Source organism: Triplophysa rosa, linkage group LG24 (genome assembly GCF_024868665.1).
Source record: "Triplophysa rosa linkage group LG24, Trosa_1v2, whole genome shotgun sequence".
In the NCBI taxonomy this organism is placed as follows: Eukaryota; Metazoa; Chordata; class Actinopteri; order Cypriniformes; family Nemacheilidae; genus Triplophysa; species Triplophysa rosa.
The window spans coordinates 1,706,187-1,828,082 of NC_079913.1; the positions used below are offsets into that span (position 1 = coordinate 1,706,187).

At 39.9% G+C, this 121,896-nt stretch overlaps 4 protein-coding genes and 1 long non-coding RNA gene across 11 annotated transcripts in view; 3 read left to right on the forward strand and 2 right to left on the reverse strand.

Annotated features, from left to right (window-relative positions):
• Positions 1-28,514, reverse strand: part of foxp2 (forkhead box P2) — a 92,387-nt gene extending 63,873 nt beyond the window's left edge. The window contains exons 1-3 of one of the 2 annotated variants that reach the window (XM_057324482.1): positions 28,232-28,514; positions 20,501-20,567; positions 20,028-20,092 (exon numbers count right to left, since the gene is read on the reverse strand). The gene's annotated coding sequence lies outside the window, so the exon portion shown is untranslated. The remainder of the gene's footprint in view (positions 1-20,027; positions 20,093-20,500; positions 20,568-28,231) is intronic. The other variant, XM_057324483.1, reaches the window with a different exon arrangement.
• A 3,063-nt stretch (positions 28,515-31,577) lies between these two features.
• ppp1r3aa (protein phosphatase 1, regulatory subunit 3Aa) lies at positions 31,578-37,358 on the forward strand. Of its 3 annotated transcripts, XR_008961963.1 has the most exons (7): positions 31,578-32,696; positions 33,569-33,621; positions 33,860-33,960; positions 34,685-35,485; positions 36,436-36,501; positions 36,607-36,889; positions 36,993-37,358. XR_008961963.1 is itself a non-coding variant. In XM_057324413.1 (6 exons), exons 1-6 carry the CDS (start codon positions 31,978-31,980, stop codon positions 36,670-36,672), a joined length of 1,806 nt encoding a protein of 601 aa, XP_057180396.1. In that variant the 5' UTR covers positions 31,578-31,977; the 3' UTR covers positions 36,673-36,962. The 3 variants fall into 3 exon arrangements, 2 of the variants coding, with proteins under 2 accessions (XP_057180396.1, XP_057180395.1); XM_057324413.1 differs by lacking the exon at positions 36,993-37,358 and having other exon boundaries at positions 36,607-36,962; XM_057324412.1 differs by lacking the exons at positions 36,436-36,501; positions 36,607-36,889; positions 36,993-37,358 and having other exon boundaries at positions 31,584-32,696; positions 34,685-36,428.
• A 23,097-nt stretch (positions 37,359-60,455) lies between these two features.
• On the forward strand, positions 60,456-98,680 carry gpr85 (G protein-coupled receptor 85). Of its 3 annotated transcripts, XR_008961911.1 has the most exons (4): positions 60,456-60,586; positions 61,686-63,547; positions 86,603-96,756; positions 98,470-98,680. XR_008961911.1 is itself a non-coding variant. In XM_057323748.1 (2 exons), exon 2 carries the CDS (start codon positions 61,843-61,845, stop codon positions 62,974-62,976), a length of 1,134 nt encoding a protein of 377 aa, XP_057179731.1. In that variant the 5' UTR covers positions 60,456-60,586; positions 61,686-61,842; the 3' UTR covers positions 62,977-64,540. The 3 variants fall into 3 exon arrangements, 1 of the variants encoding a protein (XP_057179731.1); XR_008961910.1 differs by having other exon boundaries at positions 86,603-98,474; XM_057323748.1 differs by lacking the exons at positions 86,603-96,756; positions 98,470-98,680 and having other exon boundaries at positions 61,686-64,540.
• On the reverse strand, positions 81,845-118,893 carry LOC130547641 (uncharacterized). Of its 2 annotated transcripts, XR_008961913.1 has the most exons (4): positions 118,788-118,893; positions 118,535-118,598; positions 84,075-84,138; positions 81,845-83,674 (listed from the first exon to the last, which is right to left on the reverse strand). It is a non-coding gene; the product is annotated as an uncharacterized LOC130547641 (long non-coding RNA). The 2 variants fall into 2 exon arrangements; XR_008961912.1 differs by having other exon boundaries at positions 81,845-84,138.
• Positions 101,324-109,062, forward strand: tmem168a (transmembrane protein 168a). The gene is made up of 5 exons (XM_057323747.1): positions 101,324-101,474; positions 102,252-103,390; positions 104,114-104,256; positions 106,649-106,914; positions 107,879-109,062. Exons 2-5 carry the CDS (start codon positions 102,278-102,280, stop codon positions 108,424-108,426), a joined length of 2,070 nt encoding a protein of 689 aa, XP_057179730.1. The 5' UTR covers positions 101,324-101,474; positions 102,252-102,277; the 3' UTR covers positions 108,427-109,062.
• Positions 118,894-121,896: the final 3,003 nt, after the last annotated feature.

The window sequence follows — 121,896 nt, forward strand, 5'->3', positions numbered from 1 at the left end:
GTCTTAATTCTCTTTTTTCTCATTTCACAGGGCTTTGCATTGCCAAGGTCAATGAGGACAGACAATTCCACCAGCGGCTCTAAAGCACATGCAGAAAAAAGTGTCAGGCTGTGTGTGTGTGTTAGGGGGGTTAAGCAAAGGGAACACCGGTGTGTCTCTTAGCGATGGCACAATTTCCATGGCAACCCCTCTAACTATTAATTTTCAATTAAAGCGCACACAAAATGCCCTGCCCCGAGCCAGCAGAAGGTGTCAAGAGCCGTCTGTAAGCTCCATGCTTTTTAGCAAGATGCTTACATGCTGGTTCAAAGTAACACAATCACACTTGTTCTACATCCTGCAAACACACTACTGAGTACTTACAAAACGAAAGACACAATTCATAGACTCATTATCAGCCAAAAGTAATAGCGCCCCCTTCTGTCAACTCCAAAACCTATCCAAAATATAAAAATCACTGAGAATTTTGAGGGATTTTGGTGTAAAACTGTAAATAAAACATCTAATTTGTTATCATTAAATTGTACTGTGCATAAATTGAGGCTCAAAAGTCCAATTGTGAAAATGCTTGTATTTTGCATTTTTTGAAAAAAATTAATGGTCAGTATTTATTACAATGAATCAAAAAAATGTATTATTTAGTATTTGGTATATTACCGGCTTTCTTTTATGACAGGCATGCAGACTTGCACTTAAAACCTCACGAGTCATGTTATCCCATTAGAGAATGTCCAAAAGAGTATCTTGTGAGCTTTTGCAGAGAAATGTTAACATGGGCAACATCACACACGCTTACAAAATGACCAAGAAATATTTTAGACTTTCAATTCATTTCACATGTCAAATATAAATATTTATATTTCAATTAGATTTTGAATTACAGATTAAGTATTGACCATTAAAATGGACATGGGTAACTGCTAATAGACAACAGCAGTAGGGTTGGGAATCGAAAATCAATTCCAATTTGGAATCAGAATCGAAAGGCTAGGAATCGGATCGGAATCGAAAGGAATAGGAATCGGATACTTGAGATTAAAATTTGAATTCCTCTTATCAATTCCTGTGTGCATATTTTCAGAAAAGTACATGCGTTGCATGATCTGCTGATATCTCAATAAAAGCCCTTATGAAAATTATCGATATTTTTTACTATAGTAAGCATAGTTTAGCTATAGAATTTGCATTAAAGCACAGGAATCACAAATTAACCATAGTTGCATTATAGTAACTGCAGTTTAACCATGATGTAGTTCAACTATGATAATACAAATTGTAATAAATCAGAAAAGGTGTGTTTCTATGTGTAAATATACACAAAACGGTGCTCATAAATATATAAATATATTTAGCAAACAAGTCAATAAGCAGGCTAAATGACCATACAGGTTGATATCTAAATGTTTTACTTCAACTGTGAAATCGAAACTGGGAATCGATAAGAATTGAAATCGATAAGCAGAATCGGAATTGGAATCGGAATCGATAAAATTGAAACGATTCCCAACCCTAAACAGCAGATTAAGGCACACCAATGTTACCGAGGCCTTCACAAAAAGCCATACCCCGCATACATACTCCTGTTTGCAAAAGCAAGACTTCCAAAACAAAGAGACTCTCGGACAAATCCAATTCAAAAGTATCCAAGTTATCAAGCGTTATTTTGGAATCTGCATCAGTCATTAAAGAACCAATGTTGACCACTAATTAAAAGATTTATTTTTACTTAAATTATAAATCATTAAGTTGATGGTCCAAAACATTTCAAAAGCAGATAACATCATATTCCAAAAATGGTCAATGGTCTGTCATTAAAGAAGTTCTCTATTTTAAGGTAAAAAACAAAGAAGATGACAGATTAATGGCAAACTCTCAAGAACGGCTTCTCTCCATCTTAATGACGTTCTTCATCACAGATCAATATGACCCGAAATGGACCATTAGAGCACAACGATTATATAACAGGCAACTAAACATTATAATATACTGTACTTAAGCGCCCAGGTATCCATGGCAACCTCCCTTTTCCTTGCATGGCGGAGCCTTAATGAAGTCCTATTAAATAGCCTATAATGATAGTGTCCAAATGTATTTGCATATATACTTCAGTAGAGGCAGGGGGGGGGGGGCGATGCTCAACAATCACAACGGCACAAGATGCGAGGAATACTCGGGAAAAAAACAACCCCAAACCTCATAGAGTTCAGAGAGCTACGTTCATTCAAATGGGAATGAAACGGCGAGTCGGGTCAGAGAATCCCCTCACATGTGACTTCCATTCACGACCCTGGCCAGAAGCCCGACAGGACGTCCCAAAGAGAGCGTTTGCTCGACTCAATATCAACAGGCACAGCGAGCGGCCCTCAGGAAAGGGCCCTGCCTTCAGTTCCTATTGAAAATAAACCAGCGCGCGCTCGCGAAGGCCGAAACATCAACACGCGCCACCAGGAGCCGCGCACGACGCTCGCTCTCTCCCTCTTTTTCTCGTTTTCTCTGTTTAATGATACCTGCTCCACTCTAGCATCTGTAGGGAGGATTGAAGTATATATTTCGCCGGCGAAATAAAAGCGATCGAAATGACAGAAGTCAGACAGTTCAAGCTGACCGGCCACTTCAAACAGAAAGCCCCGCAGAACGAGACAGACTCTCCAGGTTAAATTGGCTCTTCTGTGTCTACCCTTAAAATGTGGCTCCTTCAAAAGCGCATTTGAATTAGATGAGTTGATGAAATCAAAGACTTCACTGTGTGGGTAAATTTATACAAGCAAGTGCGGCTCACAGCAGTTTACCTGTTATGCGGCAGATGAAAGGCGTCTGAATGGCAGCCGGCTTTCTTTGTCGCTCGAGAGATATTATAATACTGTACAGGCTGTAATTTGTATTAGCGGCACATTGTTGGGGAAACGCGGGTAATGGGTATTTGATGCGCACGGAGCTGCCAAACTTGTAATGAGATTAAAGGCTACGCGACGGGGACTCATCAATGACCACTCGACACGTTTGTCAACATGCCGAAACTCAAAATACAGCGATACGTTACGCTTGTCTTTCAATTCTTGATTCAGAAGATAAAAAAGAACACTGATTGGTATGGACGCTAAAGAACTTGTTTTTCAACATTTTTTAAGAATATGCGAGTTGCACTTGCCTGTAGAAAGGTTGCCGCCGGTTGCCAGGGGGCTGCTAAGGTGTTCGGAGAGTTGTCTAGGCGTTTCTTGGTGGTTGCTAGGGTTGGTTACATACAAGTCAAAAATGATGAAGTAAAATTGGCATACCAAGCAGAAACTGGGCAACACACCGAGCTTTAGTTTGATTCAAGTCCTCTGCCTACTGAAAGATTTGCACTTGCAAACTTTTAAACTATTTTTATTCTTCAAATCCTTATAAATTAGAAAAAGACAAAAAACGAAAACGATCGAGGGCAAGGAAAGCGAGTAAAAACAAAGTGATAGAGAGCAGAAGGAAAGTTAGACTCTCACATTACACCAAAACCCAAGCTTCATCCAATTCAGCACTTCTGATTCTATTCAATCAGACACCAATTACTCCGAAAAAAGACAAAATTAATTCAGGAAAACGGCATCCCACCAAAGAATAATAAACTCATTATGAGGAAATTTCAAACTTAACCGTTCTCCACGCCGCAGCTAATTTAAACCTAATTTTTTACTAGCCACTAATTCATTGGGGGGGCTGGGTATAGGAATTACATCTGGAGGTAATTCACTGTGTGGAGGCGAGCCAAATAAAAAATACGAGAGGGACAAAGAGGGGGGTGGCGTTGGTTTTGGGGGGGGGCGTTCTGGTCTCTGAAAACTGCAGAATGTTTTCACAGCGCTGTCATCATGCGAGGATCAGCGCGGCCGTAGGTGCCGGGGGGATTCGTCAGAACGGACCCTGACGCTCTGATGATCGAGAGAGCTGCCTGCTCTGTTTGCTCTAAAGCGTCTCACCTCGGCACTTATATTTAAAACATCTCACGCTGGATCGCATGTCTGAACATCTGTGTCAACACATGACAACATCTAAAGGGGGAGGGCTTGTTAGCCGCTTCAGACAGCTTGAGAACACCCGAACATGTCAATACTGAAACAACGATTCCCAACCCCGATCGTGACCCGTAAACCGAATGTTAAAACCCGCGAACAAGCAGATGGGACCCTTGAATAGTTCGAGGCCTTACAAAATAAGTGAAAGACTGAGAGCTGGCAGGCCAGGCGGACGCACGCGTCTGCGGCGCGCTCCAGGTGGGAGAAAATGAAAAGTTTGGTAATAATCTACTTTGAAAAGTGAGTAAAAAAGACATTTACATTCGATACAGACTATGACAGCCGCCCGCCCCCCAACACCTCAATCCCGACAAACCCCCATGTCCTCTTGAACAGAAAATGTGTTTTCCAAATGAAAATAAACTGAGGCCGGCCAGTTTGAGGCAGTTAAAGTCAGGAATATGAGATCAAATAAAGACTCCCGTGGCGACTGAAAAGAAGAAATGAAATCGCTTCTGAGGAGAGATGTACCGGGTAATAAAATCACTCCTTTATATCTTCCTAAACGCCACATGTTCCCGTGGAGTGGTTAAGCTTTGGCGCGGCCGGTCAAAGACAGTATGCAAGTGGCAATTTTTACTTCCCCAAGATTTCCCTACCGATATTCTTCTTAAGTCTCGCGCTCTGCAATTTGGCTTAAATGGCGAACTCCTTTAACGTCAAGTTGGAGGAAAACTTTTGGGCGAAATTGCTTTAACAACATACTGGTGGTTAAAGGCGAGAAAGAACTCTGTATTCCATTAGGCCGATATTACCGCGGGTCCCATCGACGACCCGCTTCCATTCTGAACGGAATGGAGGGTTGAATACAAACGCCTGATTGGACGGTGTAGGCGGTACGGCGCGCAAACAAAAAACATCAACCTCTCTAAATCGCTTCAATTTATCCACCATCCATAAAGGCACTGACGGCGGAATTACGGCGCATTACCAAAAACATGTAATTGACTTGCCTTTGAAAAGGTAGCCACAATAACTTTCAGGCCACGTTTTAGCCACATCAGACTGCTATATTGAAGGGCATTAGGAAAACGGGGGAATACATTATAATTTATAATACAGTGCTTATTAGAGTCCCAATAAAAAGGGTTTAGAGAGTGAAATGATTCACTTATCAGTTTGCTTGCATGGTACTTAAAAGCAGCTCTCTTCTCTCGTTTTAGCCGCAAAAAAGTCGACCGTAATGACATTGAAAACAGGAGTGGACGGACAAATTTTCCTCCAAATGCAAATGGTTTCTATTAATTCCTGGAACGGCGGGGGAAAAAATGTAATCGTTTATGCAAAAGGAAGAAAACACGGTTGAAAATGCAAGCATTTCCTATGAGATGAGCACTGATGCCATTTAAAACGCAGACGAAACGTTGAAACAAACGTATTAAACTGTGGCTTCTATTCAAAGCACAAATTGGTCGGTGCCGTAAAAAGCTTAGACAAATTGGACCAGGAGCCAAAGCGTAGCAATGGGGGCTTTTCAACATAAAAACTAAGTGTTTTCAAATAAATCAAATGATCAAAATAAAACTGCAATGAGAGAATTAAAGCGGTACAGTTATTCAGATGGAATGTGACATGTGGGTTTCTAAATAAAAAAGCTTCAAAAAACATTTCTTAGCCCAACATTATTAGTCATCTTTACAGAATGTACACTCCATAAAGTCTCCTGATAAGTTTTGATCTTCAGTTTGCGTGTTAATTTAGGTAATTGTTCGCGTTTAAATGCAATTAAAATGTTTACACGTGCTGACGTGTTTTAATTCATTCTTGTGCTGATAGTGTGATTATAGCGAGCATTAATTGATGGATTAAGTGATTAATTTGTGTGCTTAGTAAATCTGAAACAACAGCAAACACAAAAACACATGCTCTCTCTCAACATTTGAATCATCAAACTCAATACGACCAACCTATTTTAATTTACACATGCAAACTTCCAAGATCTCTGTCATCGTTGCACTTAACGGTTTAACACGTACAAGACCCTCCGCCGTTCATTCTGCAAAATGGAAAACAGACAAGGGAGGATGTTCTGACGGTTGCTCAACAGCTGGAGCCGTCGGGTCATCCGAACGCACCTTCCCGAACAAACAGCAGACTCGACTTCAAATGCATATCTGAGCTGTTAGGTAATCCTTCCATTGTCCAAGTTCGATGGACAGCCCCGATCTCCCCCGCCGCCAAGACTACAACCCCACACCAACAACACATCCCTCAACGGCAGCGCAGACTCGTGCATGATATCAGAACTGTAACAATGTGCATTTTTCCACTCTTATCACGAAAAGAAGCCGTCAAACAGCAGGAGACAGGCTCTAAACAAGGGTCTTTTGTTTGGCCCAGACAAATCCGGGCTTCCCCTCAGGACATTTAATACAGTGCAGAAGTAGAGAACAGTGACTACAGTAGTGTAGTGTGCACACTACCAGGAAAAGAATGGGTGTGTGCAACGGTTGTGTCGAACACCGCACAGTCAATTAAAGACTGATTCAAAAGATTTCCTCCTAAAAAAATACATTGTGGACTGATATGCGTGCCTGGTTACTGTATTTTTTCTAAAAAAAATCATGTGCATATAATGCATTACGCCACCACACGTGCCAGGGCTCAACGTCCAGACTCGCCTGACAAGTTGCCATAAAAAAAATCAAAGACAAATGTTTCATTAGCAGGTAACTTTTGCGAGCGGCCACTCAGAAAACGCACGAATTATCAATGCAAGGCTCCCGCGACGGGGAGTTGAACTTTTAACACCTTTCAAAGCCGCAGAACTGACTGCTCTCTGGCTCTCTGCAGCTGCCGCGCTGCACTAATGCAAGACCGTGTCATGTGAAAACTATTCCTCTACCCAAACCACAGAGCCGGTCATTAATGAAACCCAGGCCGCGCTGTGAGGTCATGAAAAGTCTACGTTTCAACGGCAGCATTTACAGGAACAAAATAATAATTCCCGAAGAATAGAGCAACGAAAATCAGATTCCAGTCCCAAGGACAGGGGAAAATAAATAAATGGCAGAGAACGGTGGGCTCTCACATTTTCCCCCCGCGCTTTGCAAACAACCGTCAACTGCTTCTCAGAAACCGAGCGGTTTTAAAATGAGAGCAGACTAAACAAAGCGATCTCGGCCAAGACAAACGCTCTGCAACTCTACACACAGTCACATTTCAGGATGTCTCGTCTTAATTGCCAACTATCAAATCTCACAATGGAATCTGTCCATTTGGCAGAAACCCCGGCAGTGGACCTGATAGAGCGTTGTTTAAAAAGTATCAGCTTCACGCTGCAATGAAAAGAAAATCGCTTCCATGGAATTCGAACTCTTTTCAGTTTTATTTTTTTGCCACATCGCAAAATTCACGCGCAGTTCAAAATCATTTGCATTAACTGTGCAAAGTTTGTACATTTTCCAACGCACCTGCCTGCAATTCATGTGTACCATATGTACAGTATACAATATCATAATATATACAGTATTTATTTCGTGTTAGTCCCAAAAAAGTCATATGTGGATTGATGACAGAATTTGTCGTTTAAAGCAAACGCACAAAGCGCAACTGAATGTGAAAGCGTGTCACTGGGTTTAGTTCGCATTTTTTTCAAGTCGCATTCAAAATGCACTTGGATTGAAACTCTTAGAAGTTGAATGGGCATGATGCCTCTGTTAACCAGGCCGGGTGAGCCCGTAACCGGAGGGACAAGCTCTACGAGGGCTGGATAAGCGGTTTGTCACTCCGAGCATCTTGTGGCATTCTGCTTTTCTAAGTCGGACTTTCAAACTCCCAGATCCCAAAACTTCAAACAACCAAAACACCAGCACATTCATAAAACAGAACAGAACCGCTGGGAATTTAAGACGGGGAGAGAGAGAGCGCGCGCGCACACACCCGTGCGCTCATTCACACACGTACACGCTCGCACACAAAGGTAGCAGGCTCGACAGCAGATGGTAAAATTAACATTTCAACAGTTCTCTTCTTTCATGTAGGTCTCGGCAGAACCGGGATTTTTTCTGGAAAAATGTAAAGGCTAGGGTTTGGAAAGATGCGAGGCTAGAGAAAGCATCTGGAAAAGGCAAAGGAGAATATTGGCTTATTGCTCCTGATGGTCCTGTGCTATGAAAATTTAAATAGGTCTGTTTTGCAGGTTTGGCTCTCCGGAGTGCCCTCCGCTCTGTTATGGAAACATCATCTCGGTCATTTATACGTGCTAGAACACCTTGTGATGAAGGAAAATAAACTTTTTTTGGGGGGGGGTCTTTCACCTTCTTTTAATCCCATCCTTTCATGAAAAATATTGTGTTTCGCAAATGAGCGCGCTCTCCGAACAGCCACGCGCTTCGTGACAGCGATATTTTCGGAGAACGCCTAATGCATTTCAAATAAATAATCTGAGCGGGTGGAAAAAAACAAAAGTGTCAGACTGGTTTGAATGGAACGCTCGAGTAGAGGCCATTAATTTGGACACAGTTATGGCTAAATTACATGTGTTTCACCTCTGTGACATTTTAAATGCAATTAAAAGCTGCTTATGAAAGAGCGCGGACTCCTCGTGATGAGGGAAATCGCTGCGGTGATTAACATGCAAACGAGCTCACGCTGGCAGAGTAGATTGAGCTTTGAAAACCCCATTTACTTTTGTGTGATTATCTATTTACCAGTACACAGCCTTCAATCTCGCGCCATTCCCCCTGCGCACATCACTCAATTACACTCCCACCTTTATTTACGGAGGCGCGACTGTCTCCAAATCGCTAAAAGCCAAGTTAGATACGAGATCTACGCATCGGCCTCCTCGGCGCGCACGCGCAGCTGGAGCATGTCAAATATCGGCCCTAGCATTTGCCTACGACGATTCTGTAAACGCTTCATTAACAAAACGTCTCCGACCGCAGTTTTACAAGTCGGCCCCTGATAAATTGTAAGTTGGAGGAGATGTTCCAGATGAGGACGAAGGGGTCTTGTGACGGTCTCGCCAGAGGAGCTCTGGATTTAGATTGCAATGAAGTGCGCTGGAAACACTCAGAGCGCTATTATGTTTCGGCGTGTTGATGCAATTATCATGTGAACGCCTGGCAGCATCAGAGGAATCTAATTTAATTAATTTAAACGGATGAACAAGCACGAAATTCCAGTTGTAAAAATGCACGTCGAGATGAACGCCAGAAATCGAAATGTAATGCAGATAAAAACTGACAAATCAGCATTTTTTCTAATCAGCATTATGAAATCCATATCACTGTTGCTTTAAGGGTCATATTTCACAAAAACATTGTATTTGTCAACATTAGTAAATGCAATAACATAACTAACAATGAACAATATCGTTTTTCAGCAATTATTTATCTTTATCAATGTTTGTTCATGGTGCATTAACTGATGTTGTACAGATTCAACATTTGATTTTAAAAATGTATTAATAAATCTTGAAATTAACATGAATTAAGATTAATAAATGCTTTAGAAGCATTGTTCATTGTTAGTTCATATTAGCGAATGCATTAACTAATGTTAACAAATACAACTATTGTAGTGTTACCCATATTTTATGTCCAGCGACTTGGCCATTCTTGCATTTAGGCCATTTACTATTTTTTAATCATCTTTACTAGTTAAATGAATAAATATAAAAAAATGTAACCTGTAGTCTCTTGATAAACTCATTTAAACCCATAAAGCAACAAATATTATTGTGATTAAGATGTTTAAATCATCATTGCTTTTGAAAGACATGGGCTAAGACACCAAAATAAAGCAAACAGACGTGAAACCAGATAACGCAATCCCCTTTAAACAAACACACCGGATTCATCGAAAGGAGTGAAACTAAGATATCCTATAGCTCTCTTTAGGCCTTCAGGCTTTAAACATACCACCCACTCCAACTGGCTGGATGATGCACATGAGTCCAGTCGGCATGATCTCACTCTCACCGGTCCGTGGTTTTGAGAAGCCCTCGGCTTTCCTGAAGCTCCTGCCCTCTCATCCAGCATAAAACAATCCCTGTTGATCAGCCAAGAGAGTTCAAGAGAGCAAAAAATGGAAACAGTGCCATCCAGTGATGTTTCTGGGCATTCCTGTTGGGAGTGAACTACCCTGACCCCAGGCTTGATCTCCAGGAGACCACAGACTGATATTTACCCCCTAGTTACCTCTAACCTGTCATGTGCTCTTGGTTACTAAAGACGGAGACGTGGGCAAAATACATCAGAGTGAGACCCCAAGTATGGTAAAATTCAAGCAGGTTGGAAGTAATGGAGTGAATAGTTTAAGCAGAAGAAAACTCACCCATCCTAATTGATTATATGGCTCTGAGGAAGAAAATGAGCAGGTGGTTTTAGTCTTTTGATAAAATGGATATGTAGGGAAAACCTACAAATTGAGGCACAAGATTTTGTGTCGTGTACCATTGGATGCGAGTTTCTATTCTATCCTATTCTATTCTATTCTAAACTACTTAATTCAAAGAAAAAACATCAGGGCATAGATTTTCATCTCTGAAAAAGTTTAGCGACTTTAATTTGGTCAGATAGCAGGCATTTATCTTTATTATAACCTTGTGCCTTATGATCTTGCTTCACTATGGAACTGAACTTAACTATAGAATAGACTATTTTTTACTTTACTTTCCACATAATTTCATGTTTTTTTCTGGTCTCACTGCAAAATGTTTGTAAAAAAGTGTCTTCACAATATTTCAGTCACAACCTCCAGCTCTCAACCCCTCCCTTTCAAACCTCTGACTCCATATTTTTAACAACACAGCCAATTGATGTCATCAATGATCCTGCTTCAATCACAAATATGTCAAATAACAACATAAAATGAGTTGTGAACACCATTTTATGTTCACTTCGAATAATATGAGATACAGAAATGACATTAAGTAGCTGATTTGTTTCCAAAAACCTTAACTTCATTTGCCATTTTTTTTATATGTGTATTGCACATGCAGTACAAACCAATTTGCATTTAATAAAACGTATATGGACCCTAATTATATACATAAATGAGAGATTGGTCTGCTAGAAAAACAGCAGAGGAATATTATGTCCAAGTCTTAAATCTATTGATCAGTGAAACGCAGCACTCGAGGGAGGAGATTCACCTAATATTATACAGCTAATCATCAGATGAATAACCATTATACCATTTGGTAATTAAACGTCTTGTGACGCATTTAACTCACTGTACGTCAAACAGAGGCCACCGGAGGTCGAAGTGATTGTCTTTCATTTATAGTTGCCGCGTGAATCGAGGGAGAAAAAAGAAGGAACACGTTATGTGACAACGCTGAAAACATGTTGATGGTTGTTAGCAGCAATGCCGCTAATCCTCTCTGCTGTCAAGTCAATGAAAGGAAACAATCCGAAGGATGAAAGGCAGACAAACATCTCATCCTCATGGAGAAGTGGATAAATCATATATTTAGAAAGCTCATTATTCGGCGTATGGTTTCCTAGACTGGGAGCAAAATGTTTCCCTACCTTTGAGAACAAATAAATATACAAAGTGTATATATGTTGAGCAACCATAAGGGGGGGAAATTCGCATACGTTTCTTGTCTTTGTACTGTGGTGCGCGAGACACGCTCTAAAAGGCAATTTGCTGTCACCAATGCCATTCTTACCTCTACTTAAAGGTAATAATTACCCCGCGCTAGTGCTGTCTGTTTGTGTTAAGCGCGAAGGGCAATCCAGCGAACATACACATGCATGCAGGGTTTAAAATTAACACGAGTCGACAAACACCAAAAGAAAGTAAAAATTGGCTTTTATTAGCCAGTTGTCCCACAGCTTTAATGGGCCCTGCGATTCTGCATCGTTTTAACTAAAGTGAATGAACAACAGGCACCCTCGCCATACAAGTGATGTGAGCGATTCAAAAATAAAACACACAAATATGCCTATATACTGTATATACATATATATAATGTTTTTTGTTAAATAGTAGTATACTATATATACACACACACACACACATATATGCATATATGCACACATACATACACATATTACACATATATGGTATATTTGTCAACTACCCATATGCTGTTTATTAATTTTTTTGCACACACGTCTGGTTTATTATCTCCGTGGGGACAGTCCATAGGCGTAATGATTTTTATACTGTATAAACTGTTTATTTTATCCCCTAACACAACCCCTAAACCTAAAGATCATAGAAAACTTTTTGCATTTTTAAGATGTTTAAAAAATATTGTTCCATATGATTTATAAGCTTTTTTGCCCATGGGGACCTCAATTTTGGTCCCCACGGTGACACGAGTCCCCATGAGTTGGTGTCCAGGTTTAGGTCCCCACCGGCATATAAAAACAAGGTCACAGACACACACACACATTAATGCAATAAAACACTACTATTTAACAAAAAACAACTTTCAATTCACATACACACAAAAAGTTAATCCCCGACCCGACATGGACCCTATTTTGTACACATTAGTGCTAGTGCTGTACGTACCCGGAACACAGACTTGGAGACACACAAAAACTGCAATGTCCTTGTATTATTCATAATACCCAACGCTTCGCCTGTGACCAGTCAAAGGAAACATCAAGGTACTTGAGGTTTTATTGAACGACGTCTTGTAAACGTGGCATGAGGCAACACTGTGTATTAAAATCCTCTAAAAGGAATTGAGCTGCACTGCAAAGGGCTGAATATCCCAACAATAGCTTGCAGGAGGGCAGAATCACCGAATCCAAACGCCTGCCATGATGAGCTTCTGAGAGATTACAGTAGCACCCCCCCTCGCCATTTACATAATGTAAAAACTCTCTTTCTTTCTTTCTTTCTTTCTTTCTTCCCATCCAACTATTCACTAAATAAATGAGGAAACTATCAAAGCAATGGGACGTTTGATAAAAGACAGACAGAGTGAATTCAGAACGGCCCGCGCTCGCCACAATACAGGCGGCGAGTGGCAGCATTGAGGCAGCCGAGTGAAGAACAGCCGGCTGAATATTTCTGACAGAGGACAATGCTAACGCATTAGGGTGATATCTACACCTGCCCTAAGTCCAAGGGAATCACATTCTACCCTTGTTCTTTATCTCAAGCGCTGAGAGGTGGTCTTATAGAAATTTGGACAATGTAAATGTACAGTGAACGTGGATGGCTTTTCACAAGGTTACAACAAGACAAGGACCTGCTTCGTTTCCTCTCCTGTGTTTAAAAATGCTGCTAGTGCGGAGGAAGACACAACCTGGCCCAGTCAATCAGATTCAACCTTACCATTCAACCAATCATAAACGTACATTTTAAACTTTCGAAATATTTGTGCATAGTCGTATGTTTGCGAAACGTACTTTATGAGAAAATAGTTTTGTTTTACGCACGTGAATTGCTTTTTGTAAATGTATATTTATACTTTGCGCACGTAAATAAGGTTTTATTCATGTGAAACTGTTTACGCATGTGTGTATCTTGTTTTACGCGTGAATAATTAATGAGACTAAAATCGCTCCATATATCAGAGCTGCCGAGATGTTAAGACAACTGGAACAAGATTTGCACCCGAATTAACTTCCATAATGTGACATGTGAATCAGTGAGAATATGAAGTGCAGGCCTTTTTAATCAAGAAGAATTTGTTTGGACTATAAAAAGTAGGGCATAATTGTATTGGTTAATTATTTTTTCCAACCATGCAGGACTGACTACATCAATAGAAAAGCAAAGTCGTTTCAGGGGTGGAGAACTTATTTAAACTTGATCAAATCTTATACAAACATTTCGTGAGAGCAACAGAATTTACTTAACATAATGCGACATATTGCAGAGTGAGAAAGACTATTCAACATGGAGAAAATAAATCCATATTTGATTATTTGGATTGTAAAAAATGGGCATTCCATACGTGAACCGAGCTTGCTGGTTGTTTAAAACTCGAGCAAACTTTGTGACATCAGAGAAAAACTTGTGGGTTACGGTGCATAATACATGGCATATTTATTTTTAAAAAAGTAAATTGTTTTATTTAAAATGTTTTAAGAGTGCAAATATACTGTACGTGTGCATCTCACCCAAAAAATTTGAACGGTGCCACCGGACTGGAAGGTCCATGAAAACAACCAAATGAACAGAAGAGAAATAACTGAGCTTTGTGGTACACTTCTAAAAGTCGATCCTCAGAAATGGATTTAAATCGAGTCGTTCGCTTCCTCCCATGCCTCTCAAAAAACATTGAACCTGTGAAATTCCTGAGCCATAACAAACAGCTCCTGTCTCTCATACCTCCAGAAGACATCTCATCTGAGCTGTTCTCCAGGAATCTACGATCCAATCAGAGCCGCGCGTGTCCGTGTGTGCGTTTTCTAGACCGCTCTCGTCCGTTTCAGAGAATTCTCATAAGACCACCTATTTTATTTACTTTATCTTCAATAAAATGGTTCAGTGAGCATTAGCAACTTTGAGACACGGGTTTCAATCAGTCCTGTGGCAACACTGTCAGTCTGCATCTAACCCTGCACGTGTATGTGTGAGCGCGAGTGGTGCAGACAGGGTTGACAGAGCGAGGGTAGTCTAAGAACAGATGGGAGACTGAGAGAAAAGCTATGAATGAGAGCGAGAGAGAATTAAGTGGCAAAAATTGGTCTAATAAAAGGAAAGATGCGGCCAAAGATGACAACGAATGGAGAGGCAGAAAAATATGAAACAAACGAGTGTTAGTGAATGAAGAACAAATTCAGCAAGACAAGACTAACATTAAACTTAAGAAAAGACACTTCAGAGCATTTGTGGCCATAATTATGTAAACATCATTTTGACTCGTCCAGTGCTTCAAAGAAGGGCTGTCAATCGATTAATCACGATTAATCGCATCCAGAATAAAAGTTTGTGTTTACATAATATACGTCTCTGTACTGTGCATATTTATTTTCTATTTATTAACACATACACATATATATTTAAGAATATAAAATATATCATTTATATATCATTACAATTATTCGTAATTATAAATAAATACATCTAAATATTTTACATGTATGTACTGTATATGTTTTTGTGTTTATAAATACAAAATTATTATGCACAGTACACAGACATATATTATGTAAACACAAACTTTTATTCTGGATGCGATTAATCGCGATTAATCGGTTGACAGCCCTTCTTTGAAGTACTGGACAAGTCAAAATTATGTTCTGGCAACTGACAGATGGCCACAAATGCTCTGAAGTGTCTGACTTCAAATGCAGAACATTTCTTTTTCTTAAGTTTAATGTTAGTCTTGTCTTGCTGAATTTGTTCTTCATTCACTAACACTCGTTTGTTTCATATTTTTCTGCCTCTCCATTCGTTGTCATCTTTGGCCGCAACTTTCCTTTTATTAGACCAATTTTTGCCACTTAATTCTCTCTCGCTCTCATTCGTAGCTTTTCTCTCAGTCTCCCATCTGTTATTCGACTACCCTCGCTCTATTATTATGTTAACACAAACGTTTATTCTGGATGCGATTAATCGCGAATAATCGTTTGACAGCACTAAGAATTATTAATACAAAATTACTGTTGCAGTAAGGCTCTTACAATAGAAGTAAAAATATAATTCAAGGGTTAAAAATATAAAAAAGGAAAATATTATTTTTCTTATGAAGCACTTGCATGGAAATGTGCTGTCAAGTGTCTAAATCATCAATTCTGTGTTTTGATCTGTATATCATGCAAATGGTTTTACCGGGTGTGCATGTATATATTTTTCAATGCTTTGGTCGTCATGTTTTTGGTCTAAGTTGCCTCAGAAAGATGCAAAGGGAATCTGATCTCCATGAGTTTTGTCTAACAAAACTTTCAAGAATACAAAAAGCAGACAAGAGACTGAGAGAGAGAAAGAGGCAGGACAAGAGAGGAGAAGAAAAGCTTTAAAAGCCTTCACAGGTGAGCTGGGCTGAGGGACACCCTGTCTGTTTGGTCACTCTGAGAATAAGGTCATGTTTATGCAGAATCTCATATGGGCTCCCACTGGCTTCAACAGTCAACATCACTCTACAAGCCTCAGAATCAGGTGGTGTGACCACAGAATTGGCCTAGAGGCGGAGCTTTCATGAAAGCGGGTAACAAAAGTGAAGCCTACACCATGGAGAGAAATCAGAGACCCCTTTCCAAATACTCTTTGGATTTGGCACACACCAAGACACTCGCTCACAACTCTTCACGAGGAAAACAACATGCGTGTCAACATTTAAGCCACATGACCCGAATCGGGCCAGCTCTCGTCCTGACAACAAACAGTTTCACATCTATCAAAGCAGGTAACCGTGACACGGTTTGATTGTACGGGCTTGCGGTTTATGTTATGGAAGCCAAATCTGAGGCTCTGGTACCTCCGCGAGATCACTTTTCAAACTGCGATCAAATTATTCTGAAGAACAAAGGCGTTGCCTTGTATCTTTTGTAGTGAAGCTTTCTCTGTGAATGAGGCCTGACAAAGCGTTCAAATGGGGAAAGAATTTCAAAACAAGCGATATCAAAAGCTGAGAGAGCTCTGTCGACGTATAACATTTCTTCACTCCAACAAAAAAAATATTAGCTGTTTACATAAAATCTCAAACACTTGCATTAAAATCCTGGAATTCCTGCAAGAAAAATGATATTACATAAAACACGCATACAAAAAATAAGAGACTAAACTAATTTAATCTAATTTACATTTAAATGAATCCTTTTTGTGGCCAATTCTTCACATAATCTAGGAGTTTTACAACTCCACAGGAGGCCAAAATCCTTCAGACTCATTTGGTTCAAAGCTTCTAAATAAATTGGCTCCAGGAAACCAATAGCAGCTAATCGACGGCTGTTCCTAAAACACGTTTCGGTAATCCAAGTTTATTCTGTCGCCGTTTAAAACCCAATTGGAGTTGAACGCAAATCTAATCTAGAAATCAGAGTCATGCAATGCATTCGCACTGTAAAATTCCCCAACATTGAGACACAACAAATCTCTCCCCGTTCTCTCCTAATCTATCCACGCCCGTTCCACACCGTGGTCCGTTTCAGGACAGCCCAGCTCGCCACGGGGTCCAGCCCCACTGGGACAACATACTTGGGCGGACGAGACGACGTGAGACCAATGCATTGGACATGATCACCTGCAAGCAAAGCGTCTAATTCCTCCCACCTGGAGCGACGGGGTCAGACGTGTGTCAGGCCACTCTGATGTCATGCCTGAAAGAGTCTCTTGTTTCACAATCATTCCAGTCTTTTGGAAAACATCCAGCTCAGGATTCTGCAATAAACTACAGAGACGAACGCTATGCAGTCCTGCTTCACAACATAAACTTACAGGCACGCCGGTATTGAAAGACTGGCGACACGCAGAAGTCTTAGCGAAGGACACTGACTCCAGTGATTAGCATAGCACTCCGGCTGGATCAATAAGCTCATTGACTCGGTCTGTCTCCTGTATCAGGAATGATGGTGGCGAGTTACCTTTGTAACTCTATTCTCAGTGCAACTGCACGTTTCTCTCGCTCTAGTTTTTATATCAGCTTCTATCCGTTTTGTTTTGATGGCGTGAGTAAATAAAGCTCTCTGACGTTATCCGAACACTACTAGGAAAAATGAAAGCGTGTGTTTTAGTATTATCTGAATCTAAAAGCTAGGCATGAGAGTGAAGTAAAAGGTTTGGAGGAGGGTAAAAGCATTACTTTAAAAACCTCTCATTATCAAGTTTATAGAAAGATGTGCGAATGGCCTAGACGAGGAGCCACTCAAAAAAAACCTCTTCCTTCGTTCTAACGCGGAGACAAAACAATGAAGCGACGACTTCGAGAGCAATGCCAGAACCGTGAAGTGAACCTTTGATGGCTTTGACGTTTCCTCATAAAAAACTTTTAAGTTTAAAATATTCACCATGGTTGGGAAATTGGGGGATTGACCAGCCATCTGATCCCAGGAGCGGCATAGGTTCTAGGGTTAATGGGGGATAAAGATTAAGAGGAATCGTGCTTTTCGTCTTTCGTCCCCAACTACCTTCTTTCCAATCCCAAATCAGCCACACAATGAGACCTGCCGTTGGAGACGGAGCCCGGTTCCTTTGATATCCCCCCGTCCTCTGCGCTCTGAGTGTCCGGAGCAAAGCTCCGTGGAGGTTGCTCTCCACTCCAGGGAGTGGAAGGGCTCTCGCTAAGCCATTTTAGATGGAAATGACAGGCGCTCTACTAGAACAAGAAATCAATGGATGGACGAGCAGGGCCCGTCCATCCGAAGAGCAACTCCATCCCTTGACTTTAAACTCGGGTGAGATATGCTTAATTGCTGTAGATTTTATAACGTGTGCGTGCGGGCAAAGTGAAGTTGGGGGGCAATTATGCAGGGGGGGGTTTACGCTCTGATCAGAAGACTTCTGTTCCAGAACAGATATGCTTTAAGAGTTCATCTTTGAAGATTTAAGTGGATACTCTTCAAATTAAAAACTAATATTCAAATCTCTTTAAGGTGGAGAGAGGCGCTGGGCTTTCGACTAGTCTTGAGAGGCAGTGACTTCTGGGGTTTTCAGCTTCTGGCTGAAGTCCAGCCACCCACACTCTCGGCAAATGCAAACTTTAATCAGCCCTCCACCTCAAAGGCAAGAGTAATGGGTTGGAATGCCTTCACTGATAGATGCTTCTTCACCGAAAAAGTCGCGGACTCACTGGAGTTTATGCACACAGCTGCTATGGCTTAAAATATGAGAAACTTTATTAAGGTTTAAAAAAAAAATTTAAGCATGAACTTGGTCTGAATTTTGATATGCTTGCCCAAAGCTGAGCTTCAGAATTAATGAGCGCTTTTCCACCATCGCGCCGAACCGTTCTATGCACAGTCTGAAACGGTTACAGTTATGTTTCCACGTGAGCCTGGTTCGACACGGCACGAGTACAAACTGTTCTCGGCTCGGCATTTTCGGCACGGTTGTCTAACCATTCTGAATCGTGCTAATAAATGCGCGCAGAGGCGTTATAGCGTTATAGTCTCTTGTGTTAGCAAGGCAGCGCGTGACGCGTTTGTGTTTACATTCTAAAATTTTTTGTTATCAGCCCTGCGGTGGGAAATGAAACCATTTACCGGCTGGCATGGATCGGCACGGAGTGGAACGATTAAGCAACGAGAACGCGACAAGGGGCTTGTTTACAATGGGTTTGTCGTGTCATGTTCAATGTGGCTAAAATTTAAAAATATAAGTGGTTTTAATGCAGTCTATTGTCTTTTTGTCATTTTTGAATAACTGGATGTTTCAGCTCTATTAGCTGAAAAAACAAAACAAAAAAAAGACTTTGAAACCATTTTATTACTCTGTATTGTTATAATTTTGATGTGGGCTGTGCTATTCTCTTAAACATAAAATAAGTTTTAAAGCTTTAAAGTTTTCGTTATCATCCTTGGTGTGAACGGGCTTTAAGATTTCTTCTACGAAAAACTGAGCGGTACGGTATAATTTGGACTCTCAGCAAATCTCTTGACCGTCAACCAAACTTTAGCATTTGCATAGAGTGCCTTGACTAGCCACGTTTTCCTGCAGTCTGCGGTTTCTCTCATTCACCCTTCGCAACTGCATCCATCCATCTGGCAATGTCATATATCGCTAATGACGATATCCACAGCCTCCATCACATAATCAGCGGTTACAGACCGCGGGATTCCTTATGCACGTTTTAGACTTACTTGGTGACAGAGTATCATCAGAGCTGAATTCGACCGGAGCGTCCGTGGCGTTGAAACAACACTCAAAGAGTTTACTTGCTTTGCTATATGCAACAATACAATTAACGTAAAACTTCAAAACCTCTCTCGCTGAGTTCTGTGATGTGCCGCAGATCTTTAAGAGCTCCCTGGACACTCGCTTATTAGCATTACTCTCAGGATGCAGTTGATGGAATATGTAATGAAAGTGATTTTTCGTGAGAACATATCAATTATGGTTGAGACAGACATATCAAACATGCAAATTAGCACTTTGCGGATTGCTTTTACTCACCGATTTCTCCTTGGTTTCAGAGTATCCCTGCTGCGCTTTGAGCAATGGCCATACCAGGTCTCATCCTATTCAACACACAACACAGAGCAGGACACACGTGTAAACATATGTAGATTTTGTTCTTTTAGCCATGCGATTGTTTGCTTTTTGCACTGCATGTAGTTGCTAAACAGCCGTTCTCTAGACAGCGATATTTGGAGCGATTCTAAGTGATGGATGAGGTTTACCGCTTGTGTCATGTGAAAGCTTTTCATCTCCCCGCTGAAGTAATTACGACAAAGTCTGTCACACGTCGACAATAAAACGGGTCAATCAAATAACTGGATGTGAGCTTGTTTCACGTCAACTAGTCGCGGTATGCGTGTGTATATGTGCGATGGTTCTCTTTTCTGCTTCTTTTTCAAAGGGTGCATCTGCCAAAAAGATGAAAGTGTTGACAGAAGTACAAGTGAAGCTGTGTTTTGCGATCTTACCCTGAGGGGAAACTTGCAGTTGATGTCCGTGTTTGTTTGGGAGAGACGGGTCCAAGTATGAGGGAATCTGTCAGAGAGAAACGTAATATGCCATATTCAGAGAGTCGTTTCAAACATGTATTAGTTTTTATTAGTGCTCAGTTTTTAACTCTATGACAAGAACGTGAAATTATTGAACTGAACAAAAAGCGCTTTGGTTCCTCCGTACATGTCTTCAGATTGACACACGTACTGAATAACGCTCACATGCTTAAAAAACAAAGAAAGAAATGAGGGAAACTGTTCGAAAGCCCTCGAAAAAGCTTGCCATGCCTGCCAGGTTAAAACTATCCGAGCATAAATCAAACTTTCCATCGAGGTTCCTGCCATTTCTTGCTGACACTAGCAGATAAGTTGGACTAAATGAGCGTGTGCACACTTCACCTTGCTTCCCCCAAAAAAACTGCAAGTCATAACATATTTCCTTTTTAGGCGTACAGTTGTGAAGCTACAGTGTGGCACAGACACGTGCAAACCCAGTGGCCTCAAAACTCACTCCCAGAAAGACCCTGTAGGCAACTAACAGCGTCTGGATCCTGTGGAATGTGCTACGTGAAGTGTACAAAAAAAAGAGGGGGGTTCGCTTGGAAGAGTTTTTCTGCAAACAAAAGATGCCAAATGCCACCGCATCTCGTGCCTGTGTTTGACGAACTTCTGCATAGAATAGCTGTCTATTAGCTCGAGTATTAAGATACGCATCTTCCTGCTCCATTACACAAACATATACAGTATGTTTAACATCGCAGTGTTTAAGTTTACTAGCTCAGTCAACATTCGAACGAGAGATTTATTCTCAAAATTACAGTTTTGATAATGTTCCATCTGTGGTTTTTTGTACACACAAACCGTGCGGAGAAAACGCAGTGTAACAAGCTCTACAGTATGTTCTTTTTTCCGCTCCGAGTTTATTTTAATAGCCCAATAGCTGCGAAAATGTACAATTTAATTCAACTTGCAAGGCAATACCAATGTCATTACTCTGCGTGACCTCACCGTAGAGAGTTTACACAATGCCAGACCCATTTCAATTCGGCATACAAAGGGATCTCTAAATACTATCAAATTATACATACACACTGCATTACCCATTCACCGGCTCCCCTAATGCCACTGTCTGATATTTACATGAAGCCGCGCGTTTAAGTCGAGATAAACTATTTCGAATCAAGGGCACGGGTGCCTCTTCAGCCCCTCGCAGGGTATGCAGATGAAAGACGACATTATGCTAACAAGTCAGATTACAGTACACAATAATTTTTTACCTTTTCAAGCAAATACCATCCCGGTGTTACGGGGGGCGTCGGGCGTAATATTTTCGACTGGGGCAGCGCGGCCCTTATCTGCGCTGGTCGAGCGATTCAGGGTCCCCGAACAAAGCTGAATCTTCAGACTCCTTCCATTCATCAGTGGACGTGTAATTACCCCCGGTTCACAGTCTAGACGTTACTGCTTTCAGGGTATTTAACGTCGCCTTTGCAACATGCATGCTGCCCGCGCCCGGCGTTAAATCTGTCGCAGATAAATTAGCGAAGAATGCAATGAAAAAAAGCAGCAACAATGAAAAGAACTTTATCCTCCCCGCTGCTAAATGAGATTTCTTTGAAATGCAGATCAGTGGTGCTAGATTAGTGAATTTTAGCTGCTGTCAACATCATAACAAAATACAAATGCGATTGTTCGCCCGGGCCTTATCTCCTTGCTTGCATCTGCTTCAACGCTATTTACTCGGCTTGATTTACTATGCAGATCTAAATAAGACGCGCCGACGGCACAATGGCTTCTTAAGCTTCTACATCAAGGTATTTGAGAGCACAGACACATGAAAAGCCGGCCCATCAAAGGCTCGTCCCTAATGAACTTCCACATCAGAGGGGGTTGGCGAGGCGCTAAATCAGCGATGGTGAATGGAGGAAGGATACCTTCGCGCCCCGGGAAGATTAACACGGTGAAGCCACCGAAGGGAGCCGTCCGACGGGTTACTGGTGGTGTAACTGCAGATGAATAACCGAATTAAAAGTGGCGGCGTGCACCGGAGCAGGCCTCAAGGTAAGACGGATGCGTGTAACTAATAAAACACAGGCTGCCGTGGCAACAGACGTGTACATGTTGACACGTCTCGGAGTTGTTAAACGTTCGTGGGAGGAGAGCAACCGTAGCCGCGTCCTTGCGAAGGTGCTACAATGATGACAGTAATCTTCAAAGCCGAGGCGTTATATTTGGGGAATAACCTCTAATTTCACGCCATATTTGTTGCATCCTGGGTATACAGATGGGATTACAACTCAAATCCCACAATTTACTCCAGCAACTAGAGAGTGGTGAGAGAGGGAAAATATACAAGGGTATGAAGACCGTGCCTGCCGACGCTGTAGGGCTCTGGTTAGGGTTCAAATCTACATGCACCAGCGGTTCGCAGCCTCAGAGGCGGTGCACACACAGCAACAGCACATGTGGCTTGAAGCAGAACTGTGACATCATGGCAGATGAAGAGGGGCAATGGGAATACAATCGGGGGGGGGGGGGGGGGGTTTGGGGGGGAGAGCACGTGGCAGCTCAAAACTACGTATACAAAACTATTTTTGCATTTAGAAAGAGCTAAACTAATCCAAGAGATAATCTTAAAGAAAAATAAAGCCACTCTTTCTTTTTGAATGGGCACCTATGCAAGCCATCCCTATCCAAAGCCTTGCTTGTGCTAAGAACTTACTCCTGGGAATGTCTTTAGCAGACCCCCCCCCCATTTCAAAACACCAAGAGGTCTTTAAAGACAGCCAAAGGAAAACCCCTTTAACTCCAAAGCGGAAGCATCTTTCAGAAAACACCCTTAAGCAGAGGCAGCATGCAACGGCCCGGCGGTCGTACGACACAAACCGCGCAGTTGTGTTTTCCACATCTTACCACTCCCCTCTCATCTCGCCTCTGCCAAGTGGGCACGATGCCAGTCGCATTTGCAACCACGAGGGACCGTTGCCTTTTTTTCTTGTTTAATGAAATGACAAAACAACAGATTTACATATGCAGAAACAGGTGTTGTAACAGGTTTGACTCCTCTTGACCTAAAACGTGTTGCGTGGGGGGAAAACGGCAAAAACACGAGAAGGGAAAAAAGTTTATTGGCAACAGCTGCCTGGAGGTTGTTTTAGGCTCTGATGGGCATTCACATCCACACCATCTGCCCTGCTGGTTGCCAGAAGTGACAATCTAAATTAAAAAGCACTCATCGGATATCACGAAAATAAACTATTGCATTGTTGTAGCCATATGCTTGGAGTGGTCCTATGAAAGACAAAAGAGTAATTAACCCTCTGCACCGCCTGCATCTAAAGACATCCCAGAGCACCAAACAAAGCATCGGCTCCTGTGTAATCCACACATACACACACATTCCTTCAGGCCCCTAGACGCATACCTTCACTTTATAGAAAGACAATGTGAAGCTGTACGATGACTTCAATATGCAGAACGGAAGAACTGCTATCAAGCCATATTTAAAAAATTTGACACTTTTAATTGTTCTGCGGTTTAATCTGTTTGATGAGTAATAAAATATCAATAACAAAAGTTGAATTATGCAATTTTACTAAAACAAAAAATACTGTGGTAGTACCATCATGGTAAAGTTATGGTGCATATTTTGTTATACTTTTATCCATTTCCAAAAAAAGACTTTTAATGTCAAACAAAATCTGCCATTCCTTCCAAACACCCCCATACGAAGGTCAAGCACATTAACTCGCGCTCAGTACAACAATTCCTAGAAAACAATTCAGGTCAGTAAGTCAAACTAAAAATATTCGCTCTGCCCTTGTCAGAGACAAAAGGGGCATTCATTTGCCCTGTTATTATTTACAGGGGGCAGGAGGAACAAACCTGAGCCCGCCGTGACCCTGCCACAGCATTGCAACTTCTTCTACAGGGATACCAGCAGAAGGCGGTACCATATGCCCACGGCCTCGGGCCGGATGCTCTTTCTGCAGCCTAATACGCCTGTCAGGAGACGTTACTGTCACAATTCCTCTGTTTTTTACGGGTTTCAAATAAACTGGTTTTGTTCTTGCTACAGAACTGTCCTCAGAGATTCAAGTTAGAAGAGGACAGTGTGCATGAATTTAACTATGATGTTTACAACGCTGATCTTGTTATTTAGATGATTTCATAGTCGTTACAGGCATGATCATTGCAATGTCCCACTTCGCTTATAAAACGCATTCAGTAATTTCTAAACAATTTAAATCAACAGATTTTGAAGACAAACTGCAAATGCAGTCTTTTATCAAACAAAAAAAATGAAGTTTACATGTAACATTTTATTAGAAACAACAAAATCATGTGAGAATGTCAATCACACAGCGACTCTTCCGTAACTCCTCTCGTTCTCTGGCTCATTGTTTACAGTCCAGACAGGCTGCGGGGAACTTTGGGCTGAGCAGCGTTGACCTTGCCGTTTACTACAAATGACACCCCGGCATTACTCCGGGCTTCTAGCTGGACCGCGTAAAGATACTGTCTCTTTAAACAACGCTGCAGTTTCAAGAATCTGTACATCGGGCCAACAAGCATTTATACAACGAATGAAAAAACACACAATATTACATTACTGATGTATTCAAAATGAATAAATAATCCCAAGAGCATTAGTTTGTGACAGATTGATACATTGCACAACATTAAGCAGATTACAAAAAATGATTAATTCTTTCATGCAATCAATTTCAATATCTAACGACGACCATGACAACAATGTTTTAATAAATGTTCTAATAATAATTCTAATTTGTGTAATTCAAAATAAATGCGAAACGTTATTAAATCGAATAATTATACTGAATATTTATTTAAAATGGTGCCATTATTGCTGTCACTGTAGATATGGCAATCTGCATCAGCCATTAAAACTAATCTACAATGGTTGACCACCAATATTGTGAGATAAGATGCTTTTGGGTCATTATCACACATCGGTCATGTGATACAATTTCTGTGCCGTCACATTCACAAGTTCAGCGTTGAGAATTCTGATCGGTTTAAAGCAAAACGTTAAAGCCACGGTTTCCAGAAAGACATCAAATCCTAAAAATGAAGTAAATCGAAAGCACGGATCCCTTGAAAAACATTTCAAATAATACATTAAACACTGTGTGGCTTGAGTGCAACACATTTAAAATCCACATCCACAACATTTCAAGAAAGCATTTCTTAGGAAAAAAATCAACAACCACTGTCAGTAAGTAAGTACAGCAGTAAAAAAGCAGTGCACTTAGTTACAGAAGCTCACTAAACATCATTAGGGTGATTTGGATAATTACGGTGCACAAGACCTCTTAAGCATGTAATACAGTCTTTTATCTAAAGAAGTCAATCTCTCTGAGGCTGACAGCCAGAAGCGTATGATCCCGGTAAACAAATACTTTCACGCGGCACCAAAGTGCCATTAAAGGCCAGAACTGTCAACACTAATTCCACTCCTGCGAGAGGAGGGGAAAAAAGGATGAAAAAGGAAAAAAACGACTTGATCACCTCTGGTTGCCTTAATGTGCATGAAGGTTGTCATGGAAACGTTTCTGTGAAGTTAACATGGATAAAAACAGTAGGCTATTCGGGTTAGTTGCCATTAGACTTTTATGACCTTGTTTAGAGACGTATAGACTAGAAAACACGCCGGGTAATACATCGCTTAGCGTTGTGGCATGAACGAGCACAAACCTTTTCTGCTTCAGTTCTTTTGTAATTCCCAAAACTCAAAAAAGAGGTCTGGAGGTGCAGGGGCTGGCACATGGAACACAGTTTAGGGGGGCGTGCTGACTGGCAGTTGCCATACCGACAACGTAAAAAAAGAAAGTATGAATTTAACAATGATTTTAAACAATGCAACGGAGAGAAGTGAAAAAACGGTCCCACCCACACGTATCACAATGACGTACATTAAGAGACCAAAAATGACTCGCCTTCCAAATGCTGGAAACGAAATCGATGTGGATAAACGCATACTCTATAACTAGTCAACTCGCCGTGGCAGCTTAATTTGGACGGATGATTTTTATTTTACTCAATGCACACACATTAATCCTTAAAGGACATGCTTTTTTTCCTATTAAAGCACAGCGGTATGGACACACACACCAGCCAATGATTAATGCTGCAATCACGGCAATGCATGCAAAAACACCAGGATAATTCAAGTTTGGGCCCCCCTTCCTCGCCACAGGTCAGCTGTCATGTACCCCTTACACACACACATACACACGTGTCCTATGTGAAACATCACACTCCAAACTTTGCACTTGAAACAGTGCTAATTAAAATCACCTGGTAAGAACGGCGTGGGTCTAATGAAGGGCCGGGCTTCACATTACAAAGCACATTTGGAGCTTTAGAGGCGTGTGTGTGTGTGTGTGTGTGTGTGTACAGTTGATTTTTACTACTGCTATTCGGCCTCTTTGAAGCGACAGAGCATCTAGTGATGCACACCTGCACTTCACCTGCTGGAATAAAGCACACATTCTTCTGCAACCAACTCGGGATGAAAATACACCACCTAATCGCAGCTGTAATAATACACTACTATACACCTTAAAAAATTCAACTACCCTATTGATTTAGTCCTGAAATCCATTTAACCCACTGATCCAGCGCAGGCATTAAATGTGACTGTATCTTGCAGGTGTGCTGTCCATTAACACTCTTATACAAAAGGCTTTGGTATGACTTAACCAGAGACTTATTGTGCAACGTAAAAATGAAGTGTTCACTGTGGAACCAAAGTACACATCAATGGTAAAATTATTAACTCATTATTACTATTATTATTTATAACAAAATATGAATAATAAAAAATATTATGTCAATAAATTTATCCATGTACAAACATATGTATATAGACATAAATAATGATGTATAAGTATTAATAGAAATAATTATGTATATGAATAAAAATCATTGTGTATAAAACAGTAGAATAATATATAAATGTAAATACTATAATCACGTTTGGAATAATTAGTTTTACATTTTTTTCACAAAATATCACACTGAAAAATATTACACTGGACTACCAGCATACTCCATACTAAACAAAATTAGTAATTTACTGTTTTAAAAATAAATAAAATATATGTAAATCTATAATACGCTTTGAAATATATTTAGGACTTTTCACTTGCATGCGTTAAAGAAATAATACGATGCGACGTAAAACTGTTGTCAAGAGTTATTTTATACACACTTCAATACTTGTTCTTGTTCAAAACGATTATATCAGTACATTACTGCATATTTCTTTCATAGCACTAACAATCCACTAAAAATCCCTTCATTGTTTTCGGTCAAGAAAATGTTTGAAAGCACTTGCACAGTCAAAACAAATGCATGTTTTTGTTTGCCACAAATGTCATTTCATAACTAACGAAAATAGAACAACAATAAACAAAACGGAACCAAAATAAACCCAGTAAACATCATCAACAGATTAAAATGCAATAACAGGTGAAGCACAAAATACGTTGTGATGATGTTTAGAAAACCACTGCACTGACAAACTCCCAAACAACACAAATCATGTCAAAACAAGCCATAAACACTTCACGTGCCCACCCAAAACATTCTCCAAACACCACAGCAGCACATCTTTAACTTACAACTCAAGTCCAAGACAAAATATTTGTGTATAAGACCCGTAAACATGTGGAAACTCACCAAAATAAACACGTTTATCTCCGGCGATACAAAGTAACGTTAGAGAGGGGCGCGCACACGTGTTCGCTCGCGTACGAGTAAAACACGCGCTGAAAACAAAATTAAACACAAGTTTGAGAGTAAATAAACGCTGTGGATAGTCCTCTTGCTCGCGTTTGTGCTGTCTTCAGGTCAGCGTGCTGCTGTTGTTATGGACGCAACAGTAAAGAAACGCGAGGGGGACGCGCGCTCCTGTTTGAATGCGCTCGCGTGACGCGCGACGCGGGGCTGCTTGTTTTTTGTTCAAGATTCAACACATCGAGATGTATCGGGAAGAGTTTTGGGGGGACTAGCTTATCACAATGCGGGGAGGCACTCGGGCGGAGGTGGATGTTGTTGTTTTTCGGCGTGCTGCGACCCTCACGTGACGTCACGTCCACCTGCTAGTCGTCAGAAGTTTTGAGCGTCGGCGTTGTTTTTTGTGCGTTGCCGAAATTGCGTTGTTTTATTCGAGATTCACGTAGGGTAAATACGGAGAGGTATAAAGTGTTTAAACAAAAGTGCACCGTATCAGTGGTGTATTTCTTTTTATTTAATTTAATCTTTTATTATCATTCCATTTGTATTTATTTATTGCTGAAATAAGTTATGTGGTAGGCTATTAGCTTTTTAATTTTTATTACAAATGAAATTTACACCTGGCCGACAGCTGCCCTACACACCCAACACATTCACACGAACCTTCATTTGAGCAATTGTATTTGATCATTAAAAATCTAAGAGATACTAGCACATAAAGGCAATGTTGTGAACATTTTTCTTTTTCTTTGTTTCCTTTAATGTAATGAACATTTGAGTGTTTGAAGGACTAAACCTTTTTAAAGAATAATACATGTCGTTGTGTGTTATGCATTTTAGTTGTGTACTTGTGTTCTGTAACTGTTTATCACTGTCTGGAAAATTTCACATGGAAGCATAAAAGAAATAATGTTTGTTACGATCGTGCGTTTTGTTTGTATGTGTTGAAAAACTACACATTTTCTGATCAAATATTGATAAAAATACTCCCTATTTGAATGTATTTTGTTTAATATGTGTACCCGATTTAACGTTCTGTTTATATTTGTGTTTGTGTTGCAAACATCGTTTTAAAAAGGGAAATAGTTTTTTTTTAAAACAATAATGATTATTTGCATAACATCAGAATCAAATGAATATTTAAACGAGGGCGATGTGGTGGATTTCGACTTGGTTTTGTGAGAAGAATTTTAACACTTACAAAATCTGATAATAAATATCTGTCAGATATCTGTAGAGGTGTTAATGATTTTTATTCATTGATAAGAAAGAATAATAAATGTCTCCCTCAGCATGCATGCCAGAGTAGCAGTTTAATTAAGAAAGCATCTTGCATTGCAAAATAAACAAACAAACAACACGTGTATTTTTTATGTATTTTGTTAAATTGTATATATAATAAATGTTTGGGGTTTTTTTAGGAACCGCTGGGAACTGACGTTAGGGTAAAAATATGGGTTTGCTGCCACCTAGAGGAATGTTTGCAACCCGCATGTCATTCACCAAAACAGAGCGTTCACAAAACTGTGATGAGGTAGTACAACCTAGTGGTGAATTAGAGTAATGCACCAAGAACTGAATTACAGCACAACATTTTTTAAAAACAGCAAACAATTGTAAACGTGTGCATGTCATCAGAGCTGTGGAACAGTTGGTGGTACATATGTTCATTTTCACTTACTTAGGTGGTAAAGATTACATCACAAACTTGCAAACTGCAACACATGCAGATCTACTGTGACAACCCCATGTAGTGATACAACAAGCCCTGCTATGACATGTTGGCACACTGCATGGGGTAAGTTGTCACAATTGGAACCTGCTGTGTACTGAAGGTTAATTGGGTAGATCCTTGCAGGATTTACTACTGTTTGGGAATGTTGCTAGGGGTTATAATTCTGGTTCCGTTTAAGGTGAATTATGTAGTTTTATGTCAACATTACTAAAGTACGATTTATTTAAAGTTACTTTTCACCAGGTTTTCTGCTAAATGAATAAATCAAACCTAAAATAAAAATTCATGAAACAGCTATCCTTTGTTAAAATCTACTTTCATTATATAGCTGATTTATGTCATGGTGTGGTGTCGCTGTCATGTTTTTGCTCAGAGGTTGATGTAGGTTTGATGGAGTTCTCTGTTAACTTTCATTTAAGTATAAACTTAGTCTCGGTTGTTTCTTCTGAAATTGCTTATTAGCAATAAAAACAGAAGCAAATGAGAGAAATGATAAATACATGAAATTGTGTTGGTGTAAAATGAATGTAGAGGTAAACTAATCTGGATTTGAAATCTTCAATGTGATTTTATACTTGACAAGTCTGATCTCAAGTTTGTGACATAGCGAGCTTACTTCTGAAACTCTCATGGAGACATTTGTGAGATTTCTGCCTTTTTTTCTCATAAGAAATGTCCATTTGCTCTCCATTTAACCTCTTTGATGTCTAGGTGAAATTGAGATATCAAAGAGACTCATTTGTGATTTCTTTTTCTTATGGGTTCTCTCACCCAACAACCAACAAAATACGATGACACGCTAATGTTTCATAGGACAGAATTCACAAAACAATCCTAATTTAGGACCCTTTTAAAGTTAATCACACGAGAAAACAAGTATTTGTGCAATCGGTACACACTGTAAAAAATGAAAAGTTGACTTAACTTAACATTTCAAGGCAACTCGCTACACAGCTTTTTTGAGTTTACTCAACTTTTGCTTTACTGAGTAATGTCACATGACTGTCAATTAAAATAGTTGAACCAACTTCAATCAAATTTCTGAGTTCACTCAACTATGGACTTAGTTGACACAACTCAAAAGATTATGTTTTATAAAACGTTAATATATAATTGTTCTATTATTATATACACACTCTACTTAAGTAACTGCTTAAGCTGTTTGTGTTTTAATTTACTTCAGACCTCAACACTGAGCACATGAGCCTCAATCATGGTAACAACCATCAAACATCATTAAACATCATATAGTTAAAAAAGGAACTCTAAATACTAAAGGTAACTTACATTGACAACAAAAACAAAAAAATATAGCCAGCAAACACTAAAATAGCAATCATTTGAATAATTTTTAACCGGCGAATTGAAAATTCTGCAATGCATGCTGGGAACTTTCAAACACTAGAATTGTTTTTTGAGATTACACAGTTTGGCAAGTTGGTCAAACTTCTTGACGCGCGTTGGACAATCACTTAGATATCTAAGTACAGTCAACAAAAGAATCTTTGTTGGTACCACATTTAGACTTATTTTGTTCAGCATACTCAAAATAACACATTCTTCTTCTTCTACTAAAAAACCCTGTTCAAGTTACTTCATTACCTTTGTTGGGACAATTTGAAGTTGTATTTTTTACAGTGCATCGATTAAAAACCTTACAGGATAGTGACAACTTCTCCACGTGACGACACGTTTCTTCTAGGCTGCATAATTTATTTGTTTGTTCAATAACGCTTCAGGTTCAAAAGAGGTCACACAAGAGTTCCCCACGTCGACCACACAAGCACGGTACGGAAGCTCTTGGCTCTATTTTTAAGCCTGGCAACAGCACAATGTTTAGCTGCAACCTGATGCTGTGTGTCTAGTCACACTGCATTCGACTTGATCCACGCAGGCAGAAGGGCTCGAGCCCTCCGTGGTGTCCAACCTGGAGTCCTCCACATGCAGAGACTGGATGAGACAACAACAAGAAAAAGACACGATGGTAAGTATTGAGGATGAATCCGAGGAGGTGGAACCTGAGCCTCCTCCGGCAGCCGTACGGAGAAAGGTTTCATTCGCCGATGCCTTCGGTCTGGACCTGGTCTCTGTGAAGGAGTTCGACAACCGAGATTCATCAGCGTTGGATGATTTGACGGCATTACTGAGAGCAGAAGGCAAAGTGGGTGAAGAATTCTACCTGTCGTGTCTCTTCGCTCCTCCAGCTTCTGACCACGAGCTGGAGATGAGACTTCAGGACCAGACGTTGGAGCTGGAGAGCATCGAGCTGCTCCCTGGATCCACCGCTATCCGGGGAATCATCCGTGTTCTCAACCTCTGCTTTCACAAGGCCGTGTATGTGCACACCAGTCTGGACGGTTGGCAGAGCCACTTCGACCTGCTGGCGGAGTACGTGCCCGGGTCCAGCGACGGAGAGACGGACCGATTCTCCTTCCGGCTCATGTTGACGCCTCCTTTGGAGGCCGAAGGGACACGGGTGGAGTTCTGCCTGCGGTACGAGAGCGCCGTGGGAACCTTCTGGGCCAACAACAGAGGGATGAACTATGTTCTCTTCTGCCACCAGAGACGGAGGACTGATGCGAAAGAGAAAGGGAGAGAGGAGGAGAGAGACAAAGACAAGTTGTTAGAGGAGAATAACCACAGAGGAATCAGGAGCTGTCTTAAGACAATCAGGTCGGAAATGTCGCGAAATGCAAATATTACACAACCTAAGTACGTTTTAGAGGTATAACAAACCCTTACACTTACTAAACTGTGTCAGATAACTTAATCTGAAATCGATTGTGCCACGGACATGGATCATGAATGAAAGCTCAAATTGTGCGACATGGTGAAAAGAAACATGCTGAGCAACAGGTTTTACAATATTTGTCTGGAAAGAATATAGCAGACTTGCATTCAAAGAGATAGAATGAGGTGGTGATATTCTGGTATCACATCTGGTACCAGAGTATCGTAGTGAGTGTGAGACTTATGGGTTGGACTTTTAAGACTGGAGCTAGAAAGTAATTCCTTACCAAGCAACCACAATATTTACGTTTATTCATTTAGCAGATGCTTTTATGCAAAGTGACTTACAACTAAGAGAGCATTATCATTTTGTCAACGAGCCAACCTTTAGTGCAGTTTACCAACCTATGTTTACATGTAGAGTTGAAAACTTTAGCAACCGCTTAGCAACGTTCCAGCAACTCCATAGCAACCACATGAGATCATGGCTTTGGCTTTTGCATGGACTGAAAAAAACCCAGTTAAACGTTTAAGAAAAACAGGCTACTGTAAAATTATATTTTGAAAATATTTTTCTTGTAAATTTGCAGTCTTTTTCTGTAATTTGACGGGTTCTTTTACTGCATTTTAAAAATACGTGAAAAACCTATAAAAAGAGTGTAATACTATAAAATTACAGTGTTTTACTGTGCAGACTGCACAGCATGAAATACAGTTTGGGTACTGTTAGTTAAAGTAAACGAGTCAAAATTCCCATCTTGTTTGTGCTGTCTGTGATTAAATATCCTAAAGTAAATGTCCTGCTTTATTTACAGTAAAAAGATCTGTATGGAGGAGTCCCCTACAGAGACGAATGGAGAGATCTCAGGTGGGTTTCGTCGGTGGACATCTGGGATCGAGGTGATGTGATTCTGATGATGAGAAACTGAGTTTACATTTACGCATTTGGCGGACGCTTTTATTTAAAGCAACTTACATTGCATTATACTATACATCTGTTTCTAAGTATGTGCAATCGCCTGGGATCAAACCCACGACCTTGGCGTTGTTAGCGCCATGCTCTTACCACTGAGCTACAGGAAAGCTTATGTTTGATTCTTTTCTAGATCAAGTCACACAGTGGGTTGGGAGTAATAAGGAGGGCATGGCTGACAAAGATGCAAAAATTACTTCTCCCAAATCTCTTCTGGACTGTTGCAGACCTCTGGTATGATTAACAAGCTCTCTGTCATTCACACACACACAACAGATTAGCTGTTTCACCCCAAAATGTGTATGTTCTCTGAAACCCTTTTCTTTATATTCCAAGTTTAATAGAGCATCCAGTCTCTATAGAATTAAATACAATTTATTATTAGTCCAAATCTACTAGTCACAAATTATTATAATTGATCATTTTATTGCACTACATTGATGTATAATATTCTCAGTATAATGGTAAAGTGAATAATGATAATAATGTTTACCGGTCATTTTAATAACAATACGAATAAGTATTATTACTGTTATTATTAATAATAGTCATTATTATTATTAATCGATATGTCATAAGGGGAATTACATGATGACATAATATACATTTTTGGGTGATCTTTGACTTTAACAGCCCAGAATTCCATGAACATTAAATGATGACTTCAGATAAATGTAAAGAATCTGATGTGTCACTCTTAGACGCACGCACGCACATGCTGACAATCGTGAACTCTTGTGCACCCTGTGAAGTTCAAACAGCTGTTAATGTCACAAGCCGTACAGTACAGCCTGGCTCATGCCACACATGCCTACAATCGGTCACATGTGTCGCTATTTATATACAGTATATGAAGTTTCTCATTGATGCCGGTGATAAAATAAATATCAATGGGTTTAAGCTGTAATCTCATGACCAGCTAAGATTCTTCTGTATGCCTCGTCTCTTTGATTGACAGGTGGATCGCCAGAGGAAACGTCGAGCTGCCCGATTGGCACGCACGCAGGACTATTTCTCTCAGAAAGAGATGGAACCTCAGATTGTAGAAATTGGTAAAAGTACAACAGATTGGTCAAGTATACCGAACAAAGACAACCAACAAGGACACGGTGTGAATAGAATAATGCATCATCAAATTCCTTTGCTTTCTCTGGACTGGGGTGGGAACGCAACATCATCCGCCCGTGCAAAACCACGTGATGTCTGCAATGGAATAAGCGTGGCGAATGATGCAGACGAAGATCAAACCAAATCGGCTTGTGAGGCCTGGGAGGATTTTCTGAGTGGCACTGATACAACAACCGCTCAAGACGACATGCAGGACCAAGAGCGTATTTCTAACGCTGGCCAATCGGAATCAGCCAGCGCCGTAACACCATCGGATGGAGAAGAGCTTTCAAACGTGCACAAGGGGGTTGAAAAAGAGACGTGTCAATCCGGTCGTAAAGGATCGGTTGATTCAAGCACCACACTTCACCCTACAGAGACACCGAAGTACTCCGGCACCGGCCCCTCTGAAGGGCAAGTTCCAGAACACCAGCTTCGGGAAGAGCCAAGGGTCACGCTTACAACACGTTCAGATCATGGATGGGAGCCAGAGGAGGCGGAGACAGAGTCGGAGGCGTCTGGCGACAGCATTGAAGTCTTCTCAGGCCCGGGGGAGGAGGCTGAAAACGCACCCGAAACCACGACTCGGAATTCCAAAGGCGGAGATGGAATCTCACCTGAAGAATTCACGGGCCCTTCTGACACCTCAAAGGTTAAAGAAAACACACACGACACCCTGACATTTACAGGGATCAGAGACGAGCCGCTCGCTGATAGACAGACAGAGGGATCTTCAGAAAAGGAGGATCTAAATAAAGCCAGCGGGCTCGAGAAGAAAGACAGCGGGGAGACGAAAATGATTCGAAGAGTACAAGACGAAACAGTCGATCAGAGTATGAGATCGTGGCGTGACACTTTGTTAGTTAATGAGAGTGATTTATGCACATCGAACACAAAACACAGTTCAGAACAGAAAGACGAAGAGAGACGTTTTGAGCCCGTTCGTGAACATCAGGGCATGGACGCTGAAGACGAACTCCACACATTACCCAGCATTCATCTGTCTTTGATGGGCGGCAACAGCAGGATATTGTCATGGTGGGGGGATGTCTGGTCTTCGGGTCATGTGACCAGAGCTCTTGCGTATTCTGTCGTTCTGTTGATGGTCTTTGTAACCGCTTATCTGTGCGATCTTCCGACTTGTTTGGCCGTCTATCTGTTTTCGCTGTGCTGGTGGTACAGTCAGGGTGTGAAGCAACGTCTGGATGAGGCTATTGATGTGGACTGATGCAGACGCCGACAGTCTTGTCAAATGATGTCATATGAACCGAAGGGCCCAATATTACTTTCGAAATCAGATTTTATAAGCACTCTGTTGCTTTTCATGCGTGCACAAATAAAACTTGCTTAAAGTACATTAAAAGTTGAATCTTAAGTCATATTACTACTAAATGTTTTGTCGTGTTTTAGCCTCATGTAATCGCTGGTAATAAATGAGAACTTAAAATTTTGTGCTATTAAAGAAATGAAAAAAAGGAAAATACTTGTGGGAGACGCAGCTGTTGCTTTGACATAAATGATATAAAGGGATAATTCACCCCAAAATAAAAAAAAATCATTATTCCCTCACGGCAAACGTTTATGACTCTCTTTCCTCTGCAGAACGCAAAAGAAGATATTTGGAAGAACGTTGGTAGCCGAACAACATCGCCCCCATTGACTTCAATTGTATGGACACAAAAGCACTATTTTTCAAAATATCTTCTTTTGTGTCATATACAGGTTGTGAATGACATGAGAGTGAATAAATGATGACAGAATTTTTATTCGTAGGTGAACTATCCCACCTGGTCTGTGTGTGCTGTAACGGGGATGTATGGGATGTGGTACAGTACGTAGAGGACACAGAGAGCATGTCACGTCTCTGTGAGGACGTCTGTGATGGACGTGACATTTCCTGCAAATCCCGTCATGTGCATGTCCCTGAATAGAGAGCTGAAAGCGGTCTGATTAAAGCAACTCTGATAGAGTACATAAAACAAGCACAGGACACAGATGATACAGTGGGACATTTACACCTTCTCCAGACTATGAAAACACGTACCTGTTCATTCAGGTGAGTACGAGTCTGTGCGAGTGTTGTGCACTCTTCCTTTTTTAGGCTTGGACTGTGGTCTGATCTGTGTGTACGTGCATTATTGTGTGTCTGTTTGAAACAGAGCCGCTCTGCTTGTGTCACCGCAGTCATATGATCCGCTCTCCGGTGACCGTGACCTTTTAGCGTCTGGCTGCTCACCTCGCTGAAGCTGAAAGAGTCTTCATGAACTCCTGCCATGAGCAAAGCAGCCACATTCAAACCGCTATCTTAACGTTACAAGACACATTTGTTGGTCCGAATTGCAAACGTTCAGACACGATATGACGTTCAGACATGGAAATACTGTAAAATACCGATAGTGTTCTCTTCATAAACATATTTATTATGCAGCTCGCTATACTTTCTCTTGATTGGTTAATTCACTATCCAGACATAATAATCACATGTGAGCTTTAAGTTCACCATTGTAAATGTTTCCCATAATAAAAGAAAGTTCATCTTAAATCGGTGTGTCCAATTATGTATGTGTGGTAAGTAGCCATAATAAGAGGGCTAATAGTAACCATTCATTATAAAAACAAACAAAAAAATCCCTTAAAGGTGATACAGGTCCAGTCTCTGTAGGAGTTTATTTAGCGCTGAAAACCGCCTGACTGTGTCATCCCTTTTTATTTGACTCCGGGGACACATGATATTCTCATCCCTGTTTACACATGAAAGACATGGGCCTCAGTATAATATGTCTGTACTGTCATGAAAAGGGTCTGAGACGAGAACACTTCTCATTATTCATGGTATGCTGTTTGCACGTCACTACGGAATAGTGAGGAAGGTTTCAATACAAATTGAGCTTTACGGATTTGTGACGTGCTGGGGGGAGTCAACCTAAGAAACGTTTACAATAATACACATGCGATGTAAGTAAAAAGTCACAGTTAATGTAACATGCATGCAAAAGTATACAAGAAAGCACCAGACAGATCTTGCCCCCCATTGACTCCCACAGTAGGAAAAAATACAATGTTAGTCAAACGTGCCCCAGAACTGTTTGCTGCCCTACACTCTTCAACAGAACAAAAACAAAAGATTAAGTAAATTTTCCTACTGTGGGAGTCAATGGGGGGCAAGATCTGTCTGGTTATAAGCATTCTTCCAAATATCTTTCTCTGTGTTCATCAGAACAAAGAAATGTATTCAGATTGGAACATTTTCTGGGTGAAGTATCACTTTAAGAGTATGAAGGTGTAAAATGAATGTACTGTAGATTGAAGAGGTAAAATGTGTGTAAATTTGATGAGAAATTTTTGAGTTCATATTCAAATCTTCAATAATGACTTTTGATTTCAGACTTTGCAAATCTGGGTTCAGTGTTTGTGACATTGAGCGTGTTTACGTGCACAAAACAAACCGATCCGCTCTCGAATCATGCAGTAGATGTAGAAATAACAGCAAAATGAAAATACTGTTGCATTTGCAGGTGATGAGAAGATATATAAATATACAGCTTCTGATCGTTTTTTTTTTAATTGAGAATCTGAATAAAACAAATTGGCATCAATAACTATACAAAAGAAAATTATCTGGTATGAAATTCTCAACACAGTTGAACTATATTAATTCCAGACAAAGCATTCAACATAATACCGGCGGCATTTTTAATTACTAACTAGACGGACTGTCGATGGTGACGTCACTGCACGCAAGAAAACTGGCACTCACTTAATTCTTGGTGTTTCGAGTCAGATCCGTGGGCGTGGCTTGTTGGTTTTGACTAAATCTTTGGTGTTTCAAGTCTTACGAAACCTTTACCCTAACCCACACCCTAACCCTAACCTTACTCTAACCATCTAAACTACCTATGATTGTTAAAATTGACGAAAAAACACGTTTGGGTGATCACGTCTGACTCGAAACACCAAGGATTTAGTGAGTGCCCAAGAAAACTGACAGGTCTCACACTTCCATGTAAACGCGGTTTTCTGCGTAGCCGGTTTAAAAACACTTGAAGATATATATGTATTTTGATATATATTCGTTTATTATGTGCATGTAAACGCATTCACTGATGTCTATAAGAAATGATTGAGATATAAAATAGAGCTAAAGCTAAATGTTATAAGCGTTGCAGCCAGCAGATGGAGACATAAGAGCAGGTTTCGTGCTGGCTGTTTAAACTGGAATAAGGCAATCTGATGGAAACACGCTGTGACAGATTGATCCGGGTCAAGCACACACTGCTTGCAGGCGAGACAGCATTCAGAGCCGATGAATTGTTAAGATGACGTGTCTAAAACCAGAAATACACAAATAATTATTAAATATATTGTTTGTTTTCGGTAGCGATGCAAATAAGCAAGGCTTCCTGACACATGATGCCATCACGCACACACACTTCTTGCATGCCCGAGCACAGAATCTGGGTCACATCCCGGGTATCCCAGGAGACCAAGTGCTCATACATCATTATTGAAACGTCCCAAGCTCTAGAGGACGGATCACACGTACCTACTAACCCTCTCTAATCTCTCTCTCGCCCTCTGGGGTACGTGTGGGCTTGCTTGAGTTACCTCATCTCTCTCATGCACATTAACACTGTGTGGTGTACATTATCAGCATTATTCATTTGCTATAACCTTCACTGTCTTTCTATGTGGTTTAAATAATGCTAGTTGCAAGTAATGCATGCATGATGTAAATATACAGTGTAGTTACTGTGTTTACTTAGCAAAATGCATGACGCAGGCACAAGTGCATGAATAATCTGAATGATAGTTATATATATATGTAATTTTAAGGTTTTTGACCGTATTTAAAAAAAATGTAAGAGTGAGAGGGAGAGGGAGAGAGAGAGAGAGAGAGAGCGAGAGAGAGAGAGAGAGAGAGAGAGAGAGAGAGAGAGAGAGAGAGAGAGAAGACATATAAACAGGAGATGCAGAGAGAGAGACAGAGAGGACGAGAGAGAGCGAGAGACAGCAGAGACAGAGAGAGAGAGAGAGACGAGAGAGACAGATGAGAGAGTAGAGAGAGAGAGAAGAGAGAGAGAGAGAGAGAGAGAGGAGAGAGAGAGAGAGAGAGAGAGAGAGAGTGAGAGGAGGAGAGAGAGAGAGAGCAGAGAGAGAGGAGAGAAGAGGGAGAGAGAGAGAGAGGAGAGAGAGAGGAGAGAGAGAAGAGAGAGAGAGAGCGAGCGAGAAGAGAGAGAGAGAAGAGAGGGAGAAGAGAGAGAGAGAGAGAGAGAGAGAGAGAGAGAGAGAGAGAGAGAGAGAGAGAGAGAGAGAGAGAGCGAGAGAGAGATTCACTCCTCCGGATCTCTCAGTGTTCTCTCTCTCTTTCACACACACGTAGTCGGTGTGATTGTGAATGTCAGATGAGTATGTCTCAGTGTGTCAGGCACTTTTATTCTCCCGTTCTTTCTGTTACTCTCTCTCTCATTCTTTTTCTACCTCAATAGCAATGTATTTTATTCAATATGCACCCACAATGACTGTACGGTACAGTACACATGATTGAAAACATAAAGGACCCTCACATGCTGACATGGTGCGTGGTCAGATTCAGCGTCTCGCAGCCTTGACCGTGTCAGCACTCGGCCCAACAGCCATCGAAAAGCACTTTATTATCCCGCTCCGTTCAACACGTGAGCTCCAACATGACATTCATCTGCTCGACTGCAGCTGCTCAGAAACGACGTAACAGAGACTTTAGTATCATCTCCACAGCTAAACATACAAATGAAAACACTTTCCGTCTGAGATGCTTTTTGGCTGTGGCCTGAAAGTAAGGTACCAGCGAGACATTTGAGCGTGGAGATGAAGAGGTGGTCTGGTGGAAAATAATGGCTGGTTTGCGATGGGTATATTTGGCGTGAGGGTGTAGGCGGTAAGAGGCGGCTGAAACAGAAGGACTGTATATTTTGTGCAGATGTCTAGAGAGGCCAGCGCTGATCGGATTATATTAAAATAAGTAGAATAAAAAAACACAAGATTTCACATTTATTTCTATTGTTTTATAATGAGATAATATTTTCCTTATCTGTACATGCAGACTTAATCCTCTAAAACCGGTTTTACATTTCTTAAAGGAACATTAAAGGGGACAGTTCACCCAACAATAAACACTGTCATTATTTATTCACCCTCGAGTTGTTTTAAACCTGTAAACATTTATTTGTTCTGATGAACACAGAGAAAGATATTTGTAAGAACGCTTGTAACCAAACAGTTTTGGATACCATTGATTAGGAAAAACTGACAATGGTAGTCAATAGTGCCCCAGAACTGTTTGCTTTCCTACATTCTTGAAAATATCTTCTTTTGTGTTCAACATAACAAAGACAGTTACAAATAAATGTTTCCTACTATGGTAGTCAATGGTGGCCAAGAACTGTTTGGTTACAAACAGAATTTTCATTTTTGGGTCAACTGTTCTTTTAAGGGTGGTTTACATCAAGAACCATTTATGATTGGCTGTTATATTGTTCCAAAAATAATCCCAACATTATTTTTCCTCTGTATAGTTGTGTGGAAACTTTATAATAATCGTCCTTGGTGTAAATTGGTCCCCATAATGTAGAATAAGCCAGACCCTCAAACATACACACACACGTCATGGAATGGGTTTCTTACCCTGTTCACTCCTCAAGTCCTCATGTTTATTCAGGCTAAAAAATAATATTTAAGCATATGCAGACAGCAGAAACCACCCCCACACACACGCACACGTCTTCACTGTGACAAAGTATCTTAGGATTCAACGTCATGATGAAGTGCGGGGAAATTATTCCTGAGCATTTGGTCTCCAGTGCAGACACTGACTGTCACACAACGTTAGAACAGAAGGCTTAAGTGAGTTGTCTGTTTTGCACTTGTGATGCACACATACACACACTTACACAACATCACCCGCTTCATATAGCGCCGGAAACATCAGCAATGATTCACGCTGGGTCACATCACAGGTCCTGATGCTGCGTATGTTCCTGCAATATGCAATGGAGAGATCAGACCGTGAAGAGTTCATTTAAAGTCACAGACAACTTTGGGACAATGTTCCACTGTTGACAAATTGTGCATGCAAATTTTGAAGGACTGCGTTGTCAACACGCAAATATCGCTGACTGTAGCGAGATTACGCAAAGGCAAACATCACTGCTGCTGTTTGTTGTGCTTTCATTAAGCGTACAAGATTTACACAAACCCATGAATATTAAACTTGCACAGTGCACCATTTTAACTAGCATTACAACAAGTCATATTTTTTTTCCAGTAAAATTTACCGTAATTCAATTAGTAAAGCATTGCATTTAGTTTGATTCTCAGGGAGTTGCTTTGAGTAAAAACGTCTGACTAATGTAATGTAAATGTTCTAAAGCATAAAACGTACACGTACACAATGGGATTTGCGTTTAAAAAAGCAGTCTTTCGTATAAAAAACGTGTGACATGTAATGGTAGCACAAAGGTGGGGAAACGGGATGTGCAGCATCCACGAGATGACGGAAACCCTGGCCTTCACCTCAGCTAACTCTCTTTCTCTGAGAGGTTTACACCTTGGAAAGTGGTTTCTATTGTAGTCCCAACGTAGACCCGGCTGCAATCACAAGAAAAACTGCCCTCGGTTACTAAAAACCATCGGGCTTGTTTTTATTGCTCCAATGGAGGTTTTATGTTTGGTATGCATGAGCGGAGAAAAAGCTAGATTTCCTGGCGTGGCTTTCACAGTGATTGATTTTACCTTGAGTGCCAGAGTGGACAAACAGCATCTCGGCCTGCAGCTGTCAGCTCAGGAGAATTACTTCCTACAGCTCATGTAAATGTTCTGCACCTGCTTGTGTATGCATGTGTGTGTCCGGGGGGGTTGAGAAGTTCTGATCGAAAACCCTGCTGAGATGTCTACAAGTATTCAAATAGAGGTGTCACAATAAACCGTATGAACAATAATGGTTATAAACGCTTTCTCTCTGCCTCACTTCACTCATGTTTTGAGTGAAATTCATTGGACAAAAAAAGAGAAAACACAAAAGAAACACAATTAAAGATGAATTTGACGATAGTATGGGGATTTATTCAAAAGATATCACGATAATATCGCTGCCAAAATTCTGTTGGCCACTATAAACGCAATCTGATATCGTGACCACCCCAGTTTAAATCCGAAATAAAATTTATATTTGCACTCTTCAGATGAGAAATTTAGACAACTACTGTATAAGTTGAGCTGGTTACGATTTTGACGGAATGTCAAGTTGACACCATTCATTCACGTAAAGAAACCTGCAATTACACGTCACAAAAAGAGATTGCAGTGTAAAAGCAATAGGTCATTTCATGATAATAGCTTTAAATTCATGCCATTCAATGCATTCTGGGATTGGCCAAAATGGCGTATTTTCTAAGTATGAAAATTTACGAAAATGATCATCAATATCGCAAATGTACCCCACCCTTAAACTCAGCATACTAAATGGCAACTATAGAAATAATATAGTGAAAAATGATAACTGAATTGGATTTTTAATTAAAAGTGGAACATTTTAATAAAATGATACAATGATGCAAAAACATTTTGGGCAATGCTTTGGATATCTTACTATAAGATATTTTGGTAATGCTATAATTTCATTCAAACAGGAAAAAGTACTCTGTACTAAAAGAGGCCAAATAAATGTACAGTATATTTGTCCCATATTTATATTTAAAAATATTTTGGTGGGTTATACCCGCAGGTTTTGAAATAAAGAAGTATACTGGTCTAGTATACTGGTTACTGTTTATTATATCTGTACTGTTACTATATCTTATCAACCAGAATCAAATATTCCAGAGAGCCAAAACTGACCATCTACTATTTGGACCACCTTCGCATCAGGAGCCCTCCACGATGACTAAAAATGTTGCCTAAACGGGCTGCGAGTATTGGAACAGAGCTAGTGTGTGTGGTTGAACAGATGGTGCCTTTCTGGATAGAAACCCTACTTCATCCATATCCACACACACCCAGGCCAACACAAACACATCCCAGGCTGCTTTATTCTCGTCCTATATGAAGACCTTCTCTGGACTTCATGCGGGCAGGTAATGATGGCGGAAGTTTCAGCTGTCCAATCACATTTCTGTTTTCTGTGTTTCACAGCTGTTAGCAAGCTATAGGAGCCGTCACACATCACATCTCTATGCCCCATGCCTGGCATATGAGGGGGCGGAAAAGCTCCCTTCCAGATCTGATAGGTTGCCATAGCGACTGTCTTTGCATTGAATCACTATATCTAAAAAGAAAAGACGATGCAATTCAAGCTGTAGCCCAGAACATCAGATAAAACATTCCAGCCTGGCCGAGGAAAATTGTGCTTGATTTAAAAATGTGAAGAATCTCGATCCTAACAAATAAACAACCTTTTCAGATTCTTATTTGGTTTAGTCTGCCTGTGTTTGAGCGGAATGTAGCATGGCTGTGTATGTTAGGTTTTTTGAGTATCAACATATCAACATCTCCAGCAGGCCTGATTGGAGAAAATACTGCCTACCAAAATGACCGAAATAAACTCACAGTGAGATTTGTCACTAAGGCGGATTGGTTTGCGCCTAACAGCCATGAAATTTCTATCGCTCCACATTCATTTGTGAGCAGCCAGAAAAGGACCTGGCCTCGTTTCACAAAGAGATGGAGAGAGAGAATCAGTTTCCTGTTTAAACAGGCACAAAGTGTCTTCAGGGAGAGAGCGAGGGATGTCCTTTTTCACGCACAGACACAAGGAATACTTATCAACTGCTCAGAGACACCCAAACACATCAGGACAGAATCCACCAATGGCAGCTTGCACATGTGACGACGCGAAGGGTTTCCAAGGCTACCCCATCTGTCCCCACCCTCCCGCGTCTCCACCGCCCGAATGTCAAACAGCTAATAAATGTGACGACTCCATTAGCGCAAAACTCTCCGTGTGCCTTTGCCATCTGAAACATACAGCATATGAAGTCTGAATATCTTCATATCTCACTACTTTCATACAGGCTTGAATTTATTAACCAGATTTATTTTAAAATATAAATGAAAATACAGCAATTTTTGGTGACCAGCGCACAGTGCATTGTGGGTGGGTGCAAGTATATACAGTATATATATAAATCTACAAAAAAAAGACAATTTTTTCATGGTTGCGCACATTTTTACGTTTTCATGTTATTTTACACATGAGAAGTAAATTTGCAATCTATTTCTGTAAATTGACATTTTTAATTGCATTTAAAAAATACATGAAAAATCTATAAAAAAGTAGAATTCTGTTCAATTACGTACAAGCCTTAAGACTAGACTAAATAAATATTAGAGCTGTCTAAACTGAAAACGGCATACGCTGACATATAAACAGTGTCATTGTTTTGTCTCAAAATGCACACGAGTAATGTTTATTTGTAAGGCGTGTTTATAAAAAACTACTTAAATGCGGCAGCCCGGTGTTTAGACACGGTGTAAGGCTTAGTCCTGGTTTAATCTAATCCCTGTCCTGGTCCCTAGACTTCTAGTTAATGGATACTATAACTAACCCATACCCTAAAAGAAAACTTTTTACAATTTTGAAAAAAATGAATGTACTTAAGTTTTTACAAATCAGGACATCCTTAAAGGGAGGTTTGCTCAGACTTGACTTTTTTATTTTTTGCTTACTTTTGGGTAAATTTCTCGCCAAAACATATAACTATAGTTAACACACACACAATTTTTTTACATTGCGGTAACATAGACGTAATGACTTTAAAATTGCACAGACTATATATTGTATGCCCCTAACCATCACCCTACCCTCACATAAATCTTTCTGCGTTGTTACATTTTCAAATAAGCATCAGTTAAATTTAATAATCAAAAATGAATCTTCTATGGCATTGCTTTTCATTTTTACTGTAAGAGTGCAGTGTTAATAAAAACGCCATACTAAGAACCTCTCAGAACAACGACACAGCAATGTCTTGGTGACTACCCACAACACCCTAGCAACTACCTACATAGCTATGCCCTGGCAACCATCCAAAACAAGCTAGCAACATGGTCACAGGTTTGGCATAGGCAAGCACCTGTCTCACTTACTTCTGAAAATGCAAAAAAAATCCCTCATATGACTGACATTAAAAATACAACACAGACAAAATCATTCTCATTTAATAAGACTAATAGTCCTTTTGGTTAGATACTCCAGTGTGTGTGTGTGTGTGTGTGGTTTGGAGAGCACCCGCTTCATTAATCTGACTCTGTGGCCCAGTGGGACACTGCTCTGTTATGGAGTAATGAAGTGCATGCAAATTCATTTTGTGATAGTCCTTCAGTAACCATCTGATTTCTTACTGTAACTCAACTCAACTTTTATTACTTATATAGCGCTTTACTATTTTTGTTCACCTTCTACTGTATATATATATATATATACTCCTGATCCTACAATTGCCTCCTCCTGCTTAACAATTCAAATGTTCCTTCTCATAGCCTTTGTTAATGTAGTCCTTTTCTTTCATCAAGAGACAGATATACAGGAACACATACAGGTCATACAACATATGACATAAGCTTTCTGATCACAGAACACAGCATCCAGTCTCGCTCTGTCTCCATCCATTCATAGTTTATTTGTGAACCCGACTTCTCCCTACTGTCTTCATTATTACAGCTGATTCCATGTGTGCACCCCGGGTTAGATTGAGTTGGTCTGTAATACCTGGAGAGAAGCAGCCATTGATGTTCTCATTTAGATCACAGCCAGCTGCTCGGGTGGTACAGGACCGCATGGAGGTCCACAATTTGGCACCAGACATCTTTACTAATGGGACCAAGGACGCTTTTGAGCCAATCCAACACAATTTTACGGCAAAAAAGAAATTCTAGGATGTGGCTAATTTTGGCTAATTCGTAGGAATTCGTATGATCTCATTTGTACATTTTAGTATGATTTGCTTTCCCGACAGTGACGTTAGGGGTGGGGCTTCAGTATTGCGTACAAATGCATACGTATAAGCCACCTTGTAAAATAGTTACGAAATCCCATGAGATCAGGTTGGCCAACCAAGCTGCACAAAATTAACATCATTACACAATTTTTAAAAATGCTGGTTTGTTTCAACCCATTGTTGGGTAAAATATGGACAACCCAACCACTGGGTTTAAATAAATCTATGCTGGGTTGTTTAATCCCATGGTTGGGTCAAATATGGACATTTTCTATGTTAATCTAAACCAACAGTTTACCCAACCACACGTTGAAACGGGCTATCATTTGCATACGTATCGTTCATTGTCTTTGTTTGACCATAGGGAAGCAACCCAAAATGGCCTACGGAAGAAAGCTTAGTAGTTATAATAAATCCACAGCAACACGGGAGGAAATGTAAGAATTGTGTACAAAATCATGTAATTACAGATTAAGCCAGGGACTGAAGAACAGACGGCTGCTGTAATTCACTCACCCCACTCATATCACAACACTCTCCAAAACGTTTCTGCTAGTGCACTGGCCCGGCACACAATGCAGGGCAAGCAGACAAAATAAATTACGGATTTCTTCTTCACTCGTCTGTGTGACGCTGAAGACATCTCCCTCCTTATGAGGTGGCCCGGATTATATTATTTAATCTGAAGGATTACTTCAAATTGACAGCCGGTGACATCCACACACGCACACACACGTGCACACACACACGCACACACACGCACACACACACACACACACACACACACACACGCGCACACGCACACGCACAGGCTTTGGTTGACTATCCAATCCAGACTATCTATCGATCATAGAACACTTTTTGCATTTTTAGATTTGTAAAAAATATTGTTCTGTACAATTTATAAGCTTGTTTGCCCATGAGGACCTCAATTTTGGTCCCCACAGTGACACGAGTCCCCATGTGTTGGTGTGTATTCAGGTTTAGGTCCCCACCGGGATATACAAACATGAACGCGCATACACACGCACACACACACGCACACGCATGTTGGGTTTCCATGTTTTATGGGGACATTCCATAGACGCAATGGTTTTTATACTGCATAAACTGTATATCATATTCCCTACCCCTAACAATCACACACAACTGTCTGCTCTTTTAGATTTTCAAAAAAGTTCATTCTGTATGATTTATAATCTCGTTTCCTCATGGGGACAAAAAAATGTCCCCACAAGGACAAGGATTTTGGATATTGCCATCTTTGTGGGGACATTTTGTCCCCATACCGTACGGTTTACCCTTCCCACACACACACACACACACACACACACACACACGCTGACTGCTGTTCGACCCCTTTCATCTAACATTGCGCTGTCTGACCTCACAAAGCAATCTAAGCAATCCGCTTCTATATCTGCACCGCGTAACAATTCATCTTTTTGAGGTGATTTCTAGTGGTTTTGACCTTTTCTCTTAATTTAACTTAATATTTATTACCCATTTTGGTTCTTTTAGTAAAAGGAAGATTTTCCTTTTTGGGTATGAAATTTAGCGGCATCTAGCGGTGAGGTTTCGAATGGCAACCAAAGGCTCACTCCACCCCTGCCTTTCGAAGATGTCGTCACGTTTTCGCTTCTTTTTTTCATATTTACGAAATGCGCTCTGTAGAGCAGTTTGTCTGTTTAGGGCTACTGTAGGAACCACATCGCCAATTCGTAAAACCCTGTGTGTTCTTCTTCGAGCTTCTGTTATTTGCACAAATTAGATATAAAGAAAGCACTGGCAAAAGAAACGACAAAGTTACAGCAGAAACATTAAACTATCATAATCCATAAGAGTTGTTGTATGGCCTGACGCTCAACTTTGAAATCATCATGAAAAATCTTTAAAACCTCTTCACTAACTTTCCTATGAAACACTTTTGGAATATAAATGAGCTCTAGAGAGTATCATCATTTCACTCAACTTTCACACGAAGACTTTTAGACTTAGAAGTTGCTTGCGGTTGCATTTAAAAAAACTACGAGACTTGAGATACATTCCCATAGGAATTTTTGTCCAAATAGCATATGGTTCTCAATTTCTCAGTCTGTTGAACATGTAGATGTGATGCTCTTTGACCTACTAGAAAGAAGAGTGTTTTAGGGCTATTTCTGCATAGAAGTTTGTTAAGTAGGGGGCAAAAAAACGTACAGAATGAAAGCCAATGGAAACAGGTTTGTCAATGTTTACATATTGAAGCACAGGATGACAAGTCTGCAAATTTGCGGTCATAAAGCGCCAAAGCATCAAAGAATGGGCAACAAAAAGAAGCGTTAATTGCATTAAGATCACTAGTAGCCACAATTCTGTTCTGTGCGGATAACAACATGAGCAACAACACGCTGAAAGGTGTTAAAAGCTAAAGTATTAAAAGCAAAGAGATTAATTATCCACTAAAACGTTCAGTCCAATAAAACTGAATGTCTTTCAGGAGATAAAACAAAGGCTTTTACAGCAGTAACTCTGATTATGTGTGCGTGTGGCATGTTTACATGCATTAGAATCAACATACAAAAGGTCAAATGCAATCTTAATGAAATGTAAAAATAGACCATTTCAATTTCAGCAGCCACTACAACACATGTTGTTTTACCTGACAAAAAATCTGCAGCATTTATTTTTAACTGCCTATATGCTATTAAGGTTTGTTTTGAAGTGTATTTTGTTATATTGCACTGGAAGATTGTTTTCACCTGTGGACAAAATAAATGAAACCAATCTGCCAGTGCAATAATAAAAAATACACTTACATTCAAGATATGTTCTTTTGAAAAAGAATACAGTTTTTTTCTTGAGAACATTTGTCTTGTTCTGAAGAATGGTATTTTTATCAGAAAACTTCAATTAAAAAAATTATTTATTTTTTTAATGAGACCGCATTCACATTTTTTTGATGAATCCGAATCGAAACGCAATGGAAGTCATTAAAGGAAAGGTTCATCGCAAAATCACAATTGTGTTCAGAAGGCGTCTTCGGAACACAAATAAAGATATTTTAGGTGACACCCAAGAGATTTCCGTTCACGAGAGCACTTCGACGCATGCGCATACGGTGGGGGCAGACGCCGGCGTTCTGACTGACAACCTGGAAGCGCAACTCTTTGTTTACAAGCAGACGCACGCTGTATGTAAGCTGATCTTCGCAAAATGTCTGATGATTTCGATATTGAGGAAGACTTGCACTTTTTTGCCCAACCGTACAAACCGAATGCGCATGTGTCGAAGTGCTCTCGTGAACGAGCACCATAGACTGACAAGACAGAGGAGAATACATCGATTAAAGTCGTTATTTTGATTTGTTTTTCGCACGCAAGGATTGTCGTCGATTCAAAAAAATTCAATTGAGCCACTATGAGCGGATGGACCAATTTAACGATGTCTTTAATACTTTTCTGGACCTTGACAACAACTATAAAATTTTGATTTTGAGATTAACTTTTCCTTTAAAGTGATTAAGTAAGGAATAATTGACGACGGGCCGTTCAATTATCGAAAGTTAATGCACACCCCGAGGTGGTTGGCCGTTACACCTCGGGTGTGCATTAACTTTCGATAATTGAACGGACCGGAGTCAATTATTCCGCTTATACCACGGTCACAACACCACAAGACGTTGTTCCGATATAACAAGACGTTGTTACGATGTTTTATCTCAAGACATTTGTATGGTATTTGTCCCAGAATGCACTTGCTGGTAGGACTAATTTCTTACGCATCTCATCTGAAGGCGTTGCTTGAGCCTGCATATGCAGTTTTCCGAGAGCGAGAGGAAGACAGACAGTGCACGTGCACACGCGTTTGCTTCACTGAGAGTGAAAAGACAAGTATCTATATTTGATTTGTTTTCGTCGTATTTAACACCCCTGTCGTATAAGAAGAGTATTAAGAGAAAAAAGTGACACGGAGGTTCTGCGTCAGCTGCGGTTCTCGCAGTGGCATAGAAAGCTTCCTGCTGTGTGTTTTAAGTCCCGTTTACCCATTCCACAGATGAATTTAACATGTTGTTGTTGTTGTTATTTTTGTGCTTCGTGTTTTATCTTTAACCCGCTGATTGTGTCATGTAGTTTGCCGTTACCTTTGATATATGCTTTAGTTTTTCATCTGAACAGTCCTGTACAGTGCTCTCGCCATTGTTGTTCAAATGTTCATGCTGTCCATAAATATTAATAGTTATTTCTTCTCAGACAATGGAATTTGCCTGTCACTTTGTCTGTTGTTAGATACATATTCACTGGTGGACAGTAGGCTAAACTTGGCGAAGTGATATGGAACTGTAATGCGGTCAGCAGACCTGGAACACCTTCATAGGTGTGCATTTACCGAAAGTTAATGCATACCCATAGAACGTTTGTCAGCCAATCAGATTGAAGCATTCAACGGCCCCGTGGTATAACAGACGACAATGAATCTGGTGCTGTTATATGAAGAAAGCAGCACAGAATGGACTGATTCTCTCCAGAGAATGGCCTGAGTCATCCATTAATCACAACTCAATGTGATGCTAGAGCCATGACTCATCACTTCACACGTTTCTGCGAGAAATAAACCAAAGATTCAAAGAGAAAATCAACTATACTGTAGTGGTAAACATGTTTGAAGAGTCTCTCGAGGGGCCTGTAAAGTGCGACCTTCAATCCAATGACTGGATGACTGAGGGGACAAAAATGCTACTGAAAGAGACTTAAACTACAGCGTAGTGAATTCTCTTTTATCCATTATAAAATAATATACAGACATACAAAATGTACAGAATATACACAAGAAGTATAACAGATAACACATGTTTTTTTAAATACACTTATAGTGATGGCAACAGGCTACATTTACATTAAATAAAGAGAAGCCCTTGTTCAAAAATAATGAAAGTATAATATAAGAATTAAGCAAGTTGATGGTAAAAACAAGCAAAGAAAAAATCTGTCCATGGGGTGAGAAAAAGAAACTTGAATTAAGTGCTTGAGAAACAGGTCAAACTAAATTCAAGTTTATTTTTCTCACCCCATGGACAGATTTTTTGCCTGTTTTTACCATAAACTTACTTAATTGTTACATTCTTTTTCATAAAACAAGACTAAATATCTTAGGTCACGTTTCTTGTCAAGTAATTGCATATTGATTTAAGAAGTTTAAGATATTTTCACTAAAATCAAGACAAAAATGCTTAGTAAGAATGTGATTTTTTGCAGTGTTGAAGCTGCTTTTGCCTCTATATCGCCATCTCTGTTCGAAACATAAAACTGCAGGTCACAATACAAACTAATCTTTACATGGTTTGAAGTCAAATGATGTCAAAATGACATTTTCGGCAAAATCGTACCCGACAGCTCAATGTAAACATTAATATTATAGGCTGACCATTGTAAATCGGAGTATAAGGAGACTTACTTGCTCAATAACTGCTCATCTTGTTATAGTTATTTTAACCCTCACAACTTTACGAATATTCAGGTTGGCAAAAAACAAAACAGAATATAGTTACTATGTATATTTTTCTTTCTTTGCATCTCTTTCTGTATTATTTTCTACATTTGTGACACTGCCCGTGAAACCCATTTTAAGTCATTTTTGTATATGACTGTTTTCTACACAAAGTCATACCACATCATGTACTGAACATTCTGTAAAAATATTATATCGATATCTGTAAAGCAAGGTCATGTCGAAATTAAAAATAGTAAAACTAAAAGATTTAAATCAAGCTTTGATGCTCCCAATCTCTAAATTAGATGATGAGACCGTAGTCTGGATTTCACAGACAGGTTCAGAATTGTCACAGATTGCAAGAAATCAGCACGTCCACTTTGCTTGCTTTGACATGAGCATTATAAACACAATACATGAACCTAAAACTTTGACTATACATGACTTTTCCCAAGTATTAAAATCATTCAGTTATTGCAAACCATTGCGATATGCACACTTGGGTGATTTTCAATCATTTCAAGATACCTTGCAGCTCTAAACCTATTTTGCGTGTGTAAAACAATGATGAAAACATCACAAGGGTACATTTACCATTCGTTTTAAAAGCCTTCTCCTAATTCAGATTTAAGAGAACTTTTTTCGTAGGATGACGTTGTCGAAACATCTTCACCTGTTCTATCTTGTGTGTATGAAGTGGTTTGTCGGCTGGAATACAGGAGAAAAGCACGGTTAAAAATAAGACACTGCTGTGACACGACTGCCTTTCCCTGCGCTCTGCAATTACCAGCAGTGCAATCAGCAGTTTCGCTCATTTCCCTGATTGACAAGCGCTGACGGCTCAATTGCAGAAAATCTACGGCAACGGCTTCATAACTAAATGGAACTGACGTACGTGCTCATCTGTCATCTCTGGCCACGTCCGTAAGATCTTTCTACTGTGTGACACCTGACCGCTCACCTTCAGTGTCCATTAAAGACATCACCTATCACAGACGCTTCGTCGTGTCAAAACCAGACGGAATTAACCAGTCAAACTATTACTTAGTCAAGAGATCTAATGCATCTTTTTCGGTTTATGGTCTATAATACAGCACTTCCTCCCAGCTTAGACACACTTAATGTAATCTTCATATTACAGTAGAGTGCCTGTGCTTTTCTCGGTCGGGAGGGAGCAGTCATCGATTTGAAAGCGAAGCATTTTGAAGTGTCCTGCCACAGACGTTCAGCCAAAGTAATTGCTGGGAGTGAGCTAGCAGAACCGGCCACGGACAAATAGGTCACATTATAGGTTGTTTACCACACACTTGGAGATGATTCATAGAAGGGAGAGCGGAAGGGGTCCTGTGGCTTGCCCCATAGAGGGTATTCTGGGATAGCGTTGTGATAATGATGGACGGCGCATTTGTAATAGCAACAAACTGGCACGTGCGACTCAGCTGGTAAAACCCCTTCCGCAAAAACCAGCATATGTTGTGTTTTGGATGCTGGTTCCCAGCATGCAATGCTGTTGTGCTGTTGTGAGCATCAGACATTCACAGGGTTACAGAGACACTAGTCTCAGCCTCAGACGTTCAGCCAGCAGTCTGTGCACACTTTTCTGGAAACACTTCAGCACATTGAAAGTCGTCATCTGATTGGTTGAATTTTACAGGAATTCCGGGAAATGTATGTGTCGCGTTCTTTACCGGTCCGCCTGGAAACAACACGAAGCCGTCTGATCCAAGTAAGATGTCGTGTTTACATCGGTTGCACTAAGAATTCACCACGATCGACTAAACGCTTCATTCTTAAAAGTATGCGAAGACCACGGCATAAACTTATAATCGTTGTTGCTGTTAACTGTTAGTGTTAATGTACACCGGTCTGTTACTTCGGGGGCATTTCCACGCCTCTAAACATGACGCGGCACAAAACGAGACGTGATTGGTTGCTTTACCTGCCAGCTACAGTATATGGCCTCTTGGGCGGGTCTTGGCCAAAGAAAGCGGCCAAAGTTTCAGACTAGAGACACCAAGGATTTGAAATGAAACTTATTTTCCATTCATGAGTACAGTGCGGCCAAAATTTAAGGTCATATTAAGCTTGGATTAAACCATCAGAATATGAGGCATGATAGAATATGACGCCTAAAATCTTTTTTTATGATGCCTACGGCATCATAAAAAAACGCATGCTGGTTCTTTTAACAGAGACTGCACGTAACGTCTAACAAAGCATTCAGTTTACACTTGCAATTGCAGTGGAAGCGTTCAACAAAGAGAACTGATATAATCTGCTTTGAGGACATTACCAGCATGTGTTCGAATGAGGGCGTGACGGCTCGATTATTAGTCTGTTGACATCTCTCTCCAAACCAGCAAAGAATCCTGATGCATTCACATGCGAGGGCAAGGGCTTCATGACAACAACAGCACGAGCGAGGCTGAAGTCTGCATCACCATGGCAACAGTGAAAGCATTCAAATGTTACTGTCTCTAGACCCTGCAAAAGCGCTTTTGCACACTCCATCCAATCGCTGCGTGATGAACGAATTTATGATAACAATTTGATGACTGTTTTCCAGCCACGTATTATCAAGCCTTTGTGCTTAACACTAGAAAGCCAGAGGGATTTGTATTTACAGCGGGGTGCAAGTCAATGACCTGAAAGGTTTTTGCATTTTGAGAAAAAAAAAAAACACAAAAAATATGCAAAATGTTCATAGAAAATCTGTACAAAATGTCACATTTCTCGCTTTCCATTGAAGCGCACAAGATGCCTTTTGGAGTCCATGCTAGCTCAAGTGCACACTGCTATTAAAACAAAATGCATGTTTATTTGTCAGCTTCCAGTTGTGTCATATGCATGCGTGTCTGTATTTTTAGCATCTTTTGAGAAATTGGCTTACTACATCCAAATCATTGCCTGCTTGAGGATTCGCACGACTAAAACACTTGCCACGAGCCCCGGCGTTCTCCATATGTCAGAGAACAAATGTTCCCAAAATCTGATAATCTACAAACATGTCAACCAACAAGAAAAACCCACCGGGCAAAAAACAAATAGTGATGTGTGTAGAGAACTTTCAAAAGAAATGCCATACATTCTTTGCACTGACTCTCCTAATTCTCTAATTATACATTATACATATATACAAAGTATAGAAAACCGAGATCTAAGATCTTTTGCCTGAGCAGCCGCACATTGTTGCATTTAAAACAAATATCGGTCCTGTCTCTAAATGCTCAAGCGTTGGACCATGAAATGGTTTTAGATTTTTTGTCTCAGACAAAGAGGCGACTTCACAAGCGACGGAAGAGAAAGAAGAACAGGCGTTTCTGAGTAATTTGTCTTTGTTAACGAAAAAAGAACAACACCAGACAAAACACAAACAAAACAAGAGAATAAAGTGCTTTGGTCTCGAAACCATTGATCATAAAATCCATTACGATCTGACAGGGCAACAGATTGGAAGTAGGTCAGTAAGCTTCTCGTGAAGATGAAACAACAGAAGAGAAAGTGATTAAAAGCAATCAAACTGCACTGAAGTGAGCTGATGTCTCGATTCATGGCCTGATTGTGAGGGCAAATATTAGTTGCTGCTTAAAATATTCAACGTCAGACAGTTGAAGCACATCATTACATGCACCACGGCAGAGCCCTCACAGATACGAGATGATTTGTGGGAGAAACTGACCTCGGGCTCATTTCAGATCCCAGCGTCCCCTTCTCAGCTGTCCGGCCGGTGAGTCACCGAGACCAGTTGCCATTCATCTCCGCCAGCATCCCAGCTCTGTTAAGTATTTAACATCCAGAACATTAGCACAGAAGCCACAGGACGATCCATTCGTCATGTCCCCTCAAAGGAATTCATTATGGATGTACCAAAGGCTCTGTACAAAGGCGGCCATCACTTTCAAGACTGCCTTTCTCATCTCGTCAAAGAAACCTATTTCAGTGGGTAATTAATCTTGAGAGAGAGAGTGTTTTGTTTCTGGCCCAGCACAGGTGGTTTGGCCCGTTGCTGCTGGTGGATGAGATAGTTAAACTCAGTTTAACTTAAAATACAGCCAATGCAAAATACGGCTGATGGGTAATCAAGACATTGAGTATGTGTTCTGGAATACTATGCAGAAGTAGAAATGTCAACTGGTTGGTAGTTTGCTACACCGTTTTTACCGTATACCTTTACACCTATTGGTGAGCATGATTTATATTCATAAATTACAATTATTATACAGTTGAATTCATAGCTAGGAACTGCAATTTTTATTACTTTCCGTTTTGAGTCTTTTAATTTAAAAGACTGGGGATGGCAAACCCCTGGTGGTCTGTGAGGGAATTGCAGGGGGTTTGTGAGTTCTGTACAAGCTGTTTCCATTAGCCTACTTTGAAAAAGTTAAATTGCAAAGAAATGTTACAGGTTAATAATGTTATTTAAAATACCACTTTATAGAATCTTTAAAACAGATAAAAGAATACATGTTTTTAAAGTTAAACATGCACACGTTATATAAAATGTACGTATTATTAAAACATTTACTTAAAATCTCAGGGGGTACTTCAAGTAAATCATTTTGACTTAATATAACATGAACATAACATGCAGCATGAATCTGGTTTTGCACTCATGTCATACTTATCCCTTATTTGAAATTAATCATGTAATCTTTTGGTATTTGGTCACCGATTTATAACGATCTCATACTAAAAGGCAGTTAAAAAAATTATTGTTGTATGCTGGTGCTCGTTCTTGGCACGGCATGTTATACTATCTAGCAAAGGGCCCGTATACTTTCCTTGTACCACCCACCAGTCTTTATCGTCGAGTTCTCCATAATCCTGCCATCCCACCCTGCTTTGTGCAACCCGTATTGACCCAAGCCATCGATCAGCGCTCAAATCGGCAAATATCGAAAAATGAGAGTGTTTTTCTTGCAGGTCAGAACAGTACCATTCATCTACTGCGGCGTGTGCCCGGAATCCAAATGATCTCTTTAGCAGAGAGCTCACATTTCCAACCAGGTGATAATCTCACAGGCAGCGTGTGGGAGGAAAGGTAAACTGATGGGAAAGAAAGAGACAAGGTCGCACGAGTTGCGCAGCAGGCTTCCAAGGTCAATATTTTAGTTTGGCAGGTGTGCTCTAATTAAATTACATAGCCCTGCATGGCTCGCGGACAGTTAGATGCTAAGCCCCCGCTATCACATATGCCAATTAATCTGTGGCACGGGTTAAACACTGGCATATTCCGCAAGATTTTGAACAGATTTGTCTAACCTGGCATTATCCCTGCCTTTCATTTCCATTAGCAATGGTTTGTTGAAATTTGTATGTATTGGTGTAAAACTTTTAACCGTGATATTGTGTTTGCACTTTTACGCAATAAGCCCATGCGATTTTTATTCTGGTCCATAATAACATCAGATGAGAATAAATATTCGTTTTCAAAGCTCTATATTTGAAGTACAGTGAAGTGATGTTTGAGTCGTGGAATACAGAAGCATAAGCCATTTCTCACCGCATTAAGTGCATCAAAAGCTGACTGTCATTTGACATTTCTCCATCGAGACAAACTCTTTATAAAGACCGCAGGTTGACAGGAGACACCACAGAGGCCTACCAATCAAAATGAATTATTACTGAGGTCATGTGATAATATGATAATTAATCTACGTTTTTATCTTAACCGCTCTTCAATCTCTCACCTGCTGTCGGCGTGATGAAGAGTGATGTCCTTGTGAGCTTTCGTATACGGAAAACATCAACAACAATGCAGTTAATGTTGTTAATGTTTCGAAAAGCAACTGATCACCGGCCATTATGAATAAACTTTCTGTAAAGACAGAAAACTGTTGTTGTTTGGTTACTTTTTATTTGCATGACTGAGATACATCCTCAAATTAGCCATTGCTCACATATTCAACCTCAAAACCCCCAGAAGTCACTGCCCTTCTGAACCCAAATATATTTGTTCATAATATTAAGCAGTATAAAGAAGCAATCAGCATATATACTGTACATGTATTGAGTCGCTTGGGTTGCAAAGGTGGCATCATCACAGATGGCTTGTGTGGACTATCATAACATAATGTGATGTCATTTCAAGGCCCTCTCTATTAAAGTCATTCAGATAAGTATGCAATTCAAATTCGGGTCAAAGGCTTTATTTCCTCATTGCATAACCAAGTGAATGACTGCAAAGATAGTTCTTCACCTCTTAGAGCCAATTATGTAATGAAATATCCAATAGACTGAAGCCTTTGTTAAATTTTGCGTTGTCTTAAACATGAACTCGCGTCACACTATTACCTATTTAGAATATAAATGTAGTAATATAAATGTTTAGCATGCATGAATTGTCTATAGTGGACATAATGCATTCCACAAAACGCAAATGATGTATTAAAATAATCTTGTATGAGACAAAAACGTAATAAAGGGCGTCTGGTGTCACACTACAACCTCTCTCTGAGCAAATCTTTCTTGCTCAAAAGTACATTTGTTTATTAAAATGCAAAGTCTACGAAAATGAGCGTAGAGAAGAGAAGTTACAAATCCTACTATGGCAAACACGCGTATCTTGAATATTTATTACGCCTTGCGACGTTACCCTGTAACCGTCCAACCACAAGCACCGGTTAATTAAAATTAATTAGATAACGCTGACGTTCCAAGTAACTATCAAATAGCTCGTCACGGTTCTTGAATAGTAATGAACAAACCTTTGCCATAGTAGAAATTGAAAAGTCAGGAAACGCAGCGAGATCACCTGACGCGTCGTCATCGCTGTTGCGCTTCCTCTAAACAAGCGACCGACAACATGGCTCCCAATGAACGAAATGCACTCCTGATGCTCTCGTTTCTCCTCCTGACGATTTTCCAGACCGCGGACGCGTTTGACGGAGGAGACGCGGCGGCTCTACTGCTGGGCGCGAGCGTCACGCTCGTGGGCTTGTGCGCGTGCCTGGGCTGGTACGCGCGCGGACGAAACGGGCAGTTTTGAGGACCGAGGCCCTATCCGGAAATGATGCCGAGGCACTGCCGTGCAGATGTACTGAAAAGAGGTTAAAATGGGGGCTCGATTGGAAGTGCGCATAGAGGATGGACCTGCCTATATGAAATATTGGATGATTCCTTTATAATATATTGATATTCTCTTATCTCCATCCATGTCACGTGGGACAAGTGAAAGTTGCTTCCTGCCTGCCCCTTTCTGCTACAATCCCATCCATATGGAGTTAAAAGCCTATTGCATGAGAACACGACTACAAGATCGCGCAGAAGTTATTTGACTCATTGCTATGTACTTGGACTGCTATAGAGATGGACACTAGAGTGGCTTGTGTTGGTTTTTTGGGATGTTACAAGTCGTTAGTTTCAACATTGTATGGTCAAATGACAGGTGAACTTGTTGAATGACTAATGCTTCTTGTATTTGCATTAAACACAGGGAGGTGTGCTTTAAACCAATTCTCTCTTCCTTTGTTCAGTGTTATCAATTTTATGAACTTTATGTGTCGTAGATTAGACATTCTTTCCATGTCATTGTATAAGATAACAAAGTATAAAACCATGTGAAGATTGTTTTAAGCACACAGCATTTTCAAATGAAATATTTTGGACAAAAAGCATTTGGAAAGCATAACATGGCTGATCATGTCCATGGTGAATGTGATGAACTACCTGTGTGAACTTGAGATGAACTGACTTCATATATCCACTACTTCAGGACCAGATGGTTGATGACTATTTGTTTGCACATGGCAGGTTATTTGATCTTACTTAATTGTTCCAAGAACATATATCCAGTGTCAATGTGGCCAATATAACAGAAATGAGACACCTAGCTCCTCTTCAGAGCTATTACAGGCATCAAACACAATATCTTGTGTCAATTATTTCCCGAGCTTATCCACATACCTATTTAACATTAAGAATTGTATTGTCTGTGTGAAAAGACAGACATATATATATATATATGTCTAAGACTACAGTCAACAAACAAACAGACGGACATACATTGCACAGTATACACGTATTATCCCATATGCGATGACATGTATGACACGAATACAGGGCAAAGGGTAAAAGGAGTCCGTGCTGCTGCTGCACCCATCAGTGCAGATGATGTTGCTGCTGCTGCTGCAACAAGAGACACGAGACGCGGTCGGGATCACAAATAGCGCCACTGCGCATGCGCCGTCCGCACCGTTTACTGTATAATCACAGTGGGGGAAAAAGAGCAGGCAACAAAACTAAAGCTTTTTTACGGCAAAGCCACTGCTGCCATGTAAATAACCGCCAGGGAAACAAAGGGGGTATATCAACAGGTATGCTTTTAATTGATATTTTATACCGCCGTCTGTATTTCACTGTTTTATTTTTTTGCATGCATGTATTTGGAGGAATTGCTCTGCCTATAATGGACGCGCATCTTGGCCACAGCCATCCGAAATCATTCCGTTATAAAAATCCAAGGGAAAACCGACCGTGTGTATACCGAGATAAAACAATTTCTTATTTTAATGCAATATATTACACATATTCGGTCATAGACGATTTTGTAAATGTGCAAGTGGAGACACACGGGTGTATTATTTTATTATAGGGAAAGGCAATTGATGTATTTTTATGAAAGAGACGACACAGGCTATTGCATGGATTCGGTTCATAGGCGCAATCCATTGTTTGTTTATCTGTCATTTTGAGTCGAATTCGTCAGCCTATAACACGAACAGAGATTTAAAACGATTTTTTCCCTTTTTCTCAATTGCATTCAGTTGTTTTAATCGCTCGACTGTTGTTGCACAGAGAACGTCTATATTCAAACCAAATATAACCTATATATAAATATAACATAATACTGCGTTTCTTTTATACACACGATCGTATAATAATGAAATTCATGATTATTTTTAAGCGAAACGCGATAAACTGACGGAATGAACACGAATAGATTCTGCATGATCTTTGGGTGTGATCAACAGCTTTTCCTGCTGCATTTCGACAAATGCTTCATCAGTCTGTAGCAGATAAAATTATCAAGTGTAATCTACATAAATGCACATTTTAATGACGCTCTGCATTAATGCATTTCTAGACAAGTGATTGTTTGTGCTTGTGTAGCATCTCGTCGAGTACGTTTGAAATGATTTCTTTGATTTTCTTTGGAAAAGGCTAGATCTTGAGGGTGGGGGTCTATTATTTTAACCAGGATTTATGTTTGTGTCTAATGGCGAATCCCTGTGCTGAATTAAGCAACTGCATGAGCACTGCTGTGGCTGCATACCGTTGCAGCTGCAATTTGACATGCAATTAGAAAAAGGCAATGACAAAAGAATGATTCTCGTGCACCTGATACGATGCATCGAAAAGCCCCCCGGTTTGTTTTATGTGAGCGAATCCTAATGGGTGGATCATGTTTTTCAGGGATCGTTTTAGGTGTGATGAAACAAAGGAACAAAGGATGCCTTAGAAGAGAGGCAGTGACGAAAGGCTGGAACCTGCTTGAAAGCACACCAGATGGATCTATTGCTCCACTTTCCACCCAGATCATGATACTTGGCTAAAGCTTTAAGCATTCTCTATGATCCCTCCTCCATCTATGGCGAACTATAGCCATGCAGGGGACCACAACATCTTGCAGAATGTCTCTCCGCTTGCCACTTTTCTTAAACTGACCTCCTTGGGTTTCATCATTGGCGTCGGCGTGGTGGGAAACCTCCTGATCTCCATCCTGCTGGTCAAAGACAAGAGCCTTCATCGAGCACCCTACTACTTCCTGTTGGACCTCTGCGCCTCTGACATACTCCGCTCAGCCATCTGCTTCCCGTTCGTGTTCACCTCTGTGAAAAATGGCTCGGCCTGGACGTACGGCACGCTGACCTGCAAAGTGATCGCCTTTTTGGGCGTGCTCTCCTGTTTCCACACTGCCTTCATGCTGTTCTGCGTCAGCGTGACGCGATACCTGGCGATCGCCCACCATCGCTTTTACACCAAGCGGTTGACCTTCTGGACATGCCTGGCTGTCATATGCATGGTGTGGACCCTGTCGGTAGCCATGGCATTTCCACCGGTGCTGGACGTGGGCACGTACTCCTTCATACGAGAGGAGGACCAGTGCACCTTCCAGCACCGGTCCTTCCGTGCCAATGACTCGTTGGGTTTCATGCTGCTCCTTGCACTTATTCTCCTGGCCACCCAGCTCGTCTACCTCAAGCTCATTTTTTTCGTCCACGACCGCCGAAAGATGAAGCCCGTCCAGTTCGTGCCTGCCGTCAGCCAAAACTGGACCTTCCACGGCCCGGGTGCGAGCGGCCAGGCCGCCGCCAACTGGCTGGCCGGGTTTGGCCGAGGACCCACGCCTCCCACCCTGCTGGGAATCCGGCAGAACAGCAATGCGGCGGGCCGCAGGCGTCTCTTGGTGCTCGATGAGTTTAAGACTGAAAAGAGGATAAGCAGGATGTTCTACATCATCACCTTCTTCTTCCTGAGTCTATGGGGACCCTACCTGGTGGCCTGTTACTGGAGGGTGTTCGCCAGGGGTCCGGTGATACCGGGAGGCTACCTGACGGCAGCCGTGTGGATGAGCTTCGCTCAGGCGGGAGTTAACCCCTTCATCTGCATCTTCTCCAACCGGGAGCTCAGACGTTGCTTCAGCACCACGCTCCTCTATTGCAGAAAATCCAGGTTACCTAGGGAACCCTACTGTGTTATATGAAGGCTCCGTGTTGCGTTGATGTGGTCTCTTTTTGGATGCCCTGACCGATCAGGGATGTGTTCTGTTGTACAGCTATCTCCCTCTTCTCCTCCTCCTCCCTTTCCGAGGCCTGTAGTCGAACTGTCAGCTCGAATGGAATAAGCAAGGACAGAGGACAGGTCCTGCGTTTATGTTCTAGTAAACCGTTAATGCGAAAGGCCATTTGAAACCCAATAAGCAAAAAAAAGAAAAAAATTACAAAATGAAAGAAAAGAAAAGAAAAAAAAGGATAAATACACAAGGGACTGACCTTTGCTTTGGATATTTTGAAGACTGAGGGGTGTTGAATAAACAGGTACCTTAAAGGAACCAGTGTAATTGTTTCGTGTTTAAAAGTTGCACTAAAGTGAAGACATGAAGATTTTTTTCTCGCCGAGGTGCATTGCAAGGATGTCTTGTTTTTATTTCCAAACTGAAATATACGAATGCTTTAACTTGCAACAGACTTCTCTATCACTGTAAGTAAACAAAACTTGTGAGGTGACTAACTCTGTTGGAATACACCTTCACGAGAGGATAAATTGGTTTAAATGTAAGTGATATCTTTTTTCCTTTTAGGGTGGGTTTGGGTGGGGCGGGGCGGGTCTCAATGGGGGTACTGTTGTGTGGTTTCTGGAAATTGCGATTGCAACTTATTTCCTGTAGTTTTATGATCCATATGGTATGTGTCTGTTGTCTGCCGATGTTATTTTCCTATCTCATTTTTCTAAGTCTAAAAACAAATGTTTGAATTTTAAAAGTTGCTCTTGAGAACCTTGTACTTAAATCGACAGTGGAGAACCAGTAAAGCTAAGTTCAGTGTGTCATATCCATGTACCCGACGCTCACGTTTTATTACAATTTGCTGATACCACTCCAACTGGTCTTGCCTTAATAGTTCTGGTGTTGTTCATTTGATCATTTGCAAGGTGAGGGTCGTTTTCTTATCTACTCTCTCTAAAATGTCTTATAGGCATATAGGGAGGGTTTCACATCAGGGTGTGAGAAGTGCGTGTTCATTTGAAAAAGAATATTCACGTTCACATCATGAGTAACCGTTCACCGACAGCCCATTTCTTTTCCTGTAATGTTTGCTACATCCCACTAAGTGCGCAGAGCACGGGGAGCATGTGAGCGTGGATGTCCGAATGTGCGCGCGTATGTTTTAGGCAAAGAGCTGTCATGTCAAGACCAGAGCCTTAGTCTGAAATCTTGCACAATTTGTAAAAAATGTAATAAGAAAAACGAAAAAACGTTGTATTTAAGGCACACAGTCTTGTTTCTACTTTCCCAACATTTGCTCTCTACTAATTGTTTTGATTAACTTACTTTTTTCTCTTGTGGCCATTTTAATATTTATTCTGTATTCTTTTTGTATATTATAGGTAGATAGTGTGTAAGTTTGTGAGTCTTTCATTTTGAAGTCCCGAATGTGAGTACTGTTTAAGTTAGGACTGCAAATGCTGAAAGTTAACTGTGTAATCTGTTGCTTACATTTTTGAAAATAAAATTTTACATTTTGCAAAACCTGTTCTTTCTATTTACTCTAAACTGCACTAGTGCCACAAATTCTATGGTTGTGCAGAAGCCACAAAACAAAAAAGCTCAATTATTGAAATGAAACACAAATATTGGCAGAGGTAGCTTAACACGGCTGTCTTTGCTATAAAATATCGTTCTGTATCAACATGGTTATAATTTGCTTTACTGTATATATTTCTCTGGCCTGTTTGTGTTGCTGTAGAAATGTCCTCAATGACGTCTCCCACTGAAACAAGGCTCACTTTAGCCATTGTGTGCTTTTTGCTCTGTCATTTTATGGGCTCTTTATCTTTCTGCTTTAGTTTAGGGTCATTTTGGCATGATGTGGCGTTTGTTTTGATGCCAGTTTTCTCTTTTTGAAAACGCTGTGCTCAAAGTGATGAATTATCCCTGCATTCCAGTCCAATACGACTGTCTGTTTCTCTGTTAAATGTTATGTCTTCAATGCATATTTCTAGCTGACCTGAAAAAAGCTCAAAGTGGGCATGCATTTGCGGCAAACACACCCACTGTTATAATGTGAGAAGTGTCATTAATATTGCCGAGACGTTCTTCATTGAACTGCACCCTTCGTCTTTATTCATTTACATTTTGTAGGCGACCCGGGATGATTTAATTTGAGTCCATTAGCCCTTAAGTAATAGGACACTGCTTAGACTAGATCTTGCCAAATATTTCAACAGCCTGAGTTTAAATCCAGTATTATATTTATTTTCCCCTAATATTAAAATACGTAGAATGTTGGAGAGATATGGGATTCTGCATAAGGCTCAGTCGATGTATTTAGTGTTTTAGTGCTAGTTAAATCTGCAAAGTTGAACAACATCTTCCACCTCATGTTGCAATTGGTTACAGAGGTGAAGTCATGTGACCTCAACATGTTACCACACACGATAAGGAGAAACCACAGATTACAAAGCATTACTAGAATAGTAACATGGAGTCTTCATCTCATCCTGCAAATCGCAAGTGTTTCTCATATGTACTTCAAATCAGTATTTAAAAAATGAAGTCGGTTAAATGTCGTTTTTGCCGGTTGTTGATTAATACCATGCATCAAGTATACAGAATACAAGTATCACAATGCTCTTAAGCAGTCACGTCAGAGGAAAATAAGTGAACCGTGTCCCAATGTGACGTGAGCCAAGGTCCTTACCAGTGTCCGAACCCGTGTACACGATATACTGATTCACGACCTCGGGAACAAGGGAGCTGATCGAGACACAGGGGTAGACCTTCATAGTAACAATTGAATGCGGAAGTAACTCGAGTCATGGAGCGACCAACAGTTCCAAACACTGAAGCCCATTCATTTCAGTGTCTCCCAAACTCATTAACTGTACAGTTGGTGAAATAACTGCGTGTTTTAACGAGTTGGCGGACATATTTTATATTCATAGATCTTATATTCATATTACTCCCCAGACAAAAAATGTAGTCAACGTAGTAGTCAGTGTACACAATGAACTATTGAGCGCTGCATGAACCACGTGACCACACGGCGGCGAGAGATCGAGTGTCCTAACTCTGTATTTCAATGGCTCTGGGTCGAATATTTAAAAGGTCTGCAATTATTTGGCCAAACTGCATGTCAATCATTTCCCTCAGCGAGAAGCGCTTTACAAGACCGCGTCATACAAGTCATTTTATTCTTGTTGCAGCGATGTAAGAACTTGAACATTGCTGAACAACTGCAGAAAAATCTCAGTTTGGGATTCTTGAAAGGCAGATTGCGTTGCCTGTAATGCTGCACTGACGTGTGTCAGTGGCAAATAAACGAATTTGAAGCGCAGATTTGCCCCGTGATAAACAAAACACCAGCCAAAGGGGAGAGAGCCTTTTTTGAGACCAGGTAAAATACATGCCATCCACTTTTCACTTAACAGCCAAATTAGCTATGTGAATTAAAGGTAACATTGACAATGTATATTAAACGTTGTTATTTTATTTGCAAGAAAAAATATACGTTACACTTCATATAAGTTCTGATTGATTTAATGTTAATAATAAGAATTGTATTGGTTTTAAGGGAAACTATAAAGATATCCGTGAGTCTTCTGGTCATGTGTTGGGTTCTGTTGGTGGTGTTTCATCTAACAGATGGAAAGCAATTATAGGACACCAATAAAATCTACTGGAATAAGGCCCAAAACATAATAGATAAGGGTATTTTGTAATGGTTTTAATGGTAAACAGTTTGCCGATGGTTCATACAGTAATGTTTTGTAATGGAAACCATTAGGATTCCTAAATATTTTTGTCAGCAAGGAAGTATTTTAAGGCAGTTATTCTTACTATAATTCTTATTAATAACATTATTATATTTAAGTTCATAAAATTATACACCTCACACATTGGTTCTCAATGTCATGCCATTGAGCTTCAATAACAGATGCATCCTGATAGTGGTGTATTTGAACATCATTGAGTGTAAAGATCTCAAATTTGCTTACACATCCAAAAGAACATTGATGCTTAGGAAGGCAAACCCCTTGATTTTAAGAGATTCATTTCAGTTTTTTTTTTACAGGATCATTTGTATAAATTCAATTTTATTTTGTCTTTTGGAATACAGTTAAATGTTTGGAACTGTATACCTCCAGGTACATTTTCATACACACAATGCTTTTATGGATCATGAATCATGTATTCTCCTCCACCTGGCTTTATTCTGGTATGTAACACTTACTTTGAAAGAAATGAATTTAAATGAATTCAAAACTTGTGATGAATAAAATAATCTTTCATTGATAACCTTTTTCACTCTCATCATCACATTGCAGCATTACAGCAACTGGTTTGCGAGCATGTTGACTATATTACTCATGCTATCGTGATAAAAAATGCAGGGTAGGATGAGACATAGATGAGAATAAACACTCAGAACACAGATTACATGTTCTGAATGTTCTTCCTGCATGTAATGAGTTGTCAAGGATATGATGTGTTATGGACATACAGTTACTGTACAATGGAGGGTATTTTTTATTCCTGGTACAATGTGACCAGAGCAAAATAAGTGCCAATTATTGTCTATGAGGGCTAAGACTTGTACACTGATGGACTAACGTTTCGCTTTTGGTCTTGTTTACTTCAGCTTCAAGTAAACCTCAAGGAGACTTCTGTGAGTGGAAGCAGTTCATAACATGGCTGACCAGTGGTTTTAATATATGGAGAGGGCAGGGGTCCCTCCTGTAGCATGCGCTGGTTTTATGTTCTGTCCGTTCATTACCCAGTGTGTATGAGGCAGGTGGAGCGGAGTGGGTGGGGATCGGTTGGCGGTGGGACTTCATTACTGTTAGCTTGAGCTGTAAAGCACGATTGGGGCCACAAGGTCCCCGCTTCTCTCAGCATCCCTGGTGAAATATCAAAGAAAGCGGCTAACAGTTATCAATGTTTCAGGAGAGGCCTGGCGCTATCGAGGCAGAGCTAGAGAACAGCAGGTGTTGATTTGAGCTTTCCAGGGGGCACAGCAGAGCGCTAATGTTCTGCTTCCAGATCAATACCTAAAGTGAACGATAATGCAAAAGTCATTGTACATCATTGTTAAATTGGTGCCCTACAAACAAAATTGACTCGATGCTAACTTCAGCAGAACGGTTTGGCATTTTCAATCAATCCAGATTCTGCGGTATTAAAGCCAACTTATTCGCATTTCAGTTCAGCATTAAAGCCCCAGTGCGATCAAAATGAAAGTCTTTTTCCTTTTATTAAAAATAAGTTAGCCTTAGGGACGTCAATAAACTGATATGCTCCTACGCGCTGTCAAAATTCCCATTTAGAAGATTTAACCGTTCAAAACTGACAGTCTGGCACGAGCGCTCAAACAAATCTAGAAATTCCATGACATCACGCTACACTTCTCGTCTAATCAAATCGGCTTTAGAATCAGTGGAGTCCCGCCCCCTCCACTATGAGAGCTGCGAAAAGCGGCGCCTCATATCAGCCACTTGTTCGCACATTTATTATATCCTACATGGTGAACGACGCTTAGTGCACTAGATGGGAGATATCTGGATGAGCCAGACAGTGTAAACATTAACATTAAAGTCTTCATTTTTTAATTTCACTGGGACTTTAAATGCAGCTTTGCCAACTGTGTGCCGTAAACGAAACGCTATTGGTTGTTTTAAAAGGGGGCGGGGTCACTCGATATGTCACTTATATGTCTCACGCTCTCTGCATTTCTCACTTTAAATTACGTCAACACATCAAATAATGCTGCGAGTTCCAAGGCAATGCAGTGGGGCTTTAAAGCTGAAGTTTTTCATTTTTCAATGTTACAATAATTTTTTTCTATTCCAGATTCATATCCAGATTAATTTGACTCAGCCATAGTAGCTCAAACAAAGGTGTGATTTGCAGGTGGAAGAATTTGTTTTTGACCAGTAGACGGTAAGGATGTTCCATAAGCTTTAACAGACATAAGACGTTGCAGTGGCCTGTGTTAAAATGAGTCTGTTTGTTGACAAGCTGGCAAGCGAGGTTTAGTGCAAAGATGTCTGGATGGGTTTTGAATGCCCTTCAGGTAGGAGAAAAAAAACGCACAGCAGAGTGCAAGATGGAGGTGCTTGAATATAAGGCCAATAAAAAAACAAGATGATGATGGTTGTTCCCTCGGGACCTGCTGTGTTGTATTTATCGCCATTCGTATTCCTGATGCAGCCTACTGAGCCTATTGAATACAAATGATCAGGTAGACAGGATCAGAAGTATTTGTGCTTGGAAATAAGCGTTCCTTGTCACAAAATGTCTGAATGCTTTTTGTCAACTTTTACCTGCCGCTGTCCTTAAAAAGAATATTCCAGCTTTAAGTATTACGTGATTAAATATCAGGATATGAATAGCCGAAGTATCAAAAGATTTCCTATACAGTTGCTTATTTAAAGATACGGTTCGCCCTCAATGTCTTGTGTAATATTGACTCACGGTCCCGTTGTTCAAGACCAGAATGCTAATGTTTTTAACTTTCTTGAAATACAATAGAAATGTGTGCTACACAACACAATTGTAAGCTACACATATTTAAACGTTATGGTATAATGCACAAATGGAGTGGATTCAAGTGGATTCATTTTGTGATACCTTTATTTTGAAGCTTGACAACACCTGGATAAGAGCTGCATCACTTTCATATTCCACAGAAAACTAACAAAATGACATGCCATTAAGAAAATAATGCGTGTTCTCTGAATGAAGAATTGAAATGTTGGTAAATGACACTCCCCACCCAGCAACACCATTTCCCCCATGCCAACCCCCCAGCTCACATTACCATCCCTGACATTGTCAGATTGCTCGTGCCACACTGGGAAATGTATAGCGCACAGCCTGACTGCTTATTTTCCAGACGTCACGTTGGCCAGGGACATTATTCCTTCATTCTGTGTCGTTGCCCTTCATGTCGGCGCTGCATAAACAGCGACTGACTGCCGTAGATCAAAGATGTTTTCTTTTATCGCAGAGGAAACGAATTAAAATCAAAATGTTTGTCTCTGAATTGCATCTGAAACATGCCCTCAAAACCCCTTTAGGGTGACTAGTCGTGAAACGACTGCACATGAGCGTCTGCATCTGTGCATGCAGCATGTTGTGCATGTATTTAAAGACAAATGAGTCAGCTCTTCACAGAGCAGATGCACTGTATTTTACTAAGTAATGTCAAATGTTCTTCAGTAAACAAAATGTTCTCTTTCGTATCCTAAGAACGATGTAAAGATGGATTCAGACCTACATTTTAACATGAAGTGGCATAGTACTAGACTTAGCACTAAAGTAGTTTATCATGTAAAATTGAATCTATGATGTTTTGCTTCTAGCATCCAGTAATTTCTCACAAGACACATTGTGATTGGAACAAACCATGTTTATGTTTATTGCGTGTGGTGAATATCTGGTTTGAGTCTTGTTTTCTTACACCTTAGATCCTTTTGTTCACAGTTTTTGAGAAGGAAGATGTCACACCACCTGTCCATGTTGGCATCTGGTTTATTTGGCCAGCTTCTGCCAAGTGAATTTGCACCAAAATATCATCGACAGCCTTAACATAAATTATTTTGCAAGCATTTTCTCTCAACTTTTAAAAGCTTATTCGCCCATTTGTTTGGCCCTGTGCACATTTATATTAGTAGTTGCAATTTTGCATTTAGCATTGTTTCCCCACCTGTCACTACAGACCGATATGAACCACTGTTTGGGATCCAACCATGAGGGTTGATTCTCTGTTAAATTAAGGAGGAATATTAAGGTCACAAATCTGAACAGACCAGAAGCTTTTCTCAAACCGGTTGGGCTTGTTGGTTATGTGTCAAGATGCTAGCCGAATAAAAACGGGCCACACAACATATTTCCCTATTCTATATGAAATATTTAGCGTTCAGAGCAGGTTCAAATTCTACCTTCAGAAAACCTACTGGTCTTCAGGCTCTTAATATACTGTTGTCTCTTTGTATAATAATAACAGCTTACATGGTCATTTTACTTCTTTTACAGTGGATTTGCCATGTCTGCTCTACTATAAAGAATTGCCGCAATGTTAAAAATGATCTTTAGCATTTAAATGTCTTTAATATTTTTACTTGTCATCAGCCAAAAACAGTATCTATTTTTAACAGTAATATCTCTATTTATAGTAACACACCTGAGAAACAGTTGCTTACATTGCAATTTTATTTCTCCCATACAGTGTTATCATACAAGCAGCGGGAAATGGTCTTAGCTTTAGGTGTCCACTTTTGTAAGCTTTTAGACCAAGTATGCATTGGGTAAGTAGTAGCCAAATCTTTAGTTGGCTTTTCGCTCTTTGTTGTGGTGTTCATCTCCATGTGCTTTTATGGGACAGTTCAGACAAAACTACATTTTTTTATAGTTTTTGTAGATGGACACACTATGAGACTAGTACTAGGACCAAAAAAAATTATTTTATGATCCACAGAAAAAGTTACATTGGACGGACGCAGTGGTTGAGTGGGTGATTTTTCTGTAAACTAGGCCTAACTGTTCCAGCCACTGCTTGAGTCCTTGCTCATGAGGTCCAAAAATGATTCTTTATAGATATCTTTTTTACAAGCATTGCATTGAGGGTTATTTTGGGCCATCACTGAGGATTTCGGCGCAACTGCTGCTGTATTATTTATGCGTTTTACTATTTCTTTCACACAAATGCGCTCAATCATGCAGATTCTGAAAAAGGAATCTCAGATGGGATTTTGCTGGGATGCTCCCATCTGCTCATGTATTTCCTGATTATAGACATTGAGATTACAGGAAACCTTAGTGAACATAGGTTACCTAAGGTTCTCTACTTAAATAACCGATGTCTGCTACAGTGGGGCGGTTTGCATAATCGGTGTCAACACAATGCCAAGTGGGTAAAACTACATGAGGAAAAATAAAAAAAATTCTTGTCCTTCAGCATGGTCTTGAGCACAAAATGTATAGAATGGGAATGAGAATAAAATAGCATGCGTGTAGGTGTTGTTTGAATGTGCTGCCCTTCTTATCGCCCGGTAAGATCTGTTAGTCTATAGGGTCCGGAAAATACCCTCCATGAAAACCTTGGTGAGCCTGCTGGTTTCCCGCTGTAAGAGAGACATCGCTTATACCAAATGAGCCCCATCGGATCGTAGGGTCAGGAGCGGTCTGTGGTCCAATTAGTTGACCAGTGGGACTTTCCATAATTACAGCAGTGATATATTGATAGGAAAGCCTGTAAGAACAGTCCGTTCAGTCATGTGTTCACTTTTACATAGATTTAAATTAAACCCTGTGATGCCGTTAGGAGAAGAATAAGGTGTGACTTGTTTGTTGACAGATGTGGAGGTATGTTTTGGCTCACCTGAAATGACTCGGTCTGCTGTAGCGTGTAGCCTCGTGGAAATCATTGATAACGGTGAACTTTTTCTGCTTTGACAAACCACAGTGTCAGATGCTGTATTGATCAGGAGTTTACCGTGTAGCCCATAATGTAGGTGATGCAGTGTTTGCAGGCAACCAGGAAAAGTGTGATGTATTTCATATGTTGTGCATAATGCATCGTTGCAATGCACAACTGTCAATATTCATATAATATCAGACCAATTAAAATCAGAAATGTTCTGATCTGTGCAAGTGCAAGGACATTTTTGCTGTCACACCTAGGACAAGTGCGGTTTATTTGTCAATTATTCATATTCAATTAAAAAAATATCCAATTTAAACAACTGTATGTTGTCAGTTCTTTAACAAATTGTATTTATAATTTTTAAAGTTTCAAGAACAAATAGATGATATTGTATGACAATGGAGAGGCTCAGAGATGACGTATTTTTGTAGGCTAACCCGGAAGTAAGCACTGCGCTGGCCAATGCATTTTTCCCATAGACTTTTGGAAGATCGCAAAAAATAAGCTCTGTGATTAACAAAGGTTTATTGATGTTTACACGTTTTGTCTATGAAGATCATCTTTACAAATGAACACAACATTTGTTACTCTTGAAGCCGAGCGTCATCTCTGCGTGTCCCTATAGGGCTGCATGATAAATACAAAAATAAACTGCACACGATTTGGTGAAACTCGCCGCAGAGGAAGTACCATAACGCACGTAGTTCCAGGAAATGCCTATGGGCATATTTCTATCGCCGTTCTTCAAGCCTCATCATGTATTTTCATTACAATAGTATATTTATGATGTTGTTGCTTGACAGGTGTTGCTTTTTTGAAATGCAGGTTATAAGTGACTCACTGTCTATAGCTCTAGACAGGTCAATTTACGTGAAATTTAGTATTAAATGCGATTAATCGTGCAGCCCTGTCCCACAACACTGCAGTGATCAGTCAGATGCTGAGATGAATCTTCAGAGTTCAGATTTCTAATAGTCTGTCTAGCCGTCTGCTCTTGATATTTCTCCAGCAATCACAACCTCCCTGACATTTCAGAAAGTCAGTGCAGAGACTCAGATGATGCTTCTCCATAAGCCAGACGTCTGTGCAAATCATTGCCTCATTCTGTTGCCCTGAAAGAACTTGCTGATCATTAGCTTCAACCTCTGTGTTTTGGGATGTGTAGAGAGAAATGTCAGGTTAGGTTACGTCTCCTCTGCATCAGCTTCAGCTGTCAGGAAGAGAATGTGAGAGGTAAAAAGAAAAGAGGACTTAAAGTATAAAAATAACTTATTTTGAATGCATTTGCAAAGAGGAAGAAGAAAATAGGATTGAAGCACAAATAAGCATCTTTCGAATGAAATGAGCTGCCGTTGTTGGCTTTTTATTTGATTGATTGCGGTTTTATTTGTCTCATGTGCACAGCGTTTCCCAGCAGTGCCTAAATGTATGCAGCTTTGTAAATTTATTTGGCAATTAAAGTGTTTTCATAGCCAAGAAGTTGGTTCATTTAAAAAGGCAGTAAAATGGTTTGCAAAGTGCAGATTTCTCTACTGTGTTTTAATGTGTTGTTTTTTTATGAAAGAAAGTTGGGGCAAAGGAATGGTTCACTCAAAAATAAGAATTCATTCTTTACTCGTCCTCATGTCATTCCAAACCTTATACATTGTCTTTCTTTTGAAGAACCTCGGTAACCAAACAACACTGGCCACCTTCCATTATATACATTTCTCAAAATATCTTCATTTCTGTTCCACAGAAGAAAGTCAACGGGATGGATAAAGAAATGATAACAAATATTTTTGGTCGGACTATCCCTTTAAGTACATTTAAACACACTCTTATGTAACTAACGGTGAAACGTGTCTGTATGTAGCGTGAGAAAATGGAGCCTGGTTTGACTTGAACTGTTCTGCTCTGGCCACTCAACAGCTGTCAGTGCTTTTCTGCTTTTAGCGTCCATGATTCTCAAGAGAGCTTAAAAGCGGTAAACACAGATGCAGCAAGCTCATATCTATTTGATGAGCTTAATGTATGGAATGCATGTGTTTGCACAGATTTTATTTCATAATTCAAGGGAGACTCGAGTCCATTTGAAAAACCTGGGCGAGGTCCAAACAGGTGTTGGAGCCCCCTGACCCTACATGCATCTCTGTCTCTCCTATCTTGTGGGGCAAATGCTCTAAGAGAATGTTTCTGCCAGGCGCCCGCTAAAGATAAAGTTGAAAGTAGAATCCTCTTGCTGACAGCCCCTTGCTTTCAGATAAGTGGCTTGTGTCCGCAGGTCCGGCAGGGTGTTTGGATTATAGGGAACGGGAAGAACTAATGGAGACGAAAACGTCATTGAGGTTCGGCTGCATGTTTGAATCCAACACCTCCAATTCAAGGATGTAACCAAATTTTCAAGATGTGGCAAAGTGTATTTTAGCTTTAAGGTTGTGCTAGTTTACTCTTAAAAGTTGACCATTTCTTTTGGCAGACATACAGAACCAAGAAAAACTGAAAAAAGTTGTTGATGACTCATCTTGCACAGGGTGGATGTTTGGGTAACACTTTACGTTAAGGTTCCCTTCATAAAGCATTTATAAATGTGTTCATTAATGATTAATAAGTCATTTACAAATGCCTTATAAAGCCATTTTTAACACGAATTACTTCCAATAGTTAATCAAAACCAGAAAACATTTATTTATTATTTATTGTAGAAACATGCTTGCTCACAAGGCTACATCTCTGATGTGAATCATACATTTAGAAGTATTGACATCCCATGAAAGTGCACTTGAAAGAAAAGTGGATGCCTGTGAAGTATTCACGTTTATTAAGCATTTATAACACATGAGTTAAAAATGGCTCACTATTTGGCAGGTATTTCGTTAGAATCCCTTTTTATTTACGCAGTTATAACTGCTTTATAAGGCATTTGTAAATGACTTATTAATCATTAATGAACACATTTACAAATGCTTTATAAAGGGATCCTTAATGTAAAGTGTTACAGATGTTTGTCTAATGAAATTGTTCGTTTTAGTGTATAAAAATACAGCCTGCTCAGGTGTGACTTTGCTCATTTACAATGTTTAATTTTTTTGAGCTTTGATGCACAAATCCAAGGGTAACCACAAATATTCTAAATAAACACAATTTGCAACTGTTTGGTTCAGGAATTTGTACTAATGAGATGTAACTGTGGGTGGAGCTACACCATTACTTTGTCTGTTTGAGCTGTTTTAATGTAGCACAATCTGTATGCAGAATGTTTGCATCAGGGGGATGCCACTCAACCTTAATCAATACACATCTCATCATGTAGACAAGGCCAAGCCGTCAGGAAAGCGTCTTTCAGTAGCCTATCTGTTAATGTACAGAGCACTGGCTGAGCCAAACTAATCCTCTTCAGGTTCATCTCTAACATTGACACTGTGCTGCCCAACACGCTGTTAGATCACAGAGCTATGCACTATAACTCATGCTAGTTTTGAGATGTTAGCCAGGTAGTGTGGAACTTTATAAAAAAGTATATGAGTGGAGCAAAGTTCAATCTAAATGTTATTTTGCTATGCATTTAGCTTCTGAAATGTGACATTTCAAAATATTTTACATGACTTGGGTTTAATTTGATAATAAAAAGTTTGCTCTGTGAAGCAGATTATTGGTGATTTTATAATTTTATGATATTATCATTTACTGTAAACGTCATTATAGACCACTTCAGAAGACGTAAACAATGCTGGTCCAGAATAACTTCCTCTTTTAGTTTCTGAACTGTACATAAACGTTTGAACAAACAGAAATAAACCAAATTAAAATGTCAAATAAATATCTTTAAGATTTTATTATATTTGAAAGATAAAAAAAATAATATCAAAAAATAAAAATGGTAGTGCTTCTGGAAAAGCTTCTGAGCTTTTGTGATGCCAGGGTCGGCAGACTAATTTCTGGTCGCATAACACTATCGAGTTGTTTTGTCTTAACGAAGTGCTCAGCAATGTAAAGAGGATCTGTCATATCGCTGATATATAACTTAATCTAAAAATACCCATATTTTCCAGCCAAAAATCCTTTTCCCATAAAGTGTTATACAACCGGAAATTAGTCTGCCGACCCTGGCGTCCCAAAAGCTCACCGGCGCCATCATGTGCAACTAGCGAATTGTGACCATTGTGATTTCATGTTGCTTTACACCAAATTATATATTTTTCAAATCTTATTTTTGTCTTTGATTTAAAGCACAAAGCTGACGACCCCTTGGCTTCTACATAATATTATTATGTACAATTATGTACGCAAAATATACAATTGTTTCATCTACTGATAATTTTGAAGGTATGTCTTTATTTAAAAAAGTGAAACATTCATCAACACAATGGCAGTTTTTTTCTTTACCATTAATTCGTTGTGCAAGTAAGCGCAGGTGGAAATTTTACGATCAATTCAATTAACTGCAGAACAACAATCAATGTTTAAGAGAAGCAGGTTGCCAGCGGATGGTTTTCACTACATGCTGAGTGAAACTGACAGTGTGTAAGAAGCATCGGTCCCTTCTGTTTAAAAATGCACACACAGTTGTTTTTACAAAATTACTTTGCTGATGAAGAATTCTGGGCCGTCTGACCCAAATCACTGCACACTGATATTAAGCATTCGGCGTATTTCAGCTAATTAGAGCGCCATTAGCAGGCGCTTTCTCTCCATCGCTCATCACATTATCACTTATACAGCATGAGCCAGAGGGAGGAAAAAGAGAAAATGTAAGAACAAACAAACATGCATTAATCATCCGCCGCACAATCTAGGTTGATCTATGAAAACTTGCAAACTTACAATATTGTTTTTCTGTGAGCAGTAGCTAATGTGTGGCAGATTCTCTTGTTAAGCACATATATTTAAATCTTGCTCAATATATGGATGTTTTGCAACAACAAAAAACTTGGAACGCAGAGGTGGTGGAGAATGTGTTGTGAGAAAGTAGATTTATATTTACAGACGTATTTAAATAGACTTTCCAGAAGTGGAATGTTTGCGCAATTCTTCATTGGTCAACATACATGTTGCTAAATAGACCCCTTTAAATAACATTATGAATGAACGTTGCCAATTGGCCATGTTGACCTCATTGGCCACCTGAGTTTCTTCAACTGTTAAACTTGCGTGGGCCAGAAGGCTATGCTCAATTTGAAGCCTCATGTAATTGTACATGCTAAACGCTAGTCTGTTTTTGGCACAGCACAAAGGCTGTAAATAGGACCAAGCATGTCTGCGGTGTAAGCCAGGAGCTTTGTTTCACCAGAGTTTGAAAGCGTCAGTCTCTTCGCTCTGATCAAAGAAGACTTTGTGTGTGAGCTTTCATCGACTTATAACCATAAAAAAGAAAAACCATAAATGATGTCCCTGTAGTGCGTCAGTTGTTTCTCCTAGACACCACTGAGATAGAAGGAGCGCAAGTTGAGTTTTTTTAAATATAGGCTTTTGATGCATTTGCTTCTGAAATAGGATGTAGTAATCTCACATGTGTCTTATCTAGAGTTTCGAAAGAGATGGTAATAGTGTCTCATGCAGAGCTCATATTTGGATTATAAATTTTTAGAGATTGAACTTTAATTGAGTACATTTTATTACTGTTTGGGCTGATTAATAAGTCAATCAATTCTCCTGAGCAATAAATGAGCAACCAACTTTTTTCTTTGAGCTTATATACGGCTGTCAACGCAATTGACTCTTTTCTCACGCTCTCACGACACACTTTTTTCCTCAGCGGTCTAGCAGCGGACCTCAATATTAAAATAAGGTGGCCATTGGCCAATCAAATGTAAGCAGGCGGAAGTTACTGTTTACAGAGCCGGTGTGGTAACCAATCAAATCAAAGAAGACAGCTAAGGTTCGAGTGCAACCAGTGCAACGCACAACGTTAGAGGCTAATCATTCAATATTTTACCATTTTTTAACAACAGAAATGTTGAGCGGTAGTATCCACTGATGCAAACTACAAAACACCGTTTTAAATGGAAAATATGTCATTTTCGTGCTCATGTACACAGATACGTCATTATTTCTGGTTTAATTTCAGAAACACAACCGTTACATTTCAAGGTAAGAATGAAATTACAATGATTACGTCTTCAGAGAAATAAATGTTAATTTTATAATGAAACAACATCGATGACGTATGCTGTAGTAGACAAATGTGACCTCCAGAGGGCGCAGCTCTTGTCTGGTCTGTGCTCAAAATTTAAAGGGACAGTTCGCGTAAAATTAATGAAAGTGATGAAATTTACATTCATTAGCCAAGAACGTCGTCAAACTAAGTGCCGCTGCTTGTCATCTATTGTAATACTTTAGTTTATGTGATTAATAATATTCAGAATTACGCCTACTTAGAAAAGCAGCAGAAAAACCGAAAGGCCTTGACACGTAGACAGTACAAGCCCAAGGCAACATATCTTCCTAATGTATGAAATGCAATTGAAAGTAACATCAAAAACAGTGTTGCAACAAATTACGTAAGTGGATTAATAGAGTCTGTTGATGGCTTGCAATTGGTGCATGTTATAATGATCAAAATTATCATTGTACTTTCTAACATACCAAATTTTTGCTTGATTTTGTTTGTTCTAACATAGTCCTTAATATCAGATTTTTATCACATTCTCTAAAAATGCCCGAAAAAAAACATGCAGTTCTAGGAATCAGTGGATGAAAAAACTGTTCCAAGAATCCATAATAAACGTTTATTATGTCCACCTTCAAATCACAAAGTGGTATTTTACACCCTCGCAGTGAATTACATTGAAAATCTTTGCTCCAGATATGGCTTTTACATGTACAGTAAGTTATAAATGAGTCTTGTTTTCTTCTAGGCTTTGAAAAGTAGCTTTTCCAAGTCATTTGTGGTGTGTCGTTTAATGGAACAAGACAACACAGATGCTATCCTTAATTACTGCGGAGAATAGGAACGCCTTTTGTTTTGTTTGAAATGACATGAGAGTGAGTCCACAATGACAGAATCTTCATTTGCACCCTTCAAACATGTTCTACATGTAAACGTGTTAGCGCAAGACCGACGTTCTGTTTTTCGGCTTGGAAGGGCATGTATCGGGGCAACAAGCTTTCAAGAAGACGTGCCAAGACAGCATACCCGTCAAAACTGTCAAACAGAATTTATCCATGACTGAGATTGTAAATGTCTAGCATGTCAGTCTCTTTATATTGAAAGGGCTTGATGTCCAATCCAAAGGAAGTCTGTTTTTATATGGTGCCCTGGAGGTAATTGTGACACCTTGATTTCACATGGCAACAGGAGAAACAGTCCTTTGCAAGGATAATGAAAGCATTTATGCGGGACTGCATCCAGTCATAGCGACATGCAGATAATGGAGAGGGAGCTTGTCGTGTGTGAATGAGAGGTGGTGGGCGTGATGTGGGTGTACAGATGCATCACACGGGTGGTTGACATAACACGATCCGGTTATGATGTAACACACACTCACCGTGTGTACCTTTTAAAATCACAATATGATCGTTTTCAACTCACGCCGTAAGCTTTTTGCGCAATTTGCATGTAATCAGTAGTTATGATATTAAAGTCAATCAAATAGCAACGAACAGTTTTAACACATTTTACTTTGGTGCGTTTCTTTCTTTGCATTTTTTGTTAGCTGTTGCATAGTTATAGTTACATAATAAATGTTCTGCTTTTCTTCACTTAGACTTACATCTAGGCTACATGTTATTTGTGGTATATTTTGAAAATAAAGCAAGATGTAGTAATACTTAAAAGTACTTATTGCTGTTTACTATTAATGCTCAACTATGTTGCCCACCAACGCATCACACTGTTGGTTTCTCATGAAAGAAAAATTACGAATCACAGCAATATACGTGTCACATACTTTTGTGTATAAAAACACTTCCCGTGAGATGGTACCCATCCTCTAAATAAGGATTATAAACCTCACTCCAAAAATTCGGCATTGATGGCACTGGCAAATTGCACGCATAGATTTGTTCAACCTACAAATAATCCAAATGTTTTTTGTTGATATTTGTGCCAACCCCTGCATGCACCTCGGTGGGAGGCAAGATGATTAACCGTGTTTATCAGGTGGAGCGGACAGTGTTCGAGGGTCCATCGTTCAAATCGGAGTGCAGCAGCTCCGCTGATCTGCCTCGCAGGCAGCGATGTTGGCGAGTGAAGTTGACACAGCATGCCACACCTGTTTCCCTAAATCTCTTCAAAAATCAACAAACAACTGAATGCCAAACCGAGCGCTGTTCCCCACTGACAAGAAAGCGCCAGGACCACCGAGGTTTAATAATTCAAACTAATGAGGGTTCTGCATTACATATAATTATAGTTTGTATTCCAAACCAGCTTCTGTTTGCCAAGGTTTTTCAGAGACTTGCATTACTAAAAGAAAGTTGCTGATGTTGTTAATGTGTCATCCTGAACAAAAACTAAAGAAAAGCTGATTGATAAAAAAAGAAAATTACAAAATGCTTTAAAGCCCCATTGAATTAAAAAATTACAATTCCTATTTTTTTGCGTTTATTGTAAATAGCTTATCAGTGTGGGTCATTCTCTTTTTTTTACATTTTTTAAATGTGCCCTCATAATCTTCAGTTAAAATCTGAAAATGCACTTCCAGCATCTAGTGACTGTCCATCTCAAATGATGTAAATTAGACGGCTTGGGCAGAGCATCCGTTAACTCCTCCTCTTCAACTGTCAGTCTGCTACCAGTTCCATTTCAAAATGCAATTGCTGTAAATGATGCATCCCATCATTTTGCAGTAAGAAATGAAAGCCACGGCCACAATATTTCTCATTTGAAATTCAGTTTCACCCGGAAATGCGTCAGAATACGAAAGTAAAAAAGATCGCAACTTCTGTTTCACAGGGACTTGAAAGTTGCTAGATCCACATAAAATACAAGTACATTGTAGTATACTAAAGTATTTATTTACTATGTAAGTATTTACCGTATTAAACAATTAGCTAAAATTCCTAGATACTATAGTGTTTTTGAATTTTACTATTGAAAATATTACAATATACTACAGTATTTATTGTGGTTTATAAATTTACTGTAGTTACTAATATACTATTGAAATGAAAGTACACTAAATTACTGTAGTATACTACAATTTACTGCAGCTTACTATAAAATATGCCGTATTTTTACTATCAAAAACAGAATTTTCACACATTTACGTCATTCCATAGTTTTGATGAGTTTACGATTGGTCTAAAATGTGTCAAATAAAGAATAACGTGACCCTAAACTTTTGAGCTATATTGTAGCTGAATGTCATAAAATATAATTTGATATTTTCTCATTGTATTAGATTAAGTTGCAATGTTTTTAATGTAATATAAAGCTGATTTACTTTAAGTAATTAAAAATTTAATTGAAAGTGTTTTTACTTCAATAAAGTGATATGTTTGGATGTGCGATGCTTAGGCTACAGCGAGACCAAAAGTCTACAAGCATCTGATGTCTTTATGGGAGATCATGTGTCTATTTGCTACACCACACCACACCACAACTCAACTCAACTCAACTCAACTTTATTTATATTCCGCTTTTTACAATTTCATCATTATCATTGTTACAAAGCAGCTGTACATAAGACATATTGACTATAAGCAAAACAATCAAAGTTATACCTCAATTTTACAGGTGTTGGCAACATGGCTCTCAAATGACAGATTACTATCGAATAGAACGCCAAGATTCTTAGCTGACGACGAGGGTTTTATGGAACATCCATCAATAGTTAAGCAGTATTCTTGGTTGTTACGTATGGCGGTTTTCGGTCCAATAAGTAACACTTCTGTTTTGTCCGAGTTCAGTAATAAAAAGTTGTTACTCATCCAGTTTTTTATATCGACTATGCATTCCATTATTCGATGGAACTGCTGTGTTTCATGAGGCTTCAAGGAAATGTAAAGTTGAGTATCATCAGCATAACAGTGAAAGCTAACTCGCTTGATTTTATCTCCTAGAGGTAGCATGTATAATGTGAAGAGCAGAGGCCCTAAGACTGAGCCCGGTGGTACACCGTACTGGACTTGCGATTTGCGTGACACCTCATTGTTTATTGCTACAAATTGAAAACGGTTGGATAAATAAGATTTAAACCATTTCAAAGCTATTCCCTTGAAGGGGTGCTGCAACGGTGTGTCATGCATTCTGACTTCTTTACACTGTTAAACGTGCTGTCTTCTCATGCTTAACATGGTCAACTTGTCAAAAAACGAGTTGGACCTATTAGTAGTATTTCTGTGCTCGATACACTCCCCCAGCGATCGTACAGGTTTCGGAAAGTTTTTTTCGAACATATAAAACTGTTTCGTAATTATTTTTCTTAGTCCCTTATTGGACAATTCTCCCGGAAAAGCACACGGCATGCCCACGCGGCAGCAAGGAGAGCAGGAGAAGGAGCATGTGCAGACGTCACTTTCACTTGTGTGCAGGAGAGAGAGAGAGAGAGAGAGAGAGAGAGCATACGTTCGCGAAGTTCAGGTGTTTGTTTGTTCACTGCATTTGGGGGATGAATGTTATATAAACGGTGGATATAATGCTGGATTTGGAGATCGTTTGAAACTGATATATGGAGCCATCCCAGCGCTAAAAGATGCCAGACATGAACCGCATGCGGTGAGTGAAACTGATGTCTGTGTTTTGTTGGCAATGGGAGCGCACATGCTTTAGTTCAGCCTACCCCTCCCCCCCGCACGCGCCGTATGCTTTCGGAAAAAATCATACAGCTGTATCTATCTTTTATAAATGTGATGAAACTAAATACTCTTCGAAGATACGAAGTATGCAATACTACTCTATAGGTATTCAAGATTAATATGAGATTGTCAGAAACTGCGTGTGTTAGGGCCGCTTTAATGCCGACGTAATTTTCGAGTCTATGTAGGAGTGTGCTGTGGTCAATCTGTGGCATTGCAAATTACATCAATCACAGTAGTGGCTGTCAGCATGCACTCACATATTAACTGCAGAGCTGTTGGATAGCCGCCCCCCTGCCAAATGACAGCTGCTTTCCCTGGAGTTTCTGTGTTTGCCCCATCAGCATCCCCCAGCTTGCCTGCCGGGACCCAGGTAGGTGCCAAAGGGATCCACAGACCCGAATCACATGGTTGCCCACTAATTCATGCTCTGTGTCTGTCTGGAGCTGTGATGAATGGTCGTCCTTTAGATGTCATTTGCAATGCCACTGATTGGCTGGCATTACAGTGCGGTGGGTTTGTGAATCTTCTGCCTGTCTGGATAGATGGCAATTGAGTTTTTGTGAGTGGGCGACCATAGAATGGGTTTGTCCTTCTGAACTACATTGGTTGTGATACTTTCTTTTAACTGCCTGCTTTTTAAATTGTTTCCTAGATAAATTCTGTGTAAAGTTTTGTCAGTGCATTAGGTAACAAAATATTACGATCTCATATTTGGCTGACCTTGTTATATTTGAAAGGATAGTTCACCCAAATATGAAAATAATCTTTTATAACCCTCATGTCATTCCAACCCTGCATGGCTTTCTTTTTTAGGCAGAACACAACAATTTTCAAGAATGTTGGTAACCAAACAAACAACTTCCATTGTATGATTCTCAAAATACCTTCTACAGGACTCAATGATTTGAGTCTAAATTAATGACAGAAATTTTACTTTTGGTAGAAGTGTAGCTTAGGTGTCCAAAGACTTTTTTTGAGCCTCTAGATGTCTTCAACACCTGCAAAACAAATACAGAGATATTTTCAGTGATTCATTCAAACACGATTCACATCAAATCAAACGTGTCTGCTTTGGTAACCCCACATGACACCATGAGTTCTTTGCAGTCAGAGAGCTGTTATCAGCTCTAACTCTAAAGCCCCAAAGATCCTTCAGCCCAGTCACATTTCATTTAAACTCCACGTTGATGATTTAGGTGCGAGGTTGTTTGTTGTTCCTAGAAAGCCCCCGAAACACACTCACAACGCACATTCGGGGTTGGTCTGTGTCTGGATGAGGCGATGTTCCCTGTGACCTTCTCTACGGCCATATTCTTCACAGAGTCAGATCACAGCTCCAGGCGAGAGACGCTTTCTCTCTTTTCAAAGCCACTTCATGCTCTGGCACTAAATGTTCCCACTGAGACAAAAGAAGGATTAAGTAAAGTTCCTTTAAATCCCCCGCAGTTCTCCCTTGATGACGATCAATATACTGCATATGCTTCATATTTCTTCCTCTCTCTCTGTTCGATTCGTGGCGGTTAACGCTCAAGCGCCACAGTAGTTTTAATTCCCCGCGATATATCTTGCCGTTTGGAAAGTTAATATTTTTACAACAAATTCTCCCTTCATGCACGGCTGCCCAAGTCGGGCCTGAAAAATAAAGCTTAATTTTACAAGTCCTCTGTTGATTTGGCTTCTGTGTAAATTAATCTTTCACAGCTTGTTTCTGAGCTCTGTGTTTGCAGAGAGTGAGAAAGAGCCCTTACGAAAATTCGCCATGGTTTTTTTTGTGGTACAAGTGTAGTAACCATGGTTTTTTGGTGCATTGATTACTTAGGGCAAAACCATGGTTATTTTGTGATAACCATTGTTTTACTACAGTAACCATGTTTTTTGGTTTTAACTGTAGTAAAACCATGGTAAATTTTCGTAAGGGAGAAAATTTCATCAAAATGTATGAAAGAAGAGTCTGAGAGATTGGATGGGTTGTAAAAAAGAGACGGCAGGTAATGTTGTGAGCAAGACGACCCTGACCTCTGCGAGCACAGCTTCACCTCAGGTGAGTATCTGCAGCATGCATCTCACGTTAACATGTTAATGCAGTGTCTGCATCTCTCTTTTCTCCCTCTCTTCTCTCTCTCTCTCTCTCTCTCTCTCTCTCTCATGCTCTCTCTTTCCAGGCCTGCTCTTGAAGAGAAATGTTATATTTAGCAGAGCAGTATTTTGTTTGTTCGCTGAATGTAACGGTGTCCTTGAAGACGGCCAGATTGCTGCATCTCTTTATTTTCCTTCTTTCTCTCTTCTTCTTTTATATAAAATTTGTTTAACACATACATACACAAAAGTTAATTCTTGACGAAAACGTTTTAAGAATACTTATAATGATGATAACATATGGTATATAGCTTGTGTGATATAGATTTAATATGCATTCCAGGGGTTTATTTCTTTAAAGTGACTCAAATGGACTAACAATGTTGACAAAACTGCCAGATATACGGTATAAACATTTGCGCATTACAGTATCAGATCATTTTTATAATTATATTTCATGCTTTATTAGCATTACATTATTATAATACTGTACATTTAACCTCATTAAAGGGTTAGGTTACCCAAATTAAGTTCTGTCATCACCCTCATGTAAAATATAATTTAATTTCTTCTGTGGAACACAACAGAAGATATTTTAAGAAACGTCTCAGTGGTTTTGTGTTCATTCAAAGGGGGTCAAAGTCTGGTTACCAACATTCTTTAAAATATCTTATTTTGTGTTCTGCAGCAGGAAGAAAGTCGTACAGGTTTTAATGACATGATGGTGAATAAATGAACACATTTTTATGTTTGGGTGAACTGTCCCTTTAATTCCACCCAGGAAAACTAAATCGTTTTTTCGCATTAAGGGTTTTTGACGGTTTCATGGGACTGGCCTGGAGTTAACTTCCGGTTTGTGTTTGGTTATAATATAACAATTTAATTTATATTCGATTTATATTCATGTTAATTTATATGAATGTTTATTGTATAATAATTGTATTAAATAAAATTAAAACTACTTTAAGTTTGGGCCACATATCGTTTGTCTCATCAGATATGGGCTTAATCAGACACATTACAGCGCCAACGCTTCTCCAAGTGTGGGTGACACGTTCCTGGAAGGTTCCGCAGAGAAAATGTGCTTTAATGCTCTTAAACGGCATTTGTTTTGGAAAACAAATATTCCAGGCAGACATTTAGGCTTCAAAGGAGCCTGACCTATTTCTAAATTTAGACTCGCTCAAGAGAACAAGGAGTCAATCTGTGCGAAAATCGGCGCGTGTGATTGTTCTCCCGCTGTTTATATCGTGATGCGTGTGAAGTAAATTATTCTGCTGGTTTTTGGCATAACTACCAGACGCTGTTCTCTGGGAATGAGATCATTCTTCTAAGCAAAGCTTTTGTGTTCTCTAAATCAGTTTCCTCTGTGTTTTTTCTCCGCAGAATCTCTCTTCTCCACACGTGAGATTAATGTGAGCGGACAGAACAGAACCATCGAATTGCATCTTCAAAGGCTGTGTCGGATGGCAGTGGGGTGGCCACCTCTGGTCCAGTCTCATCAGGGCACTGGGCCGCGTTGGCTTTTATCGGCACAATATGCTTCTGTGTTCCTCTCGATGATGCACCTGGTCGCCAGCGGGCGATGAGCTGACTGAGGTTCACTGGTTTGTGGCCCTCTGACACCCACAGCCAGGCACCGATTAACGCACAGGCTTGTCTAGGCTATAGCCTAGGGGCCCCACCTGTTTAGGGGCCTCTGATTGGCCAGATTTTTTTTATTTTAAATTTATAAAACAATAAGAAATAAAACAAAAGATAAGCTGGTGATTGGATAGATGTGACATTTGGGTCACATCTGTCCAATCAGGTGCTTGTGAAATCATGGCACTTGTTTTCATTTACGTCACTGCTATTGCTAGACGGCATAGCAGCAAAACGTCCGAAAGAATGTACAATAGTGGAGCACAAATATGAAAAATACAAAGGTTAAAAGAACAACGTGACCAAGATAGCTGACTGGCAAATCGCAGCCATTGGCTAACATCGGTGCTGCGGTTGAAACAACTGCAGCGGGATCCTTAGCTGTTGCAGAAGTTAGCTCATCATGTCATCGGTAATATTTCAGGGAGTTATTCCACAATGACACATATTATACAGGTTGGTTTTATGACTATGGTTTCATACACAGTTTATGTAATGCACAGTGGTTTGTGTCTCAGTAAAAAAAAGCGTTTTTAGGGGCCGTTCATAATTCCTGTACACTTGTATAAAACTGGAGCTTGCGCTCTCCTGGTGTTTGCCGTTGCAAAGCAACCAGGAATGTAGAGGAAACACCGTAGTATTTGCTGTCTCGTTGTGTGTGTATCCGAGTGCGATTGTTCCCGACGCCCCTCGAACGTTGGTTTGGTGTCTCAGCTTGATTCTATCGAACCCTGGTGCGTTTGCATTCATCTTACGTCATCACGAACGTGCATGACACATGATGGTAAACAGAACACGGTCCAATAGGCTATATTGTGTTTTTTCGGTACCCTGATGCGCACCTGAGTTTGCGTGACAGCTTTTACACAGCTTTTTACGTGCCCCGTTTCCGAACTAAACTGCAAGCGTGCAAAGCACCTGAAAGCCACCTAAGGGGGGGCCTCACCCAAAGAGCAGACTAGGGGCCCCTGACCACCTTAATCCGCCCCTGCCCACAGCCCCCAGTCGAATATTAAACCACTGTAGCGAAAGAACTTCAAGAAGAAATCGAGGTGCACAACTTCCAATGTTTATGATTTCTGTGCAAGCTCTCAGATTGAATTTGCTCATTTTAATTGGGTGTACCGAATGCAGCACGCTCCCTAAACAAACACTGGGAATTGAGCTTTGCGGTCTTCCAAGTGCAATGAGTCTTATCGCACATCGACAAATGGAAAGTGCAACGAGGAGAAGCTGTAAAATTATCCGTGTATTCATAGGAAACGATTCAATCTCAGCTATAATGAGTTATCACACACAACCTGGGTTCATAGATAGAACGCTAGAAGCAAAATTATTATTATTTTAAAGACCAACACAGAGTTGTTTTCTATACAACATTTTTGTGTTGTTTTAATAAATGATGGAGTCAAGTGATCCTAAAAGCAGCAGTAACTGATGTTAGTGTAATGGACCATACTGTAAAGTTTATTAGCTTTTTGCCTTCTGCCGGGCTTTCTGCTTACCTCGGTTTTGCTGATGTTGCAATACCAATTTGAACAACCAGCTGGCGAGGGAGCAGACGCAAAATCACGTGGTCTTGATGTTTGCACATAATGCATTTATTTATGAAAATCTAAATTTGAAAGTATTATCATAGTTTAATACGGCATGATATTGTATCAATAGTCTCATGCAAAAAAAGCTACATTAAATATTAAATAAGATTATATTATAATATATAAATGAAATTGTTTCTACAAATATGAAAATTCTCAACTCATCTTTATGCCATCCTAGATATATATTTTCCTTTTTTAGTTAAACACTAAAATCATTAACTACCATAGTAGTCTGCGGCACCTTTGACTGCCTTTTTAAATTTTTCTACTATGGTTGTCAGTGATGACACGTGAGAACCAACGAGAATTGATTTTTTTCATTTATTATTTGGATTACTTTAATTAATTACTTTTGGATTACTTTTTGATGAATGTGCTTTAGCTTCAACATTATGGAACTCATAAAAGTATAAAATGATTTCTTTGTGTTTATCTGAGGAAGAGAAGTCATAAACACCTTGGATGGCATGAGGATGATTAAATTGACAGAATTTTCATATTTGGGTGAACTGTCATGTCCCTTCTCATTCCCAGTCTGGTTGGACACAATGTTTATGTGCACTTTTCTTTTTTTTCCACAAAATGTGGCGAACACAACGAAAGGATATTGAGGATCTGTAGGCGTAGAATCGACGCCTCCTCGAGTTGCAGCTATGCTTATCTCAGTCAACAGGCTGCGGAGAGTGACACACGCTTTTGTCTCGGCCCACGTGCGCTTCTTAAACGCTCTCGTTCCCTAACGCTCCTCTTCTTCTTCTACAGCCATCCAAAGCCCAGCACCCCTCAGCCTCCTCATCACCCACTTACGCCAACTTTGGGTGGCCAATTAGCACATTGACATCGCAATGAAACGACAAGGGCTGAAAGCCAAGAAGAGAAGAACACACGGTAAAACCAAACAGAGTTACCCTTGCTTACCGTAATCCATGTGCCTGACAGTTGCTACGTGACTTTCTTGTCAGAACAAGGGCTCTTGCTGTAAAAGTGGTGATAGCTTTGTGAATCGGGAGAAGCACTCTTGCCTGCAAACCCGATGCCAACGCACGCCGCTTGACACCCAATGCGGAATACCTTATGCAGATCATTCCGCAATAGTAAACCACGGAGCGCAGTCCTCTGGGCATGTTCATTAGGCATAGCTGTGCTTTGTTCAGCACAAATTTTTGATTGCGTCTTCTTAGGCATAATGTGGTTGTTGCTGATTTCATGGTAGCGGGACTAAAATGAAACCTGGCAAGCATGATTAGTGAAATTGACACAGCGAGGAGCGGACATTTCCATAGCCTGCTCAATGTATTGTTCAACAGGCGCTATCATTGTTAATAACAGCTTTTTCTTGTGTCATCTAATGAACGGCCAAAAGGTTTCTGTCTCCGGCAAATGAAGATGTATGGCACCACATTTCCTTCAGTGCAAGGAGCTCTGTGGATTTCCTTGGAAGTGATTTTTCTTTACAGCACCCAAGTGGATGGGAACATTTGTGCAGGGCTGAACCAATGTGAATTGTAAATTATTGTGTTTTTTTACATAAAACAGCAGAAGATTGAATATATTAGCATAAACGTATCAACATTAGTTGAAATTATTTTTTTGGCGTCACTAGCTTTATCTTTCTGACTGTACGAACTCTTCGACATACCTGGCAACATCAGGAAACTGTAAACCAGAATTGACAGCTAGTTACACTTTTAAGTCAATGTTGTGTGATAATCGCAATTCAGTAATCTGATATCAGCATTTGAGGTTGGACATGAACACACAAGTGAGATTTTACTGCAGTAGAATGTTTACCTTCGGAAGTTTATGTAGCCAAATGAAGGGAGGTATTTCTTTGTCATAGCGCCTAAAAGTTTTAAAACCATTTCACAGGCGATAAGAAATGTTTATGGCCCGTACATTTTCTCAATTCGCCAGCCATCGGCAGGTGGGACAAAAAGTAATATTTCGACCTCGCTTGTAAGGCTTTCCATTATACATTGTGTTAAATCTGTTTACCGAGATGGAAAGTGGAATGTAACGCGGTGGAAAGATTAATGGGCGAGCTAAGCAACCACCGCAAATGATTTTTCAAAACAAATTTGTACATTGATTCCCTCAGGTTATGGAGCAAGGGAGCGGGTTTAATTGGGAAGATGCCTTAGAATACAAGCTCACCTGGAAAGGAGTATTTTTACTCTGTCTTCACTCTCTCTCTCTCTCTCTCTCTCTCTCTCTCTCTTCTTTATCTCAGTCTGTCAGAGAGGTCCTGTAATCACATCATCTCTTATCAGTCATTCTCACTGTTTCTGCCATCCCAGAATGCTCAGCTCTCAAGTCTCCAGGTTATCTGCAGTAAGGACAGGAACACCGCTCGCCACTGAATGTGGTGTTCTTAGATTTCCATTTGACTATTTTAAACTATTTCATTAAACTAATTTGCATGTTTCAGCACAGATATTACGATGCATTTGGAATAAAATGCAGCGTTGGATGCGTGTTTACGTTTTGTATTCGCTGATGTAGACATGCTTGTGTTTTTTTGCCCGATGTCTCATTTATATTACCAATTCCAAATCATGACTCAGATCAGCAAGCTGCCCGCATCCACATTTGCTCTAAAAATCGTATTCTTAAGTGGGTCACATCTTGGGAAACTTTGGCCTGGTTTGCCAGTTGGACCTACTGTAATTAGGACAAAAGGAGGGCAGAAACTGGGCACATTTCCCCAAAACCTGACTCACAAATTACAACTACACAGTTGGGCAGTCCCACCAAATTTGGGTCTGGGCTGCCGTTGAGCCTAATCATCTTAACTATGAGTTCAACACATTCTCAGAAATGAAAATACTCGTTCTACAGAACAAGTGTCAATTTTGCTTCATATACGTGTGTGAAAAAATGAATTTAATATCGAATAGCTTTGCCAACTTTTGAGGTCACTGCATTCTCTCTAAACTCACCCGTAGTAATGTAAAGTAGTATCTTGATGCTAGTATAATAATTCATTATGTTCTTTTATATCTCTTAGTCTGTCATAACACACATAGCTTTTTCTCGCTTATATTAAACACATTTTAAAAATAATACAAAAGGCGTTATTTCACATTTTAGTAGTAGTTGACACGTTTAAAAATAGTTGGCATCATATTTTTTTGTTTTTAAGAATTCCCTGAATCTAAAAAATAAACATATTTGAAAGAAAGAAAATGTTAAACTAAAGTTTTATTAACCTGAGCATAAAACTAATAATGGCTAATTAAATTGTCAACCCTGTTACCTACTAATACATAATTATATCTCAGCAAACATTAAAATACAGTAATTTAGTCAAAGAGCACATTGCAATATGTTAACACACACACACACATATGCATACTGTATATACACGCAAATACAATCTTTAAAAGCTTAGAAACTATGCCTTTAAAATCCTGTGGCGAATTGGAAAAGGTACCGTTTCATAAAATGACCCAGAAAATCAAAAGGAAAGTTTGCCAAGTGAGCTGTGCCCAGAGGCTGATCTCTAAAATATATTTTGCAGAAAGTTCAATGCAATATACAGAGAGCCAGTTAACAGAAATGTCTGCATTGAAGGCGGCGCTTTTATGGATTTGCAGCTGTATTAAATGAGCTGTGTTGATGGCTTTGTGCCTAGAGTGATAAAAAGTTTTTTTTTGCTATGCCAGGCTTCAGTGGTACAGGTACCCTAAGTACTCGCCTTGATGGGCCCTGTCCATTTTAAGGCTCTCTTTTGCTCTAGTGGAGATGAATAGGCTGAGATTGTGCTGAAGTGCCCTGAATCAACCCCGTGGAAATGTTCACTTTGCTCGACAGAGTAAGGTCACTCTCGATGGAGGGGAGGGGGGCCGTCCTGCTTGCGCATTGCGACTGGCTAATCCAACAGCTAGTCCAGATCACATTTATGAGTTTTGTCCTCTAAGTTTCAACCCTGTTGGTTCTAGGCAAGAAGCATCCCTCAGATGACCTGTTGTTTGGACCAGAGAAAGAACGTGCCCGAAACACATGCCGGATCACAGTGTACCCCAACAGCTGTTGTGACGGTGAATTTTCATTTTTCTCTGCACTTGAGGGGTTGCTATGGTGACAGTCGGCCATGTTGGCCTTGATGTTTTCACAGTCCTTTCTAATTATGCTCGGCAGTTTGAAATGACTCAGGACGTTTCGGTGCGCCGTGAAAATGCTTTTGACAGCACAGACCCCTGTGAAAGAAACCGCGGACAATACACGCCACAAAAACCAGATGACTTATTTGAATCTAATATGTGGCATATTTACATGTTTAATCTTTGGCCATAACATTTTAAGGATTTTATCTTTATTTTTATTTGATCTATTAGATATTAATTGGACTGAGAAAATTGGTGTTTTTATAACAGGTGGTTGGAGGGGTTAAGAAAAGGAGGCTCGATGCAGAAAAGGACATTTCTGAGAGGGAAGCAAGATTTACATTTAAGCATTTAGCAGACACTTTTATCCAAAGTTAGTCGACTTACAAAAGTGACAAAAGTGAGAAGTGCTACGAAGAAATTCATCCTAAAGATGCTAACGTGCAATGTTAAGAAATAATATACATGCAAAGGGGGGAGAAAGAAACAAATAAGATATTTAAGATATTACAGTACATTCTGATAAAAGATTACTGAAAAGCTTTTTATAAATAATATAAACGGATCATTTGTGCATGAAGTTCATAATTCTGCCCTGAAAATTAACATTGTAACTTGCTTTGAAATACCACAAAAATCACACGATTTAGTTTATAAATTGGCTTCGTAGTTAAAAACACTTTTTTAAAAAAAGTTTATTTTCTTATTATTTTCTTATGAGGCAAACCACTGCTGAGGTGCCCGCACTCTCACAGCATCACAGGAAGAGTCCGCTGAAACCAGCCCTTCAGGCTAGCCATTTATTTTTAACTCGTCTTCCTCGTCCCACCGTCTGTAAAAATCGCTCATGGCTCTCCATTAGCGATGTCACGTGGATGGCAACAAGCGGCCAAGAGTCTTTTTTCCAGGTATCCAATCAACTCCAAGCTACACGTTAAGAGTGAAACCCAGAAGGTTATGATGTGGCCTTATGGCTTCATTTCAGTCAAATCTCTCTGTTAGCATAGACCAGTGTGGACTAGCCTACATTTCATGGTTTTAGGTTCAAATTAAGTAAGTCTGGTTTCATATTTTATAAAGAAACTTAATATATTGGCTAGGACAACACATACAGATCTCAAACAAACTGGTAGAATTGAATGTGTTGACAAGATTTGTTGACAGAACCAATGAGATCTATGCTATTTTGGCACACTGGGTCCAGGCCTCCCAGATATGCCGTGTTTCAGTTTTAAGAGCCGAAGTCTATCTGGAGAGCAGAACGTCCAGGCTTAGATCCAGCAGAGAAACTGACACCCACTTTTTAGCAACATCTCGGACACATTAACCATCTCTGGTTAATACTCCGAGTGTGTGGCCACCCCAAGAGAGGATTGCATTAAAACAGCGCCCCATGACGCTCGTGATATACGGTACGTGAGCGCGCGTGAGGCCTTTTTTGCTATTCATTCTCCGAGCAATCAAGCATCTCATCCGTAGTGTCTATTTTGTCATTACCGATTTAATGAACCGTGAAAGTGGCTCGCTAGCTCACCTTGAGCGTGTGTGCATCTGAACGTGAGCGTGTGCGAATGGGAGGTGTGTCAAGCGCCTGACCAGCTGACCAATCATAAGTGAAGGATTGATTCATTGCTGTTCAGTGGGTGGATGTCATTGCATTAGATAAAATATCTGGCTTGATTTTTTGTTAAAATGACATCCTTTAGACTTTTTCGTCCAGGCAATAGAATTCATACATTTTTAAACATGACTTAGATGCCCAAATACTTTTTTAGTAGGCCATTGTAATAAAGGACAGGTGGATTTCCATCACGCCCTATGGCGACTGCGTATCTTTAACACAGAAGAATAATCGCATAGCTGTTTTTTGGCTACGAGTCAAGCCCCCCCACACGTTCATTCTATCCGTCTCTATCTATATAAATGTCGGCATCCCTTGCACTGCTGAAAAAGCTCCCAGGAGGCTGAACGCTGTCTGGTTTAGGGGAGAGGAAAATCACTGGGCCGGGCACGACGCAGGAGGTGGGTAAGTGCCGTTTGGCTCGTTTTTTTCCCTCACGCTTTCCCTGACTCTGCCTTCTGTAGCTGCAGAGCGCTGGGAGACGTGAAGGGTGATGAATGGCACTGTTCATGTTTTGGGATGAGAGGTGTTCCCTCCCGAAAGCTTTCAGGGAGACGTGTCATCGCTCTTGTCTGCCTGGTCAGTAAAGCGCAATTCGAAGTGCGACTGCAGGGCTGTGTTTTATTTATTAATTTTGAAAGTCTGCTTACACAATAGATAAAGAGAGTATGATTTGGAAAAAACTGGATTTACCAGTTGTGGTGCATTTCTTATCCCATCTGTTTAGTTGATAGGAAAGTTATTCCAGAACACAGATGGAGGAATGAAGTAAGCAATCTTATTTCCCTTTAAAGGTCCAATGTATTGACAGAAATGCAATATAATATGCATAACTATGTCTTCAGAGGTGTATAAAGACCTTACATAATGAAGCGTTATGTTTTTATTATCTTAGAATGAGCTATTTCTGTCTACATACACCGCGGGTCCCCGTGCATGGAATTCGTCGTGTTGTTTCTACAGTAGATCTAAACGGACAAACTGCTCTGCAGAGCGTTTCATAAATACTGTATGTTATCTCCTTCAGCAAAGACGCAAGATGACAACATATTAGTCCTGTGTCAGCCACCGTAGTGCTTCGAAAAAGAGAGGGGAGTGGTGGAGTGAGCCTTGGGCTGCAATTCACAACCTCACCACTAGATGTCGCTAAATGTCATACACAAGACCTTTAATGCAATAAAAATGGCATTTTACAACATGAACATCTAATAATGTGGTATTAATTGTATTTTGCTCCTTTAATGTGCACACCATGGGATCATAGACAGTAGGTTGACCCTGGATCCTCGCAGTCCCTGTCATTGATAGGTCAGAGAAAAGCATCCCGGGACCCGGCCACCCCCTCACACTCCATCTGTCTGATGTGCGACCGGACTGAAATTTCACACGCCAAACTGCTCGCTCAGCATAATTGATGTGAACATCCCCGTTTGAAGCCAAGATGAACAACTGTCTCCTTCCCCGGAATGAATCCTTAGGGATGGATTTCATCTACTTCCAATCGTCGACCGGTGAAAATAATGACTTCGAGAGATACACGTGCATGTAACCTCTGAATCTTATTCGAGCGTAAGATCACCAGTCAGTTCGTATAAACATCACTGTATGAGATATATCACTTATTTTTTTATGATTTTATATGCGATGCATAACAGTCAAATGTTTTCACCGAAAGATGTCATCAATCTATATTTTGGAGATCTTGGATGTATATGACTAACGCGGTTTTATATTTGTATGTCAAGTCATTTTGTTTATTGACTATGATGGTGTATTATGATCATACAGCAGAGATGAACGGTGCTGTTTTTGTCTCGCTGCATGATACACTTTTTTCAGAGTATTGAATATTGTCTGTGACATGTACATGAGCCAAATCTAGAGAAGTTTATATTTAGCTCATGTAGGCTGGAACAGAAGTCATTTGCTGTGTGACATGATTAATTTACACTGAAGAAATACTGAAACGTTATACACCAGCTGATCGTACAAAAGCGATTCGCATCGTCTCGAGTGACCCGCTGTAACATGCGACTTTCACGGATTAAATAATTTATTGAAAGACGTATAGATGCATTAAACATCACCGTGCCTGCATGTAAAACTATTCCTGACAAGAATAAATAGTCTTTGACCTACAGCGCTCCTCTTTATAGACTGACAAGACATCAAGCGGATAAAATATCCACTTTGTCCCATTGAGATGAATAAATTTGCCGTACAGGTGTAGTTGAACAGGCATTAATCCCGATACACTTCTTCACCGTCACAACAGAACTCATATTATACCCATGAATGCTGTAAGATGAATCTGACACGATTTTTCTGTCCTTCTCATCTCTTTTCCAGCTCTAGCGTGCCTCTTGATTTAGGCCGTGATGTGGCTGCCTCTCTAAACAGTCTCTTTATGAGACGCAGTACATCATATTGATTTCTGTGGGAATGGGATTTGTAGCAAGCAGATCTCTTTTGCTGCCGATGTTGTGGTTGTCAGATGAACTCGCTCGTGTACGAGTGAGGAAAGGAGATGCGGTTTGGTATGTCTGAGCTAACCCGGTACTGGAAAAGGTAAACCGGCATGTGGTTTCACAATACAATCTCTTGGTCAATTCGTACATTTTTTTACAAAGTGGCTAATTGGAATTTGTACAATCTCGTTTTAGTACGATATGGTTTAGGGGTGGGGTATTTCTTTTTTCTAATAATCATACAAGGGGTGTCACAATATTCTGGTATTGACAATAACCATGGTATAAAAAACCTGGATTATCTGTATTGTGTAATACTACATGATAATATTATAATTCGGCACCCATTTCAAATTTTGCCAAAAGAGCCAACACTCTCTTTCTGCCTCACTACACTCATATTTTGATTGCGATTGGCCAAAAAAGAAAACACAAAATAAAAGTGAATTAAACTAAGTTAAATTCTAAGAGTTAAAAGTGAATTTAACTAGCATTATTTATTTTAAAAAATCAACAGATATCACAATAATATTATTATTCTGAAATATTTTGGCCATGTAGTGAAAAACTGATATGGTGACATTATTTAAATCATACAAATGGATTAGCCATCTCATAAAATTTAAGTTAAAGTCCCAGTGAAATTAAAAATTACAATGCCTATTTTTTTCATGAAATATTGCAGTGTTTATTGTAAATAGTTTATCAACATGGGCCATTCTCTTTTTAAAATTCGTGTGCCCTCATAATCTTTAGCTAAAATATGAAAATGCACTTCCTTCCTGCATGACTATCCATCTTAAATGACGTACGTTAGGTGGCTTGGGTGGAGCATTCGTTAACTCCTCCCCTTCAACTGTCAGTCTGCTGCCAGTTCCATTTCAAAATGCAGCGGCTGTTTTTATACATCCAATCAAATCGCAGAGAAATACGAAAGCCACGCCCACTATTTTTCTCATTAGAAATTCCATTTCACTCGGAAATGTGTCAAAATCCAGAAGTAAAAACGATCGGAACTTCCGGTTCGTGGGGACTTTATGGTTAGATTAGGATCAGTCTGGGTTCATGACTCAGAACCCACGCCCGCCCACTGTCTGTTTGCCGAATCGAGATGTGCGCAAAATGACGTCTTAAGTCATTCGTAAAATTCTCACTGGGAAACAAAGGAGTGAATGTCTCTGAGCAGACGTTCATGCCATTAGGCAGGAGTCCAATCTGACTGACTTCAGCCCTGGCAAGATTCCCGCTCTCTAAATTTCATGTCATGACCGTGAAAGGATAGCAGTATGTATATTTTATGTGGCCCTTTATAATGGGATGCTACATGCAGGTTGCCAGGTGGTGTGGAGGTGTACAGGTGTGCATAATTCATGGGGTTCTTCGTCTCTCTCTGTCACATTTTTTTCTGTGAGGAAGTGAGAGATTGAAGTAGCCCACAGAAAGTCTTAAATCCGACACTTTTATTGACTTCTGCATTAGTTCAGCGTCTTAGAAAGGAAACAATTAGCTTTAAAAGGTAAATATGTGTGTGGGCTTATTTGTATTTGAGTGACTCAGGATTCAGACACACCGGCTGGTTTTGACCTCTCAATTTACATGCTACCCTTCGTTGCTAATTAAATAAAGAGCAGCACACGTTCCGGCTCTTATCTTGTTCTTGCGGAATTGCGTGCCCTATTTTGTGAAGAATGACCTCAATATTTCATTCAAAAAGGTGGATGTGCACTAATTGAATGTATTTATACAAGGTTATGACCCTTAATGCACTCTGAGACTGATGTACACTTCCTGCACTATTCTGATATTTTTTCAGACACCCACATTACTCCAGTACCTGAGGAAGAACGACTTCCCTACAAATCACTACACACTCCTACACAAACCCGCAAGCAGAGAGTAATGTAGTCCACATTCCCCTTTTAAATTATATATAATAAATTAATATTTTTAGGTCATGATTTCTGTTTAGGTTTTTAAAAAAGCCATCTGGTTGATATAGAACATTTAAATGTACTCAAAGTTAAGTGATCCTATTCTATTACTGTAGCGAGGAAAGCGGGGCGAGAGCCGTGGGGCGAGTAAGGCGGGGCCGGCGGCGTAAGTGGCAACGAGTGTCAGCTGTGCGACCGCCGGTCCCCGCATGCCTCACGGGGGAGCTCGGGAGCATAAGAGGACGAGCGACCGGACCATCGAGAGTGAGGACCCGGGCCCGGAAACTGTTAAGTTTGTTTATGTTTGTGTGGCCGGCAGTCGACCGTGAGGTGGCTGCCGGTCTTTTATTCTTGGATTATTGTTTGTTTATTTTTGAATTAAAGTTTGTTAAATGTTCGCCGGTTCCCGCCTCCTTCCTTCCCTTCTATTGAACAGTGTTACATTGGTGCCGAAACCCGGGAGGAAGGAGGGACATGCTGTCGAGGAGCCCTCGCCGCCGAGCGGCCTCGCGGTGCTGGGGAGTTCGGGCAGCACGGACGAAGGAGGTCCGCCAGCGGCTGCCCGAAGCGGTGGTGCCGGAGAGAGAAAGCTCGACGGGGGACGAAGACCTCGCTGCCGGGCTCCTGGGCCGAGGTGGGGTGGCGGCCGTAGAAGAGGGAGCGGAGGAGTTCGGTCCGTTTGCCGTGGGCCGGAGCCTGCTACTGTCCACCAAGGTAAAGGGGAAGAGCAGGGAACTGACGGCTCGCTGCCGGCTGCCCTCGGGGCTAATCCATCGCCGGCCGCCAGGAGGCGGAGGAGGATCAGGTCTCCCCGGAGCGTCCCCGCACCATCTCATAGCACCGCGAGGAAGAGCCTCTCGGCTGGGCTGAGGACCGAGCGGCAGCGTGTCGGGGAACCGGACCACTTTTTTTTTTTTGTCCTCTCTCCCCTCGGTCGCTCGGGATGCTCCGTGCTCTCGCCTCGTCCGTGCATGCCCCGGTCACTGGGGCCCTCATGGGAGAAGGACCCCGGGGGGGGGAGTAAGCACAGGCTCGGTGCTGCCCCCCGGCCTGTGAGGGGTGATGGGGGTATGTAGCGAGGAAGGCGGGGCGAGAGCCGTGGGGCGAGGAAGGCGGGGCCGGCGGCGTAAGTGGCAACGAGTGTCAGCTGTGCGACCGCCGGTCCCCGCCCGCATGCCTCACGGGGGAGCTCGGGAGCATAAGAGGACGAGCGACCGGACCATCGAGAGAGAGGACCGGGCCCGGAAATGTTAAGTTTTATTTATGTTTGTGTGGCCGGCAGTTGACCGTGAGGTGGCTGCCGGCCTTTTACTTCCGTGTTATTGTTTGTTTATTTTTGATTAAAGTTTATTGTTTAAATGTTCGCCGGTTCCCGCCTCCTTCCTTCCCTACATTGAACTTTGCTACAATTACTGATATTTGTTCTTATTGAAATAGGATGCAGCCTTGCATCTGACCGATGCAATTATACACATGCAATTATGTCGCCTACATTAAACGTTTCTTCATCATGAAATGTTCTCATGATAGTAAATTACTGCGCTGTGTGATTTATCTTTTTGTGTCAGATGAAATTACTAAATAAACGTCTTCTGGAAGATAAATGTGAATAACACTGGTTTTTAAAATGACATGATTTCCTTTAAAAGTAAAGACTGAAGTATTCTCATTTCAAAATACGGACACGGCTTACACTATTGGCTGAACATATGAGTACAGTACATCTTATTTAAAATTGACCACTTTTCCCAATGTTTGTGTGTTGTGTATTTCTCTCTCTCTCTCTCATGCTTGTGTAGGAGGCAGCCTGCCGTGTGTTTACTCAGTCAGGGAGCTTCTACCTACGCTAGCTAAACTAGGAGAGAAATGCCACATTTTGATCAGTTTCCATATATAGAATAGCCTACAGTTGGCTATAGATTATAAAGATACAGTCAAATTAAAAGTAAAAAAAGTAAAACTAATCTTATTTTCTATTTTATTTTATTTACTTTAAATTATGTTTCATGTTTTTCACACATCTGTAAATATTCACACCATTAAAAATAAAATCACTGTGGGAAAAAATAAACCAGAGAATGAGAATACAGGAGCTGCATCTTCCTCAATGCGACATCAAATTAAAAGGACAACAGATCATCTTTCTGTGTATACAGTAGAACTGGTTGTAATGTTGATGGGATTAAAGTGGAAAAGAAGGAAAATAATGTTTTAATTGCATCAGATAGTATCAGTATTATCAAGTATTAAAACAGAGAAATCATGTAGGCTTGATGTATTAAATGAAATATATCAAATTATCAAGAGATTTATACATAATATAGGTTTGAAGGAATCCTTCATTTTTGGGTTCCTGCACATGTAGGGGTGAAGGAGAATGAAGTAGTAGCCTAGATAAATTAGCCAAAGTCACAAATAATAGAAATGAAGGTTTTATTAAGTAAAGGTGAGGCAAAAACAATTATAAAAGACTATTCTCAAAAAATATGGCAGAAATATTGGGATACAAATAGTACAGGAAGACATATATATAATATTAAGAGATGTATAGGAATTGAAAATTACATGGGAAGCAAAGAGAAATGGAAGCTTCTATATAGTTTCCATTCCATTTCTTCTATACAGTATACCACTGCTGTGTGTCACAATGTACAGAATCTGCTAAATTTCTCTCTGCTTTAAGTCTCCCCAGCCGGAAACTGCCTAGGGTTGAACGTGAAACGCGGAAGTCGCGCATGCATTGATTCTCCAGTTCAGAAGGTGGCGGTAATGCACCTATAATCAGGTTTGCCAACCGCCAGTACAACTCAAGAAGAAGAGAACGCCGTTTGAGGGCCAAAAGCGTCATGGCCGTCGGCAAAGCAAAAACTCTTTGCTATAAACAAATGTAAGATTTATTCTCCTCTATAATATTATTATTACAAATGTGGTTTTATTTATTAAACTTAAAAAGTTGTTTCCAGACTCTCATGCGCTTTAACGTTATATTGTTAAAGTTTAGAGTGTCGGGCTTTGATTATGTGGCAGTTTCGCATCTGACAGCTACCAATCCTGAACTTTACACTCTGACGTCCTGTAAACGTATTATTACAGCTTCTAAGAGATACACATAGAAATGTCATTGTGAAATAAACTTTTAAAATGCTATTGATTCACATTGAGCATGCATTCATTTATTTTGAATGTATTTTCGTGTATTGTTAATGTTGTGTGTAATAAAAACATGCCTGGCTTGATACCGTTGTGATACTACGGATTTTGGACATACCATAACTTGTAAATGTGGTTGTATTTCTTATGGTAGTATCATGGTATAGCTATCCATCACCATACTGCAACCATAGTATTTTTTAAGATCTCATGCTGTAGTTTTTATGTATGTTTCTCTTAAGATTATTAAGCCACAGATTTAATTTTGTTTTATAAAGGTTTGATTATGCAGCAGACATTGTACAAGGCTGAAGTTTGTTATATCTGCTTTTATCATGCTGTAGTTTATGTGCTTATGGTTTAAAATTAATCTGGTGCATCGCAAGCAAAAAAAATTTGTATTTGTCAGGTTGCAGTTTAAGCTTTGAGCACACAATCATTACCAATAGGTGATGCGTACCTGCACCACGTTAATATCAACATCTTTTTTGTTTTGTTTCATTCATCTCTGCAGAGCGTCTCGGCATAATTCTTGGTAGCATGAGCCTCTGTTTCTGCTCAACAATGTCTGGTCAAGAGGATCCCGACAAGGGTGTAGACATGTGGTCCTCCCTCCGCTGTCTGGGCTATCTGTCCAGCTTCAACCTGCTGGTCGCTGTGTGCCTGGGAATGTACGTACGATGGGAGCAGACGGCTGAAGGCACGATACTGGTCATCTTCATCCTGGGTTTGTTCGTTTCGGCCATCGCCTGTATCCTCGACTACTACTTTTCAATGGAGTCAGCCAGTTTAAGTCTTTTCCACCTGTGGTTTGGCTTCCTGCAAGGTCTCTTGTGCTTCCTCAATATCCCGTCTTTGGAGAAGGACATAAAAGAGCAGGTCACAAACTACCTGTTGCTGGCCAGTGTGGCCGTTCGGACACTCTGGGCCCTGACGGAACGTCTGTGTGGTAATGCTACGTATAAACCTGTTGTTCTCACCTCATTTGAGCTTCTGGAGCTTCTGGGCTTCGGTGTGGCAAGCCTCAGTCTGTTTTTCCACGAATCGGTGGCTGTTATAGCTCTAGTGTTCGCTTTGGCAGCCCTCATTGTGGACCTTCGGATGAAGTCGCCATTGGCGCTCCCTAACCTCACCTGCTTCGCTGTGATCACCGCAGTTTATTTCTTCAAGTCTTTAAAGATTAAAACCAACCCCTATGCCCTCAGCTGCTACCTGGGACGGCTTATATGCGAACCTCTCTTGGACGTCTACTTCAGCAGCCTGTCGCCTACAGAACGCTGGAAGCAGTTTTTCTCGGCTGGAGGTTTGTGGAGGAAGTTGTCATTGTTCCCCCTGAGCCTTATAGAAGTGGCGTTCGTGGTGCTCTGTGCCCTGAAGCTGGGTGACATGAACGTGTGGTATCTGGTCATCCCCGGCTTCTGTGTCTTTGGCCTTTTGTGGGTCCTGTGCCACATGGTCTTCTTGGTCACACTGTGGGGTTTTCACACCAAGCTAAGCGAATGCCAGAAGACGTGGAAGGCCCAGCGGTCAGACACGCTCAGTTTGGTCAGGATAATGGCCTCTAGAGGCATGCGTCATTTCTGCCTGATCTCTGAACGCCTGCTGCTCTTCTGCCTGCTGTCCACAGTCATACTGGCTGCTGTCTCATGGCAGGTAGGCTCTTATGCAAAACTATTTCTTTGTATTTTGGGGTACAAAGTAACCTGGGCATGTTTTCAGAAATAATAAAAACCAATTTAGCCACACTCCTACTATACACAGCTAACAGCCGTGAGGCTTTGGTTCCACAAATACTCCTCCTGACTTTATTAGTAACGCACTTAAGATTTAATATTAAGATAAGAAAACTGAGATGAGTCAACAGAGAGACTTGAACAAATGCAGCATGTTTCATTTCTATTTTAAATGCTATATAACCAACAAACAGCTCGCTGGTGAGTCATACTGTGTACTTGTGGTTGTCAGTAGCAGCATTGAAAACCATTGTTGTGTTCTGAATAGTGTACTAACATAATGCTTATTGTGCTGTACACACTGTACACTGCTCATCATTGTAACTGTGCTTTGTGACACAGTATCCGTAATAACCATTATAAATGTTACTGTGCTGAGCACATTTTAGTATGTTAGTTTGTATGGTTCTTATTTCTTGCATACTGCTGAAGCTAGTATGAAATTTTGATTACTGTGCTTTTCTTTTTACTATGCTTTTCTTCCTGTGTTTTTGCTTGGAGGGATTGTGTCCAGGTTGGTGTGTGCATCATAGCATCTTTGCAAACTTAACCTTATAGTTAGACTGTGTGTGTTTGCATATTAAAAGACATTTAAATCCACTGCAGAGATCTGTTGATGTTAAGCGTTTGTTTCTCTTTGCAGGTTACCAATGAGCTCTTCATGAGTGTGTTTTTGGTGTTACTGCCGCTGGAGTCTTTGGCTCACGGACTCTTCCATGAACTGGGCAACTGCTTGGGAGGCACCTGCGTAGGGTACGCTGTTGTCATCCCCACCTGTTACAACAGGTAAATGCACCTACGCACATATTCGATTACCATAAACTTAGAATTTAAGAGACTTAAAATGGTCATGTAATACATTTTGCATGATGTATTTTGATCATATTTTTGTAAAATAATTTTAACGTATTCTCTCCTGCTATGTGATGAGAACATTAGATTGTGCTTGCATTATATTGATTGTTTTTTAGAGTAAATCCTGTGCTGTTTAAACGAATTTGCATTACTTATAAGTAATTCTGGTTTTGTAGCATCTAAATCTTTATCACTTATGTGCCAAGAGTCCAGAAAAAGTGAGCTGAGAAACTGCCCCCATCGAATCCCCCGAACACGTCAGCGCAGAATAAACTAATATCCTTTAATAAACACGGTCTATGACTGGCCCCACCGGGAAACCCACGTGTTCTGCATACTGAGAGGATGGGTGGCTGTACAGGGCCGGCCGTGAGTCAGGTCTCTGAAGATGATGTAGATTAAGATGCAGACCCACAGCCTCTTGACGCTTAGTATTCCAGCGCTCTCAAAGAGGAGCTCTGCGGGGAGCAGGCGCATGAGGGGAATGTAGCGGGGTGTAATCTTCCGTCTGATGGGCACAGATCATGTTTTTACCGTGATGAGGGCCACTTGGGAAGATGAGGGAGCGAGAGAGAGACGTAAGGGACTCCGTGTTCGTCTCCACCACAAGAAATCATTTCATTCTTAGCAGATGCTGCACCTCACCGTTCCCTTGCACATTTCACAGGAATGAGCTCTGTCGTCTTGGCCGTCGTCCAAACGTTCAGATGGTTTTACCCAAGAATCACTTTAATAGCTTTGACAAATAGACATCATTTCTTGGTGCTGTTAATGAAACATCTTGATTATCTGTTGGGATAAAACCTTGTGGCTAGTAGACCCGTTTCAATTAAAAGGAGAATTGCAGATAAATTGCCAAAATAATCACATATGCCTTTAGTCAAGATTTTCATTTTGGATACCCAAAAATGAAAATTCGGAAAAGCCATGATGTTGCTTCAAACCACGTTGTTTGTTTTCTGAAACAATCTCATGGTGATTCACAGCTATTTTACTATTCATATTCATTTTCATATTCATTACTATTCATTTTACTCTATTTTTATTTATAACGAATTTTTTTATTTAAATTCGTAACAATTTGTACAGTCTCATTTGTGTTGGTCTGCCTTCGTTCCATTCACAGTTTAAGGGCTTCAGTGTTGATTTATAACGTATCGTACATTTTTGCGCGATTTACATTGTACGAATTTATACAAATTAGTCACTTCGAAAAATAGTTCCTAAAATCTATTTGTAGCTCTTGCTAAACAACACCATATTGCAGCATGAACATATTAATGTTATTACGATTTTTATGTTATACATGGTGTTATTATGTTGGTTGTAACGTTACCGAGCACAAATGATTATTGTTGAATTCATGCTGAATGCTGGCTAAATGCAAACTTCAATGGATGACTTTATCGGAATGAACCAAAATTTTGCTTTCTTTCTCACACGCATGGCTTCCCCAACATTACCACCAGAGCGCTGCATAACAAATCTTCTCAAAAGCCTTTTTTATAATTCCATTAAAATAATAACGAAAAAGCATTTTGAACAACTCCGCACGGGCAAGTAAATAGTTACGGAACTTCCATTTGAGTGAACTTCTCCTCTCTTAAAAGCTTCCAGTTATGTTTGAAAATGCGAGACGTTGAATCCAGTTCAAGTTTGAGCAGTAAGAGAATCTCCCATCTAAAGTGGAGGAGAAAACAAACAAGAAACAGGTTGTCGGTGGCAGAAGACAAAAGAGAGAGAGGAGATACAGAGCAAACAAGTGTGGTGAAGCGGCCATTTCCGCTCGGATGGCTCGGCACCTGCCTAGCTAGTTTTCATGGGTCACCATGCCTTACATGTGCCATTTCATTAACGCTGAAACTGTCTTTCACCTTTGAGAAGTATATTTCAACACTGCCACCTAGTTCAATCTTGCTTTTGTATAAGAACACTTTTCAGAAAGGTACCAGGTACGTGGGGTTGTAATAGTCTAGGCTATTAACTTATTATTATTATTATTAGATGCTGTTCTGAATGATGTTTACAGTGGGAAGGCTTGCTGTGCACTTTCAGAATAGAAGAACAGGTCAGGTTGACCCCGCAAGAAGCTTCTGAATTGGTGTTCGCATTGTCAGGTGTATTAATATCATCCAGTGGCCTTTGTTCGTTTTTCTACACCTTTAATTTTGCACTGCTTGTTATTTGTTTCTCTCTTGCTTTTATTGTGCTAATGAGTTTTTTTCGTTGGTGTACCCATAGAAGGTCAAGGTGTTCCATTCGTCTTCATTTTCCACAGTTTACACTTCTTTTATCCTCTTTCTCTCTCTCGTCTTTACCACAGTGCGGATGGCCAACCACTGTTACTGGCTCCGGGGCAAGTCCAGGAGTGCCAGTCCACATCCACCTTGAACGCCGTTCAGACACTGTTTTCTCACCATGTGATCCAGACGTTCAGCTGTGACTACTCCACCAGTCTTAGCCTGGACACCCTGCTGGGAAAACTGCGCTCTTTTCTAGAGCTCTACACAGCAGAAGGCCCACGTCACGACACCTACGTCCTGTACTACAGCGGCCGGACGCTTCCCAGCGGCGACTGGGCACTGGCAGGTGAGAGTCAACCAGTAATACCCTAGAGATTTAAGACATTCACACCTAAAACGATGACTTTAAAGGTAAAGATTACAATGTTAGCATCCACACCAACGAACGATAATGTTATTTTTATTCGATTTTAATTGGCTGTCAAGTGTTTCATGGTTTATAAGCTAAAACAAAGCAATGTTGCTTTAGTCACATTTGTCAGCTTTTTATAAAAGACCCAAGAATTAAAGCTTTTATTTTGGCCCGGCTTTCGCAAATTATGGCTGTGAAAGCCCTCCAAACTGTAAAGATGTATCTTGGCTGCATTCTTTATCTCCGCCGCACGCATCTTGTATCAGGCTGAGGTATTAATCCTCATGAGCGATATGGGATGTCACGGCCGCTGTCAGACTGTTTGATCAGACTGGCCCGGGTGAGAAATAGCCGTGGGTTCTCGCTCGCTTTTGAACAAGGTGTTTGCCGAACGTCATTCGCAGTCTTCCCTCTCAGCAGAGAGAACTGTCAGAAAATTTACACCTCTGCTGCGTCGACCGCGCCGTCTACCTTAACGTCTGTGTCAGCCCTTTATATATTAGTGAATGAGATTTTCTGTAGCGCTTGCGACTGGATGTGGTTTAATTGTATAGTTAGTTAATTGTACAGACTTGCAGATTTGCTAATATTTTAAATAAGCAATTAATTTTATTCAAACTGACTTTAGCTTTGAATTTTATATTTGTAGTTTTCATGTTAATTTTAGTTTAGTTTTTAGCAATTACGTTACATGCTTTTGTCATTTTGTTATTTGTTGATTTTTATATTGCTATGTAAGTTCCATTTATTTTTTATGTCTGTTTTAGTTTTAGTTCAGTTCTTATTTATTTCCATTTCTCCTTTCATCCAGCAGCAACATATTTTAAAGTAAGATTATGGTTATTAAATTACTAACCTCGGTTGCATTTTGATGGCGTTTTAACCCTTCTCTGCGCAGGCAGTGAGTGTTTACGTCTACAGCAGGTTCTCGACATGTGGAAGGAACGAAACACCAGTTTCTCCTCCCGCCTGATCATGGTCCTAGACACCGAGAATTCAGCACCGTGGGTGAAGGCCGTGCAAAAGGTCGAAGGGATGTACGTAGCGGTTCAAGGAGCCAAGATGAGCCCTGCCGGAGATGCGGAGGACCAGCGAGCCCCCCGGCTAGGAGACTTCACGCAGGAGTGGGTGGAATACAACTGTAATCCTGACAGCGGCGTTCAGTGGTCGGAAAGGGGACGGGTCATCACCGCTATATATGGCGTATCCAAACCCTGGAGCGACTACGCCCTTCACCTGCCCACTGGGAGCGACGTGGCCAAGCACTGGAAAACTCACTTCCCCCGGGCCACGTACCCTCTGTTGGTGGTGGCCAACTGGTGCTGTGGACTCAACCTGCTGTGGTTGTGTAGTGCCTGTTTGCGATGTGTTAGGAGAATGAAACTGTCGTGGTTTCCACCCAATATACTTGACACGGGGCAGGGAATTAAACTGGTAAGGTCGTAAGAGGGTGTTTACTTTTACGTAATATGTATGTTGTGGGAGAATGGTTGTTGGTTTAGACACTCTTGGTGTCATTTCAGTTGCCTTTTATAAGTCGGTGCCTTTGGACTTGAACTGTGTCTTGTGCCGTGTATACTCAATACGGCAAATCATAATTCTGTTACCAAAGAAGAGCATTTGCACAGTTTTTAGACTGTAAGTGCCTTTTGTTAATTTATTAAGTTTTAAAGAGACAGTTCACACAAATATGATTATTCTTTCAACATTTACTCTCCCTCATGTCATTGAACACCATTGACTTTCATTGTATGGACACAAAACCACTGAGACATTTCTCAAAATATTTTCTTTTGTGTTTGACTGAAGAAAAGAGTTGTATACATGTTTTGAACGACATGAGGGGAAATAAATGATGACAGAATTTGTACTTTTGGGATTTCTTTAAGGGTCTTTCTTTGGGTACGTTTGGATGTATTAAGCCCTCGGACAAACTTTTTTCTTGACCAGGAGTGTACAAGCTTATAGCTACTTCAACAAAAGCCATTGCATTTGTACATGCATATAAAAGCCATATACCTAGTTTATAAGTGCTTTGTTTTTTTTTTGTCTTTATATAATAAATTCCTTATCAACATCTCACCCAATCTTCAAAACTTAGCCGAAAATACAAAGCTTTTAGTACACCTCCATCTAGGAGTCTCTATGATAGGTATACACATGCATATAATGTTTCCAGTTTCATCATTCCAGTTATGTGAAAACAGGCCAGATGATGTCATGGAAACAGCGAAGGAAACTGTCAGTTTGTTCGTTCTTGTCCTTTAGAGAGCGCGACCCGCGTCTCGCTGCGTCTCTGCACATCTCCCAGGCAACGTTTTAGAGTCGCTTTCATGCATTTTATGAGTCGAACACAGCAGGTGGGTGTACGATAGCTGCCTTCGGGCTCTTTTTTTTCACAGTGAAGGAGAGAAACTTCCCTGTTTGCCTCTTAAAGGTATGAAGAACATTTATGTCAGTTTTATAACCTTCTCTTATTTTCCCAAAACGTGTAAAAATGGATTTACTTTTATTATTAAAAGCAGGAAAGTGTAGCTTGTTGTTCACAATGTTATAAAATGACCAGATTCAAAGCTAAACTGAACTAGAAGTGCCTTATTTGACGTATAGAGCATTGCTAAGTCAGATGGTCTTAGAAGTACAGTCATCTGGACCCCATCTGCTGGTTTCTAAACCCAGATACAGTATATCGGCTGATCTCAGAATCATATCGACTAGACTATCTGACTGTCTTCATTCAATCATTTGTTCATTTATTTTCTATTTTATGTGTTATACTGTAATTTATGTATATATACAGCCGCTGAAAAAAATTGAGAGACCATTTCAAACTTATTATCAGTTTTTTTATTTTCTATGTATAGGTATGCATTTAGGTAAAATGATCATTTTTGTTTCATTGTGTGAACTACTAACAATATTTACCTCAAATATTACAAATACAAATCTCAAATAAAAATATAGTTTCTATTTGCATTTATTTGCAGAAAATAAAAACCGTATAAATAACAGAAAAGACCTCAAATACTGCAAAGAAAACAAGTTCATTATTCACTTTTAAGCAACACAACAGTAATATTTCTGGATGTCTTTAGGAAAAGTTCAAAGATTATTTTTTATGTGAAAACCTCTCTTAACTGATTTTTATCAGTGTTCATGTGTCTTGTCATGCTGTTAGTCTTTCATATTGCTGTTTGATGACTTTGTCAATCCTGAGGTTTGATTTTGTAATTCAACAGACACTGGACTGGAATGAACACACCACATCGAGAAATGCAGATTAAATTAAAATTTGGAACGGTCTCTTAATTCTTTCCCGGCTGTATATCTATGCTCATATAAGCAGTTCATATTAACTTGTGTATGAAATTTGGAGGTGGCCAGCATCAACGTCATGGGTTTGATTCCCAGGGGACACTTACTGATACAAAATATATAGATTGAATGCACTATAAGTCACTTTGGATAAAAATGTCTAATGAAATAAATGTGATTATATTCAATCACTTTTGACTGTGCTACTGTGTTCAGTAGAACGCATTTCTGGTGTAAGTTCCTACCAGGACCATCATTAAAGCGTGTGTTCAAGAAACTGTTTCAAAAACCTCCCTCTCCCGTTCTCTGGGTTTTTCTTGGCTGTCGGGCAATTGGGCAGTGAAATGGAATAGCCTAATTTAGAGGCAGCTGACATGTGCCTAAATGTGTGTGTGTGCGTTACACACATATACACACTCTTCCCTTCAGCTTCTCTCTGTGTTGCAGTGAGATGGCAGTCCTGATATTCCACGGCGAGATTAATAATGAAGGACCAGAACACTGTTGTAAAAGTATCTACAAAAACCTAAGACGTGTTAACAACCGTAAAATGTTAACAATGATGTTGTAATAATGTAATTCCAGCAATTCCAGTCCAAAAAGTGACTGGATCACCTAAAAATAAAAACTGTAGTTTTAATCTCATGCCATACAAGAGCTGTAATAAAGAAGATATTTTGAGAAATGTCTCAGCGGTTTTGTATTTATACAGTGGGATTCAATGGGGGCAAACGTGGTTTGGTTACATTCTTCAAAATATCTTCTTTCATGTTCTGCAGAATAGATTTTTGAGCAAACTATCCCATTATTATATACAGTATCAAGATTTTTACATTCTAACCCTGAAACGGCTAAATAAAAACTATTATTCAGCTCATTTTCTGTATTTTTCTGAATGATCTGAACTATACACGTTTATAAATTTAGTCCTAGATATCACATTTTTAAACAGTACAGACTGTACTTGTGTCTCTGCAGTTGAGATGAATTTCGAGTCGGTGTGTTCGTACAGTAAAGACTGGATGCATAAAAAAACCTCTCGCTCTCTTTCATTAAGTCTTTGACAGTTTTAAAAATATCAGTACAAGGAGTCTTGATGAGCTTTGGCTAAATAGTCCAACTTAGACAGCTATGACTTTCAAAGATACATGTTAGTTAATTCTTTATCAAGAAAAGAAGCTCATTTTAAATCAAGAAAATGTATATATTAAGGTTGGTATAAAACCAATTATGTTAATGCTTTGCCTTTATACGTGTGTGTGCGTGTGTGCCAGTCTCAGCAAGTCTAATATTTTCTTGTATCGTCAGGTCATTAATGTCACAGTCGAGCGTTTCAAAGCATTACAGATCGCTCGGATGGCTGACTAACTTAAGCTCAGTGCTTTAATAAGAACTCTTCTCAGATGGATGAGAAAGCAATAAAATGCTGTAATTACATTTAGAACGACTGCTCGCTGCTTTTTGGACAAGCGGCTCCCTGCATTAACATTTCCATCGCGCCTTCGGATAAACAATCCTGTCGTTCCAATTTGCATTTGACTAAAATTATCATTACCCTCGTGCGCTTCTGCATGCTAGTGTTTAGATATTAATTTAATGTAATCTGCCGTAATCCCTTTTAATTCCATCTAATCGATAACGGAAGGCCTCTTAGTGCCGAGGCTGCTTTAAACAGATTTGTTTTGTCATTAGCTTTAAAAATGGAGATCAGCTACAGGAATATGCAGTTGATTTTGAATCTTAGAAATATTTCCTACCACTTTTACATGAACGGATCTTATTGCCTTACGTAAAAATCAAGTTCAAACAAAAGATGCCAGACTTTCAAGTAATTTCAGCCGTTCTGCAATTGTAAAATCTGCACTTGGTTGGACCATGGTCGGATCAAATATGGACATTTTCCAACACAATGTCGCAAGAATTTATAACTAGAGGTGGAATTCTTATTTATACGTTTTAATACGATTTGCTTTCACGTCAGTGACCTTTGGTTTAGGGGAGGGCCTTCAATATTGCATTTTTCAAATAATCCAACGTTTTTATACGATTCACATTGTACAAATTAGCCACGTCTTAAAATAATTACGAATTTCTGTGAGATCAGATTGACATGAATGTGTGTTTTTCCACCATATTTGTTTGTGCTTTGTATTATCTGTCTCCCATCAGCCTTTCAACCTGTGCCAATGTCTGTTGGTATCAACACCAAATCTCACACGTCTTCTTATCAATTTCAGAAATGCGCAGTAAGACAACTCCATCACTGTACGATCCCCGTCCTTGCCATTGGCCCTTGTCATCGGCCCCCAAATGATTTAGTAAGACACATTCACCTAGACCGGCAAGCCAAGCGTTACGCCAATTCCAACACGACCGCTTCGGTGTAAGTTACATTACAGTCAGAGGCGATTGTTGCTCTCTGTACGACCTAGTAATGATATTTATACCCTCGTCGAAATTGCTTTCCATTTCTCCTTTGGAGGAACTCTAATATGAGTCTTCCGCCAGCGATCACGTACGTTTACACAGGACTACGAAAATGCCCGGAGCCTTGTCGCTGGGGTGATGCTACAGAATTGATTTATATGTTCAGAAATGTTGCACTCATCTAATAGAGGTTCGGGGCGGTATGATCGATGACACGCCGAATGAACCACATTGGTGCCTTTCTTACCGTTAAACGCGCAAAATTTATCGTAAGTCTGCTGTGATGAATTACGCTCATGAAAGTATTTCGTGTCCAAGTCTTTTCACTCTAATCAATGGCGTTGTATCCCTGCCAGATACATCGGAGGGCTGTCGAGCCTCCCCTTCATTTATTGGCCACATAATGAACGCTTTCATGCTTTCCGTCCTGGGCCGTGATGGGTTATTTGCGGCTGTTAACGGATAAAGTGCTCCGTTGCATCTACTGTAAGAGATCTTGACTGCTTCTTTCGTTGCATGCAATAACATTGCATTTAAATGCATGCAGGAATCTTGTCCTCGGCTGTATGACCATGAGTCGTAGGATTCAATAGTTTGTAATGCACGCGTAAACATTTATACTCCCAAGAATTCCCGCTATTAGTCCCGTGGCGTGGGCGATCATCTTTTTGGTATCATGTAGGGTAATCGTCACATTTGGGAATTGAAGTTTGGTATCCTCACAGTCATATATGAGTGTCTGATCCAATCAGCTGTAGCGATTCACAGGAGTCTCATTGATATGATTAGAGGAGTCCTTAGCATATCAGAGACATATTGACCCTAGCGAGTTCTCGACAAAGTCGTCTGAAACTCATTCACCTGCTAAATGCCACAAATCTGCTCTAATCACGCCAAGTTATGGAGAGAGCTGATTTCTCGAGTGCCAGGCTCTGATTCAGCCATCAGCCATCAAGGACTAATGTGTCTCGAGCCCTGACACTGCATTTATAAAACACAAAGACAGAAGCGTACAAGCACACAACTGCTTTGAAGGAAAACGAAATTACTTGATTAAAAAAAGGCTAGCAGCACGTACCAGCTGTTCGCATTATGTGCCGGTAAATCTAATGAGGTCTTTCCACGCCCGCCGGGCAACTTGACGCTCTCGCATACTTTCACAACGGTTTCTACACCTATATACTGAGCTCAAGGGAAATTCTGTTGAATAAAAAACATGGTGTGATATTGAGAAAATGGCTCAGTTCTGTTAGATTCCACAATGTTAATTTTTCAGTATTATACATTTTAATTATAATAAATAAGCATGCAAACCATAACAATTTTTGTTAAAAATAAACAAAAAAATCTGTTATTGAGTGAGTACTTAAAAAAGGTATTCTTATATTGAGCTGCTGAATATGATTTTTCTACAAAGTTTGATGTCAATTGACTTCAACCCATGTTAAGAAAGTATGTAAAGTAACCTGCAATTTTAGTTTTCAAACAGAGATTCACCCAAAAATGAAATTGTTCTGTCATATACTCACCCTTATGACATTCCAAACCTGTATGACTTTCTCTCTTCTGCAAAATAAGATATTTTGAAGAACGTTGGTCAGCAAACAACCTTGGACCCCATTGACTTCCATTGCATGGACAAGTTCTCTGTTCTCAAATTCTCAAAATATCTTCTTTTGTGCTCCACAGAAGAAAGAGTCATATACAGGTTTGAGTAAATAATGACAAAATTTACATTCTTGGACGAACTATCCCTTTAACATATTTTTGAAAGTATTTCTTACCCTTATTTTGAAATACTGTACATGTCAACACAAAAAAATATCATTTTAAAATATAGCGCAGCTCAAAAGCTTCAGAATAACAGTAATGGCCGAAATAGCTAAGAAATTTAGAATGCAGTTTTGATAGCGCAGGACAATTTTGGAGCAACAGAGCCCTTGACCTTCACTGCAGTTTTACAGCCGCTCCCGAATCGCTCCTTTGGGTGTGATTTCATATAACTGCCCTCCTCCCCCCTCTTCAGCCCACTCTCTTCCTCATATCAGAGCTCAATGGGCACATTGGCTCAATTAGACCGCGCATAGCTGCAGTTAGAGTGCCGTGTGTTACGGTTAAGTGCAAGCGGCTCTGCGGTCTCAAACATTTTCGGGGACCTTCGGTCGTCTGCTTCTGCTCTTATTGGTCCCATTCAGCCACCCCATAATATCCGTACCGTATATAACAGCGATGTGGGACCCGACTCCTATAGAGTGGATGCTGGGCAGCGTTGCGCTGGACGAGGGCCAAGCCTTCGTGAGATACAGTGAAACGGGTTGAGATGACTTCATCAGTTTGTTGAGTGACCTTTAACCAAGATTGTTATCTCTGGCCTTTCTTCCACAGGGTTCTCCTTGCTCAGGGTTTTTCCCACACTGAAATTATTCATTAGCTAATCAAGTGCAAGCTTCAAGGTTAAGCGTCTGTGTGTAGAAGGGGCCGCCGCGTGCACACGGGGTCACTCGTGGACACGCGATCACATCGCTGACACACGTCAGAGAGAACTGCAAGCGCAGGCGATCGATGGGTTTCAATGGACGAGAACAAAACTCAATTTTAATACGCTGACTGCTGTGTTTATTAGATGGGATGGTATTGATGATGAAATGAAAGCCTGGTTCAGTTATACACAGATGGAATATTGGTTATCAATCGATTAAGAGCCACTGACGTTTTTGTTTATGTTTGAAGGTCCATGTTTAAAAACTACAAATAATATCTGAGAAATGTAAAAAATTGTTTTTCTTTTTTTTAGCAGTATTGGCACATGCAACAAAATCTTCCTTTTAACTAGGGTTGCACGGTGTACTGTTGCTATAGCATTGCGATGCTAAAGCTTCAAAATACCCGCGATGCCTCTCTATTTTTGAAATGGTAGTATCATAGTACCGTAGGTAATGTTGCAAATGCGCATTAATATTTATTTGAACATTTACATCTGCCTTTTTGCGGTGTTTATCTCCAAAATGAATGTGTTTTGAATGTCTCGGACGAGTTAATGATTCAAATTGGCGATTTGAACGAGTTGGTTAAATGATTCACTAACTCAGTGGAAAATTGACGCCACCTACTGGCCGTTTTATTTCTGCATTTAAAGTAAGCCTAATATTTCCCTTTTTAAAGACTGCTGTATCAATTAAATTTGTCCAACATTTGAATTAGTTCCTACGTGAAAAATGATCTAGTGTACTTTAGTATTTACAGTAAACTACTAAAACTCATAGATACTAGTGTTTTTGAGTCTTATCATAGTAAATATTTAAGTATACTACAGTATTTATAGTATTTACAAATGACTAAATGTAAATGTATTTGCTACAATTTATCCAATTACTACAGTTAATACAACAACATATTCTAGTGCAAAGTATAATACAGTTTACTATAGTAAATACAAAATGTTTAATCTAAATCTGTGTTTTTTGTATAGATTTGAATTATATGGCACAGCATCGTGATACTACTTGGTATCGAGATACTTCAGCTGGTATAGTATCGTAAGACATGATGTTTATGGTACCGTGACAACCCTACTTTTAACACTACAATGCTACTGTATTTTGGCTGCCATTGTGTTCTTGGTGGTTGCTAGGTGGTTACTAAGGTAAACATTAACCCTCGCCAAAAAAAAAACTTCCAAAATGTTGGATATACAAACATCTGAATAAATTCTATGATTGAAAAAAATCATTAAATAGTTCAATTTTAAACAGATAAATATTAAAATGCTTAATAAATAGACAAAATAAAACGTAGACTGAATTTTTTTAAATACATAAATCATAATGAACTAATGTTTCTAATTGTCTTCATAAATTACAAATACGCATCAATAAATGTTTTATCCACTCAAAATGTGTCTAAAATTGGACATGAAAATAAAAGATAATCTATCGATTATTGCAGCAAACAACATTATTTAGAAGATTTGTAGAAAAAAGTTCATCAGGGCATTCAGATTTGTTTTTATTTAAGATGCTACAGCAGAATCCATTCATAGGAAACTCCATCAGGATCACCTGTGTGCGTGTTTGTTGCTTGTTAATGTTCACATCGCTGATTCATTCCACCCACTCCCCTTTGAAACCATTTGCCTCTCTTTCTTGCCTCTTCCATTTCTTTCCACTGTTACGATCATTTTCTCATTCATTCGGACTCTCAATCTCTGCTTTTAAGTGAAGGCTATGACCTGTGTGTGGGTTTTAGAGACAGTGTGAAGTGTTTAAAGAGCATTGAGCTTTAGGAAATGCCATTTTGAGTGCGGTTTCCTTGAAGATCTGGAGTGCTGGGGTATTGAACCCTCGTATGATGTGCGTACGAAAAAATGACCTGGATTCAGTATTACATTAACCCCTTAATGCCTTTGAAATGGTGCATTTGCTCTTATCATCCTCACATTGTGAGTTATATCCACATCTATGACACATTATCATGCTTTTAATGGCTTATTGGGAATATTGATTTGCCTGCTTGTCCTTTTCTCTGACGTATTGTTTATCAAATTTTATTCAGGGTTCAGATAGACTGTTCTTAGTTTTTTTTAAACCAGAAGAATCACGCACACTTGAGATCTTTGTCATCCAGCAGGGGATGGATGAGTTACACCCTTGAACTGTCCTGCGGCCCGCGCGCATTTCATCTCTAAATTACCTCCCACCATGCAATAACATTAAATCACTGGATGAGAAAAATGATTTTGCAGTTTTTAAAGGGCAAGAGAGCTCTGGCAATGAATTATACTGTGTGGGGTCTCGCCGAATCAAAAGACCAATGAGAGGACATCAATAATGGGAGATCAGGAGACATGGTTTGAGACCCAGAGACCAAAGGTTAATAGATATAAGGGGGAAAAGAGCCCTGTGCTTTAAATGGAAGCGATTCTAATCTACTGTGAATATTAGATATGGTTGTGAATAATGCTTTGTTTCTTTATAGTCATAGATGGAATATCATAAAGGTGCATGGAAAAATCTTCATACTGTATACTTTTTTCCAAGGCACTTAGTGGAGAACATTGAAAATGAATGTTATGTTTATGTAAATGTACTTGTGTGTGTTTTGTCTTTATTCTTACCAAACAACTTACAACAACTATGTATACTTTAAGTTTTTTTTGTTTGTTTGTTAAGTATGCTTAAAGTTCAAGTATATTTTAATTATTATTTTTGTGGTACGTATACTAATGTCAATGCACTAGTAGTAAACTGTACTATTTTAACTAAATTGGCCCACTTTATAAAAGTATACTTTAAGTGTAATGATAGTAAATAGTACACAACAAGATTTTTGTTTGTTCAAGTTAACTTATAGATATACTGACAGTTTACTAGTTCAATACTTGTTTAGTAGTTTATATATGGCAAGTGTACTTGTAAGTGTTCTTTGTGAGAATCTATCATCATACTTATAGCCTAGTAAGGGTGTAGATTTAGTTTAAACATTGGAGGGTTGAAGTGTGTATTGGTATGCTTCCGGATATTTTATTACCATGAATAAAAATCATGAATAGTTTAGTAATAAAAATCAGCTTTGTTACAGTATGCTGTATTCTTTCAGAATATGTATAACAGCGTCACCTAGTGGACGAGAGTAAAGGAGCTTCAAACATGGATTCTGGGAAATTTCCGTCTTGGCAGGGAACCGTTATCTTATAAATGCCAGAAAATTCCCTCAACCACGGGAAAAGAGTTAACAAATACACCTTTTAAATATCTTAAAATGGTGTATAGTCTGTTTCAAAATGATACAACTTTCATTATTCCTGTAGGCCTACCTCTCGTTGTCTTTCCTGCTCATCTGAAACAGCTGTTTCTCTGCTGCCATTACCAAGTCCCTCACTGTGGTAAACATAAGACAGAAGAAATCAAATAGCTTTGTCTACTGACAACTTTAACATCAACTTGACTTATGATAACACATTCCAGTAGATGCCTTAAAATATTTTAAGATGCTAAATGCTAAAATTATAAATGCTATTCTATGCCGTTTTCCTCATTATGCTATTGTTTGAATTACATCGTCTTTACCTGATTCTGACTGCAGTCCCTCCTTTCGCGTCTTTTCCGCGCGCATATTCGTTATTTTAAATGTAGACGCGCGGCGCGAACATTTTTCTACACGCGTTGGCGCCGCATCAAGATGGAATAGTTCAACTTTTCGGAGTGCGTGCGCGCGCACAGCGGGTCATCGTTTGAAGAGAGAAAGAGGCGCGGTTTCAGAACCGAAATGTGAATCGGGCCTAGACTGCACATCGAACCTAATAGAGGAACATGTTTAAAGACTACACACAACCTTAATGAATGTATACAGAATCTTATTTTTAATCGCGTCATTTGACGTCACGCCCAAGATACTTTCAGTGAGATTAGCGCTAAACTATCTCGTGTGCATTTAAGTATTCTCAAAGCACGAAATTATATGAACGAAGTCTTCTTTTGTAATTTGTGTTAATACATTCAAATAACACATCGCTTTGGTGCTCTAGTGTTCCCACCTCCGGCATGTCTGGAACAAATGTCTAAAATCACTGAAGGGGATTCATTCACAGAGTCATTACTTGTCAGGGAACACATTTTTAATAAAGTTTGAAAGAGTTGACGGAGGATTGGGGGTGGTGACGTTCAAGCGACCACGTGTAGTCTGTTTGTAGCCTCGTGTTAGCTTTTTACTTCTGGCGATTGTATTTAGGCTTCAAAAATAGCATAGATTAATCTGTAAAGATGATCTTTGATAGACAAAACGTGCAAACAACATAAACCTTTGTTAATCACAGATCTTATTTTTTGCGATCTTCCAAAAGTCTATGGGGAAAATGCATTGGCCTTCTGTCGAGAGAACCAGCGCGGCGCTTACTTCCGGGTTTAGCCTACAAAAATACGTCATCTGAATCTGTGAAATGGGCGGTACCCATTTGTGCAGCGGAGGAGCCTTTAGGGTTTTTGTCTAATTTATTATGACACATTCGCATCCGATTGGGGAAAATGCAAAACAAATGAATTCTTCCTTTTTTCTTGTGATCATGTTAAATATTGGTTGTTGTAATGTCTCGATTAAAATATTGGGTTGGGGGTTACCTCCTCCCATCCCTCGCAAACTACGCCCCTATTTTATTTATTTTTTATAGTTAATATACTGTATTTAATATAGTTTATTGCTATTTATATCATATATTAAGTACTTCATTATAAGTAGGCTGTATATTGATCAAACGTAGACTTTTTTGTCGGTAGTGTATACTTAAGTGTAATTTTAAGTATATATTTCTGAGAAGTATGCAGTAAAATGTAGACTAAAAGTATGCTTTCTTATATTTAGTTAAAAAGAAACACACTTGAATAATCTTTTTCATAAGGGAAGCTTTCAATTCCAAAAGCAAACAACCTCCCTTCATAGTTTTTGATATTTCAACGCCTATAGTCTTTTTGTCTGTTTTAAACATCACAGCCTATTGTCATCGTCTGTAATCAAGCATTTGTATGTAGAGCATTTCAGATCACTTACAAGACTAGTTAACCTGCTGTCTTAGTGGACACCAGCTAGCAAAGTAAATTAGTTTTAGATACAGATCTGTAGGCTATTGTAATATAAAACACAGACATAAAGCAGAACACAGTCAACGCATGCATACTGCTGTTGTGCTGTATGTAAAAAGATCATTTTTAAACCAGATTTGGTTAGCGGGCGCGCTGCCCAGAAGTTGTGTGTCAGAAAGATGACTCTGTAACATATCCGTTGCATTTAGCAATATTCCGGCGCTCATTTCTTGCGTATTTACTTAGAAACAACATCTGGATGCCAAGAGTGTTTGGCAGTGCAGAAGATGTTTTCCTTTAGCCTTATTTCCATAATGAGATTATGCGTTGTGATTTATGCCTGAGTCACAAGATATTGTCTACGGGGTCCGATGTTCAGCTCAGGAGGGACGGCAAATGAATTAGATGAACAAATTATTCTCAGCCCTGTGTATCTTGTTTGTCTTTGGTGCGGGAAAGGTCTGAATATGTTTGAAATGTGTTTTTGAACTCTACCTTTATGATGAATTTCATATTGTAGACCTACATATGTTTATGTGTTTATGTCATTTGCTTGCCAAATTGCTTACAATCCCACACTTGCTTTTTGTGCTATGAACCTCAGATCATATCGTTTGTATCGTGATCACACATACGGTTTCACCTGACGGATGATAATATCCAAGATATGCTTTTACTGAATATCATTGGGGGTGGCCTTATTTTACATGATTGTTTTACTTTACACCGTAGCAACCATGCAGATAATCTTATCTATGAGAAATGAGATGAGATCTCTCTATTGTCTCAAATATTTCTCATCGTCATCAATGAGATTAAATGGAGAGCAAATGGAAACTTATGCTTGTCTCTTGCAACTCCTGAGAAATATTTCTCACAAATGTCTCCATTAGAGTTTCAGAAGAGATCTCGGCAATGTCTCAAACTGAGCTCATCACATTGACCCAAATCCTGATTATTTACATTCAGTTTGCATCTCCATACTCTTCATGGATTTGTAAGAAATTGCTTTTTTATTTGGCCTCACTCAGGTGTCCAGAATGGTGACCGATTCAGACTGATAGAGAAATGTAACATCTGATTATGAAATTAGTCTCCCTGATGTTATTCCCACAAGCTATTAGACAGTAATGAGGTTCTTGTTCATTTATTTCACAAGGAAGGCCTTTTAATAAAGCAATATAATCAAAACACACCGCCGTCACTCTCAAATACATGTAAACACGTGTGCACATGTATGTCCCGGTGTGGTCTGTCACACAAGCGTGCATACAAAGAAATCAAACCAATGTGAGCAGAAACAGGTCGATGATTCTCTCTGTTAGTGTAAGATTAGATGTTCTACATAGGTGCCGTTGATTTGATATGCATGGCCTGCCAGCGTCGCTCTGAAATGTGATTACCATTTTCATGTTTTTCCGTGGCAGCCCTTTGCATTATCTATTAGATTTTCATTTGTTGCTTGTCCATCATCCGTGAGGAAAAGCTCGCCTCCCCATTGACTCGTCCAGCCGTAACTGGTGTTGCACTGGTTTTATTATAAATATCAGGGCTCATATTCATGTGGCATTTCCACGGATTGAATAATGAAAAGGTTGTTCGT

Coding starts and splice junctions, on each gene's coding strand:
- ppp1r3aa (XM_057324412.1), top strand. CDS start 31,978: ATGAGACAACAACAAGAAAAAGACACGATGGTAAGTATTGAGGATGAA. Junction 32,697..33,568: donor AGCTGTCTTAAGACAATCAG/GTCGGAAATGTC, acceptor CTTTATTTACAG/TAAAAAGATCTGTATGGAGG. Junction 33,622..33,859: donor GACGAATGGAGAGATCTCAG/GTGGGTTTCGTC, acceptor ATTCTTTTCTAG/ATCAAGTCACACAGTGGGTT.
- gpr85 (XM_057323748.1), top strand. CDS start 61,843: ATGATCCCTCCTCCATCTATGGCGAACTATAGCCATGCAGGGGACCAC.
- tmem168a (XM_057323747.1), top strand. CDS start 102,278: ATGAGCCTCTGTTTCTGCTCAACAATGTCTGGTCAAGAGGATCCCGAC. Junction 103,391..104,113: donor TGGCTGCTGTCTCATGGCAG/GTAGGCTCTTAT, acceptor TTCTCTTTGCAG/GTTACCAATGAGCTCTTCAT. Junction 104,257..106,648: donor ATCCCCACCTGTTACAACAG/GTAAATGCACCT, acceptor TCTTTACCACAG/TGCGGATGGCCAACCACTGT.